General features: G+C 39.1%; 18 protein-coding genes and 1 long non-coding RNA gene across 44 annotated transcripts in view; 9 read left to right on the forward strand and 10 right to left on the reverse strand.

Moving 5' to 3' along the window:
• Window positions 1-689: 689 nt before the first annotated feature.
• LOC105691510 (rRNA-processing protein UTP23 homolog) lies at window positions 690-3,331 on the forward strand. The gene is made up of 3 exons (XM_012410037.4): window positions 690-1,841; window positions 1,923-2,146; window positions 2,269-3,331. The coding sequence occupies exons 1-3, from the start codon at window positions 1,722-1,724 to the stop codon at window positions 2,678-2,680; spliced, it is 756 nt and encodes a 251-aa protein (XP_012265460.2). The 5' UTR covers window positions 690-1,721; the 3' UTR covers window positions 2,681-3,331.
• Window positions 2,819-8,657, reverse strand: LOC105691486 (enhancer of mRNA-decapping protein 4). 8 transcript variants are annotated; one of them, XM_048652968.1, is made up of 10 exons: window positions 8,527-8,657; window positions 8,439-8,444; window positions 7,994-8,068; window positions 7,688-7,893; window positions 7,210-7,595; window positions 6,841-7,118; window positions 5,109-6,757; window positions 4,793-5,000; window positions 4,411-4,698; window positions 2,819-4,288 (listed from the first exon to the last, which is right to left on the reverse strand). In XM_048652968.1, the coding sequence occupies exons 1-10, from the start codon at window positions 8,640-8,642 to the stop codon at window positions 4,099-4,101; spliced, it is 3,402 nt and encodes a 1,133-aa protein (XP_048508925.1). In that variant the 5' UTR covers window positions 8,643-8,657; the 3' UTR covers window positions 2,819-4,098. The 8 variants fall into 8 exon arrangements, with proteins under 8 accessions (XP_048508925.1, XP_048508921.1, XP_048508924.1 ...); XM_048652964.1 differs by having other exon boundaries at window positions 4,411-4,734; XM_048652967.1 differs by having other exon boundaries at window positions 7,210-7,598.
• Window positions 8,658-8,943: 286 nt separating this feature from the next.
• Window positions 8,944-15,940, reverse strand: LOC105691135 (kinesin-like protein KIF20B). Of its 2 annotated transcripts, none has more exons than XM_012409432.3 (16): window positions 15,670-15,940; window positions 15,018-15,525; window positions 14,259-14,880; window positions 13,717-14,153; window positions 13,407-13,608; window positions 12,887-13,307; window positions 12,378-12,782; window positions 11,456-11,983; window positions 11,071-11,364; window positions 10,867-10,953; window positions 10,693-10,776; window positions 10,352-10,592; window positions 9,873-10,273; window positions 9,590-9,765; window positions 9,292-9,415; window positions 8,944-9,216 (listed from the first exon to the last, which is right to left on the reverse strand). In XM_012409432.3, exons 1-16 carry the CDS (start codon window positions 15,682-15,684, stop codon window positions 9,145-9,147), a joined length of 4,617 nt encoding a protein of 1,538 aa, XP_012264855.2. In that variant the 5' UTR covers window positions 15,685-15,940; the 3' UTR covers window positions 8,944-9,144. The 2 variants fall into 2 exon arrangements, with proteins under 2 accessions (XP_012264855.2, XP_048508920.1); XM_048652963.1 differs by having other exon boundaries at window positions 15,740-15,939.
• A 95-nt stretch (window positions 15,941-16,035) lies between these two features.
• LOC105691174 (translocon-associated protein subunit alpha) lies at window positions 16,036-18,934 on the forward strand. The gene is made up of 5 exons (XM_012409485.4): window positions 16,036-16,279; window positions 16,783-16,962; window positions 17,192-17,451; window positions 17,599-17,866; window positions 18,197-18,934. Exons 1-5 carry the CDS (start codon window positions 16,216-16,218, stop codon window positions 18,268-18,270), a joined length of 846 nt encoding a protein of 281 aa, XP_012264908.1. The 5' UTR covers window positions 16,036-16,215; the 3' UTR covers window positions 18,271-18,934.
• Window positions 18,935-19,551: 617 nt separating this feature from the next.
• Window positions 19,552-22,562, reverse strand: LOC105691179 (inactive peptidyl-prolyl cis-trans isomerase FKBP6). The gene is made up of 7 exons (XM_012409500.4): window positions 22,374-22,562; window positions 21,841-22,240; window positions 21,433-21,682; window positions 20,867-21,327; window positions 20,590-20,778; window positions 20,367-20,478; window positions 19,552-20,274 (listed from the first exon to the last, which is right to left on the reverse strand). The coding sequence occupies exons 2-7, from the start codon at window positions 21,873-21,875 to the stop codon at window positions 19,972-19,974; spliced, it is 1,350 nt and encodes a 449-aa protein (XP_012264923.2). The 5' UTR covers window positions 21,876-22,240; window positions 22,374-22,562; the 3' UTR covers window positions 19,552-19,971.
• On the forward strand, window positions 22,168-53,873 carry LOC105691363 (histone-lysine N-methyltransferase 2C-like). The gene is made up of 36 exons (XM_048652970.1): window positions 22,168-22,323; window positions 23,198-23,372; window positions 23,777-23,945; window positions 24,083-24,256; window positions 24,412-24,639; window positions 24,805-25,048; window positions 25,205-25,322; window positions 25,538-26,463; window positions 26,696-28,433; window positions 28,565-28,726; window positions 28,851-28,977; window positions 29,069-29,289; window positions 29,884-30,008; window positions 31,790-32,602; window positions 34,657-34,792; window positions 35,038-35,141; window positions 35,276-35,954; window positions 36,029-36,205; window positions 36,281-36,493; window positions 36,612-36,893; window positions 36,988-37,530; window positions 37,917-37,930; window positions 37,985-38,140; window positions 39,142-39,294; window positions 40,844-41,195; window positions 41,289-41,476; window positions 41,748-48,093; window positions 48,436-48,876; window positions 49,103-49,376; window positions 49,492-49,718; window positions 49,872-50,089; window positions 50,353-50,745; window positions 50,870-51,220; window positions 51,325-52,290; window positions 52,809-52,991; window positions 53,063-53,873. Exons 2-36 carry the CDS (start codon window positions 23,222-23,224, stop codon window positions 53,153-53,155), a joined length of 17,685 nt encoding a protein of 5,894 aa, XP_048508927.1. The 5' UTR covers window positions 22,168-22,323; window positions 23,198-23,221; the 3' UTR covers window positions 53,156-53,873.
• A 5,144-nt stretch (window positions 53,874-59,017) lies between these two features.
• Window positions 59,018-83,507, reverse strand: LOC105691139 (sodium channel protein Nach-like). 5 transcript variants are annotated; one of them, XR_007277392.1, is made up of 13 exons: window positions 83,385-83,502; window positions 81,950-82,128; window positions 65,235-65,487; window positions 64,634-64,840; window positions 64,398-64,566; window positions 64,120-64,313; window positions 63,797-63,908; window positions 63,376-63,694; window positions 63,060-63,128; window positions 62,787-62,970; window positions 62,572-62,678; window positions 62,308-62,496; window positions 59,018-59,401 (listed from the first exon to the last, which is right to left on the reverse strand). XR_007277392.1 is itself a non-coding variant. In XM_048651766.1 (12 exons), the coding sequence occupies exons 2-12, from the start codon at window positions 81,972-81,974 to the stop codon at window positions 62,369-62,371; spliced, it is 1,767 nt and encodes a 588-aa protein (XP_048507723.1). In that variant the 5' UTR covers window positions 81,975-82,128; window positions 83,385-83,507; the 3' UTR covers window positions 62,049-62,368. The 5 variants fall into 5 exon arrangements, 4 of the variants coding, with proteins under 4 accessions (XP_048507723.1, XP_048507724.1, XP_048507725.1 ...); XM_048651766.1 differs by lacking the exon at window positions 59,018-59,401 and having other exon boundaries at window positions 62,049-62,496; window positions 83,385-83,507; XM_048651767.1 differs by lacking the exon at window positions 59,018-59,401 and having other exon boundaries at window positions 62,049-62,496; window positions 63,060-63,122; window positions 83,385-83,499.
• Window positions 59,250-62,052, forward strand: LOC105691157 (caspase-8). Of its 6 annotated transcripts, none has more exons than XM_048651773.1 (6): window positions 59,250-59,361; window positions 59,933-60,572; window positions 60,660-60,925; window positions 61,118-61,310; window positions 61,378-61,506; window positions 61,599-62,052. In XM_048651773.1, the coding sequence occupies exons 2-6, from the start codon at window positions 60,020-60,022 to the stop codon at window positions 61,934-61,936; spliced, it is 1,479 nt and encodes a 492-aa protein (XP_048507730.1). In that variant the 5' UTR covers window positions 59,250-59,361; window positions 59,933-60,019; the 3' UTR covers window positions 61,937-62,052. The 6 variants fall into 6 exon arrangements, with proteins under 6 accessions (XP_048507730.1, XP_048507729.1, XP_012264887.2 ...); XM_048651772.1 differs by lacking the exon at window positions 59,250-59,361 and adding an exon at window positions 59,462-59,600; XM_012409464.4 differs by lacking the exon at window positions 59,250-59,361 and adding an exon at window positions 59,511-59,830.
• A 14,401-nt stretch (window positions 83,508-97,908) lies between the features above and the next one.
• LOC105691164 (polyhomeotic-like protein 1) lies at window positions 97,909-102,697 on the reverse strand. Of its 4 annotated transcripts, none has more exons than XM_025746404.2 (5): window positions 101,399-102,697; window positions 100,794-101,036; window positions 99,987-100,353; window positions 99,019-99,344; window positions 97,909-98,569 (listed from the first exon to the last, which is right to left on the reverse strand). In XM_025746404.2, exons 1-5 carry the CDS (start codon window positions 101,480-101,482, stop codon window positions 98,153-98,155), a joined length of 1,437 nt encoding a protein of 478 aa, XP_025602189.2. In that variant the 5' UTR covers window positions 101,483-102,697; the 3' UTR covers window positions 97,909-98,152. The 4 variants fall into 4 exon arrangements, with proteins under 4 accessions (XP_025602189.2, XP_020711033.2, XP_048508129.1 ...); XM_020855374.3 differs by having other exon boundaries at window positions 99,010-99,344; XM_048652172.1 differs by having other exon boundaries at window positions 99,019-99,380.
• Window positions 102,698-112,114: 9,417 nt separating this feature from the next.
• On the reverse strand, window positions 112,115-116,476 carry LOC105691405 (coiled-coil and C2 domain-containing protein 1-like). Of its 3 annotated transcripts, XM_012409862.4 has the most exons (11): window positions 116,242-116,475; window positions 115,991-116,135; window positions 115,714-115,826; window positions 115,302-115,623; window positions 114,435-115,229; window positions 114,008-114,369; window positions 113,731-113,906; window positions 113,372-113,638; window positions 113,040-113,078; window positions 112,727-112,817; window positions 112,115-112,617 (listed from the first exon to the last, which is right to left on the reverse strand). In XM_012409862.4, the coding sequence occupies exons 1-11, from the start codon at window positions 116,308-116,310 to the stop codon at window positions 112,498-112,500; spliced, it is 2,499 nt and encodes an 832-aa protein (XP_012265285.2). In that variant the 5' UTR covers window positions 116,311-116,475; the 3' UTR covers window positions 112,115-112,497. The 3 variants fall into 3 exon arrangements, with proteins under 3 accessions (XP_012265285.2, XP_012265294.2, XP_020711003.2); XM_012409871.4 differs by lacking the exon at window positions 113,040-113,078 and having other exon boundaries at window positions 116,242-116,472; XM_020855344.3 differs by lacking the exon at window positions 112,115-112,617 and having other exon boundaries at window positions 112,751-112,817; window positions 113,040-113,092; window positions 116,242-116,476.
• A 71-nt stretch (window positions 116,477-116,547) lies between these two features.
• LOC105691428 (V-type proton ATPase subunit d) lies at window positions 116,548-118,768 on the forward strand. Its single transcript, XM_012409893.4, has 6 exons — window positions 116,548-116,843; window positions 117,023-117,373; window positions 117,451-117,608; window positions 117,685-117,861; window positions 117,943-118,020; window positions 118,105-118,768. Exons 1-6 carry the CDS (start codon window positions 116,723-116,725, stop codon window positions 118,264-118,266), a joined length of 1,047 nt encoding a protein of 348 aa, XP_012265316.1. The 5' UTR covers window positions 116,548-116,722; the 3' UTR covers window positions 118,267-118,768.
• Window positions 118,769-118,779: 11 nt separating this feature from the next.
• Window positions 118,780-120,488, reverse strand: LOC105691417 (probable tRNA(His) guanylyltransferase). Its single transcript, XM_012409882.4, has 3 exons — window positions 119,988-120,488; window positions 119,652-119,896; window positions 118,780-119,567 (listed from the first exon to the last, which is right to left on the reverse strand). The coding sequence occupies exons 1-3, from the start codon at window positions 120,346-120,348 to the stop codon at window positions 119,073-119,075; spliced, it is 1,101 nt and encodes a 366-aa protein (XP_012265305.1). The 5' UTR covers window positions 120,349-120,488; the 3' UTR covers window positions 118,780-119,072.
• A 67-nt stretch (window positions 120,489-120,555) lies between these two features.
• Window positions 120,556-121,370, forward strand: LOC105691452 (actin-related protein 2/3 complex subunit 5). Its single transcript, XM_012409926.4, has 3 exons — window positions 120,556-120,836; window positions 120,917-120,989; window positions 121,065-121,370. Exons 1-3 carry the CDS (start codon window positions 120,700-120,702, stop codon window positions 121,302-121,304), a joined length of 450 nt encoding a protein of 149 aa, XP_012265349.1. The 5' UTR covers window positions 120,556-120,699; the 3' UTR covers window positions 121,305-121,370.
• Window positions 121,371-121,392: 22 nt separating this feature from the next.
• LOC105691436 (programmed cell death protein 10) lies at window positions 121,393-123,132 on the reverse strand. 2 transcript variants are annotated; one of them, XM_012409914.3, is made up of 6 exons: window positions 122,876-123,132; window positions 122,648-122,792; window positions 122,293-122,470; window positions 122,086-122,215; window positions 121,834-121,998; window positions 121,393-121,748 (listed from the first exon to the last, which is right to left on the reverse strand). In XM_012409914.3, the coding sequence occupies exons 2-6, from the start codon at window positions 122,717-122,719 to the stop codon at window positions 121,664-121,666; spliced, it is 630 nt and encodes a 209-aa protein (XP_012265337.1). In that variant the 5' UTR covers window positions 122,720-122,792; window positions 122,876-123,132; the 3' UTR covers window positions 121,393-121,663. The 2 variants fall into 2 exon arrangements, with proteins under 2 accessions (XP_012265337.1, XP_012265329.1); XM_012409906.3 differs by having other exon boundaries at window positions 122,086-122,218; window positions 122,876-123,130.
• An 84-nt stretch (window positions 123,133-123,216) lies between these two features.
• On the forward strand, window positions 123,217-130,189 carry LOC105691383. 2 transcript variants are annotated; one of them, XM_048653221.1, is made up of 8 exons: window positions 123,217-123,511; window positions 123,779-123,917; window positions 124,085-126,102; window positions 126,869-127,115; window positions 127,664-128,288; window positions 128,360-128,491; window positions 128,566-128,864; window positions 128,951-130,189. In XM_048653221.1, exons 1-8 carry the CDS (start codon window positions 123,402-123,404, stop codon window positions 129,056-129,058), a joined length of 3,678 nt encoding a protein of 1,225 aa, XP_048509178.1. In that variant the 5' UTR covers window positions 123,217-123,401; the 3' UTR covers window positions 129,059-130,189. The 2 variants fall into 2 exon arrangements, with proteins under 2 accessions (XP_048509178.1, XP_012265246.2); XM_012409823.3 differs by having other exon boundaries at window positions 123,218-123,511; window positions 123,782-123,917.
• Window positions 130,190-130,458: 269 nt separating this feature from the next.
• On the forward strand, window positions 130,459-132,309 carry LOC105691398 (luciferin sulfotransferase). The gene is made up of 5 exons (XM_012409850.4): window positions 130,459-130,932; window positions 131,021-131,117; window positions 131,269-131,570; window positions 131,668-131,762; window positions 131,834-132,309. Exons 1-5 carry the CDS (start codon window positions 130,737-130,739, stop codon window positions 132,125-132,127), a joined length of 984 nt encoding a protein of 327 aa, XP_012265273.2. The 5' UTR covers window positions 130,459-130,736; the 3' UTR covers window positions 132,128-132,309.
• Window positions 132,175-134,595, reverse strand: LOC105691143 (odorant receptor 13a-like). Its single transcript, XM_012409440.4, has 3 exons — window positions 134,413-134,595; window positions 133,604-134,339; window positions 132,175-133,529 (listed from the first exon to the last, which is right to left on the reverse strand). Exons 1-3 carry the CDS (start codon window positions 134,533-134,535, stop codon window positions 133,192-133,194), a joined length of 1,197 nt encoding a protein of 398 aa, XP_012264863.2. The 5' UTR covers window positions 134,536-134,595; the 3' UTR covers window positions 132,175-133,191.
• A 421-nt stretch (window positions 134,596-135,016) lies between these two features.
• Window positions 135,017-135,790, reverse strand: LOC125500414. Its single transcript, XR_007277793.1, has 2 exons — window positions 135,659-135,790; window positions 135,017-135,265 (listed from the first exon to the last, which is right to left on the reverse strand). It is a non-coding gene; the product is annotated as an uncharacterized LOC125500414 (long non-coding RNA).
• Window positions 135,791-135,843: 53 nt separating this feature from the next.
• Window positions 135,844-138,967, forward strand: part of LOC105691392 — a 5,093-nt gene continuing 1,969 nt past the window's right edge. The window contains exons 1-2 of one of the 2 annotated variants that reach the window (XM_048653426.1): window positions 135,844-135,891; window positions 138,852-138,967. The exon at window positions 138,852-138,967 is cut by the window's right edge and continues 82 nt beyond it. In XM_048653426.1, coding sequence (XP_048509383.1) covers window positions 135,859-135,891; window positions 138,852-138,967 — 149 coding nt within the window. In that variant the 5' untranslated portion in view covers window positions 135,844-135,858. Of the gene's footprint in view, window positions 135,892-135,919; window positions 136,182-138,851 lie in introns of those variants that run through there. The other variant, XM_012409836.3, reaches the window with a different exon arrangement.

The raw sequence follows: 138,967 nt of genomic DNA on the forward strand, positions 1-138,967 counted from the left end.
GTGAGGCGTAGTTTATATGGAATCTGATCCGCACTCTGAAGATTCAATATGTTCTTCACTTCCTCGATCCAGAATCATTCTATAGGGGATTCATACGACTATGATACCACGTACGCAGCAAAATAATTTCATCAACCAGTAACTAATAATTTCGTTTAATAATATTAAAGTTCTATTTTATTCTTCAAGTCAAATTTTTATTGGTTTTGCAAACTATCAATTGTGAAACGGTATTTTTCAATTTTTGGTCTTGTTTGTGGTTCATTGTTCTTTTAACTCTTCACTTCGATTTCACGAGTGAGTTATTTTATATCTGCAAAGCAATAAATAACACATGACAATTATTGAAATTCAAAACGATATTTGAAATCACTCCACGATAGAAACCACTTCAATTGTTGATAAGAAGAAAAAAAATGATTCTACCTAGATGTATATTAGTGTCTATTTTCAAAAAGGAAGTTGGCTTTCCTCGAGAAAAAAGTAGAGGAAGTGCGGTTTTAAAGTTTCCAAGAACCAATAAAGGATATCCTTATCGAAGGAAATATACTTTTTTTTTTGTTTGTGGTTGGGATTATACTCCGAGATTTCATATGTTGATCTATTTTTAAAAATTAAAATTAAAATTATGGTAAAATGAATAACAATTAAAGTAAGCCATAACATGAACGGTATCACCGAAGGAAAAGTTGAAAAATCAAAATGTTATTCGCAATATGTGCTCCACTAGAAAAATCACTAAATGCCAAATGATAGATGCATCGGTTATACGGTTGTGCGACAGAATGACGGATCAACCCTGTGCAAAATACATTTTCTGCAACTGACAATGAGCATTCGATATATCTATGTTCAATATATCCATGATACCATAGATATATTGAACTAGATCGGACAAGTTCCGAAAAGTCAGAGTCATAAGATAGTAAGTCGTAAAATAAGAGCGTTCAATATATCTATGATGATACCATAATAAAAAATGGGGATTCGTGGAATCAAGTTAGATGAAGATAACGAACGAGCGATTAAGAGTTAGGCTACGACCAAAACCAGTCGTGATGTCTCCATTTTTTTGTTCCAACAAACGAAAAATTAACGATAACCCGTTCATTTCGATAAATAGATCAATTTGGCTATCAGATTCAGATTTCTGAGATTGGGGTACCCCTTTGGATGTTGTCGATCTTTGGTCCCAAACTGAAGTATTTTTGAAATCGATTGTAAATGGAGCTTTGAATTTTTTTCACCGAGATATCTTAATTTTTTTGCACTGAAAAGCGAAAAATTGACGATAACTCGATCAATTTCATAGACAAATCAATTTGGCTTTAGATTCGGATTCCGGAGATCGAAATTCATCAGAATACCATAGAAATACTTTACTCCAAAGTCGAAAAAATCAAGGCATTTCCTTTTAAATTACGATATCAAAGTAAATGTTTTACTCCAATATCAAAAAAAAGTTCTTAGCCCCACCTAATTATAGGCAATTCAACATACGTTCTAGCGAATCAGTCAACGCTAGCGAAGAATGGAAGAATCAGAATCAGCGCTCTCACGGCGGAACCAACGAATTCACGTTGGGCGAAACAAGCGCCAGTCAACGCAAGCGCTTGTGATAACCACGTGTTATTCTGACAGATCAACGAACACACTGGGACACATTTACGTAAACATAGTTCGTTTCTCATGGTAATCATCGAAAGATTGTTAGAAGCAGAATGAAGATCTCACGACACAAAAAAGTGCAAAAGAACCTCAGCTTTTACGTAAATAATTTCGGATTCCGACAGCCATATCAAGTCCTTATAGATGGTACCTTTACATTCGCCGCTCTTCAGGTAAGCATAACCAATAAATATTTTAAACTCCCCACATATTTGAATATCTTAATTTTTTTGTGGTTCTTTCCCTTTCTATAGAACAAATTGAACATACAAGAACAACTGCCTAAATACTTTCAAGCTGGAACCAAACTTTTAACGACACAATGCGTTATTATAGAGACGGAAATTTTGGGCCCAAAAGTTTACGGAGCAATGCTCATAGTGAAACAATTTGCTGTTCACAAATGTGGCCACGAAAAAGAACCTCTGTCAGGTTCTAGATGCCTACGATCCATGATTGGTAAAAATAATCCGAGCAGGTAAAAATTATTTCATGCACTAAAGTTGAGCAAAAAACACTTGTAAATCATTCCTCTTTCCAGAGACAGAAATAGATGCAAAATTTATGGATGAGAAATTTAAATTTGTCTCCTTATTACAGATATATAATAGCCACACAAGATAGAGATCTCCAAGAAAGCATTAGGAAAGTTCCAGGAGTTCCTCTTATTTATCTACATCAAAAAGCTCCGACGCTCGAACAACCCTCTGCAGCAAGTCAGAAACAAGCATCAGATCATCGTAGCATTTCAGTAGGAATGAACGCACAGCAATCAGAGACAATAACACTATTGAAGAAACAATCAGGTTTGTCAGAAGAAAGCGAGAAACCACTGCCAAAAAAGAAACGGAAAAAAAGTGGACCAAATCCGCTAAGTTGTAAAAAAAAAAAAAGAAAATCGGTTACACCTGCTCAAATTGAAAAACAGAAAAACACAGGTAAAGTCAAGAAAAGAAAGAAGATCAAGATTCCACAACACGTTAAAGAAGTTTTGAAAAACCAATCTGTCTAGAAATTTCGTTATAAAGTTTTCAAATCTCTGCGTATACACAATTGAAACAGGTTGTTTGAAGATAGCTGTAATCATAGTTATATGGTTTTTATTTCATGATTCTTAATAATACTCGGCAAAATCAATCGTACGCGTCGGTATATGAAATCAAATTTATTATTCAATATTTGTGATAATAAAGTATTTGCTTATCTCCGGCCCCTCTGAATCGTGCATAATCTATACGTCTTTTACAATATGCAATCAATAGGGCAGTTCTCTTCTCAATAGTTAGGAATAGCGATTAAATTTAATTACATAATGAAATGATAAGATATTTAGTAACAAGATTAACGTATTAGGAAGGTACCGGACGCGTCGTCTTATTTTGCTTTCTCATCTTCAGTTTGTTTTGTGCTAAGAACGACACTCACTTTTCTAATTAACATTCTACTTGATATTGTACATATTTGTACATACCTAACGTTATTACACAGGAATATCTGCACCATAAATACCCGATAATGCAAGAAGGGCTTCAATTCTGATGATTAAATCTATGGAGATTAATAAAGTTTTATAGGAATTGTATTAAAATACAACTACATATATGTATAAGAAGACAATTGCAGAGATTAGAGTGAATAAAATTATTATCATAATGAAAAAGAATGAAATTTGTTTTGAATGCACAGAATAATAAACGCCCAATGCTATTATATTATGAGCATGCAAAATATGATATGATTATGAGCGTTATCCCGCAATTTGAATTCAAGTTTGCCAATTTGTTTAATTCGTTGAAATGCACGACGGTTGAAGGCCTAAGAAGGAATAGCACAGAACAAGTGAAGCCTCTTTTTCCAACAAACAATATCGTTCGACTCAAGAGTAGGTTGAGAATAATTATAAAAAAGGGAAACAAAATTTTAGATCTAAATTCTTCGAATGTTCCAATTGAATATCAATAAGTGATACTAATATTTCTCTCACTGACTTGTTCGAAGGATACCTATCTGGTTAATACACCGGTGTACAAAGATCTGCAATCGCCATATTCTATCAGTATTTTTTCACAAGAGGAAAAGTTCTGACACGTATTTAGCTGCGTGAGGCTGTTTAAGCTGAAAGAAATTTCAATATCTACTCGAGCTTCAGGGATGTCAGTCTGGAGAATTAATTGGAAGAAAACAGAAGGCAATAATGAAAGTTCGATTTGTCAAACGTGTTCAAGGTTATCATCAAAGTCAAGATTGTATCACCTAAATAATTTTCAGTACCTGTTTCATAACTCACAATGCAAATAATGATTAGAGATAATTACGCTTGCAGTCTTTGATGTGCCGTTTCTTTGTTATTTTGAAACATACACAAGGTCACCTCGGTCTTTTTTCTTAAAATATGAACTTAAACTACAACTGTATTTAACAAAATTTGAATCACAGACTTTGGGTTCGTAGGGCTTTGGCAGCCATAGCTAACATTTTCATCTGCCTAGCCGATCGATGAAGTGGATTGGCTGCCACAAATGCTGCCAATTGGTTCTGCAAAGTTAATAGGACGGTTCCCATGTGTCCATGAGTTACCGGGTCTTCCGGATTCAAATTCATCACAGCTTCTTCCAACCATCTGAAACAAATCATGAATCTATATATTCAGCGCTTACACATTGATGGTAGGTGAATAACTTTTTTTTTCATCTTCAAAAGAGAATGTATATCAAAAAATTCGAACGTGCAGGATGAGATTACCTGTATTTCAATTCAGTTCTATGTCCCAAGTCAGCAGATAGTTGTTGTATCAATGATAGAAGAACGGGTTGTTGAAGTAAGCAACGTGCACCACCTGGAGCAGGTGGTGTTGCAAATACTCGGCTTGGTTCTGTACGTTCGCAAACAAGAACAACAAGGTTCAAATCACTGGCACTCAATGCTTGCTGGAATGCTGCGTTCAGCTGACCTCTTTGCAAGAGATTTAGAACTCTTGCTTGAGCATCAGCCCCTACTGGAGTTGAAGGACCAGGAGTCGTTGCCCGTGATCTAGAGATAATTTCCAGTTTTCCAAACAGTCTTTCTCTTAAATGAATTTTATAATGAGATTTGAAAAGAGTTAAATTGCAAAATTTCAGCTCACCTTGCACCAGATATTTCTGTAAGATGCTGGCTAAAATTTTCTCTGATTGTATCGCGAACTACTCTAGTAGTTCCTTCCTGTATGACTCTGACTCCTTTAGTAAGTTCGTTTTGCAGTTCCTGACGAACCGTTGCTGCAAGGGCTTCGCTTTGCTGTTCGTTTCTTCGCTGTCTTTGCTTATCTGCTACTGCATCGACATTTTGAATGTCTGACAAAAAAAATGATAAGAAACTGATGTGCAAGAAGTGTAAAACCAGTTTTTCACTATAATTTACGATTACCAAACCTTCATTGAAATCAAATACTTGATACTTACATTCACGAGTTCCTCTAGAAAAGGCATCTTGAACTTGTCTAAACATAGTCTGGCATGCCCTCTCCATTCCCGGTAGGAGTACGTTTGTGAAAGCTTCTTTAAAAACGCTATCAAGTGCTGGTTTAGCAGCATTAGCAGCTGCCAGGGTGAGGGTATCGCGTATGTGAGCACCATTCACCAACTGGGTAAGATTTTCTTTCATGAGTTCATCCATGTGAGAAACATCAAGGCGCAGCTGATGCCTCAAAGGATCAAGTGCACCATCTACTATTTGTGGTAAATTTTTTTCTAATTTTCCCGTAATAGTGCTTTCGAGAGAATGGAGGACCTCCTGTTGGCGAGACAGCTGAACCAGTAATGTTTGTTCCATAGATGTGTTTTGCTGTTGAGTAGCCCTGGCTAATGCCGACTCAACCCGATTCGCCATGGGAGTATCTTGCCTCAATCTAGTAACTTCAGATCTTAATTCTCTCAGTTCCTGCTGCTGGTCTTGAACCATTTTCAAAATAGCATCAAGCTTTGTAGTGAGTGCAAGAATATGTCCATCATCCGTAACACGCCATTTGTTTTCTTCAGTTCGGGTGGTTTCTATTCGAGGTTCAGGTAAATCAATCTTTGGTATGTTATTTGCAATCTCTGTATCCTGGTCGCTGGCAGCAAACTTTTCAGGTTTTTCTATATCCGGAACATTAACTTCTTTTAATAACTCAATAGGAATACCAGGCCAAATCTCTGCAACAGCTGTTTCTGAATCTGGCTTAGTTTCCGCCTCAGCTTCTGGGACACCCAGAGAAAAGATCTCTCTAACTTCTCTTGAAGGACTGCTTCCTCCGCTGGCTGGGGCTTGCTCTCCTATTTCGCTTGTTGCTAAAGGAGGTTCAGATGAATTTAACGCTTGAACAACCTGCACAAGTGAGGGACTCGCTGACAAAACCGCTCCTAGATCAGGGCTTGCAGAATTAGAGTCTGAATTGTTTCCTTCTTTCTTAGCTGGTGAGCTGAATGCATCAGGTGTCATTAGGTTCAGACCTGTATTGTGGTTGGAAGATGCTGCCTCGATAGCTGCAACGACCGTCAATTCCTCATCTCCGTTCTCTTCCACTTCACCGTTCTGGTTAACAGCAGCTATACCTGGTAAATCTTCCATGTAATCTAGAGAGTCATGGGTTAAAGTGTCCATTAGACAATGACCGTCAACTTGCATCGCTGGTCTAAATGCAATGTGACACTCTTGCAGAGATTTTGGTTGAACTAAATACATCCTGACTACCAGCTGATCTTCTGATTCATCTTCTAATGGGCATAAATCTTCGAGAGATTCTCCTGTGGGTCTAACTCTTCGTTGTCCAGCATCTACTATGCCAAAACTCAGAATTGGATAAGGCAACAAGAATTCTGATATTGTATTCACACAAGCTAGGGCATCTGCGCTATCCTTAGCTAGACTGAGTATGTACAGAACTTTGTTGTATATATCAGAAAGTAGAAGATACCCGGCGCTCAAGTCAAGTCCCGCTTTCAAGACTGGTGTTTTCCCGTTCAAAGGAGCGAATTTAATCGTCTGTAAGCAGGTCCAAGACTCGCACGACCAGACTTTCAATTCAGAGTTATTATCACAGCCAGTTACTGCAAATCTCCAGAATTGTGCACTATACAAAACCAAATAACATAATGTGAATTCTATTTGCGTGAAACAAGATAAAATGTACATATACAATGACCAGAAACCTACTCAGGTTGATAATTTTTGTGGTCATCTAAAAAAAATAGAGATGAAATTGGACGACCAGCATGAGGTCTCCATTGATGCAGGCACCTCGGTTGTTGCTGATTGCCATGTTGAGTATTATTGCTTTGCATGTAAACTTGGAAGAATTTTATCTCGCCATCAAGACTTGCCGTAGCAAGAGCAGTACCATCTGGACTGAACGTCGCCTCAACTATCGTACCAGAGTGTTGATTGATCTCCATCATTCCCCCCCATTCTTCGTTTTGTGAAACGTCTGAGACCTGCTTCAGGCAACAATGATGAAAACAATCCGATATTTTTTGGAATAATAGATTAAAAAATTAAAACAAGTTTGCAAAGTTTCATAATGACCTTGATGGGTCCTGGTCCAAGTCTTGCAGCAACAGCTGCGACTGACCAAAGTTCTGCTTTAGACCCACGAGTCAGGACTAAAAGTTTGGAAACTTCATCACCTTCGGCAGGTTCATCCTCAGGGATATAGGGGCACCATATGACACGATGGCTAGTTGGGGATGTATCCTCTGCATCGACTTGTAATATCAAAGTACATACTAATTTCAGAGGCATAGATTCTATGGAATGCACAAACAAACTTCCCGAATGATCAATGCAAGCCAAGAGGGCACTATTAATGTGTGCAAAAGCCAAATCTTGTACAGCGCCTTTCATTCCCCTAAGCAATGCACGCTGTTCTCTGTCTTTGTACACAACCCGAACAACACCTCCTCCTGTACCTCCTGCTGCAAGAAGGTAATATGATAATGTAATACAATATCCTCAAGCTTCTCTTATCTCGAATAATGATCCTTGAGAAAGTTTTCAATGGCACCTTTAATGCCATAGGCAAGATATTTTCCAGACATATGAACAGCGAGTAATTGTCCTGTATAGAATCTAAGTTCCCATGTAAAATCGACAATGTTTTTAAGCTTGACTTTAGAACTTCCATGATCATGTCCACCAGGAGATGGAACAATGGTAACATCAGTGCTGAATAATTCAACAGAGTGTTGGTCTTCATGGCCATTGAATTCTCTATAAAAATTTAAATATGATTGATGCATCAGATTATTATCACCAAGAGTTTATCATGGCAATTAGCTATGTAAAAATAAATCTCGAATAATTTGCTTACACAGTTTGCGGATATTGGAAAGGCCTGAGATTTTCCTCGTTTGGTTTAATCATTGTAATAGTGTTTGATGGTTTTCTGAAACAAGTTAATTTTTTAGTAATAAGTAACAAGGATCATGGATTCATAACATTTTTTTTATCTCTTCAATAACGGGGAGGATTCTAACCCCTAACCGGTGACACGCTACCACGATAAAAGTTTGTTGTAAAATAAATTGTCTTACCCGTCATACAAGTACATACAAGAATATACATACATATACGTCTATATATTCATACGCTACACCGAAGTTTAGATTCTGATTCTGACTGGCCAATACTCAATTAACGAAACATCCCTCCACCGATCATCTATCACGTACAGATTAACTCTGTATCGGAACTTGGAATTTTGGCAAAGATTGAAGAACTCAACTTGAAATGTCAGGATTTCACCATAGACCTACCGTGTGCTAGAAAAACGTAACGCCGATGAAGAATAGAGTTATTATATACATGTATAGAGTTCAGTGGAAAGAACAGGCTGGTATTTACCTAGGTTTGCCAGCCAGATTTGGCCTCTGTCCGTTACCACTTCGGACTACTTCGAAAGCTTCGAACACTCTGCTTCGAACATGTCTATGCTTCGAACCGCTTCGAACGATCGCCATATTTTAGAAAAACTTCCGGTAGTATTTAAATTTCCACCGCCAAATATCAACTTCAGTTTGCAAAATCAATATCATCGTTGAGAACCCGCATCGGCATTATTATTCAATCTTCACGGTAATACAGTTGAAGAACCAGGGTATTATGAAGCATGGAAATATTGAACGTATTATACTTTGGGACCATCCAATGTTCTTTACTAGGAAACCCGAGAATTTCATCTCGAGAACAACGTGCAAACACCAGTAGACAAACGAATTTACACGGACAATAATAAAGTTCAGTCAACGGTTTTTTATTCAGAAAAAAGTAAATCAGGTCCTTCAAAAATTATGCTACATAAGGAATTATTGTATCACTTTTTTTCCTACATCCGTAAATCCGTACGGATTTTTGTATTCAATGAGAGAAGTTATACAATATAGCATAGCGGTATAATGGAATGGGTTATGGTTAAATATGTAATGCAAATATTTAGCTTACTAGGCTTACTAATGTAAAAAATTATTTTCTTCTGTTCCTTAAGATACGTGACGGCATTGGCGGAGAACTTGCTGGTTCTGGTTTGGGCACGCACTGAAATAAAAGTTATACACAGATAGTTAGGGAACACAGAAATCTTAGAAATATGGTTCACTGAATGCTGAGTACCTCAGATGCTTCGAGATCCAAGTAATTATCTTCTTGAAGTGCGAAGAGTTTTTTTTTTCTTGGTTTCCTTTTTTCTGAGGAAGGAATGGTTGGTAGTGCTAGAGCAGTTCGTCTCGTTACTCTCCTGAAAGAAATTCTCACTTATATAGGCGAAAACTCATACTACTGATAAATCAAACAAAATATAAGATCAACAAGTGCTATTGCATAGTACAATGATTCTAGATTCTTGATGTAGCAACTTATAGTTTCGCTGGATTATTCATTTCTTGAATAACCTGTGACGCTATTTACTCACTTTGACTCACTACGTTCAGAGCCAGACAATTCGATGTCTGCATTTGTTTGGGCAATTAGACCAGGTACGTTTTTTCTTCGTCTTTGTTTCGAGTGTACCTCATGTTTGGTACTTTCATCCTCCGAAGTATGAACCACGTTTTCTTTTTCTTCCTCCATGGATTGGGACTTCTTAAGCTACTCGAATTAATCAAAAATTTTTAATGATTGCTAAATATAGATTTCAACAAGTCATGAGATTTTAGGTCTCGTTATATTTTTTCTATTCACATCCCCGATATTACCTCCCCGGTATTTTTACTGATGTCCTCTCGGAGCTGTTCGACCAAAGCTTCATACCTCTGAATGGTCTCATCTCGGTTCTTACTGAACGATTCCATTTCACGTTCTTTGTCATCAAACTTTCGCCTTAAATCATCATATTTTATTCTCAATAGTTTGGTATCAGCTTCTTTATCATTTGCACTTTCATGCAGCAGAGCTACATGATCAGCATTTTGTTCCAGAGTCTGAATTTGCATTTCCAATTTCTCTATTTTCAATTGTGACGACTTATCAAGTCTTATCAAAGCTGCCTCAGTTTCAGCAAGAGATTTTTTAGCTCTTTCCAATTCCTGCAGCGTATCTTTCACCTCCTTTTCCATTACCGAGTCTCTTGAATTCAGTTGAATCAAAGTTTTCATCTCTGGAAATATCGTGTAAAAAATATAATAGCCGATAAACCTAACGAAACTTAAGCATTAAGCGTATTAAAAATCATTACCTCTTTGTAGAGATAGAGTTTCTGCTTCTTTTTCTTGTTCACGGCTCATTGATGCTTGTAATTCATTCTCCAATGATTTTAACTGTTCGTAGTCCTTATCTAGTTTTATTTGCAAATGAGCTTTTTCAGCTTCACATATTTTCAATTGATCATCTAACATTGCTATTTGTTTTTGCAAATCGCCTATTTCTTCAAGGTTCTCTTCAAGTTTTGTAATCTTGCCAACATGGCTCTTTAAAAGCTGAAAGAGTTTAGTTTGATATCACAATATCATAAAATTTCTGCAGTTGGACTTGATGGAACAACTGATGATATCATATCAATAATTCATGGAAATCTACCTGCTCTTTCTCCGCATCTCTCTGCTTGGCAGCAGAGATGTCATTTTCCAGATTGGTAATGTAATTTATATGTTCTAATATGCACTAAAATATAGACACAAGTAAATACAAATAGTCAAACAAATTATACGTCAGGTCCGGTGCTACTAGTAAGGGATGGTGTTTATACTTTACCTTGGTGGATACTTCTTGTAATTTTTCAAGTGTTTTCGATAATTCAATTTCCAAGGAGGCAACCTTTTTCAAAGTTATTTCCATCACCTAAGAATAACTTAATATTAGCAATATTAGCAATGTTTTAAATCATATTTCGCCTAGTTTTCATGATATACACGGTAGAATTGACTGTTTTTCTTATAATATCCTGACAGTTCGTACCTCTGATTTTTCCCTATCTTTATCTTCCCAATGTTTTTTATAGTTTTGCAATTCTAGGAGCTCAATCTCGTACTGCATTAATTTACTTGTTAGGTCTTCTTTTTCGCGTTCGGTTTCTTCCAACTTTTTAATAGTATTAATCAATTGGGTTCCCGAGTTATGCATTTCACTTTCAACCAATTGTAACGAGTTTTTGTATTCTGCGATCTCTCGTTGACAACTTTCAAATGAAGTTTGTAAGGAAACGTACCGCTGCTCAGCATCACTCAATTTTTGGCTCAATTCTTTCACAAGCTATTATCAAAAAATAAATCATTCCAAATTTCTATCATCACCTAAAATTTTTAAAATCACCACCTTCTTTAAATTGTGAAAATAAACTCACTACAGACTCAGACGGATTTTCTTCTTTCAGATCACCATGATCTCCTTCAAACTTCTTGACTTTTGGGCTCACTATTTTGTCGACCTTATTTTCAATCATTCTGCTCGAAATCACTTTGAGAAGTTTAGCACTTTCATCCTGAGGTTCATACTCATCATTAATCACTTCGATCTTGATGGTGTCCCAATTATCTTTTGCATTTGCATCATCACTAAACACGAAGCTAGTTTGGCAGTCTGCGTTTTTACTTGCAGTTTTTGCTGCTTCAACATCTTTCAAACTTTTTATTTGCTCTGTAATTTCACATAGAGTAGCTTTGGTCAAATTTAATTCTTCCCGGAGATCTTTCGTATGATTGCTGCTTTGAAGTAATCTCTGCTTCAGCAATGCGTTTTCGTTTTCTCCGTCGAGAACTTTGGATTTCAAGCCTTCCATCTTTTCATCTTTTATTGCAATTAACTCTTTCAAATCCTTCACTTCCAGAGTTATACCACCAAGCTCGTCTTTTAATTTTCCGAGTTCTAATAACTATAACATAATAAATATTTAATGCAGTGAGCTGCAAATCTAGCAAAGTTTGAAATTAAAAATAGAGAGAAATCAGAATTCAGAAATCATTCATTGACCATAAAACATGAGACTCCCTAAGAACTATAAATATCATTATGAAATGAAGCACAATAAACCGGAAAAATATGAAAGTTACACCAGAATAAAGCTGTGCATAAAAAACAAACCTTCGGACAAGCTATAAGAACAGGTAGAAATTAGAATCAGATTAAATAAAAATGAATATACCTAGGAAAAGTATAGGAATCAATCGTGAAACAGAATTAGAAAATAAATAAAGGCTGTGTGAAGAAGATAACATGCATTCTGAAAATAATACAAAATTGAAATTTATCATCGAAGCAAATTATACCTGTTCTTTCTTAATGGAATCGTCAGCAGCACTATTTACTTGGGTATCTTGAGCGCGTGCAATCTCTTCGTCCAAGCATTTCTGTAACTTCTCTTTCTCGTTATAAAGTACCAAACAATTAGCATCCGATTTATGCCATCTGTCCTCAGCATTATGCGATTTTTCCTCAGCATCGGCTAAGACCTTGGCATAAGCCTCTAGCTTTTCTTCAAGATCCTCAATATTCTTTGTACTACCTACTAAACAAATGTTAGCTTGCTCAATTTGTTCTGAAAGATCAGCTATCAATTCTGTTGCTTTCATTAGCTGTTCATCTCTCTTTTCGATGGTCTTTTCCAGTTCTGATTCAACCTCAGTGATTCGCAACCATTCTGCTTTTGCCTCATCTAAATACTCTTTCAGGGACTAGATAGAACGAATTATAATTTACAAGTTGTAATAGCCATTGTTTTGAAAACATTATTATGCTAATTTACGCGGTGTATCAAAGATAACTGAATCTACTCTACCTTGATTTGCTCCTCTCGAGCAGACAATTGTTTTTTAAGCTCTTCAATAATTCTGCTGGGTTCTTCGCTGCAGCTGATATCATTTTGGGCAGCGATCAAGAGAGTTCTACAATTCTGCAGATCTTTTTTCACCAGAGAAAGTTCGAGAACAATATGATTATTTTCTAGTTTCAATTTCTCTTCAGATTCACGTAGTTCCTTGACACTTTTTTTCAGAGTTTCAATTTTGGCTGTGAGCTGTGTATTCTCAGCCTCAAGTTCTTCGATACTGGCATTTTCCTCAGCATCAGTACTGAGACTGAGACTGCTTTGTTGTCTTTGCGATAATAGGTTTAATTTAGCCTCGTAATAATCTTTGAGTTGCTCTACCGACCATTCAAGCATTTCTTCTTGCTGTTCTTCCATATCTTGTAATCGATTTCTATAATTATTCAAAAAATTCACGTAAAAACTTTACCAACACATCCGGTAATTCTCACAAAAAAAAAATTCATATAATATATTATATATGTGTATATACTTGAAGTTCGTCTCGAGGTCTGAGATTATAACGGAGTACATTTTTGACATTTCGTCACGAATTTCAAAGTCTGTGTTCAGTAGAGATACTTTTAGCTTTGCTATTTCCTTTTTCAATTTCTTATTCTCCCTCACTACTTCATCATATTCTTCCAGATGAATATATTCTGCTCTTTCCGTGCTTGCACAAGATTCATCCCCTACTACAAAAAAAACAAAGATTGTATACAATTCCAATTACTCTTCATGAGCAATACAGTGGGACTGAAATCATCCTGAAGATTTATTGGTTTTTCATTTCCTTTACTCACTAACACTCTCAAATTTGGTCAAGTCCCAATCAGTAACAGTCTTGATACTCTGCGAGACAAGTTGCGAGAACCTTGTACTAGAAGTCCTTCTTTTGGCACGTGCAACAGGTTCGACGACTATTTGTTTAGCGATGGCAGAGAAATTCAGAACATTTTGAGTTTCGACATGCAAATCAGGAGAAGGATTGACATTTACAATAAGAGCAATATGTTCTTTTCCGGACAAAGCACTTTGGAATAATCGGGTTAGTTTGGACTCTCTAAATGGTCCTATTACTTCATACTTGGGCTTTGCTACTTGCCCTTCAAAAATGGATTTCAAACACCTCCCGAGAACTAGAAGACTCGTGTTTATATTTTGGGCCTCTTTTAAACGCTCGCCAGCGTTCAGCGTTTTTTTTAATCGTTCTGATCCAGCCAGATCGCAGAACGAAAATCTAAGAAAGAAAGTTATTCATCTATGATTAAGTATCATGGAGGTGGGAATATTCGATACCAGCTCCAATCCATAAATAAAATAGATGCAGAAATTCCAAACTCACGTGCTAACTTCTACATGTGCCGGTGAATTTTCCTTGTGATATTTCAACAGTTTGACAGTGAAAATAGAGTGAGAGCGAGAACTTCGTGCATTCAAAGTAGTAGATGCGACTTTCAAGTTATATTGACCCGCCATCAAAAGCTGATATGCCTCTGAGCCAGAATTTACGCATACCATTTTAAGGCCTTTAATGAATGCCTTTCCATTGCTATCGGTAGCCAATTTCAAAGGTACCCTCTTTTTGGGGCAATCATTCGACAGCAAATCATGAATAGTCTCGTTGTATATTTCAGCAAATGAGACCCAAATTGAATAATCACTGTCACTGATTTTGCAGGGCTTTTGTGGCGACTCATTCTGTAAAATTTGTTGCATAGCCATGTAAGCTTGAATGTATTGACTTTTATCTATCGGCCCAAACGAAAGCAGTTTCACTTTCAAGTCCAACTCATAGGCTTGATCACTTGCATCAAGACTAACAACTTCTGTGTTGTAGAGAGGCTTATAGCACGGAACAGGTCGCGGATTTAAATTGTTAAAAATGAATTCTAACGCTCGGGGTATTATACCCGGAGAGGACGTGGTTCCCTGAAGGGTATAAGATTTTCCTGCATTAGTTGTTCCTGAAATAAATATGTTATAATAAGATATCCAATGAATAGAAAATCAGTTCCATTTCAGATAATTTGATATTACGCCTGATGTTTTTGGTAAAATTAATCATTTTGAACAATTATCAGCTAATTGAATATCTACTTACCATAACTCATTACAGTTCCAGTTTGTCCGTTCAAAAGATTAATCATCTGTTGTTCAATTATTGTCTCAAAAAGTTGCCGTTGAGTTGTTTCTGGTCCAAATGTAGAAGTGAATGTAAACTTTCTAGACAACGTGTCATTTCCCTTGGGTCTCTTGAATGAACTACAATTAAAGTCTGGACTAGGAAGTCTGGTCAATAATGTATTCGAATCCAAAATCTCATAGGCCATTTCATGTTCTTTGGTCAACTCTGCTTTCTTTGTTAATGGCCTCATCCTAAGGTAGACCCTAATAGTACTGGATAAAGCTGATATTGATTGTAATGAGGAGTACGACCCTCTTGAGTCTGATTCCTCATCCTCAAAAAGAGATTGTAATTTTTTGTTACTCTGCTTCAAAGGAACATTCACCTGCCCACATGCTAGAATGCTGGGGTCTCTCTCATAGATGGTAGACTTTTGCATTGTTTCGTTACTTGAAGGTCTGATCGATGCTAGAGTGTCATCCATCTATAAAACCACAAAGATCCATTAAATTCACGAGGGTAATCAGAAGATTGAATCATTTAATAATAAATCAGCAGGGTCCTTGATAAGACTATCTGTATAAAAAGGTTGAAAGGTTTAAAACAAAGTGTCAAAAAAAACTTTTACTTGTGTGGATGGCATGATAAGAGAAATATCACAGCACTTTGCAATGTTATTCACAAATCACATATCTGACCTTCAGTGAATTTTCTGAAAAGATGTATAGTTCTATCAACGCGTACTGCAATACGCTGCAATTGTCAAAACGGTTCCACCATTGAAGTTCGAATTCAAAAACCGTTGGTTACAAACTGGTAATTGTTATATTTCATTTTCATTGGCTGCACTGTATACCTATCGTATTTACATTCACTTCAAGCAGCCAGCGCCCCCTCATGATGGTTCTCTCGATTTCATCTGACGATCAGAAACTACAATTTCAGTCGTAACGCCGCGTGACAGTTTCTGTTCCACGTTGTCAGGTACCCGAATGAAGTGTTGACCTTCCACGTAGCTGATTTCGGTGTGGGGACGCTCTACTCGGACGATTCGCATTGCTCGTTGGAACTCATGTGTAGTTACCATTTGTTCGCCGTGCGGGTTTTTGGCGTGATATTTGTATGTTAAAAGTAGATGATTGAGGTGTGAAATAGAACTAAAAGATATTAAAAAATGAAAAACTTTATCCTATTTATACTACTGGCCTTGCCAGCCACTCTTCTCACAGTTAATAACGGTAATATATTTCCCGGGTGTTCATTCCCATTTTTTCAATATGCCATATTTTGTTCCTCTTTTTCTACTTTTGTGTGTATGAATATGATTTTATGCTTGATTTGAATTCATACAACGTGAGTTGCCAGTATCATCATTTTTTAATCGCTACCAGGTGAATTTCAACTCTGACTATAACCAAGCATTCTTGTTTTTATACATATATAATTCCTTTACAATTCATGACATGACTTGTCTGTGATTTTAATATCCAAAGGGTGAAATAGATTATGTCATAATCTAGAGATTTGCATGAATGAAATACCGGTACTAACGAACGTATGACAGTATATATCAAGACGGCCTATTAAATACAGACTTAATTTTCCTATACCCATATGTCAGAAACACAACTTGTCGTTGAATGTTATGTTTCAATTGAAATCTGTTAAGTTTTCTCAACCACTTAGAACGACAGTGATTTGTCACAGTCAAGAACGAAATTTCATCACTTCAATCTTTCAGGACCTCTATTGGCTTATGGTCAAGAAGATGAGATCGTCGACGACACGGTTGAAATTGAAGGTGATGATGGCTCTGTGGTACCAGATGATGAGATAGAAGAGGATACTACAAAGGCATCAGCTGATGCTGAAACTGTAATACTCTTCACAAAGCCTGTCATCTCTTCTGCTGCAAATCTAGGTAAGTAGTTATAACACAAGCTGAGTTCAATTAATACATTTTCAAGCATAATGCGCTCTCTCTGTCTTTTCTACTGATAAATTTTAGAAGAGCGTTGAGTCTGAAATGCTGAAGATCATAATACTGAACATACTCTCAATGAGATTTTTACCATCAGTTTCACATTAATTTATACTATTTTGAAAAACAATTACTGAGCACTCATTTTTCATGATCTTTATTTCTGTAGAACTACCTGCTGGGGTATTAGTCGAGTTCTTAGTTGGTTTTACGAATAAGGGTGAAGTGGATTTCACTCTGGATACTGTCGATGCTTCCTTCCGTTATCCTATGGACTTTAACTTCCACATTCAAAATTTCTCAACTATTACGTACAACAAGGTCGTCAAGCCAAATCATGAAGCTACAGTTGCTTACTCTTTCATCCCATCAGAAGTGTTTGCTGGAAGACCTTTTGGGCTCAACATTAATCTTAATTACAGAGATGCTGTGAGTTTTTAAACCTCCTTAATATTCTTAAACTGTATTAAAACTACAATAGCAGGTAAAAATGAACGAAAAATGAGATACTCACAGCCCACCGTTGAGCAAAAAACATTTGTTCCTAACTCAATCATCAATTTTACTGCCTTTCAGAATGGCCTCTCTTTTACTGATGCAGTTTACAATGAAACTATACAAATAGTTGAATTGGACGAAGGTCTGGATGGTGAAACTGTGTTCCTGTACGTATTCCTAGCTGCGTGTGCTATCTTGACTCTAGTCGGTGGTCAGCAGTTGTTGTCTTCTTTTGGACGAAAATCCCGGTTCTCCTCATCTCGTAAGCCACCTGTAGAAATGGGGACATCCAATCCAAACAATGTTGATTACGACTGGCTACCCAAAGACACTCTTAATAGGCTAAGTATGTATTATATGAAAAAAATGCAGAATCAGTTGTGCTGGAATTTCGGAGAAGTTATTTCTCTCCACCGAGCGGAAAGTGGCAACCGTGGCGCTGTGCGAAACAAAGTTGCCGCTTTCCGCCTCTATCGAGGAGAAAAATAGTATACACACTATGGACAGTGAATAAGAAAGCCTCAGATCACATGTTTGTTAACCTCGACTTTGCCTCGGCCAACAATTACATGTCATCTGAAACATTTCTTACTCCACTGCTCTAGGTGTGTAATATGCTATTCTTCGGTATTGTTTTCACTGCTCAATCTTCTGACAGGGGTACTTTCTCTTGCAGGCAAATCTCCAAGAACTCCAAAGCAGAGTCCGAGACAGCGAAAAGCTAAGCGGGCGGCAGGGTCCGATGACTGAATTATGTTTATTTAATTTATACTAGCTATATTTTGAAATCGGTGAAGTTAAATTGAAAATTAATTGTGTAGATATGTCAAGATTCGAAACAACTTCTGTATCAACATTGTATCAAGTCTTAAGAAGAATCACTCATCTTTTTTTCTTTTTTTTTTCCTCTGCTATTTTTCTTTATTCTCCTCTTTTGGTGAAGTGATGTTTTACGCTTGTAGACATTGAGATTTGAAGTCTAGAGAAAAAACCAGTTTTAATACAACTTTTCCTTATAAAATTCAAACCTTTCTATTATTTATTTCACGTTAGTATACTCAGACAAATTAATAAACCAGCTATTGGTAAATGCCTAGATGTGGCAGCCGCAATCGCCAAGCATGGTTGGTCTTCATTCTCTCGTTGAAAACAAATAATGAGTTATATACGTATTCGAACAAAAAGATATAAAAACATGCGATATTACGTACAGATTATAACTGAAAAAGTAGTGTTTGTTTTATGAATAACGTGAGTTACCCCAAGTGTGGATGAAAGTGTTATTTACCTCGCCTTTCAATTATTGAACGAATAGATGGAACAAATGCAATTGCTATAACATTCTACATAATTTGAGAACGTTTAAGGGCGAAATAAACATTTGTAATGGGAAAATACACTTAATTTGGTGAGAGTCACATGGTTATTAGTTTCCTAGATACGTTCGTCTTCCTCAAAATCATTCTATGCAGCCGTTCAATAACATGGATGAATTTGGTTATGAGGTGGATGCAGCAGCATTAGCTCTGGATGAGTTACTTTGAGCAGAATGGAGTAATACATGAAAATTATTCAGTTTCATCCACTGAAGATATGATAATTTTAATATCACTTCAACTTTGAGTGGCTGATAGACAACAGCATTTCCGGCTCTCTCTTCCTATGATTTTAACTTTGATCATCCTAACAGTGTGTCTGCATGTAAGTATAACTGAATCTAATTCAAAGCAGGCACGGATATATGAGGAAAGACTTTTTACTGATGCATCTCTTGTTGATCCATGAGTCTAACAGTGTTTGTCAACTATTGCAGATGGAAAAACTTACAACTTTCAAATCAATGTCGAATATGAATATACATTATCTCGCTGAAAACTGGGAAGTATGAATAGTAGAGCGATTTGGTTGCCACCTGGTTATTGGGACTGTCAAAGGAAGAAGTCTCTGAATCTCATTATTAATCAGAGAAAGGAAGACTTGTCGACTAATTTTGACAATACAGGAATTGGTAAATAAATGTGAAAATCAATCTACTTTCGAAAAAGAGATCTAATTCAATCACAGATTATACAAAGTATTCATAATCACAACAACGTATAAAAATTTTATCAGTTCTTCAGATAGACATTTACGTTAACTAGAGAAAGTCATGTCAAGTTTGACGTTATCACTAATAGACTATATTTAAAAAATATAAATTTGGTGCGGAAAAAACTTATAGCTCTTATTTTTCATATAAAGTATTATAGTTAGGTAACTTTGTTCAACTACAGATTTAATCATATCACTGACTTCTGCAGCTTCTCATAATGACTTTTTCATGGGAATAAGAATGGTTATCACTAATAACTGAAATATTATAAAAAATATTAATGTTTCGCGTATAAAACTTGGTGTATGATCACACCACCAACGCGTCTTTGAACGATGCTTGTAGGTTTTTTGTTGTTTTTATGTAGACCGATGACTTTCATAGTCAGGCTTACTCATGTAGAAAACAACTTTGCCATATCTTTCGTGTTTTGTGAATGACAAGCCGAGAAGGGCTGCTTGCTGCTTGATACATTCTAATTCGCCTTCGTCGAGTCCAGCAGGCAAGGCTTGTCTCAACAAATCTGGATTATTTAGAAAATCTTCACATATGTTACGAACGCATGTCATATACTCGGTCATTTGAGTTTCTTTTTTGACGCCTAAACATCGAGACCAAAGATCTTTTTCGGTTGTTTTGTACTTTCTCATTTTTGAATTCAGCTGAAAGTTAATTGTAAAATTGTCAGCAATGGCTTTAACAGAAGGAATGATGTGAGCATGTACTGTCATGGTGAACGAAAACTTAAATTAACCTCCTTGATTTCATCAATGACTCTCCGATTTTGTGGCTCCATCATTCTGGCATGGTGCAATTCTTTCATTGCTTCGTCATATTCGCCCATAGTCATTAGTGCCTTACCATGACTGAAACAAAAATATTTATAAAACGTAAGTTTATAGGCTCTATTTAGTGGACTTAAAAGATTGTTTCTTGCATTATAAGGGAACGCTACCACTATCAAAGTAATCACGTACGTAAAATGTGCTTTAGCATTCGGTATTGGGGCATTCCTACATGCTAGGCAGGCTCTGCGTGGCTCGTTCAGCTTGTTATAACAGATACCCAAGTTCACATAAGCTTTGCTTAAAGCCTTCTGCTGCTTATCCTGCTCTTCCTGATTTTTCAAGTGAACGTTCTCCAAAATTTGTATCACTTTTTTATACCTGAGCATTCAGTTATTCAGAGCATAAGAGAATAAAAAGTAAATGTGCAAGTGATCGTTTATTATCAACCATCTCAGAATTTACGAACCCTCTGATGGCTTGTTTGATCCGTTTTCTATTAAAATCATCATTAGCAGTTATATGGAAGGCCATGGCCTTAGGGAAAGATATTGCCAGGGATCTTCTTTCTTCTTTGTCAAGGCTTTCGTACGTATCAGCAGCTGCATTGTCAATGAAACTCTCCAAAATAACAATGAACAATACGTCTTCATTTGGAGGGATTCTTGGTGGACAACCCATGGCTCCATAAGCATAATCAGAATTTATCACAAACACAGACTGCTCGTACTTTTTCATTGTCTGAATCCCAATGTCCAGCCCCGGAATCAACATTCCTTGGTTTAATCGGATTCTTTCAGATGATTGGCGAAAAACTGATGAATCAAATGGTTCATCTCTGTACTCAAAATACCCCCAGTAAGTTATCGTGACCATAGCATCCTTTGGGACTACATCACCGACACCCGGTTTTTTTACAGCTTTAAACACCTATGGAATAAGGCAGAAAAATTTTTGTAAAAGCACCAAAGAAATGCCATCCAACGAATTTGCTACAAAATTTGGTAAGAAATATAAGATACACATTAGAATTACTTTTTCATTGCCAGAGATATCAATCATGGTGGCTCTTAATGATTCGAAGCTAAGTCCTACAGGGACAATTGTCTCATCTGCCTGATCATTGTTGTCATCATCACTATTGTCATTAATATTCAAAAAACGCAGCATATCTGCTCCAGACATTTTAGAATTACCAGTAAAACCAAAAATTTCATCTTCTTCTTCATCGTTGTTCAAGTCACTCCCCACTTCCAAAATCATGTTCGGCTCTTTCAAAAGTTGACTAAAAAAATAATACAAATCAAACAATTGTATCTTGGATGTTTGGGAGCAAATAAATTATTTAGGAAAAACGAAATTCGAGTAGCCAGGTATGTCAGAACAGGTCTAGAAGATGAGTCGTATTACAAATGGAATTTTCAAACGTGAATATATATTTACGCAATCGTAAATCCTCGCTGGCATTGCGTGTTCATGTTAAAATTTAAAAATTTCTTGTTTCTTCCAAGCGAAATGATGAATTTCTTGATTCACCCAAGGAGGGATCTTCTTGGATTCGTAATAGTGTGGTACTTCTTCGGCTTATGCTTGGACAACGCTTGGACAACGAAATAGCTCTTGGACGTACGACGTACAGTGGCTCTACCGCCGTAGAGCCATGAATTTTGTGATCGAGGCCTGCCTCTCCCTCAAAGGTTCCTTTTCCGGCCGGTTTGTAGTTGTTGCTTCATCCGAGCAACTCCGGTGCTCCAGCAGTTCGGTAGTTCGTCTGTTGCGTACTCATTCGTCGAGTGGGTTGTGACATTTTTTTCTGTTGTTACAAGATGTTTACATGGTCGAACTGTGAAAAATTTGGCGAAATTTTAAAAAATTCAACTTATAAAACTGGGATGAAAGAATTACGGAAACTCGAGTAATAGAGAGGTACGTGTTTTGTGCTCGTTTGTGTTAGGGTGTGTTTATAGCCTACAAACCCTGACATAGCAATGGCGTTTTCTGTCTATCTAAATGCTGTTCCAACAGTTACCACCTCGTTATTTAAATTTTAATAATTCGTCCGAGATTCTTTTGCGCCGCAGGATATCCAACAGTTGTCTGAAATCGAATCAAGTGTCCGTAATGATTTCGTACGTGTTATTAGTGGATGGACATGATCGATGATTCTGTTGGATATTCTTGGTCGCTCAAGTTTTTGGATTCGTAGTGGGGTGAGCGCCGACAGCCGACTGGACGCGAACCAGATCGAAAATAGCCGAACTCGGAAATGCGACCGCCGAGTTGAGCGGTACCTGATGCCTGCGCGATGTCGCGAGCCCTCCGGTCTTGTTTGCTCCCGTTGCGGGCTTCCCAGTTCCCGCCCTGTGTCCCATCGCCGACCTTTGAACCTCGTCCTCGCCTCCATCCTCTCAAGCCACAGAGCGAAATCTGGGTATAATGATCGATGAGCATGTGCTGGACGACGCTGTTTGTTAACGTTAAAGGGGAAAACTGACAACGCCGACGTTGATGTCGATTAACAATCATATCCTTCATCTGCGTCCAAAATAATCAGTAAACACTATTTTCAAAATATCTATGATCACCCATCGGATTTTCCAACAATTACTTCATGCCTAGGTAGTAACTTACGCTTTTAGAAAATGCAATGGCTTGGGCTAAAGATTTACCATCTTCAAAATCGTGTCGAACGAGATTACTAAAGTTCTGAGAGATTATTCAAATGTGTTGAACAATGTGAGTCTTTATCATTTATATTGTATACTTTGAATTTAAACATTTCGTCTTGTCATTTGGATAGAGAGAGGTAAGTCCGGGCCAAGCCATGGAGGACGAAGAACGTTTGGAAGGAGAGGAAGAAATGGATCTTGATGAAGCAACCGATGGCGAAGATGACGATGAGGATGCCAGTGGAATCCCTATTTCACCAGCAAACTCTGATCAATTACTTGGTCCAGTTTCAACCCCTGGCAGCAGTTAGTATCTATATTGACATACATTACGTTTGTTATCTATTCATTATTTATGATAAGATCACACTTTATTTTAATTTTGAATATTGCTCTGCTGAATCGAGGTTGGAAAAGTCTTAAAAACAAAATGGCAGCCTGGCTGGTACAGTAATAAATTAACAATGTCATTAGAAATTTTACAAAGGCATCGAATTGCTAATGACAGAGGTCAAATGTAAATGATCAGAAGGCTTGGGAAATTCCATGTATTCTAAGTAGCGGTTGTGATGATTCAAATTTGGAAATTGTAGGGTTGTAAAAAACCTATAAGTAAGCTATTTAAATACGACATGTTGGCGTTAATTTGAATGTATGATTGTGTCGAAATAGTTTTTTTTATTACTAACAATTGTTTCAAAAATTTTCAGCTATCCAAGATGAGGTTTTCCATGATCCACTACGTTACCAAAAATTTCCATTTCCTGGAGGTAAACCACTGAACATCAGGCGCGGTCCTGGCAGGCCCAGAAAAGAGAGACCTCTTGTACGGGGAGTGAGAAGCCGACCATTTGGCAGGGGAATGACCAGGGGCAAGGGGTAAAACATTGCTTCTAGAAATTTTACATTACCACTCAAATCTCATTTTAAAATTGCAATGGCAAACTTGCAATGAGAAAGACCTAGTGTTAATAAATTTTGATAAGCTGCTAACAAACTACATAACTTCATTCTAGATTTGGATATATGCGAGGTATCCCACGCCGTACAAAGAGTAAAGATGATGACACGCATTCGGAATCCCCAAGCCCTCTGCGGGTCAGTGATGATCTCATGGGTGACGGAGAAGGATCTGGGATGGACCGGTCAATGCCAGCGCCGGAGGAACCGCCCTATTTTCCAGAACAATGGTATGCATCTGAGAATATTATGTAGTGGAATAAATGTGGTATGATGTCTTGAATATGAAAGATATCTGCAGTATAAACTAGTCTAGTCACCTAGATGAGCACTACCGCAACTTACCTTTGATTACAAAGGCTTCTTAGCTCAAAATTTTATTCAGGCCAGGAAAGGTGTGTTCGTTGTGCAATTTGGGGGAGCGAAGTCAACTGGGGCAGGGTGAGCTGCAGCGATTGTCCTGCCCCGAAGGTTTCACCCCAGAGAAGAACGTGGTTAAAGAAGAAATATCTGAAAGTCTGTTAGACATTTCTTCTGCTGGAGACAAAAGCCCTCGTGCCGGTGGTTCTGGAGCCGTTACCTGTCGTCGGCAAAAAAGTTTGGCCAAATGCAGGTAGCATACATTCCTCATGTGTTTCCAAAGTTGTTGAAATGTGTATTAATCTTGCTTTTTAGTTATTTGATTCCTCATCTACTTATTTTATTATGTCGAGAGCAAAAAGCAAGTTGTACTTTATGTTTTAGCTGATAACTAATAATTGTACTTTGTTGCACATAGAAACCCTAGTCTTACAAATTTTACGGAACCGGTGGAGGAATTGAGTATTGTCGGCTACTCAGATGAACCAGAGATAGGAACTCTATTTGAACCTACACGAAACTTTTACATCCATAATTCGTGCGCCGTTTGGTCAATCAGCAATCAGGAGTTAGTACCTGAAACTGTAAGCCGAGCAGTTGTGGTTGGTTCTTCACGCCGTTGTGCCTACTGTTCTCATTATGGGGCTAGCATCCCTTGTAAGGTTAGTACTTAATATGTTTTGTGCTAACCCAACGCCCTCATTTTAGATTACACTCTCCCATTTTAAGTCATTCAATTGACTCGAACAATAAAAGGAGTAAATAATTATTTTCTATCCATTCTATTTGGCTAATTTCACGTCTATTCTATCAAATAGGTGGGATCGTGCAATCGTTATTTTCATTTGCCATGTGCCGCAGCGTCTGGTTGTTTTCAAGATACCAAAACGTTAAACTTATTCTGCAGTCAACATCTGGGCCAAGTTCCGCTTTTGTGTGAGTATGACCTTGTTAATAGTATCAATCATTTACATAACAGTGATTGCCTAAATAGAATCACAATTCTCAGCTCGACATCCAATTGGGATGGTTATTGAGAATTCGCCACTTCTGAATCCTGCCAGTATTTTATTATCAAGTTCAAACATTAATTGTCAAGCTTAGGTCTTTCCATACCAATGGCAAACTAACACCTAGTGACATTTCCACAGTGAATGGCGATATAAGTTGCATGCAATGTTTCGGCATGGGTGACGTTTCCAACTTGGTGATGTGTTCAATTTGTGGACATCATTATCATGGCAGCTGCGTTGGCCTGGCCCTCTTACCAGGAGTCAGAGCAGGCTGGCAATGCGCGGCCTGCCGTGTTTGTCAAGTGTGCCGCCAGCCAGAGGAGGCTTCTAAAGTTATGCTGTGTGAACAGTGCGATAAGGCATATCATCCTGGCTGCCTGCGACCCATAGTCACTTCTATACCCAAATACGGTTGGAAATGCAAGTGCTGTCGAGTGTGCACTGACTGTGGATCGCGTACCCCAGGTGCAGGTCTTTCTTCTCGATGGCACGCTCACTATACAGTGTGTGATTCGTGCTATCAGCAGCGTAACAAAGGTTTTTCCTGTCCACTTTGCCGTAGAGCGTATCGTGCGGCAGCCTATAGAGAAATGGTTCAATGTAGTTCTTGTAAAAAGTTCGTCCATGGTACATGCGATCCTGATGCAGATCCGATAACTTATCAACACCGTAAAGAGGCAAAGCCAGAATATGAATACATTTGCCTACAGTGTAATCGAATGGCCCTTGTCAAACGTAAAGACAATACCGATGATTACGGAGGTGATTCGAGCCTCACGGCTTCTCAAGAGAGTTTATACGGTGACGGGGATTCTTCAGAGTTTGATTATCAGGGAGGAACAGAGGAAGCACTCTATTCCATTGGATTAGGAAAAGGAAAGCCATTCTGTGCATCTAAAATTGCAAAAAAGAAGCTCGGTCTTGGAGGGGGAGTTATAGGTCGACCGAAAGGAGTTGGCAAATTAGGTTATCAGAAGAGACAAAAAATGACCGAGTTTGGTCGAAAGAGGGGCCCTAAGGCTAAAATGCGGGGTATATTTGGTGTACCTGGATTGGGATTACAGGTGAGCTGTTTTGACAATATTATTAAGGAGTGTACCTGACCACCTTACATTTCCATTTACACGTCTAAATAAAGCAAATTCACATCAATAATGAAACCGAAGTTTAATACACGGTTTTTACATTTAAAATTTTAGAATTTCGAACCAGTATTCATTCTATGATTTTAATTAAGGCTATCATGCCGCTACCTGTTGATGGTGATTTTGTATGCATGTGAATTTCGGGTTGCAGAGGCCAATGTCGGATTCATTTTCAAAATCGGAGGAGGAGCCAGGTGTAGAAAACAGATTAGTCTTATGCTCAGCAAAAGATAAATTTGTTTTAACCCAGGATATCTGTGTGATGTGTGGGGCAATTGGGACAGATCAGGAGGGTTGCCTGATTGCCTGCGCGCAATGTGGCCAGTGTTATCATCCATATTGCGCCAACGTTAAAGTTACAAAAATCATATTGCAAAAAGGATGGAGGTGTCTTGACTGCACGGTATGCGAAGGCTGTGGAGAGAGGAATGACGAAGCACGGTTGATACTGTGTGACGACTGTGATATCAGCTATCACATTTATTGCATGGATCCGCCATTAGATTACGTTCCTCATGGCACTTGGAAATGTAAATGGTGTGCTCAATGCCAGACATGCGGTTCAAACGACCCTGGATTCAACAGTGATTGGCAAAAAAGTTACACTCAGTGTGGCCCTTGCGCCTCACATACCGCTTGCGCCTCCTGCCAGGTGGCATATAACGAAGGCGAGCTCATCATTCAATGCGTTCAATGTGAGAGATGGTTACACTGTGCTTGTGATTCTATTGAGACAGAGCTCGATGCTGAGAAGTGTGCAGAAGAAGGTTATAATTGTATACTTTGTCGTCCAAGAGATGTTCCACCACCTCACATTTTATGCAACTTACCAAAACCTTTACCTCATAAATATCCACGCTCACCACCACCGGTATCCCATAGTCCTGAACTGTACAAGCCATCTCCGCAACAGTATTTAGTAGATGGCGTTTATCTGTCAGAGGCTGGAATGCTCCACATCAAGTCATTGACTTTTGAACAACAGCAAACGCGTAAGAAGAGGAGAAAGATGTTGCCTTTGCTTGACAAAGAAGCAGGAATAATGGCCACGATCGAGTCCGTCGTTGCTGGTGGCAGTCTTGATAATTCTCTAGAGGATAACGGTAAATTGGATTTATTAGATGTCAAAGAAGAGCCAATTGAAGTTCTTAAAGAAGGAATGGTATGGACCGCACGTGGAGATCAACCACCACCTGAAGGATTTAGCATCTATACCACAGAGAACGGTGTGACTGTTCTGAGACGCAAACGACAAAGAAATTTACAAAAACTTGGCATTGGAGGATTTGTTGTCCGATTGAGAACTCGTAAGGAAAAGGAAGAAGATGGAGATGGCGACAAACCATCTGATGGATTGTTAGGGATCGGCGAAGACAAGCCTCGTCGTAAACCTCAGCGGAGGAAACCAAAGACAAAACTCTCCGAGTGTTTTCCACTTTATATGCAAGAAGCATTTTTTGGTAGGGATCTGATGGACACTACCAAGGATAAAGATATTGGTAGTAGCAGTGATTCTGATAGCGAGCGCAACGTTTCGAGTAATGCGGATACGATACAACTCTCGCAAGATGAACTCAAGGCGATTGAACAAGTCAAGGCTAAGCAAGAAAAAGAAGAAGAAAAGATACCTAGTGAGACATCAATTAAACGCGAAGAGATTATGGAAGATGAAGGCAGTGACACTGAAGCCCTTGGTGATATTCTACCAATTTCTGGTGATTTGTTGGACAGTGATCTGGTTAACACTATCATGAATGAGCCTGATGAAGATTTGGCAAAAGCTAGTGAAGCGCTAGAAGAACTGGAAGACACATCAGGTCCAAGCAAAGATGAACTCACTGACATACTAAGTCCACACTTCAACTTGGAATCAATGGTCAGAGATACCGGTAAGTTATCAACCATCTGTCATGTTTATCTCTTCTTATGCCATCAATTAGAGGCAGATTTCGTGGTTTTGCATGCATTAGTAATTTTAGATGCTTACCTGAAATTACTAATTGATATTTACAATTTTTAGGTTTGCCAAACATGGACAGTAAAGATGTTGAAGAAATATTTAAGGGAGTACTGACCGATGAATCACAGGAATCTCAAGAGTCATCTGTTTTCCCTGCACAATCTCAACCATCACATGTCCCATCTTCATCGACACCGCTGGTATCACCATCACCTCATCCAGGTATATGAATTTCGTTGCTAACTGTTGAAAAAAATTTTCACATATTGCACAGGTATTCTCTTCATTATTAATGCAAATCATAGAGCAAATTGGTATAAAAATTTTCATGAACTCATCATTGTAGGATTGCAATCTGGTCTAACTCTAAGTAGACCACAGGTTTCTGTTGCGCTGCCCCCGGTTGGACAGCCTAATCTAAATTCCCCGATGAGTTTCCCACCACCATCTCCGTATCATTCAGAATACAGCAAGTAAGAAATCACCATATCCTTACTCCAATATTTTATAATTCTTACAGGATTGAACTGCCTAAATAATTATAAATTTTGAACCATCCAACAGCAGTCCGCAATTCAGCCCTGCTTTTTCTGAACCACCCAGTCCTTGGTTGAATCCAGAAGAAGAAGTGGCAGTGCCTACTGCTGGTAGCGGTGCAGCCATCACTTATAATCAACGAAGCAACCTCAAAATGGAGGCTGATGAGGCTCTTGGAAGTGGGGCAACTATATCTGCAGTTTTGTATGCAAACCTTAACCATCCTGAATGGAAAGCAGAATATCCAGGTAAAACAAATCACAAATTCCGGATACCTTTTATCCCTAATTTTAAGCGAGCTAACTGAATTTGAGAATTCATATCTTGCAATGGCTCTTGTATTCAATTACAACAAGTTTCTCTGAATAATCATTTCTTGTCAATAGTACTTCTTGAAATGTCGCATTCTTTAGCAGGTTTTAACAAAAACGTCATCGCGATGTTAGTAATAGTTATAGTAGACTGACTTCATTGTTGGGAAGTTTATTGAAAGTTTTCATTCAAAGTACATACATCCACCGTTTCTACAAGTTTTTTACATCTACTTGAATCTGTAAGAATTCATGGATTATAGGCTTTTGATCATAGTGACAAAATACTACAAAGTACGAACACAACTCAATTCTTCTGCATGGTTTCATTTATTATTCATTCTCACTCTGCCATTCATTCATTGTCATTTTGTTGCCAAATTATATTTCGAATGTTGGAAACTAGGATTCATTTATGCTGGCAGATCTCATAAATTTACCAAAAATGAAATGAAATGTCTTAATAGAATAACGACTATACTAAACTTTCGTCAAACTATTCTAATTAAAAATAATTATGACACGTTTTAGCTTGGTCCGAGCGCTGTAAACAGATACTGAAGAGATGGCGTGCCTTACCTACTGAAAAGAAGGCCCCTTACCTGACTCAAGCCCGAGACAATCGAGCAGCGATTCGAATGAAGAAAACTCAGCAGGTATGGATATTATGTTTTGTGAGAATAGCCGCATTTAATCAAAAATAAACGGTAAAACGGATTCGCATTTTACTGTAATAAGTTGTGTCAATTTTCGAGGGTGTCTTTGTGCTAACATACAAGTCAGACTAACAGCTAGTCCTTTGTGTTACATTATGCTCCACTTAGTATTATTCGCTGTAATTAATATCTGATATTTTTCATAAGCTTACTTGCATACCGAAAGACTATGAAATATTCAGACAATACTGGCTTTATATTCGTTCAATTGATAAACTCGGCGTTATTAACACGTCGATGAATTTGCTTTACACAAAAAAAAGTGAATCAAGCCACAAACGTGAGTATCTCAGTCTTAGTGCAGTTTGTTCTTTTTTTTTCTCGATAACGAAGCATTAATCCAACTGGCACCCTAGACAGTTTTACGATCAATTAATCGGATTAATTTTTTTTTAATTGATATTTTGAAATGAAGGATACGTTACATAGAATTTTTAGATATCATTCTCAGAAGATTACTTTGATTTTATTCTCTATATTTTCATTGGGTTATGATATGTGCGGATGAAGTATATGTGCCACGGGAATTTTTCTATAAAGGGTTCCGATAAAAAGGAATCCTTGTAGGGCCAGTTTACTGACATTGATCGATACTCAATCTGTTCATTTTATATTCAGCAAATTTTGGTGTTATTTGTTATTTTCTTCACTCATATTATTTCACTCATTGACTAACTTAGTGATTGTAAAGATGGTTAGAAATCATATGACCCGAATTGTTCGATATCGCCTCTGTTTATTGACGTTTTGCTCAGCATACTCAGCTGTACCATTATTACTTACGTGTTAATCTAGCTGTCAACTTTGTTTTACATTTTTTCAATTCTTGCCGGATTTTTAAATTGCTGATTTAGTGTTCTGGAGCCATACAAAAACCACAGCCTAGTACATATTATTTTTCAGTAAAAAAAAGACTATCAGGTGCAATTTATTTTCCATTGTATATATTACTTCAATACATCAGCATGAAGTTACTTGCTTCGTTGTGCTCAAATATCGGTGCTCAAACATCGCAAATAAATTGTTTGTCGCGAATCATACAGACAGACGAATTCAAGTCACTTCCCAGCGCTTATCAATGGCATAAAAATCATGGTTTCAATGGATGATGACCGCGGTACAGATAGTCAAAGGTTCCTCATGAAAAATTTCGGATTCATCAGTACAGTTAAAAAAAGAATACAGAACGGTTTAGTTTCCGATCAAATATTCTCACTTGACCAAGTGACATACGAGCCTGGCAGGTAAGGCGAGGGGAGCGGAGAGGATTAATAAATTTGAATTAGAATTTCTCTTATTATTCGGATCAAATGTAATTTGACCATTATCACTATCACGATTATGATGATTATTTTAAATATCTACTATTGTTAGTATTATTATTATTCTTGTCAGTACTAAAACCACCACCATCTTCATCATTTTTATTGTCACTGTCAGGATTATTACACTATTGATGCCATTATGTAACATCGTAATACAAATCGGTTGTATTCATTTATATGATATCGCTTGTCATTACTAAAATGCGCCATGGCTCGTGGGATGACATTGAAACCAGCAGGCAGGCAGGTATTAGTTTTACCCTGATGACATGATTGTGTCATGAGTTGTAACACATGTCTTTGCCAATATGGGAGAATATTAGGTTTTAGGAAAAACAAACCCATGAAATTTTTAAATGTAAAAATGTGTGAATGAGGCACCCCTTGAACCGACAGATACCTAAGGATTTACCAAGCACGACCCCAGTCACTGCAACAAGCGCACCTACCATCACCACCAAACCTGTCACAACTATAACATCGGCTCAAGTATCTTCAGTAGTAACAATGGCCACTAGTCAAAAGCAAATTGGACTTTTGGCCTCTGTCATCGGCGATAAGTCACAGGAGAAGACTGGGGTAACTGGGTCTGCAACGGCAGTGTCAGGGGCGACACCGAGCAGTGTTCATCTAGCGGAGGTGTGTGCGGTGCAGGGACCGCCGAGGCAGCTAACATCTCTCTCCCCAAGCCCATCCCCTACACTTTCCATGCCACCTGTTGTGCCTAGACCTAACTCTATCAACTCTGTGAATTCCATTAACAGTCTGGTACACCAAGAGGTAGCCGGTGGCCAGGCTAAAATAGCACAGTTGCCAGCCACGCCTTGCACAACAGCTTCTTACTGCAACCCAGGGGGTGGTGAAGGGCAACACGATAAATCACCGTCTCCATCACCCTCGCCATCACCTTCACCTTCGCCATCCCACCAACGTTCCATACCTATTCATCCTAGTCACTCCATTAATGCTGTCCATTCAATTCACCCTGTGATGGGTACAAGCGGCGTAACTAACAATATCAACAGCATCCTTCAGGCATCCCCCCAGGTGGGGTCTAACTCTATTCGCCAATTATCCTCGATAGACCACCAGATTAGAGTACTCACCCCATCTGAAATCATGCGCACACTCCCATCCCTCAGCCAGGAGCACTACGATCCGCCACCCACTGCAATTATTCACACTGTACCTGTACAGGCCCCGCCTATGGTGAGCCACCCATACTGTGCCTACAGTGTCTTGCCTTGTCACGTATCTGATCGGAGTCTAGTATATCATTTTTATTTGTTATTATTCAGGCTATTAAGACTTCTCCTTTTCGACTCTTCAACTTTTCTTTATCAACATTCTTTTTATATTTTTTTTATAGAGCAATCGAGTTTGTATGAAATCTTTATATTGGAGTAAGAAGTCGCCTTATCATTATTTTTGTTGTACGCATACATACTTGTAATAGGTATGTATGCACTGATTTTATTCTCATCCCATTCACTGTTATACAATGATTTTTTGGAATGATCGGATTATTAGCAAGTCTTCTGTTATTCAAAGTACCATAAGTTTTGAGTGGCTGTTACAATATAGCTCGAGATATGGTTGTGCTTCAGAATCCGTTATCATCATTATGGTTGTCGCCGTGATTATAATTAATATTGTTATTCGTTTAGTAATATAAAATTTATTCTTCATTTCTCAAATCCTCCTTGATTCAATGAAAATCAGCTCAACCAAGCTCTTATCCAGTGGCATGCTCAAGACATCTGGTAGCGGACTTTTTACACAATGTAAAAGTCATGATTTTTTGCCCATTCATTTCAATCCTCACAGATCTACCAGAGTGAAGCAACCCCGTCTTTGATTCTACATCCTTTCCTCACATTCACTATCCTTCAACCTAACCATTCTGCTTTTTTTTCAATACTTTTGTGGGTGAATATAGCTTTGTATTGTATTGTTGTATCATTAATTTGTCGTTTATCCATTATTAGGTTGATTTCATCATAGCTTACACAGGCTACCGTTGTTTCATATTCTCTTTATCTTCACTTCTGTTGAATGAAAGTTTTACATCTAAACTTTTATTAATATTTATTTCAAAGCTCTCGTTTGCCTGGTAGGTGTATTCCTCAATTTTTGAGACTGTAGTGGCCAAATTTCGAGAACCTCATTGATAACAAATCTTATACCATAAAGTGTGGTGCAATTCACGTTCCACATTAGAACATTATCCCAAACTATTCATATATGCTGTATCAACCCAGCAATAGCTCAAATAAATGATTCTGTGTCTGCTTTGTTAGTTATCGGCAAAAACTGGAAAAGGGTTCTGAAACAGTATGCAAAAGGATGCTTTGTATTGAAAGATGCTGTTGTTGTGAGATTGGAAAAGTTTACAGGCTTTGTAAAAAAATCCTGTCTTTTCCTAGCCCAAGAACATACTGGCAAATTGTACGTAGCTCTGAATGCTTGCTGTGATATTGTCTTATTCCAGGCTTCAATTGGTTGGGCAGGGAAAGCTTAACAACAAACTTCAACCTTAACTTTTTATTCTTTTAAAATTCTGGCCAAATAAAAATTTCTGAATATAGCTGCAGATTTTGGTTACTCAATCGAATCTTCGTGAAATGAAATAGAGGACTTTCTTTCTATTCCCGATTCCTTGCATGTACTTTGTTTTGTATCATGGTATGATGAAAAATCAGGTTCGCTGATAATTTTTTCCTAGTGTAACAGGACTTGAGTGTAAATCATTTCTTGTTTGTAATTATTTTAGATGGTGGCTGGTTGTTGTCTCCGATATGTTGCTGAACATATTAATTTATTAACATATTTTCATTGTGTCGAATGTTGAGATTTTAAGTTTAATTTTGGCTGGTTGTCATTGAAGCTCGCATTCTTTCGCAATTTAAGTCGCTTAACTTTGTATCTAGCCATATGATCATTACTGCATTATCAGGAAGCCAACCAAAACTATCAAATTTATCAGAGTGTTTTATGAACCGTTATAGATTTTGCTAATGAATGAGAAGATGGAGTTCCAAGACATCTTTTCGCAATGTCACTGGTATCTTCAAGAACTAAATTAGTTCCATTTTTAAGAACTTCGAGCAGAATAAAAAATGATCTGTAGCATTTTGGGATTTCATCAGACTTGTGGGGAAATGAAGGGCAGGGGAATGAGTGATTAAGATTTTCAAATAGTTTCTGTTGTAATGATCATGTGGCATAGTTTGAGGCAAAGTGTAATGATTTTGTTTTAACAGGAGCAGGATAGGCTGTCAAACAGAGACCGATCGAGCCGAGAGGCAGAGCAGGAACGACAATGGAAACAACTCCAGGCACTTCGTCAGCAGCAAGCCCAAATGCAACAGCAAGTTATTCACGAACAACGTGTGCACGGTAATCATAATCCTTGACAGGCTATAAAAAAACTTTTCTTTCCAAGAGTTTCAACAATCAGAAATTTTTCCTCTAAAAATTTTACTGTTTTAATTTTTTTGTTCTTTACTTGGGTATCAAGTAATAAATGATATCTGAGGTGGTTGATAATGATTCCTTTTTTTAAATACTTTGTTTGTTTTCTTTCTCGACTTACATCTCACATTTTTAATATTCATCTCTAATGCTTTGTTCTAATTCAATAGCTATGGCTAGAGTACACAGGCAGATCAATGAAGATGGTACTACTCAAATGACGCCTGAAAATCCGCCTGGATTAACAACTCAATTACAAGTCTCTACAGCTCAGGTGAATATCCGAAATGAAATATAATCTTAAAGTAATACTCTTCAGTTTGACATCATTTTCTTCAACAATATATTTGATTTATTTCGTATTCTTTTTGCAAATGAAAACGAATCATATTAATTTTTTTCCATAAGGATGCTAATCACTTGGGTCCAATGGCATCGCCCTCTCCTGGATCCCGTGGAACGTTTGCAACCCCTCCAATCAAAGTTAACAGAAGCGTAGCTCCGCAAAGTCCGCTACAAGGTATAACTCGTCTGCCAAATCAACAATGCGCTACAGTTAATCGGCAGGTCGGTTCTGTTGTACGAGCTGGTATGCCCACTAGTTTTGCGCAACCTCCATCCCCCTTTTCACCACAAGCCCCCCAATCTCCTCATGATTTTCCGCAATCTCCGGCGGCCTCTCAATCGCAAGACCAATTTCAGCGCTTTGAAACTTCCGAACCATTTAATCAAACTTCTCAAACGTCAAGGCCGCCATTTGCGAGTACACCTTCTTATGTTACCTCACCTCGAAATGATCCTTTTCCTCAACCCCCCGGTACTCCTCGACCGCTGTTTAATGCCCCTACGCCTCGTTCTTCACCTCACGTTTACGCCCCATCTCGGACTCCTGATCCTTACAGCGCTCAACCGCCCACTCCGTCCTCGGCTCCCAGTTATACCTCACCTCGGCCAGATTCAAGACAAGAACCTCAACCTCCAGAGCTATTCAATCAACAACCGGAAGTTAATCGACAACTACGTGATCTACTTCAACGGCAACACTTCAACAAAAAATTGGAACCCCTTGGCACTTCGTGGAGTCAAGGTATCTCTGCAGATGTCACAATGGTCCTGTTTCATCAAACATTCGTTCTTCATCATTTGTTCATATTTACTTAGATGCTCATGGTGGGAACGAAAATCCCCAACAGCAATTTGATGGGAACCATACCCAGCTTCCTCAACATACACAACCACCGGGGAGCACTGGAGAAGGTACCTTCAGGCAACCGCTTCCGCCTGGAATCGTGAGGCCACGAATGCCAATTCAACCTAATGTTCTCATACGCAGTCCTGGTATAATCACCTTTGTTTAATAATTATATATTCCTAGATCTTGAACAAATTTATCATGAAACATGTCATCTGCAGGAATAAATGTGAGATTACCGGTTAGTGGGAATATGGATGCCAGGTTGCAAGGCATTGAATCTCGTAAGAGAATGCTCTTGCAACGACCACCGGTCTCTGCTGGAATGTCGCAGCAGCATTATCAAGGTGGCCAACTTTTGCAACAACGTATGCCTGGTCCGCGAAATCCACTAGCAGAACAGTTTGACATTTTACAGCAACAAAGGTTCCCAGGTATAAGATACTCAAGACATTGCATATTATGATTAACCCCTGTAACCTCCTGATGATGATGATGATGTAAGTCCCTGATGAGATGTATGATCAATTCAAATTATCGAATCCTGTGCAGAATCATCGCAAGTACAAGGGCTGGGCCAACGATTAGTGCGACCAGGACTTGATAATATGAGCCAAAATATTAGGATGATGGGAGTATCAGGGATAACCAGACCCCCTGTGATACCTTCCACTGTAACAGAAGCCAACGTGACCACTTCAGAAGCTTCTGAAATTCCAGACAATGTGACAGCAGAGCTTGAAAAACTTGAGCAAGAAGGTGCACCAATGGTAGAAGTGGAAGGTGTCAGTGCTATTCTAGGTGACTTGGCTGACGATGATGACGAGCTTTTAGGTAAAATGATGTGTTATGTAGACATTTGGATGATGAATGATAATTCACCTTAGTGAAATAACGTTTCTACTAATGAGCTCACTTTTCATTCTAGCCGAGATGGGCGCTGATTTCAACATATTGGAGTACGCAGATCCAGAATTGGATAACATGACTGGTGGTGAAAAGACTAATATATTCGATCTTGACTTAGAGCAAGTTGAAGTGGAAACTAAAGAAGATAAGCGAAAAAAAGGGGTTAAAGAAGAACCGAAATCTGAAGATTTGGGTGGTACAACGACTGCCCATGCAGAAATTAGAGAAACAACGGCTAGTAATGTAGCACTGTCTCCACAAGAAACAACACCAAACATACGATCACAAGTGCAAACGTTGTCTTCAACCCCTCAAACAACAATCCAACAACAACCAACAATTCTACCGCAAGCTGCTAATCCACAAGCTGCAGTGGTGCAGCAGCAGATGCATCAACAAGTTCAACAAGCAGCGGCTATTGGAAGACCAATGCCCGCTGGCACCAGACTCATTTCACCTGATGGAGCAGTTGGCGTTGTCACTTCCTCCAATACTGTAACAGTTAGCTATCCCTCAACATTTCCTCGTCATCAGCAACGAATACCTCAATCTCATGTACAGAGTAAGTATACTTTTACAGATTTTGTATGCTTTGTGAGGTTCATTCTGGATGTTTGCAGTTTTAATTTATATTGATTGATTTCCGTTTACAATCTTGGACTTTCTTGATAATCAACGTAATATATTTATAATTGTATTAATAAAACTGCTTTTTGTTAGCAATACAGCAGCAACAGCAGCAGCAGCAACAACAGCAACAGCAGCAGCAACAACAACAGCAACAACTACAATTACAACAGCAACAACAACAGCAACAACAACAACAACAGCAACAACAAATTCAACAACAACAGCAGGCACAAAAACAACAGCAACCACAGAAACAACAACAGCAGCACCATCATCAACAGCAACAACACCAACATCAGCAACAACAAAAACAACAAGAACAACAACAGCAGGTACAACAGCAACAGCAACAACACCAACAACAATTGCAACAACATCAGCAGCAGCAGCAGCAGAGACTGGGAATGCGAGTGGGTGCTGTTCCTGGTGTTCCGGGTCGCGTAGTATCCGTTGGACATATCGTTGGACCGCGCACACCGTTGGCACCTCCTCCACCACCGCCATATCCTGGACCTCCGCCACCATATCCAGGACCTATACCGGTGCGTAATTACTGATGTTCTTTACATTTCTTGACCCATATGCATCGCTTTCAGACTATCTGTTTACAATATATGTTAACACGTTTGACTCTAACTGCCAGTTATTCATTCCATGATTTAAATCAGATTAGCCAAAGATCGCTTTCGATATTTGGTGGAAGTAATTTTTGCTAGTCTGAACAAGTTCACTAACAGTGTTTATTGAAGTTTGGATAGTTTGGGCTTTTGGATTTGTGAAGTTCTTTTACCTTTTATCCAATTAGAATACCGAAAAAATTCGAAAACGAAGTCTATCAGATAGTATTGATATTCTAATGAGTTCAGTGATGAATATAAATGTACAGCAATTCATATTTAATCACACCACATGTATACATGCAGAGTCACCAGAGGTGTCCAAATAGGCAGAGACTAATTGCCGTCATGCCACGCTGCTATAGTCAATGAATAGCGAGAATAATCCCATAGGCAAAGGAACATTCGATAACATAATGTAGGAATAAAATATTAATACGATAGACCGGCTATCGTATTCATCGATACGTTCACAGAACCATTGAAATTGATGATCCTCTAGAACAATGATATCGACGTACTCATCTCTCTTGGAATTCATTGTACGATTGTATGGGATAAATCTCTGCAGAAGACCGGCGAATAGGATCACTTGTGAAACCAACACAATATAGTTCAACCTATCGTACGTAAGTGTTGATAATGGAGGATTATCAATTTCCATAATTCTGTGAGCACATCAATTAATATGTTAGCTGGTCTAGCATGTTCGTATTCACTTCATTCATTATGTTATCAGATGTTCCTTTGGCTCGCTTTTCATTGGTTATAGAGGTGTGGAATAACGTCGATTGGTCTCCTCTGATTCGGACACCTCTGGTGACTCTCCCTGTATAAATATAATATACGCGTAATATGGTTACTGGCTGGTAATATGGTGTTTTGGGCTGGGTGTTTGCAATGCATTGGTGTTGGTGCATGTCTAGATGGGGCTGTGCACCGGTGGGCGGGGCTTGGTGCGCCCCCCGGGTCATGTAGGGCACTCCGTGCCAGTGGTGGGCTCGCCGCTATCTCATGTGGTTCACGCTGGTGTACCTGGCATGCCACCGCATCCTCACCGAAGACCCTTGCTTCTGCAGGTGAGCAAGCCTTGAGACATTTTCTTTGCAATAGGGGAAATATCTCTGATGGAATACATATTCTTCTTTTCAATTACTAACATCATTACCCATATTATTGTCATTACACTTTATCAATAGTCAGAAATAGTATTTGCCAACTATGATTTGTTTGTTACCCAATATAAGCGTAGTTCAATGGTGTTGATCTGTAAACATAATAGAATTCGGGGCTGCGAATTTCATTTGTCATGTCTGTGAATTGAGACTAATGAAATGCATATAATGTGAGGAATTTAAAGACTGTCATATTACTCAATATTAATCTCTGTGCGGTACACGTAGATACAAGGAACATGGAATGAGTCAAGCTGCTCGAGTTTCGGTGCAATCAGTAAAACTTTCCTTCTGTATTTAGGGTACTATGATTTTTGATATATTATGTACTGGCGAGATAGTGCTTGATGAGTAACTGAACCAGTTTCAGAGGTCATAGAGACACTTTTTGAATACCTTAAGAACACTAGGATGATTAGACTTCTTAATTTGTGTTCTTGTTTTTTCGATCAAAAATTCAAAATGAACACTTATAAGATTGAAATATTTTGAATCATTAGAAAACCTGAACTGAAGAAACATATTGGTTGTAACAAAGTCACTAAACCTTCAAATTAAGGCTCTACTCTCGCTACTCGGAAATTCATCTTGGACTTGAGTCGTTCATTCATTATGTTTCTTCTATATGGAAAATAATGAACTCAAAGAGGTGGTGGTATTCCTATGGAAGTGAAAAATGTATTGTTTATTCTTTGATGTGCTAATAGCCAGCTGTTAAACAATCACATATTTCTTTTTAGCATCAATTAGTATTTGTTACTTCATGTTTGACTATTCACTTAATAATTGCCTCTTCTATCATTAGTTAATAATTCGTTGTCTTGGTGATACTTAATGCTTATCTTGACGAGTGTTACTGCCAATTTTAAGTTTGTTGGTAGTAAAGCCTTTTTTTCTTGGTGATTTTCGTTCATATCTAACTTATGACGACTGTAATGGTTGCAATATTGATATTTCTGCATGAGATTTGTCCTTTCAATTAAATCTTTCCAGTAATATATCCACTGACAATGAGTACCACTTTCATTATGTTCGGGTTTATAGTTAATTTTTACAATTACAGTTTTAGAAACATATTTATCAGTGAAATTATGTGACATAATTTCCGTTGTAGTTTCTGGATTTATCTTACATTTCTCATTGCAAATAGGTTTTTTAAATTTAATCTGATAGAAAAAAGTTATTAAATTTACATTGCCATATTCATTTTTAGAGCACGTACAATCTGTGAAATGTTCAATTCGAAGAACAATTTGACTTGATTATTGATTGATGACTTGATTTTGACTTGTAACTCATATATTCCAAATTATACCAATATAGCTACATTGACCATGTCTTGTTTGACATGATGTCTAGAGATAATTACGCTATACTTTATAGTCACTAAGTTTTTCTGCTTTACTCAAATGTTCCATCTACTAGATTTGGAAGCGACCTTAACTGTCAGTAGTCGTGTTCACAGGAGCAACCGTTGCTGCTGGAGGATTTATTAGAACAAGAAAAACGAGAACAAGAAAAACAACAACAGCAACAACAACAAACAGATATCTCAACGCCAAGTGGTGCTTTACTTAGTGACAGCGAATTTGAGCGACTCAGAGCTGATGTTCTTGGTTCTGCTCCTCTCTCATCTCCACCTCAGAGTCTTGTTCCAGGCGGAGGAGTGCCTGTGATAAGGCCACCTTGCCTAAACAGACCACCTTCAACTCCAGGATCACTTTGGCCACAAGGACTTCCTGATGCTGTTAAGCTGGGTGGACAGGTGCCCAGACAACCGATTGCCACACAGACCCCACCCGAACGTGAGTAACGCAAATAATAAAGGCAACAACAATTCAGTAAAATTATCACATTATGTCAATTTTTCATCTCATAATTCTATAAACAAATTACAGCAAGGGTGGCAAAGTTCAACATCCCTCAACTCCCAGCCCCGCCAGCACCTCCAGAGAACATTGCAACCGAACAAGATCGTCAAATTCAATTACAATATGAACAGTGGCTGAACCACCAACATCAAATTCTTTCGCAACAATTGAAGTATTATGAAACCGAAGTTCAAAAGTTGCGGAAGATGAGAAAAGTATGTAATTAATTTGTTCCATCCCATGTTTTACACATTTCAGCTCTCTTTAAGAGAGATTCGACGGCTTATCCATATTGAACTTCCATACTCTGATTGATCAACCCTCAAACCACTGGCAATTTAATCATTCTGAGTTCAAAAGTTACGAACAAATTTTTATGCATGATCCTTTCATTCATCCATACGTGTATAATGACCTGACAATATACCTTCTAATGGTAAGCTCAGGTAATCTGAATTAATGATTTTTCTAATTTTAATTTCATAGTCTCTGAACAGCAAGCAACGACAGTTGCGAAAATCAGGGAATGAATTGACCGAGAATGATGCCGCGGAGTTGCAACGAATCTCCAGTGAACAAGCAATATTACAAAAACATCTGGATGCGAGTCGAAAACAAACACGTCAACACGGTATGCTTATTCAAGAGTATCGCGGCAAGCAACAACAACGGCAGCCCCAAATGCAAACTTCAGAACCATGTTCTCCACTAATGTCTCCGTCCCAACATTCTTCGCCAATGCACAGCCCTGCACCTCTGGTTTCTCATAGTCCTGGACCCGGAAGTGTGACCTCCAATATAATTCAGCATTCTCCGGCTAACTCGATGATCCAGCATAGCCCTAACCCTCCGTTGCTGCAGCACAGTCCAGGTAATCCAGGGACAATGTCACCGCATAATATGCAATCTTCACCAAGGATCGGAACCCCGCACTCCCAGGGCGAAGAAAGCCCTTTCAGTCCTGGTGCCATGCCATCTCCAGGCATGTGTGCAACGACATCGACGAGAATGGCATCACCACAACATAGATCCGTTATTACGGGTAGAGTGGCTACGAGTCCTGGTGCTTTCTCAACAGATGGGCGAACCACCCAACAAATGATGGTAGAACAAGGGGTCAGATTACATACACTTCCCCAACGATTTGTGCGTCCTCCTCTTGGGGGGGATGCTGGTCAGCGACCCAGAATGCAGTTGCAAGGTAGCATAGTTTATGGACAACGATCTCCACTTGGGAGTCCTCAACCTTCTCAACAGCCCATGATGACACAACAGCAACACCAACAGATGCTTCAACGGCAACAGATGATCCAGCAGCAGCATGAAGTTGGTAATATCTCTCACCAGGAGACTCAAAATATCATAACTCAAAGAACATTGCAAATGGTACAGCAGCAACGGCAGCAACAAATACAGCAAAGGCAATTTATGCAGATGCAACAGCAACACATGATACAAAAACCACCGAGTTCACCAATGGTATCTCAACCTGCTAATTCCCCGAGTCCACAAATGCACCAACAGATGCAGCAAAATTACGGACAGCCACCCAGTTCTCCTATGCCTCGCAGTCCAATGGTCCAACAAACGGTTGGCTCTCCAATGCTTCAACAACAACTTAGCCAGAATTCACAACCACCTAGTCCAATGAACAGCAGAATGCATTCTCACCCGCCAAGCTCACCGATGATACCGCAGTATCAACCCCCCAGTCCAATGTCCAGAAATCATCCCCCAACATCACCTATGTTGCAGCATCAACTCAACAGCTCTCATCACCCTGTGCCACCTCAAACTCCAAACTCTCCAATGCCTCGTAGTCCAATGGTTGGAGGATCGCCAATGCAAATCCAAAGGAGACAATCAACTGGTAACAGCCCAGCAATAACCGACAGACCTCAGAGCGTCGAAAATCCGGGCACTCCACGAACACCACTTACACCTCACTCAGAATATAATTCGCAAGGTAACAATCACCAAGTAGGAAATGACCAACAGCAAAAACAACAGCAACAGCAGCAACAGCAACAGCAACAACAAGATCAGGTCATGTGTTCCGATCTTGTAAGCAGAGGGGGTGGAAATCCACATAATCCATTGAATCCTTTACCATTGCCCCCAAGTTTTGGTAGATATGGATATTTCAAATTGGGACTTAGAGGTGGATCGCCCATGTGGTCTATGAAACCTGAGTCAAGTAAAGGAAAAACTGCTGAGTCTCATCTCCCAGTTGTCGAAGATAAGCCGAATACGTCTGGAGGTGTACACAGAAAAACTGGCATTCCGCAGTCCAAAATAAATTCACTGGTCTGTGCTGATTACAACGACTTCGATGACGACTCTCATACACCTCCACAAACTCCGCCAACAGAAGTAGAACCAAAGGCAACATCATCCCTAGCCGATTCTACTCCCGTACCTCTTGGCAGTCCAAGTGACAAGCTTGAACCAATCCCGGATACAACTGATTATGATGATGACAAAACTATTGTGAATACGGAAGTTACGTTGAGCTCAACAGCTCAGAGAGACAGTGATGATATTACAGTTATCGAGCAGTTTGGAGATACCGAATTGGGAGATGTTATAACTGGCACACTGGAACCAGATATGCAGGAGGAATATGTTCTTTTTGAGTCAGATATGGTAGTGGACTTGTCAGTCGACAGTAATGACTCTCTCAGCCATGCACTGGTCAATGACGGTAGCCAAACTCATGATTTGGTCCAAATTCTAGAGATTGAGGATACCGAAACGCGAACAGATGAGGGCACTTTAAGCGATGAAGATTTGGTCCCAACGCAAAATCGAAATAAACAAGGTCTGCATCTCGATATAGTTAGAACCCTCCAACCTGGAAAGAAATTAGTAGCTGTAACCGACACGCCCGAATCTCCAGATCAAGAAGAACTTAATGTGGATCCATCTCCTGGTCCTTATATCGATCAGTCTCCGGATCAGCAAATCATGGTTTCTCTAGTTGACGAATCAGAAGTAGTAATCATTGACCCAAGTAGCAAATCACCAGAAGAACGAGTTACCAAGGTTTTTGTTTGTGATGATGTTACTAGTAAGACTGATGCAACAGAAATTACCTACACTGTTGAAGGACACGACACTTCGGAGTTACCAAAAAATATGGACACTTCTTTGGACGAGAATGATAAGCTCAATAGTACGTCGTTTAGATTTTCAGACAGAGTTGTGTCAAGCGAGATGCCAACGGTCAGTTTACACCAAACTAACATTGAGGTACTTGATGTAACTAAACCAGCTGTAGCATATCCCACTATTTTGACCAGCACGGCAGTTAGCGCAATGACAGCTGTTTCTACTACTGCACTTGACAATGTTCTGAGAAGTACTGCTGCACCAGCTCCTTGTTCTAGCATCACCGATCCTGATGAGAACATAGTTGTTACAGCAGCAACGTCACCTGTACCCACTACTCAGATTATGTCGCCTTCGACTATGGCAGGTATTGTGGCTGATGCTAAAATTGCTGCCAGATTATGTCAAGCAGCTGCAGAAGTGACTGTAAGTTCAGCAGTTGATACAGTTTCACTATCAGTATCAGATCAAGAAAACTCCAGAGAGTCTATTACTGCTACCACAACCAGCACAGCTGGCAATCATTATCTTAAAATCCTGCAGGATGTTAAAAGTACCGATCAAATATTCCCACCAAAATTAGCAGCAAACGTTGAGCTGACATCCGTGACTTTATCCACACCAAAAATGTCTGTATTGGATTTACCCTTTGAGGAAAATGTAAATAGTCCAACACTCAATGTTCAGGACAATTCATGCAGAGACTCTGAGTCTACTGAGGACAACTACCAAAATACTAATCATGTCAGCCATATAACAAACACAGAGAAGAATGATGCCTCGCCTAGCAGAATTAGTGATAATAATTCGACTGTGGAAGATATCAATCGAGTGGATGATAAAAAATCTGATACGCTAAATACCACAGATGAGTTAGAAAGCATGCTTGAGGCGATCCATAATCCTGAAGATATTGTTGATGGAGGTGTGAAAGCATTAAAGTCTGACATCAAAACCACAGAGTCTGGTAATTTGAAACGAATGTCGCCTGTGACTGATGATTTATCGCTTGTAAACATTTTAGAAAATGACGTTGAACCATCTGCGGCAACGAATAAAAACCGCATTTCATCGATTACCGGCCCAAAAGATGAACCTGTAGATAATTTTAGACCTGTGTCGTCTGTCGCAAGTACAATGGCTGGTTGCTTGCTCAAGAAAAGAGCAGAGAATGAGAACGAGATTGATTTAAACAAAGATTATTTACTAAATCCAAATGAGGAAAAAAATTTAATGGACGAATCATCTGATGAAATATTGGACATGCTACACAACATAATATCCTCAAAACCTGAAATGGCAGACACAAATATTCTGCGAGAAAATAGATCAAATAAACCAAGTCTAATTTATCCGCTACCAGCCACATTGGACACTTTACCATTAAATATTTTACAAGACTCTCTACTTGACTTGGAGCAAGGAACTGGAGATAATGAAAGCCCTTTACAAAAGGAAGGAGAGTTGTCAAAGTCAGAGAATTTAACCACTTCATCTGTGGATATACCATCAAAGAAAGTGCCCTCAACGCTGCCGCATGAATCGACGCCAATAGCTGCAAGTGCTGTAACCCAATTACAAAGAAGCACTATAGCCGTGCCACATCTCTCACCTCTGTCAAAACCAACCGAACTCTCTTCAAACGTGGCTACTGTTTCCCATCAATTACGAACATTGTTGTCTTCCCTTCAGTCTAATCACTCACAGGGGTACACAATTGCCGAACAAGCAAATGTACCAGCTGTAACTTCAATAACAGGAACTAGTAAAATCAGCACTGTGGTTATACCGACGAGTAGCACATCTACAAGCTCACCAGTGATTACTGCAACGGACAATAGTCATCGAATGCAAATATCCAATACAGTTGGGACAAGTCTTAATTCTAAAACAGATATAGAAATTAGCTGTACTTCTAATCAGATTATTCAACTAAAAGTAACACCAAGTTCTACTGTGAGTGTGATATCGACGATATGCAAACCCACTTCCAGTGATCAATATTTGCGAATCAATCCTAGTACATTGCAAGCACAAACAGTAAACAATTGTTTGTCGAATACATCCACTATTGTCTCTAGAGCCGGTACAAATTCAGGCATCTCTATAACATCTAATGCAATGTTGAATGCTATGCTTGCTGGGACGAATTCGGCCAAGCCAACCATTGCCGGGCACAGAGCTAGTACAGCTCTTACTCCTACGACAAATTTGCTCAATTCTGTCCCATCTTCTTGCGTACAACGGACAGGCCACAAAAATCTTCAGGCAATATTACAAGTAAGCACAAGTGCTTCCTCTAATCCATCAAGAGTGGCAGTTAGCTCTACGTCAATGCAATGTGTGAGAACCATAGTACCTCCAATAATCACAACAACTCCTATGACAATCAACGTTACAACAAGCATACTTCAGTCTACGTTGTCACAGGCCCCCACATTACTTCACACTCAATTAACCTCAGGCCAAACGCTCTACAATAAGCCAGTGGCACTTTCATCGATTGACAACAAGTCTAGTACATTAGAGGGTCTAATTCAAAGTGCAACTTTCAAAAAAGAATCAGATGATACATCAACAAAAAACCAATCCAATCCGGAGAAAAATCTTTCTATCTCTAGATCTGAAACAGAATCTACTAAAGTTGGTGTCAATTCATCAAGAATAGAGGAATCTCAGAATGTACTCTTGAAACAATTACTCCAAAACACAGCTTGTGCTACTACCATTTCAACTTCGGGAAATAGTCAAGGTCCCAGTTTACCTCTAGTACCATCACTCGAGGCACAGCTGGACCGTCCTGTGCCACCAACGCCATCATCTCTCATTCCTCCATTGCTCAATGAGGTGCCACTCAAAACTGGGCCCAAACAGGTCTTGAACAGGGAAACATCATTTCTATCGCATCCAAATGTACCGACAAAATCACCAAGCCCTGTAATAAAAGAAGAACAGCAACCTACACCGCGGCCATGTACACCTCCGTTATCCGCTTCTCTGACCCAACAATCAGCAACTCGAATCACCGATACACTTGCAAAACCACAGGTATTGGATCAGCAACCAAAGATCAACATTGCTTTAAACGCAACGGTTCAACAACCAACGTCCACGACAATGACTAAACAAACATCATCAACACAGCCAGCATTGACTGAGGCAACTGTTTCGCCGCCACAAAATGCTTTGACAACAAAAGCTAAATCACCTGTCAAACCTATCGTTGATTCAATGAATGCAAGTTCTATGCAATTACTACAGCAACCCTCTTCTACAACGTCACCCAGTTTGAAGGTAACCACACAATCAATGAAACCAACAACGGTCACTGCGCCCTCGAATCATGGGCAGGTTAAGCAACAGGTGGAAACTACCAACCAACCTGTTCCTACATCAAACACTATTCCGACATCAGAGTCACATGTATCTCAATCCCACAGCCAGGTGCTCCTACCACAGAGCGTTTCTCAGATACCTCAGAAATCTTCGCAGGTTAATGTAATTCAACCGTCAGTGCCTCTCCCGGTATCCCATCAAATGGGACGCCAAGCTCAGCAGTCACAGGGTGCTCTTACACAACACGCAGTGCCTTTAGTGGAAGTAAAAAAAGAAATATTAGACGAAGTTCTTTCGGGCAGCACTCCTACCCATGGCACTGAAAGCAAAGATTTTATCGTTGCCAGGGATGAGTTCGTTGAAGGATCCATGGATGATAAAATTGGTGAGTAACTCTTTCAAAAAACTGGCTTCTGTACATATATCAATATATAACTTTTTTCTCTTGATATAAAATTAGTTTATAGTCCATCAGACAATAAATTTACTTAGATGTTTAATAAATTTAGAGCCGCTATGTAATGCCCTGGTGAGACAAGCTCAAAGAATCTGTCTTGTGGCTTTTTATTCTGCCAATTGTCTAAATTTTCTGCTGCAGGAAACATTGTAGGATATTTGGAAATATTATATTCTGTTTCCATACTTTCGTTATTTTCCCCATTACATTGAAATTCTTTTTAACCAGGTACAGGATACATCTGAATATATATCCTTAAATTGCTTTCAGATCTGAAGAAATTGAAAAGACGTCAATATCAACAAAAGCGTCGGCAAAGTCAGGGAAAAGATGCTACAGCTGCTCCACAAAAAAAGCGTCCCAGAAAGGTGTCTCGCCTTGATGAGGATTATGACACTTTTGTGGACAATTTAATGTCTCAACTGCGTCAATTGCAACCTATGGCGGTGCTCGAGCCATTGCTTGGCAGAAATTATGGAGTCTGTTCTATATTTGGCTCTGGCGATTTATCCAAAATTGGCACACAGAGGGATTACAATACTCGCATGGGAGATCTAATTGGTACTTACGGCAATGCATCTTTACAAGGCACAGCTGACCATTACAATACCGAACCATTTGGCGAATTAGAACCACTTCCACCTCAGCAGCCCCCTTCCACTCAAAGAGGCTTTTACGATCAGGAATTCGCACCTTTAAAATTAGACGATTGTAAGTTCAACGTACTTCATTATTTCACTATCCAAGGTCATTTTGATCACTTTCTAAACGTTGTATAATGTTTTTCCCTTATTTCGTATTTCAGAATGATTTGAAATTGATTCCGTCAATTCTATTAGAATGAAAATTATTTTCCCCTTGAGCATCTGTGAAAATTTCACATTATTGCTAACTTAAGTGTTAAAAAAGTGATGCTTGAACAACTCCTATTTTTCAGCCGACGATAAGAAGGATAGCTCTTTAACTATGACTCGTGACGTTGATACACCTGATACAATTGTCAGCTCATCATCTCCTGAATGTGTAATACCTGAGTTTATACACCGATTTCCTGGATTAAAGTTAATAGAAGAGGAATCTGATGAGGAAGCGGATTGGCTGAAAAGGGTTTCTCCTGTTATACCACTTGTTTCTCCAATTCCAATTAGACTGAAACCAGGCCTTGCCAAGGATACGGCTAACATGGATAAAGAAAATTTTGGTGTATCAAGGTAATTCATTGATAGTTCATTGACAAATTCTATGTAAACAACTGCATTTTATCATTGTTGTATCATTATACTCAAGCATGCAGAACGTACTTGATGATGACTTTGTTGTTTCTAGAGTTGGGAAATCACCCCCCATGCCATTGCGGGACAATAGTAATGTCACAGTGACATTGACCCTGAACAGCCAAGCTGCTGATGATATCTTGGGGGTACTGAAAGATTTGGCAAATATCTTGAACATTGCTCCACCAACTGGTTATCAAGTGGTTGAGCGAACAACTACTCCACCGAGCCAGAAGTTAGGACTCTATCGGACAAAAGGAAAAGATGGCAAGGAAGGGGGTATGTTTTTTTTATTTCTCTATGTTCTGCTCAGTATCAGGATAAACATTCGCTGAAAATTACTTGATTCTATCCAATTATTGTAAGCTTGACCCATGAAAGTTAAATTGATTTTTAATAATTATAAGGTCGATATTTTTATTGCAATTACAGCTCCAATAGACATACAAAGTATTCTGAATGGGGCAGCAAAGTTCTGTCGTCACTGCGACGTCGTCATTCTCAACAGCTTGATACGGAAGAAGGTGTCAGATCTGCCGTTTTTGAGCAAGGAGGAATCAGAACCTGGTGAAGAATTGTGTTTCTGCTCAGCAGCTTGCTACATGCAGTTTGCTCTGATTCACAGGTCTCCAACAGTAACTCAAGAAAAGGTACGTCTGTCATGAAAATTTTGGTCAAAGTATGCCATGCCAGTAAATGATGAGGATAAGAATATTCGACACAATTATTGAAGTTTACAATCAATAAGAATAAGATATACCTAAATTTTCAATGGATTTTTTATTTATAATGCGCATAATTAGTAATAGCGTAAATGTAATAGAGCTTAAGAATGTTTGTCTCAGTATATTTCTTGAACATTCAAAAAATTTCGGTCACTATACTCATTGTAACAAACCATAATATGTCACAGGCAGCGGCAATTGTGGACCACTTGTGCCAAAATTCTACAGCTAGAAACACTGACTCCGAATTGAAGAAGGTTTCCCCAGAAAATCGGTGTGACGTCAAACAATCTGCAGAGCTTGTAAGATGTACAAAGATCGAGGCGATGGAAATTGACACTGAGATTAGAATAAAAACCGAAAGAGACACAGACTTGGATCTTTTTGACACTATCCGCCGAGAGGATTCACTAGATGAAAAACGACCAAAAAAACACGCTGCTACAGAAGAATCAGCAATGGAGGATTGCCTTGATCCCCCAGCTAAAGTTTGGCGGGGGCTTCGTTATAAATCATGGGCTCTTGGCGGTATACAACCAGCAACAAAATACAAAAAGCCTACCGACCGCGAGATCACAGAGGTTAATGATTGTTGTCATTTTGTTATTTGAAAAAATATTGCTTCATCACAAAATTTACTTAGCGACCAAATCACATATAAGATCTGAATATAACAATTCACACTGATTATTTATTTTCCTGTAGATGCTCTTCCGTTTGGGCGTAACTGTGATTCCTGCAAAGGCAGACGACAGTCGACGTTGTATGTTTTGCAATACTCAGGGTGACGGCGCTGCCGACGGACCGGCCAGGCTATTGAACTTCGACGTTGACAAATGGGTGCATCTCAACTGTGCCTTATGGTCGGAAGATGTATATGAAACTGTGAACGGAGCCCTCATGAATCTTGACACAGCATTGCAACATAGTCTAGTTCTCAACTGCATGGTTTGTGACAAACCTGGAGCGACTGTTAAGTGCTTCAAAATACGGTGCACTAATGTATATCATCTTGGCTGTGCAGTTAAGGACGGTTGTGTTTTCTATAAAAACAAGGTATTATGTGAAACAATTCAAGAATTTTGACCTGAAGTCGTTTCTGATAGTACATTACGAGTTTATTTGTCGAGAGCATCTACTACATGAATTAAATGTTACAGAGTACGTACTGCTCACATCATGTGCAAAAAAATGAAAAGGACAACGAGCTGACTACGCTATCGGTGTATCGGCGTGTGTATGTTAATAGGGACGAGAATAGACAAGTAGCAGCTGTGATGCATCATTCGGAGCATAACCATCTTCTACGTGTGGGAAGTCTGATATTCTTGAGCGTCGGCCAACTGCTACCCCACCAATTGACCAATTTTCATACTCCCAACTACATCTATCCAGTTGGTTATAAAATAGTCAGATTCTACTGGAGCATGAGAAGACCGAATAAACGATGCCGATACGTATGCTCTATTCATGATGTATCAGGGCGACCGGAGTTTCGAGTACTAGTACAAGAACCCTCTCAGGAGGATGTCGAACTCCGCGATGCAACACCACGTGCAGTTTGGAGTCGCATTCTAGAACCATTGGCAGAACTGCGTCGTACTACACACAGCGTTCAATTGTTCCCCCGCTACGTTTCAGGGGAGGACTTATTTGGCCTGACGGAGCCTGCGGTTGTCCGTGTACTTGAAAGCCTTCCAGGCATTGAAACGCTCACAGATTACCGATTCAAATACGGGAGAAATCCTCTGTTAGAACTGCCATTGGCCATCAACCCAACTGGTAGCGCCAGAACGGAAGCTCGTCTGCGGAATCAGTTACCCTGGAAAAGGCCGCACACACAACGTACAGGCTCTTCAGCACGAGCAGCTTTTGTTCCCACAGCAACTGTAGCCGGTGAAGTGGCATGCCCTTACTCAAAACAATTTGTTCACTCAAAAAGTTCCCAGTATAAAAAGATGAAACAAGAATGGCGAAATAACGTTTATTTAGCAAGATCGAAAATACAAGGACTAGGATTATATGCTGCACGAGACTTGGAAAAACATACGATGGTTATAGAATACATTGGGGAAATTATCAGGTCTGAACTAGCTGAAACCAGAGAAAAGCAGTATGAAGCTAGAGTGAGTATCTTGTTTAACCATGTTTGTGTTTTATCTTATTTTAGTAGTGTTTATGCTATGTCATTGTTTCCTTCTGAGTAAAGATTATGACATTTCATTGAGGAGCGTAGGACATTCTGTAGGAATCATAGTTCATTTAATTAAAAACTTATCAAGCCACAGTACAACCCATATCAGCACTTTCATGGGTATTAATAACATCAGATTGATTTTGAATTCGTTGCTATAGGTATATGCTAATTTGCAGGTTCATCAATAATAAAAATAGTATATATTTTTTGGAATCTTACATAATAAATTTGCAAGTGCGAGTAGTAGGCAAATCCTGATAAATTTCCGAATTATGATATTGGCATTGGCTACCCTATGATTGGCTATAGATATCTCGTCACCCGAATCAATGTCCATGTTGTTCCACAGAATGAGCTACTCTCTAGAAGTGTGTTTGCTGTGTTTCCGAGGGTAAAACCTTATTTGATGGAGTGCTCTGACCATGATCATATGTTTAACCGTTACAGAATCGTGGAATCTACATGTTTCGTCTTGACGAAGAACGAGTAGTTGATGCGACACTGTGTGGAGGATTAGCTCGTTACATCAACCACTCGTGTAACCCAAATTGCGTAGCGGAGATCGTCGAGGTCGAGCGTGACCTCCGAATCATCATCTTCGCAAAGCGACGTATCTCCCGCGGTGAAGAGGTAAGCTACTCCTAAACTACAACTTTATGAGTAATAACACAGCATTCTTGATTTCACTTTCTCTCTTTCAGCTGGCATATGATTACAAATTTGACATCGAAGACGACCAGCACAAAATAGCATGCGCATGTGGTGCGCCTAACTGCCGCAAGTGGATGAACTAAAAGTCCGTACACTGTTGTTATTGTTGCTATCTATTGAATAGGTTTTACATGGATCACTTGCGAGTGTATAAATACACGCATCGCGCACATACATATACGCATAGTACGTGCATCAATAGTGCGTGCAACTCCCCTGCTTTCCCGTTCTCTATGTGGACGTGTACGACTGCGTGTGAATATACACACGTATGAAATGTATATTGTAAACATTATTATATTTAAAATGTAAAGTGCCATTGTGGTTTTACTGAGTGATTCGTCGCAAAACTTGTGCCGAGCCATCACAACATTCCTCCAAAGTTGTACAATATTAGTTTTACTTTACCAACCGGGAGTCTTGATCCCTTGTACATTACCGTAAAACTGTTAAGAGGATGAAAAAAACTGATGAAATAATGAAGTTAACGGGTAGTTCTGTATGCAAGGGAAGTTTGTATCTTTGTATGTTGAATGTACTCGATGATTGTCGACCAGATTGTAATATAGGATATAATTTAGTTACTTTTATTATTACCATTATTATACAAATGATTATCATTACTTTTAATGCATATACGTTGCACTGTCTTTGTACATAGGTAGAAGACGATGTTATTTCAAACCACCAGAACATTATGTAAAAAAAAAACCGATACCTAATTTAGCGTTACATATTATTATAACTATTTGAATATACAATAACAAATGAATCAATATATCAATAAACTAATTAATGATACATGGGTACTTAGCTCTGTGAATTCGCAAAAAAGATATTTTACCCAAGTGAAATTTATACCTACATCTATTCTCAATGCTATACCGGCTATATTTGGATTATCAGTTTAGTGATATCAGAATATGCAACGATAATTTCATGGATGGAAAACCTTGAAGAGCCCTATGTAACAAATAGTTGATTTTCGGCTAACATTTAAAAAAAAATCAGACTACTATTTTTCCAGGGGCGAGAAGTGAAGTATTTTGAAAATTATTCGCAGTATGCTTCTTCAAGATACTTTCAAAACCTGAAGAGTACGAATCCGTGGTGAAAATTAGATTTAAACTAATACTCATAGAGATATTTTAGTTTTTTCAGTACTCTCAAGATATCCGACTTTCTACGCGGTCAGCAGTCACAGGGACTCGCTGAAAGGGCCAGTGCCTGAAGAATAATTTAGCACTCACTGAAGAGCATCGTCTTACATTCGGCATGGACCGCTTACGCTTCCGCTAGTTTTCAATTCAGTGGAGAATGAAAATAGTTGTACTTGCGAATAATCGATAACGTATGAACAAGTCACTATGTCTTCATGCCTTGTATTTATTACAATTAGTGAAGCCGTATTATAATAATGGAATATACATACATCTTGTAAATAATATTGAAAGGATGGTATTATTAGTGATGAATATTTTCATAAAGCAATTGTTGAATGTATTCTATCTTCACAACTGATTAATAAACAAACAGCTGTTTTTGAATTGTCACCTGGTTCTTATTGGTTACACCCCGGCATCTATCATCGCAACATATGTCTCTCACTCAGGTTACCCCGTCGCATGCAAGTGATGGTGCATGCATGCATACACATGATCAGTCATGACGTCTCAGAGAACCTTCTCGCCTATTCTGTTCTCCTGATACAAATCTCCACTTTTGGAGAAACTTTGCATTCTCAGGGCCGGTATTCTAGAGCTCTACCTTATCACTTCCGGCTTGTGCAAGAGCGTGATTGAACGATTGCATGCACAGGCAGTTAGTCCTGCGAAGCATCAGTTGCTCTCTTCATAATACTAGGAAGAAATATACAGGATGGAACGCATGCACCTGATGAGGCACCAGGTTTCGGAATACCTCCTCGGGTTTCCTGTTCTCCTGATACCTAGAAAAATTTTGGGCTAAATTCGAGACTAGAGGACTGCCGTTAAGGGCTAAAAATTATTCTTTTCGTTTTGTATCGACGATTTATTGAATCAATGAATACACGGTCAAGCATATAGTTAGTCCTGGATAGAATCAGTCGTTCTCTCTATCATATTAGGAATGAATACAAATGATTCAATGCATGCACATGATGAGGCACATGGGGTCTCGGAACACCTCCTCGGGTTTCCTGTTCTCCTGATACAAATCTCCACTTTTGGAGAAACTTTGCATTTCCAGGGCCGGTATTCTAGAGCTCTACCTTATCACTTCCGGCTTGTGCGAGAGCGTGATTGAACGATTGCATGCACAGGCAGTTAGTCCTGCGAAGCATCAGTTGCTCTCTTCATAATACTAGGAAGAAATATACAGGATGGAACGCATGCACCTGATGAGGCACCAGGTTTCGGAATACCTCCTCGGGTTTCCTGTTCTCCTGATACCTAGAAAAATTTTGGGCTAAATTCGAGACTAGAGGACTGCCGTTAAGGGCTAAAAATTATTCTTTTCCTTTTGTATCGACGATTTATTGAATCAATGAATACACGGTCAAGCATATAGTTAGTCCTGGATAGAATCAGTCGTTCTCTCTATCATATTAGGAATGAATACAAATGATTCAATGCATGCACATGATGAGGCACATGGGGTCTCGGAACACCTCCTCGGGTTTCCTGTTCTCCTGATACAAATCTCCACTTTTGGAGAAACTTTGCATTTCCAGGGCCGGTATTCTAGAGCTCTACCTTATCACTTCCGGCTTGTGCGAGAGCGTGATTGAACGATTGCATGCACAGGCAGTTAGTCCTGCGAAGCATCAGTTGCTCTCTTCATAATACTAGGAAGAAATATACAGGATGGAACGCATGCACCTGATGAGGCACCAGGTTTCGGAATACCTCCTCGGGTTTCCTGTTCTCCTGATACCTAGAAAAATTTTGGGCTAAATTCGAGACTAGAGGACTGCCGTTAAGGGCTAAAAATTATTCTTTTCGTTTTGTATCGACGATTTATTGAATCAATGAATACACGGTCAAGCATATAGTTAGTCCTGGATAGAATCAGTCGTTCTCTCTATCATATTAGGAATGAATACAAATGATTCAATGCATGCACATGATGAGGCACATGGGGTCTCGGAACACCTCCTCGGGTTTCCTGTTCTCCTGATACAAATCTCCACTTTTGGAGAAACTTTGCATTTCCAGGGCCGGTATTCTAGAGCTCTACCTTATCACTTCCGGCTTGTGCGAGAGCGTGATTGAACGATTGCATGCACAGGCAGTTAGTCCTGCGAAGCATCAGTTGCTCTCTTCATAATACTAGGAAGAAATATACAGGATGGAACGCATGCACCTGATGAGGCACCAGGTTTCGGAATACCTCCTCGGGTTTCCTGTTCTCCTGATACCTAGAAAAATTTTGGGCTAAATTCGAGACTAGAGGACTGCCGTTAAGGGCTAAAAATTATTCTTTTCGTTTTGTATCGACGATTTATTGAATCAATGAATACACGGTCAAGCATATAGTTAGTCCTGGATAGAATCAGTCGTTCTCTCTATCATATTAGGAATGAATACAAATGATTCAATGCATGCACATGATGAGGCACATGGGGTCTCGGAACACCTCCTCGGGTTTCCTGTTCTCCTGATACAAATCTCCACTTTTGGAGAAACTTTGCATTTCCAGGGCCGGTATTCTAGAGCTCTACCTTATCACTTCCGGCTTGTGCGAGAGCGTGATTGAACGATTGCATGCACAGGCAGTTAGTCCTGCGAAGCATCAGTTGCTCTCTTCATAATACTAGGAAGAAATATACAGGATGGAACGCATGCACCTGATGAGGCACCAGGTTTCGGAATACCTCCTCGGGTTTCCTGTTCTCCTGATACCTAGAAAAATTTTGGGCTAAATTCGAGACTAGAGGACTGCCGTTAAGGGCTAAAAATTATTCTTTTCCTTTTGTATCGACGATTTATTGAATCAATGAATACACGGTCAAGCATATAGTTAGTCCTGGATAGAATCAGTCGTTCTCTCTATCATATTAGGAATGAATACAAATGATTCAATGCATGCACATGATGAGGCACATGGGGTCTCGGAACACCTCCTCGGGTTTCCTGTTCTCCTGATACAAATCTCCACTTTTGGAGAAACTTTGCATTTCCAGGGCCGGTATTCTAGAGCTCTACCTTATCACTTCCGGCTTGTGCGAGAGCGTGATTGAACGATTGCATGCACAGGCAGTTAGTCCTGCGAAGCATCAGTTGCTCTCTTCATAATACTAGGAAGAAATATACAGGATGGAACGCATGCACCTGATGAGGCACCAGGTTTCGGAATACCTCCTCGGGTTTCCTGTTCTCCTGATACCTAGAAAAATTTTGGGCTAAATTCGAGACTAGAGGACTGCCGTTAAGGGCTAAAAATTATTCTTTTCGTTTTGTATCGACGATTTATTGAATCAATGAATACACGGTCAAGCATATAGTTAGTCCTGGATAGAATCAGTCGTTCTCTCTATCATATTAGGAATGAATACAAATGATTCAATGCATGCACATGATGAGGCACATGGGGTCTCGGAACACCTCCTCGGGTTTCCTGTTCTCCTGATACAAATCTCCACTTTTGGAGAAACTTTGCATTTCCAGGGCCGGTATTCTAGAGCTCTACCTTATCACTTCCGGCTTGTGCGAGAGCGTGATTGAACGATTGCATGCACAGGCAGTTAGTCCTGCGAAGCATCAGTTGCTCTCTTCATAATACTAGGAAGAAATATACAGGATGGAACGCATGCACCTGATGAGGCACCAGGTTTCGGAATACCTCCTCGGGTTTCCTGTTCTCCTGATACCTAGAAAAATTTTGGGCTAAATTCGAGACTAGAGGACTGCCGTTAAGGGCTAAAAATTATTCTTTTCCTTTTGTATCGACGATTTATTGAATCAATGAATACACGGTCAAGCATATAGTTAGTCCTGCATAGAATCAGTCGTTCTCTCTATCATATTAGGAATGAATACAAATGATTCAATGCATGCACATGATGAGGCACATGGGGTCTCGGAACACCTCCTCGGGTTTCCTGTTCTCCTGATACAAATCTCCACTTTTGGAGAAACTTTGCATTCTCAGGGCCGGTATTCTAGAGCTCTACCTTATCACTTCCGGCTTGTGCGAGAGCGTGATTGAACGATTGCATGCACAGGCAGTTAGTCCTGCGAAGCATCAGTTGCTCTCTTCATAATACTAGGAAGAAATATACAGGATGGAACGCATGCACCTGATGAGGCACCAGGTTTCGGAATACCTCCTCGGGTTTCCTGTTCTCCTGATACTTAGAAAAATTTTGGGCTAAATTCGAGACTAGAGGACTGCTGTTTAAGGGCTAAAAATTATTCTTTTCCTTTTGTATCGACGATTGATTGAATCAATGAATACACGGTCAAGCATATAGTTAGTCCTGCATAGAATCAGTCGTTCTCTCTATCATATTAGGAATGAATACAAATGATTCAATGCATGCACATGATGAGGCACATGGGGTCTCGGAACACCTCCTCGGGTTTCCTGTTCTCCTGATACAAATCTCCACTTTTGGAGAAACTTTGCATTCTCAGGGCCGGTATTCTAGAGCTCTACCTTATCACTTCCGGCTTGTACGAAAGCATGATTGATCTATTGCATACAAGCATGCATATACTCAGTCCTGCAAGCAACTAGGTAATGTCTTGATCTTATAGCAAAGGAGTAGGATCGAACTCATAGGATAAAATGCATGCTGGGACATGATTTCTCAAAACACTGCCTCGCCTATCTGGTCCGTCTTATATAAAAATATATTAAGATAGGAAACACTTGCACCATTCTTCGTAACGAATATCAGTGAATTCAGAATAAGTGGATCAGGAGTGTGAATCATCAATTTCAATTAACAATCGATGTACTGATAACAAGTGATGTTTATTGATACAATAATAGCCAAGTTTACATTTTAGGACACTGTCATGAGGATCATAGATTCATTTTCACAATACATTCATTCTAATGAATAAGGAGTTACAATAGTATAGATGTGTACTTCATTACAATGAATATTCCAATGCAGATTCGATCGTTTTCCGAAAATCAATACAGTACGTTCATGTGTACTGTGTCTCAGCGTTTACATTGCAGTATGTCTGGCTGCTTGACGTCAATTACAGGCTTATGACATAGATATGTATTATCCAGTCCGAGCGTATGATGATTGTCTTCGTAGCGATGTGATGAGGATATTCTTGTATTTCAGGTGAGTGGCCAAACTGCTTCGTGGGCTGCTTGTTCGCCTCCTGAAAAACGAAAGTAGATTAGAAGTGATAATCGCAATCTACGCCTTCGGTTTGATATCCCAGCATACATCTCCTTCGACTATGTGATCCTGTAGGGACAGTTCCTCTCGTGGGGTAGCGCTACTGCCTTTTCCACGATAACCTCACCTACCATTGTCCTAACATTCGTCAGTTGGGTATAAAGTCTGAATTCGTTGGTGTAAGTGCGAGTTGTGGAGTTAGTGTCCAGGTTCCAGGAATGGAAAGATATCACGTAGCATTGCCGTGCAGGTTTAGCCAATTGTCGCTGCTGACTTGGTAGTAGGAGTTCAATTTTTAGAGCAGTGTACTACTAACATAGGCTACTGGGTGTGATCTTCAATTGTTGTCATTCTGATACTGTGACTGTTTCCTCGTAACTTGCCCATAAGAAAAAGCTACGGTGAAATTATAAGTTCATAGCCATATCTACACTTCAGTCATTGTTTTGACTTCATACCCTTGATTATCTTATTTTTATTCAACTAACTGTTTACCTCATCGTACTTCCAGATTGTTTGGCTAAATAAGTGTGATTCCGTTGTATTTGGCAAGTTCTACCAGCTATCCACTCTGGAGAATTCTTATCTCCAAATCGATATGCAGGCATTCGATTCAAGCCGTGTACCGTTCAGATTGATAATACCAGCGGAGCTGATCGATGCTGACGTTTTAAAGGGGATTGAGGCAGACTTGGAACTTTTTGAAAAAATCTCATGTCTATTCTTTTTGATTGACGACTATCGTCTTGGGTATAGTTTGCTGAAAGAAGTGGAAATATATGCTGAGACGGCTGAAAAACAGTTTTTAACAAAGTTTGTTAGTGTTCCCAATTGGCAGGATAAATTATTAGAAGCTGTGTGCCTTCTAAGAAATGAAGAAATTCTTATTAAGCTTGGGGTTGATCCTCAACAGGCACGAACAATGTTTTTAACCAAAGTGCCAGAATTAAAATACAAAGTTAATAAGTATGCAAAAGCATTTTACCACCTGTTTGAAAACTTATCAAAAGATAAACAGGAAAAGATTTTGACAAGGGTATATCGTGAGATACCTAAGCCCAATTGGAAGATATCAGTCTGGGACAATTTCTTAGAGCTTCACCTGTTATGGTGGATCGAGAATAAATTCATCCAGATCTCCCCAGATCAACGTTAGTAAGCAAAAATGTTTTTGAAAGTTTATCACCTGAAAGTTTAATGGCCTTTGTTGCATTCGATCTAATCTATCGATTTTACAGAAACTTGGGAATACAAAAAGCTATTGAATATTCTGAAGGCAATGAAACTTTCGAACATGACAGCGTATGAAACCCTTGAAGATTTGCAAAATATTAATAATGGCCCATGTCATTACGATGATAATTCAAATTACTGTGATATGCTCACTAATCATACAGTGGAGCCTACTGGTAATGCAGAGAAGGTTGCACCCGCTGAACGTTATGAAATCACCAATGGCTTGGTTATTATATTTAATCAAATGAAATTCATCGGCCCTATCGAGGTAATTTTTTTTACTGAATTCTTTCTTTCATGTATGGCTATACACCCTGAGTAGTTTTATGAACATGGGCAATGTGTAAATTTCTCTAGAAAAAAAGGTACCTACAAAAAAAGGTTAATTACATTGCTTTTTTAATAAAAAATAATTGTAATTAGTAGAGTTAAATTAACTTAGCCTCTCTATTTTTCAAAGTATGATTACAGGGATGGATCACAAGTAGATTGCGATCGCATAGTCAGTACTTTCAAAAATAATTTCGGTTTTGATACAATAGTGCACACTGACTTGAAACAAGCTGGGATATATCATACGCTTGACCATCTTCCTGATTCTGCTCAGCAATATGACTGTATCGCCGTATTCATTCTCTCACATGGGACATTAGGTAAGGCGGATTTCGGACTTGAAAATCTCAAACGATATTTATGATTAATTATGCCAATTTTCAACAGGTAATGTGATCGCAGCAGACTGCAAGGAATGTCCGATAGCAACCATACGGAAAAAAATCTGCTGTAAGGCTTTCCGAGGTAAACCCAAACTGCTTGTTATTCAAGCATGCCAAGGAGAAGAAGATAAAGGTATAATTGGTTTATCAAATGACTGACTGCATAGTGGGTTGTGTTAAACAGGACCAAATGCCTGTAAATATGAAGAAATTATTTTTAATCAGGTACTCGTCTGACAACTGACGGACCAGGATTAACGCATAATGGTGCAGATGAATTCAGAGACTTCATGATGTTTAACTCTACGATACCAGGCGATCTCTCGGTTCGAGACGCGATATTAGGGACATGGTTTATACAAATTCTATGCGAAGTATTGGAACAGCTGGGAGCGAAGGATGGGTCTGTTGAAGATTGCATACGAGAGGTGATCAACCGATTTTCCAAAAAACGGGACGTTATTGGTGGAAAATCGGTCGGGCAGATCCCGGAAATCCGACATACGATGGGAAAGAAATTATTCTTACCCCGGAAACAAAAAGCAATCAATGGAAAAATCTGATCTGTCAAATCTTCATGAAGATTTGCTTTTCCGTTCTATAACATACCTATATATATATATATATATATTTTCTATATGTTCTCATGTTCGTAATAATATTTATCATAAAAAGTTAACCACAAGAGTGTTTATTGCAACTCCCAATCCTCATCTATCATCGTTATCTCTACGAACAAATCCGCACTTTCGTACGAGGCTTTGAAAATTTCAATGTCACCAGGAAACAATCATTATAAAAGCGAAAGTCTATAGTAACGATCGATTGATAATTGTAATAACCGTACACTTCGCCGGGGCTATATCTATAATGCAGGAATGGCTGCTTCGTAGTCCAGCAATAATAATAATAAAATGACTGAATAATCACGTACATATGAAACAATTCTACGAAAAATCCGTCCATCGTTATCCATAGTTTATCACGAATCGTGCTCACATCCGTCTTTTCTTTCTGTCACTAAATATATCCGCTATCAATCGGATGGAGAAGAAATATATCAACTCGAATCCCGACATTAAACTGAAGCCTGCGAAGAGACCGAGTAGCCCACCGAACGATGCTAAAGAAAGTAATATTCATTTATCACGATATACTAATATACGGAGACATATAAATGGTCAATAATTGCTCTCACCGAATAAATTGTGCCAATTGTAGTAAATGTCACGACGGTATTGCGTTGACACAAGGTCAGTAAAGAATACGTGTAAGACGCTAAGATTTTTCAGCTGAACTCCTTCACTGTAAAAAAAAGATAATAATTAAGAAGGAAATAATACGTTAAAAAAAAATTTGTGTGTTTGAAAAAAAAAAAATCGAAACTATATCGATATTTTGTTCCTGAATTACTAGAATGCAAGATCGTGGTATGAATTATTGCGGTCGAAAATTCCTGCCGAACTTTCCAGAGGGTATCGAAGGAGGTCACAATCTGGTATACATTTACAAGGTCGCCCTGCAGATTCGCTGGTTATTCTAGGTGGCAAATGTTCGCTAGTAACATTAATACCGGGCCATGACGTCTCGAACCAGTCTGTCATGAGGGAACAAAAAATAAAATAAATAAAAGGCGCGGCAAATTTTAATTAATGATCAATTCGAATATACGATAAATTGACTCACGACGATAACGATAGGCGCAGTCGACGTCTCTGAGATTGCAGATTCTCTTTACACGACGATTATCTGAAACTTCATGAAATTGTAGACATAATAACGTACATCGAATTTGCTGTCTATAATCTCAACATTTTGAGAAGATCAGAATCTCAACTTTTTGCAAAACATTACTCCACTCGTTATTGAAGAATATGATATTGTTGCATAATTGACTCTTCTCACAATCAGATCGTTGGTATATTAAGCCTTTGAAGAAAATTCTCATCTCTTGAAATGTTGGGTAATAATTAGTACAATTTAAAGTTTTAACATAAGCTACCATTCTTCGAATCGTTCTGTATATTATTGAGTGTGCGTAGATTCTGATGATAATATGGTACGCATCCACATTTTTCGAAAATAGTACTTGATCGACAAACAGCGAGGCAATTGTGATAAGAATATCGTCTGATAGATCCTCCAAAATTTGGTCTTTCGTCAAAAAATATGCAGTTTCTCTTCGATACTGGAAGGCTACGGACGTCATCTGTTGAATAAGTTACTTCGGGATTAACGCTATAGAAAACTTCTGTCCCAACTCCCATCAATTTATTTTCAACGTTGCGGTCCGGGTAGTCGTAAGGATCGTGAAGCATCACCTTTTTTTTATAACAGTATGCGATTATCGGAATGAAAAACAAAACGCATCAGAGAACTTGATTTACTCTAAAAGAAAAGAACAGATTCGGGTGTTCATTCACCTTTACTCCAAAGCCTCCTAAAATCGCAGCGTGATAATCCTCAGGGGCATTTTTTATCAAAACCGTTAAACCCGTCTGATATCCGCAGGCCGTAACTCTTCGCGGTTCGTGGCTATAAAATTGAGGAAAAAAATTTAAAAGGAATAATTGAAAAACTTTATAACATGGATTCTGAGATGAAGAATTTTTCGAAATCGAATATTGACAGCGAAAATTGAATACCTTCATGTTGAGAATACTTTCAAATTATAGAAAACTAAAAATTTCAAATATACATACGTACACGGTATATGAGTTTGAATAATTGATTTTTTTTTACTCGCCTGATTTTTGAGTGCGATTTGGAGGCAGACTTGACTTCAGGCGCGCCTGTGACCTCGGAATCTACTATTCCAAAGTAATTGAAACTGCAACATAGACCGTCACGGCTCAGAGATGTTTCAAACATAGAAGCGCAGGGTTTTATATAACCCTTCCATTTACATCTGGCTATAATCTCAGAACAGTTTCTCGTAACCTGCGATAGAATAATCATCCACTATGCATTACATACCTATATGTATGTTTTTTCTACCATAATCTATTTCCGTAAAAATATTACCAATCGCATAACGTTGGGTATAGAAAGTTGATTAAAATCGAATATATCTTGAAGGTTTGTCAGATTAATCGTAACATTGCGTCCAAAAACTCCTGGATCGAGCATTTCATTCAACAGCCGCATTTCCATCACAAGATCCTCCCGAGAAACATTATTGTTTGGTAATTTTCTGTTAACAGGAACGTAAAAATAAATTAAAATAAAACGAAGTAAAATAAGGTAAGGAAAATACCGACAAGCTGCGGACGAGATCGCGGGTACGGTTGAGCGATACTCTGTTTATATCACAAATGGTGACTGCTGGAAATCTGTAATTCCATATTCCATGATGTGTTGATTCGATAACCGTAATTGTTGGATGTGATGTGTTATATTCCCAGGCAATTTGCATCAAAGCTACAGCGCAACAAAGCGAAACGATAACCCCAACTGCCCACGTTATTCTGCGGGATATAAATCATCAATGTTAAATCAATTTATGATTTTATTTGTGGATAAAAAATAAGAAAACGTACACAGCCTTATATGTGAAGATAAAAATCTGACCGAACCACCCCAAAGAATTTTCTTTAAATAAAAATGGAAGAAAATTCATATTTCTTTTTTGAACAATAAAATTTCGAAATACAGTTCTCATCCAGTTCGCATGAACGGGAATGACACATGTTATTATTTTGAGAATGATTTGAAGATTGATTTGCAAAAAAAAGTCGGCAAGATTTTATAATAATCTAGCTACCATAAATAGTATGGGTGGCCTAATTAGGTAACATCATCAGCAATAATAATAATTATTATCACAATTACAACGAATTAGGGATGAAATTTTCTATACACCTTTCAGGAACGGAGCGATGAGCCTGAGCAATATATTTGTAACCGTGTAGTCCCGTCGAAAGACAGAATTCCTTGGCTTGATTAACAATGATTTTTTTCCATCCGATAGTTTTTTTAGAATTGCTTATTTTTCCCCCCTGTAATTCGACCATCGTCGTGTCCCGGCCACGGAGTAACTGTTCGAGTAGTGCAGGGTAAAGACAGAAAAGTATACCGCAGGTGTCCGTTATAGAGTGTCTCCGGTAAACTCCCCCTGGAAACTGATGTATGGTAGATTACCCTCTTTTATATTGAATATTTAAACGCGACCTTCCGGCATAAGCTATATGAATAAAATTATAGAGCTTGCAGTTCGAATGATCGAAATCACGATAATAACTGTAAATGTATTTGTTTATTGTGTATACATACATAATACACGCAAAGGGTATGTGAGGAAGTTTGAGTGAGATTTAAATTTTTTATGGACCTCACCGCACGTACTTCTAAATCCGCCTAACCGTGATTTTATCCAGCTCTTTATTGAAAATTAGTCGACAGGTATCCCTGTCTTTTGCAATTTCATTTCAATTCTTTCTTTTTATCTGTCTTGTTTGGACACGAATTTCTTTCGATATAGTGGTAACCATCGACTTTAGCACTTGTTTTATAATTGAAATCGCGAAATGATTACAGTCTTCATACACTCCGTTTTATTTCACCCTTCACGCGACCTCCTTGCAAGCTCAGAATGTACGATTCTGAGAACCTTTTCCACATTATTAGGTCTCGCGCGCGGATATTAAACTTTCGAGATCCCGTATACTAACTATATATCATGTAACCGAAATATCTATATGTGTACTTGATGTAGTACATAGTAGTCGACTGACTCAGCAAACGCCTGTCATTAATAACCGCTCTACAAGTACATAACTTGTATGCCATGAAGATAGCTATACAAGTATATTAAGGGCAAAGTCTCTCTTTAGGGCTCTCAAAGTCCGGCGACCTTCGCCTTCAAGTTCTTCGCCTCCTCTCTCGCCCTCTCTTTCTCTCTCGAGGGTTTATAATACGCTAAAGGATCAACGCGCAGGGTTGAAGGTGCCACGCGGGGAACCTAAAAAAAAAAAAATAAAAGAGAAAAGAAAAAACAACCCCCTAGCAGTGGCCATACGAAGATCGACGAGTCGTGGTACAATGGTCGAGGTTCGCACTTTAAACGGCGTGAAATTATGACTTTTATATAATATTAGGGGGGAGATTCCCTACGCCTTCATTTAGTTCCGGGTTATTTCTCCTCTTCGAAGAAATTCGTTATTTCTATAAATAAACTGATACAAAATCAATATTCTCTACTCGCATGCATCGTTTGAAAAAATCGTTGCTGCAGGTACATGTGTATGTATATTCAAACGTAATGATTATGTTACTTATGTGAACGAATTATGATTGTTGCGAATTTCACTTGTCTGATAAATTTATTTAGGACAAACTTTAATTATAAGAGAAAAATTTTCTACGTTTATTATCTGGTGTACGCCCATTCGTTGATCGATTCCAAATATTTTAGATTTTTGGACGGACAATTAGTCGTTATTTCATTATACTATTTTCTTCGAATTATGGCCGATGAAAGAGTAATTTTATATACGTGAATCTTCTACCCTATATTTATCTGACATAGATGATCGTGTATTCGTTTAGTGTGCCTGACAATGGGACGATTTTAATTACAGAGCTTTAGGGGTCTCCCCGACGCGTCGCGTCGCGACGACCGAGATTCTCTACCCCCTGTAGACGCGTGCGGGTTAACTCGGGGGTTGGGTAACGACGTATTATGCTCCTAACCGCAAAATCCCCCTTCTTCACCCTTCGCGTAACCCCCGCGACCGGCAACAATTTGTTAACTGCCGGAGAATTGACTCTCCGTTATATTATACATATACCGTACCTACATACGTACACAATCCACACATACCAAGATGGCTCTGTGTGTCTTTGCTCCTGAAATCCGACAGATTTCACGGGGCAGCCAGCGGATTATTATAACAAACAGGTTACACAGAATTAATGAATCACCCTATACGTGTCCCATTTTCTTTCGCTTTATTTTTATTTTTTTTATGTTCGATTTTATTTTTTTCACGCACGGTGCCGAGCACATCGAAAGATATAATCTCAGGTGCATGAATTGTCACGAAAAGGCAATTTTTAAATAAAAAGAAAAAAAAAACAAAAAGAAAAAGAAAGAGAGAGAGACTGGGCCGATAGACTGAAGATTTTTTGGAAATGGAAAGGGGGTGGGAATCCAAGGGGAAGTAAATAGACATATATATATATATACACATGTGTGCGTTCACGTACGTGTATCAGAGGAAGAAACTATACCGCTCGACGAAGACTCCGCAAGAATATATATATATATATATATATATAGTATAGGGATGTATATATACATGTATAGTATTATAGGGGCGCGCTGCGAAGAAGAGGCGGAAGAGATTTTATGGGGGCCTGCGAGTATATTTCCTGATTGAGCGAACTAATCCACGCAAAGGAGTTTTATCGACGAGGTTGAATCGCTTCAGGGAGCTAGGGCGGAATACTCCCTTCGCATACCGTCCCGAATCGCTACACGTATATTACGTAGGTGTGTGTAAAGAAAAAAATAAAAAAATAAAAAAATCTACGTACGTATACGTACGTATCTGTATCCGTGTACGTGCATCGTGCTATACGTCAGAATTTTCTATACACTCGACGAAGATTATATCCGGGTCACGGATAGATGCAGAGGACGCGTTCATTTTTCGTAAAAACAAGAAAGCCGTGCGTGTATAACACAATGAGTCAAATCGTTCCCCTATGATCAGAAAGTTATTCTATGGAAAATCTGCTGCAAAGATTGATCGCGATATTGCGCTGCTCAGTTGTATTTTTCATAATGAGAATATATGTATGTACGTACGAGGTATTACTTATAATATACGCCCTGCGCATCATCTCGCGAAGGTACGTACGTATAAACGTTCCCGACCGCAGAGATATAAAGAGCGACGATACGGACTAAATACGAAAAACTTTGAAAAGTTACGATTCCCGAAAGGATCTAAAAGAGGAAGCACGCCCCCGCCCAGGACGTGTCGCGCCTCGGACTAGTATGTCCCTATAACCCCGAAAAACTCCCGTCTTAATACTATACCGCGTATACTACGTATTGCAAATTTACATATTCCACGGTTTCGCTCGGCGGGATGCAGGAGGGGTGATGAAATTTCTCTATGTATACGGGGAATTCGTCGATTCCCATTCCTCGTATACATATACGAGGCTATCCAAATACTGATGTCGAATTTTTTCGCAGCAATAAAACAGCAGCGGTGCGGTCATCGTTGCCCGATGTAAATCGGTATACGGTGACCCGTCTGCGAATAGTAAAATGGACAAAAAAAAAAAATTAATAGAATAATCACTTCGATAAATTGGATGAAAAATGACAACGTTATCCTAGGGTATCGACCAGCAACGTCGTTCAACTACCAGTTGATTTCGGTCGGATTACCACGTGCGCTGTAAAATTATGCACAAAAATTTCTCAACATTTATTTCCAATGAATTCCAGAGAAACTAATGCTCAGTTTCTTTTTCATCGATCGTCACATCGCGATAATTTGACATTTGACATGTATACATATACATGCGTATGGAAAAACAGGTTGCAAAAATCCGTACAGATTCAGTTCCTGCGGATGCTTGGAACCTCCGTTCGGAATTTGCAACTCAATTTTTTAATATCTCCCAACGTCCAATACATGGCCTACATACCTATACTCGCACATATCGATATATTTGACCGTCCAATAAATCGTGAGTGTCCACCGTTTCCACCCTCGTGCACGCGTTCTCGGAGGCGACGTCGACGTCGCCGTCGCCCTAACTGCTGCCGTCTCTATGCGTCGTGTATAGCCCCAGTCAGAGGTGGTGGAAAGTTGGTGGATAGGACAGGAAGGGGGTGGAAGGTGCAGCTGGGAAGGGAAACGAGTGATCTATGCGTTCCCTATAACAACCAGAATCAAAACATCGGAGTCCAGTAGAAATGGGTAGCGACGGGAAAATCGAGCCTCGAAAATCTTTCCCCCCCCCCCCCCCCCCCCCTACTGCTCGCTTCTTCTTTCCTACTCTCATTCTCCACCATCGTCACCGCCACCCCCGACCTCGACGTTATAGAGTCTTGCCCGGAAAACGTACTCGCCCAAGATTTGTGGACCGGGACACTATTCCCGATCCTCTGCTGCAGGACAAAAATAGTATATATACATATATATATATTACTCGTATAGATTATAATCCTGCAGATCGTATATGTATAATACAGCGTTGAGTGCATATACGTGTATTACAGTTTAACGTTATAATAATTTTACGTTAATTCGCGACAGTCGAACGAAGAATTGAAGACTGCTTAGAATCACAATTTGGATATGAACATAGATATATTGAACTAAAAAAAATGTATGTATAAAAAAAAAGAAAAAAAGAAGAGAAAATAAAAGAAAGTTTCACGGGATATTTTCAAAATCCTAAATTTTACATGTACGCATTGTGAAAAACATGTAGGCCCGGGGGTCCCTAGCTTATAAAATTCATTCGGGTGTAGGTTATAAGCTCACGATTCTCGACGAAGCTAAATGAATATTCAAGAGCAAATATATACGCGGTATCATACTTATCTACAATATCTATATGTACGTGCATATATTTATACACTATACGGTTTGCACGTCCGCGGGGATGGTGTTGCAGGGTTGTTGTCACTTGTGCGGATTCCAGATAGCAGCTGGGGATTATATAACCCGTTCCTCCTATGGTCACCTCAGAGGGTCCTTGTTTATGATATCTATAATACTGGTCAAGCACCCTGCGACCGCTTATACTCGTACCTTTACATTTTGCGGTATAGCTTGTAATCTCCAGGGTCAAAAGCTGCGAGCGAACGTTGTACAGATACAGCACGTCGCTCGCTTTGCCTGCGAATTATAATAATATGCTTATGAATATCGCGCCTAAATATGTATAAATATTGTATAAAAAATATATTGCACATATCTTCAAATTATACAATATATATATATATATATATATATATATATATATATATATATATATATATATATATATATATATATATATATATATATATATATATATATATATATACCATTACCGGCTGGGTGTGAGAATTTTTTGATTTCTCAAAATTCAACGATTTCTCTTCTTCATGTTTATACATATATGGTATAAAAACCGCATGTTGAATATTTCGGACGTCCGTTACAATTTTGCAGAGGTGATGTGGTTTTTTTTTTTTTTCGTTTTTACATTTTTCGGAACAAATTTTCCGAATCTGTTCGTCTCTTCTAGTCGCTCGTCTCGGAATATCAGAGATGGAAAATTGTGTAAGCTGATAAATTGCAGTTATAACAGGAAGTGTATAGTATAAGACGAGGAGGAACGCGTACCGAATACGAGGAGGATAATAAAATACGATAAGATGATATTTTATTGATATTGACGGACAAAGTGCCTTTTGTGGAGAAGAATGAAAGGAATGGTCAGTTCTAGTTACCGTTTACATGAATATCTCTACGTGTATATATATGTACGCGGTATATACTTGACCCACGCGTACGTGTATGTGGTGAAAATTTTCACATGATTTTTTCCGCTAAAAATATATATATTCAAAAATAGGATCAGATCCGAGATCGGGTATTGACGCGTTGCTGACTGTATATCGTTGATAAAAAAAATTTCCCCATGAAAAACGCAGCGTTTTCCACCGTTATACGAAATATATATTTTTTTTTTCATCTATATAAAACGTACGTTCATAGAATACGTAATACGGGCAACATTTGAAATATACATATTCACATGATATATATTCGAATCGACGCGGGCTGATAAAAAATACACGATTTCCAATTCATGTATTTCACGCCTAATTTCCCTCAAATTCTTACGTTATACACGCGCGTATATAGGTATACCCTACTCCCGCAAGGAATGGAATTCCGCATCTCGCGCTGCACGATGCGGGCGAAAAAATCGTCCCTATATATTTTCGCGAATGAACATCGTGTCAAAATTTCAAAAAGATAAAACGAATAATCCCTTCACTCTCCTATATGTATAAAATACCGATCTGTTCCCCAGCCTTCCCTCCCTCGTCGTTCGGATATAGGTATTAAAAAATAAAAATCGAAGCGAAAATAATAATAATGATAATAATAATAACGCAATAAGTATTATAAGAATTAAAACTAGGGTCGAGTGCAAAGTTCGGCGTGGTTTGAATAAGATAATATAAAATTTTCTCCCGCTTTTCCCTCTACCCTCGTAGCGGGGGGGGGGGGGGGGGGAGCGCGATGGTAGTTACAGTATATAAGGGCGGATGGCAGGTAACTCTGGCGATGTAAGATAAAGACGTTTTTCGGCGATACACCGGGAGAGTAGAAACGAAAACCTAGCGGGGGGGAGGGGTAGAATTCCATCCCTCGTACAGCTTAGGATTGTAGGAGCTGCTGGAAAGCCGAGGAGAGACACGACCGCCGCGAGGCTCTTAACTTTGGCTCAACTTAAGAGCTACATAAACGTAACAATAAAGGTTTTAAAATAATCCCATCTAACGTTCGGTCAATTAAGAATATATGCATACCTATATCTATGTATATACAAGCGCCTATTTACTCCACGCTTCGGGCACGACAGTAACGATATAATGATAATGATTCTCCGCATAATTCTTCATAAACAGTTCAACTATGTAAATACGTATACATTTTTTATTCAATTATGTTATACGTACAAACGTATACCGCATCTAATCCGGAGGATTCTCGTCTTCGGGTCAATCTTGTTCGCGATGGATATATAATTCCATTCGAAAGCGGCGAAGCTTACTAACAGGTCGTCTTATGGCATATATATATATATATATATATGCGTAGGCGAAGCACCCTTTGAAATTGAAATTAATTTCCTTGAGCAATAATATTCTCAGCGTTTGATGATGACCACCGTCGTTTCCTTCCTACGCCGAATTCGAGTGGGATTAAGGAACGTGTGTGTGAGTAATACGCTCCGAAATTTCCGTTCGATGTTTATTATATTGTATATCGATAAAAACGTACGACGGAAGCGGAGCAAATTTAAAATACTTATTATACGTGTGTACGCAAAATTATTACACAATAAGTGACGACGATATATCGAGAAGATTGAGGAGAAGATGACTTTTTCAAAATTGTATAATTTCTTGAAAAATAAAAAAACTATTTTCAACGCGCCGATGGGAAAAATAAAATAATCAGCTTTGTACGTAGATAGTCGTGATTGCGAATATATATATGTATTCCCTATTTAATAAGCGCGTTGAATTTCTCCCTGTAGTTACTAATAACCCCTAGAGATCGTATATACGTCGCATTTGAATTAATTTCGCGGTTGGTGCTGTAAATCAAGAGACTCCGACTCCGACTCGCCACGCGGTTCGGTTCCCTACCCTACCACCTCCCTTTTCGTCCTGCAGGAGTCGGTAGCAGGATACGTAGACTATATACGTATATATATAGATATAGAGGGAGAGAGAGAGAGAGAGAGACAGAGACAGAGAGAAAACCGAACCAACACCGAAACCCAACGTGGTATAAACGTCTGTATATATATGTGCGCCCTAAATCACAGCATGTAATTGCATCGGGAGCGCTACCGTTCCCGTTTAGTTCCCGTTTCGGTGCGATGGCGAGAATTGGAAAGCGTTACTCACATAGCTGTAGAACATAGTTGTACGTATAGTACATATATTCGGTACACGCCGTATCCCGGTCGTCGTTTATATGAATTTACATGCGCGTACCGCAACGCGTGAAACAATCGTACCGGAAACTTTCCATTTTTCCCTTCCGTCCCCTAATTATCATCCCGTATGGGGTTTTTTTTTTTGTTTTTTTGTTTTTTTTTTCGTGTGCCTATATAACAATGCGAGGGACGGGACGAGGTGCGACATGCGGTAGGTACGTACGTGTTCCAAAAATTTCATAGTACGTTCCGGGAGACCCTTATACTCGCATATATACACGTCTTGCAGCGATTTTCGTTCAAAAATCACGTAAGCCCTTCCGCCCGAGGGCACAATTTTCAACCCTATAATACTGCACGCCTTTTTTATTTTGTCAAAAATCAAATAAAACAAAATAAAAAAAGAGGGCATTTCTCACGTTCCCTACGTAACCGCGTACATTTCTTGTACATAATTTCGAATCCGCACGTATGTTACACTTATTAATTGTAAACGTTGGTTTTTATTTTTTTTCCTTAATTTTTTCCAATGAATTCGCAACGCGAAAATTGATCCTTGATACTTTTCGGATAAATTAGATCACGGTACGGGATATAAAGCAGAATCGTAAAAAAAAAAAAAAAAAATTTTATCGGGACATAATTTTAGTTTCGCCGGTGCTCGGACCTCTGTCATACACCTATATGTACGTAAGGTTAGCATTCGTTTTTTTTCTCCCGTAGTTTCCGCACGGTATATACGGCGTTCCTGTAGGATTCTTATATGCGGTGTGTGCGAGTATACGTATGTATAGATACATTATACGGGGGTGGGTTATAAGGGGAGGTGCAGGAGTGTGGCTAGTGATTGGATTACAGTCGGGCAGTCCCCGCGGACTCGCCAAATGACCGGGACAAATTGCCCCTTGCCTTCGGGAATACTTATACTCGTATATATACTCGTATATATATATATATATATATATATAGATGTATATATACGAATATATACCGCGCGCCTTCGAGATTCGAAGAAGCGGAACTCTACTCTTTTCCTACCGGTACTGCAGCACGTTTCGTTTTTCGTCTCGCCTCTTCTCCGTCGACACGGAGACAACCAAACGTTGGACCAAAAAGGATCACCTTATTCTTGATCGTTCTCCTTTGTTTATGGCTACCATATACGTATGTACGTACAAGGTATACGTACATAGTGCGCATACATACGTTCACCGACTGTACGTATATACTTTTGGTACGTACATACTCGACCTGAAGATTGAGACGTACATTTCGTGTACATACATATGGCAGGGCAGGCCTGTACAAATTTTTTTTTCAACTGATTTTTCCAATTTCTGCCAAAAAATTTTACTATTCTTTATTGGCTAGATATTTAGAAGAAGAAAAATATATTCACGGAAGACGGCGAAAATGTGTTGAAATTTTCCACGGTCAACCGGTCATAATTATCTTTCAGAATCTATATGAGTACATCGGGACTTTCTGCAGATTCGATACATCGACTATCTTCGGTCGTGGAGCGTGCACCATAAGGGACTCCAGCTTTCCTTGATTTCCCTTTTTTTCATTCCTTTTTTTTGATTCTCTGGTGGTTTTTTTTTTTTTTTCTTCTTTATTTTCGGTTTTTATGTCCCACAAGTGCTCTGTGCGCCGCCCCCTATAGATATATATACGTGGAAATCCTTACATACTCCGATACACATATATACTCGCATCTGTCGCTATCCCGTAGCGCCTTTGTTTTTTTCCCTCATATGAGTAGAAACGATATCCAGATCCCGCGGCAGCAAACATTTCGTCATCCCAGATAGCGCAGTTACCGAATAAAAGGAGAGTAGGAGAAAAAGAGAAGAAAAATTTTGTATGTACTAGCTAGTATATGTAGAAAACTATATCCATACGTCTGTATACTGTACAATTAAATATACGGTACAGAGCTACACTTATGTACCAAAAAACCATGTATATGTATACCCCGTGGAAGAGATTGATCATGTAAATCATGGATGATGGGTCGCAGTGCAAATATGACGAATGACAGGGGGATGACGCGACGTGGAAATAATCCTATAAAACTATAGGTATAATAAACGCCCGAAATCGTTAGGGGTGTTTAACGCGCCCCTTGACTATAATATTCCATTCGAATAGATATAGGTGGTTCCGGTTGCGGAATAGCGGTATATACATACATAGTAGATATAGGTATGTACGTAAGGTTGATCGGCGATTAGTGGGGTCATTAGCGGTGAGATCGAGACGATGATGTGCGAAGGGTGGTAAAATAGTGGAATGCGAGAAAACGATAGAAACGAGAGAAAATAAAGAGGGGGAGAAATAGGAGGTAGAAAAATAGTAAAGAAAGAATAAAAGAAGGAAAAAGTATTATTATACCTGCGCACGGGGCGCCCGTTATCTCCGCGGTCAATTAGACGCGTAAAGAATCGTCCCAGTTCCGATTCCCCCCTCCCGTAACCAATCCCTTCACACGGACACCCACCCACCCACCCGGGATTGAGATCCTGCGGGAATGTGAAGGAAAACCCTGTCTTTGTCCAGCCGAATGGCGAACACGCCGTGTACCCGTAGAAAATCATCCCGCTGCACCGACTGCCAACCTCCATCCCACGCCGAACTTATCGGTTACTCTCTCATACTTAAATTACCGATATACACGACCTACCTGCGAAATGAAGAAGGGAAATGCAATTTGACTTTCATTGTGTACGAGAAATCGTGGGAGGGATAAAAAGAAATAGAGAAGTCGAAATTTTCCGTGATTCGGTTCATCGATACCATCGGCTGAAGATATAGACGCGGATACACAGAGCCTGGTTTTCGGTTGTCCATTCTTCTAAGATTCTTCGATTCCTTTGGTTCTTTTTTTTTTTCACCCCATCCCTACTGTACTATACGTCCAGTTCAGAACGTTTCCGGAATAGCGATATCCCCCGTCCACCACTTCTCCCTTATACTCCTCAATTGCTTCGGAGTCAATCTCCACGGTATCCCTTCTCCCGATTCCTCTCTCTCTCTCTCTCTCTCTCTCTCTCTATATATATATATATATATATCGACTTGGATTTTTATGTAGGTGTTCCACGGAACCCGATCGCGGTTACAGATATGTATACCTAAAATGAGTGTTTGGTTTGTCGCATAAAATAATCTACACGCCAATCAATCGTATTGTAGAACGCGGTAAAAACAGATACGATGGTGGTCAAATGAAAGATATAAAATTTCGATTCCATCCTCGCACATACAAATGGACGCAATTAACAACGAGCAATAAAGCTTATGTTCCTTTTTTTCTTTTTTTTTTCTTCTTTCTCTCATCTCATCAAAGTTTTACTCTGAATAAGACGTCGATGTATTTAGTTTGGGGAAAAGCTGTAGAATTTAGTGCTGTTTAACCCCCGGAAAGTTCTTCGATAAATAAAGACGTCGATGGGGCGGCAGAAAACAGGAGGCAGGGGGGGAGGGGGGTTCGGGGGTTCGGGGGTTTTGTTGTCCCAACCGAGGCGATCTGATTGCCAGTTAGCGGAGTCAAGTTAGCGCCACCGTATCCAAGCTCAACGTTTCATCCCCGTATACACACTCTTCTTATTCTACTTATTTTTCTTCGACTCGTGGCGATGGGAGGAGTTTCTCCTGAGAAACGCGAGGGGGGGGGGGGGGGGGAGGGGGTTGCGAAAAGAGTCAGGCTGATTAGTACCAGTGGACAATCACCCGCTGATTTCAACCGGGATGCGTGTGTATGGCGGTGAAATTCGTCGTTTACTACGTAAGGGTATATTCAATATCAATTTATCGCGAAGTTTGTCCCGTCTGTAACAGTTCGGCGAGTGAGTTACGAAGAACTTACTCCGCTACGGTTTGTTTTTTTTTTCTTTTTTTTTTTTCCAGAAAAAAGTCCACCCACCGGAAGTCATCGAGGAGAGGACGAGAGGACGATCGGTGCGAAACAATCGGCGGATCGATCGAGGGTTAAAACAGTCGACGTATATATAGTGTATATAGTGTATACATTCGTCGTTAGTTACTTACTTAGGTTGACAGTTGTATTGCCATGCGAGAGTCAACGGTCGTTTGTCTTTTATGGTGAATAATGTTGCCGAGTATCTTTCTTAGTTCCCTGAGGTACATCAGCTAACGATCCCGAATGATCCAGAAAACGTATATTCGCTGTGCGGCACACACGTTGGGGAGCGCAGAGGGAGGGGAGGGAGGGGAGGGAGGGGAGGGAGGGGAGGCTGGATCAGAAACCGTTGACTGGATAACCAATCCATCAGTTTATGAAATATTGGAATTGCCATGGATCTGTAAGGGTGGTAAATCCCGTATCAGAAATAATCGTATATGGTTCGAAAGCTTCCGGGGATTTGCTGCAGGATCGGAGAGTCCAAAGATGTATATGTATGCATGTTTCAGTAACGCTGCACTCGCATACATACATATACACACGTAGCTCGTGCGAAGTTAGGTCAGAGAATATATAGTTTCGGACGGGTTTAATACGGCGGGAGTCAATTTCGATAGGATCTACTAGTAAGTCATAACCACGCCAACCCCTTGTACCAGTTAGGCGAAAAAAAAAAAAACTATAAACTCTATAAAAGAACGAAGAGGGCCGTCGATTACTTCAAGCGACAGTTTTGAAAATAGAAAAAAGACGATAAAAAATATCAAAGGTCGTTTTTCCGCACCCCCCCATGCGTTTCGCCATAGAAGTGAAGAATTCCCATGGCGTTTAACGTGCGCAGGATAACGGTTCGAAGAGAAATTGACTAGGGAAGAAAATTACAAACAGATTTAAACGTGGTGAGACATTTTCCGAATCAAATAAATCACTCGAACGGGTGGAAATAAAATTTCCCTCTCGTCGTTCGAAAGTTTTGAAAATTGTTTTTTTTTTTTTTGCACCTAACCATCCAACGTCGTACTCGCCTACTGTATCGCTCGTTCGCGATTCGGAGGGATATCATCGCGTCGTTGCATATTCATATACATGCCACGTATATATACACGATAAAAAGTATATAGTATAATTCGTGTATATATATAGGTAAGAATTTTTGGCGCAGTAAAGCTCTAGGCGTAATTCCTCGGACAAAAGCGCAGCCCTTCTTCAACCGGGTTGGATGTATTGTCGCTCGTCAGGCGCGGGTTTATTGTCGTCGGCCATGACGGTCCACTTGATCACGATCTGCCACCGTCCTCTTCAAGATCACCGTGGATAACCGCGCAACGACGATAAAAAGACTTAAAAATAGTACAGGCTTCGGATGTGTCCGACACACACGCGGCCCGGCTCACACTTCGTTCGTCGAATGGAAAAAAAAAACAAAAAAAAACAGAAAAAACAGAAAAAAAAACTGCGTCGACCGCGAAGTGTGAGAAAAAGAAGATAAAAAACGAGAAAAAAAAAAAAAAGAAAAAAAAAATATGTACAGAGTGTCCGTGCAACGGCAGGAATATAAAGAGATCCTACGACGCGTCCGATAGCCGTCGCGCGTTAACAAGCCCTCTATTGACAGGTCGTCTTATGAGCGCAGGTTCTCGTGTAGAAAAAATACACGTGTATTATATACGTGTACGTATACGACCGGTACACGCGTACGGGTGTACACACACGTGGGTTATGGGCGTCTCGCGACGTAGTCCACATACTAATGGGACATTACCTTAACGTGGTCCGGCCGGTCCCGACTCTCATTCGGTTAGTTACTCCTCGGGGATGAAGTCGCCCTGCGGACTACCCCATTCCGTTATACGCTGTATATACCACCGTCCGACCACCTATACCATCCCCATGATTCAGTAACGAAAACGAACACCCCGCCACCGCCTACGTTCCCGGTCAGTGCGGGCGCGGGACACCGCTTTCGTTCACCGTTTTCACCCTTGGAGATTTCTACAGCAGTTCCCGTTCGCGCTCCCATAGCCGCCGCTGCCGCCGCCGCCGCCGCCGCACGGCGACCCCCCCGGGAGAGAGGCGATGAATCGGAATCCGATGCCCCCAGACGACCGGACATTATCGCGCTGTATTTTTAACCTCGAGAAACGATCCCTCGGGAGTATAATACCGGGAGCTGGTGAAATTCCGGCTCTCTGCAGCTACGTACCCTTCTCGCCTTTGTTTTTTTTTTTTTTTACCCAACTGTAGCTGTATACGTATATGTCTGTATGCAGGGCTGTTGTAATTGCCCGGAATAGCGCAAAAAAAACGGAAGTGGAGAAATCGATCGATCGGCGCATCGCGAGAATATCGCGAAATAATTCGGTAAATTATTTTTGGAAATATGTAGTTCGTAACGTGGGTATATACGTATATATACATGTATATATCTATATCGTCGCGGGTTAGGAAGATACTCCTCGAGGCTCCCGAGGCCGGGGTGTCGCGGGACTTAATTAATATTTAAGACGACCGGGGACTTTATAAGCTGCCATTAATTCACGTCAACGTCTTCCTATCGCATTTTAACGGTGACTTGCGTCCTTGTTGCCAAACTGAGATAAGTGGTTACCCACCTATACACCGGAGGAAAATCAAGGGCCTTTCGCAGTTTCGATTCACCTCGAAATTTTCCCACTCCAATTTCCCTTATCTACGAACAAGCAACACGTCGCACACCTACACGTGTATATTTTCACCCCGTTAGAGCTTCGTTACAGATTTTCCTAACGTATATACATACAACAACGACACGCGGGGCAAAATGAATCGGAATCGCGCGTCTTCCAAAAAATGATTCATCTCAAAGAGAAGGTAAAAGTTCGGTAAAAACAAAAAAAGAAAACAAAAAAGGAGCGAACAAAACTTTCTACGCGATTGTATTATAGATCATATTATGTATCTACGCGCGTTTACATATGTATAGCTATATGTACGGCTTGAGCCAGCAAGAAATGCTCGCGGGTTTGTGAAAATTGAAATTTATAATCCGTAAAAACAATTACTGGATCCCCAACGGGCGCACGGCGTATCCTCTCACCAGACTCCCGGGGTTTTCTACAAAAACTGGCTAATATCACCCGGTTTGATTTACACACCGAGGTGCCGGACCGCGTCGAGTCGACGCGACGAGGCGCGTCCAACGATACCGGAATCCACCGTATAATGTAACGTGCCCCACCGTATACGCGTGGGTATATTCGGGGGAGAATTTTTCGAAAAAGTCGAACGAACCAAGTTTCATTTTTCCAATTCGAATATCATCGGGTTTTATCAAATTTCGATATACTCGCGATGAGGATATAAAAGATCAAACGCGTACGCGCGAGACAAGAGTTTAGGTATATATATACATCATGTGTTATACGTATATACATATATGTAGATATTTTTGGTATATTATACGAGAAACGGACCCCATGTATCATCTGCCCAATTCAATAACTCGACCGCCATAAATATCCCACAGGATATGTCATCGACGAATTCGACTTCTGGAAAATAATATTATGTACATATATATATATATATATATATATATATATATATATATATATATATATATATACGTACATATCGTCTTGTGAGAGCTGTGACGACTGTAAAGACGTAACCCACGAAACGCACGAGAGGCTCTGTTGTCACGTCGACTAAAAAATTCAAAAAATGCGAGTGAAAAATTGGAGATAAATTCTAGATAAAATAAAAAAGGGGGGCTCCGATGTAACGCATTCGAGACTACCTGATCCGATAGTATCTTCGAGCGCGAATAAATTTATTATAAAACGAACGCGACCGCGTATCGAATAAATTTTTATCTACATAAGTTCGTGAAACGTACGTACGATAAGAAAAAAAGAAGGAAATCTGTTCCCGAGGCGCGGAAACGCGTGCGGGATAATATTTTTCCGCATCGGCTTCTAAGAGCCACGCAGCAGAAATATCTGTGGGGCAATAAAAATGGGCTGTGGGCAGTTCTGTCCACCGGTGGCTATCGTCTTATTGCATGTAAAACATTTATGCCTTTTGTGGTATATATCGAACGTATTATACGTATCCCAACGATTTGCATATATGTATACATATATCTATAACTTCCCTTTTCCGCGCGAGCACCTGCAACTTCGGATTTTCTTATCGCCTGCAGTAGGGTGTCGGCGTGTCGCACCCCGTAAAAATGCATCACCCCGTCATCGCAGTAGCGTTGTTAGATAGCGAAATTCGCATTTCCAAATCTGCTGTCCAGCTGATCATTTTTTCATCCTCTTCGAGTTCGTTTGTTCGGTCGTCCGAACTCGGTCGTCGTTCCGCGCCCTTCACCGACGCCATGTCTCCCTCCGGCTAACGAAGGGCGCGCTTCGAAACTTCGTAATCTGGTCTAGTTATAGATTAATTAGACGACTGCAAAATCGCTATCGCGTGCATGTGCGGCTGCGTGACATTCAACAGTTGCTATCTAAAGGTACAAACGTGTTATATACATACATGTATGTATGTGTAAAGTCTGCAAAAAATTTCACCGCGAATTCACTTCATACCGTATGTATCGGCTGAGTGAGCCATGTACGTAACCTATGTACAGAGTAAATAACGTGTCGCACATAGGTGGATGTACAATGTGTATATCTATATTTCCAATTGCTGACGTTTTCACGGGCGTGAGCCCGCTATGTTGACGGGTGACGACCAGATTAGCGTCGTTACGATATACTTCGATTTCTAACATCATATCGTGTGCGAGGAACGCCCTTTATATATAACCATTCCCCTCGTTATATCCGGTACATAATGTACACAACGGTGTACGCAAGGGATACGACGTGTAACGATATATATATATATACTTCGTACATAGACGGATCAAAAACTATATACATATACAAGCCCTATAGAAATTCGATTCACTTACCTATATTTTTTATTCGACCTTGCATCGGAGCTGCAGTAGCCAGGCTGTACACGCGGCACAGTATAGCAATATCATTTGTCGCGTCGCGCGCGACTCGCCCTTTGGGACCGTTTAAATGCCCTTTACTGCCTATTTTAAACAATTTTTTTAAACCACCCTCCGTAAAACGCGCCCCTTTCCTGAAAAGAAAAAAAAGTAAAAATAAAATAAAAGAGAGGAGAAGAAAATAGAAAAAAAAAAAAAAAAAAAAAAGAGGGAAAAAATCTCTCGTGATAAGGCAGGCGCACTGCGTGCTGATGCAGTGTGCGGAGGGAGGCAAATAGAGAGAGAATTTATTGAGGCGACGGAACTTTTGACCCATGACCCTTACATACAGTCGTATTACACGTATCGTGTATACATACATATATATATATGCGTACGAGTCTCGTAAGTATACGTACATCGCATTTTAATATAAATTGTTTGAATTTTATTCAGATAATTTCAAGAGTTTTTTCCATGCAGATTAAGTACATCGAAATGCGAATTAGTAGGAAAATATCGATACATCCGAAGTGCATATACGTAAATGTATTGTATGTATACATATATGTATATACCTGTCTATGGGGCTTCGTAAACTATATGTAGGTAGATCGTGCAGCTCGGTTTGCGACGATTTTTTTTTTCCTATTTGTTTTTTTTTTTCTTTTTTCTACTTCCATCTTTTTTTCCTCCAACAATCCCCTGTGCCGTGCTGCACCTACGTGGCTTCGTTATATACTTGATATATATACGGGGTGAAAAGGTATGTTATAAATAACAAAAAGAATAAATAAAGAGAGAGAGAGACGAAAAAATAAAAATACTACAAATGTACGTGCACTCCGCTGTGAACGTTTCACACGTTTGACCTTACTATCATACGGAGCTGAAAAAGAAATTAGAAAAAAAAACAAAAAGAATTCGATTGAAACGGATAAAAAAGAAAAAAGTCGAAAAAAGTAGCGAAAAAAATGAAAAAGAAAGAACGAAATCTCGAATGAGGGAACGCAAGGGGATGATCGGGAGCTTGTTATGTCCCTGCACCGGATGGGTCACAGTAAATTTTCTTTTACGGCTTTAGTCTGTAACATCATCGTCACCCATAAAAAAAAAATCCGCGGGCGGACCATCTTTTCACGCAGGAAATCTCGCCCGCGATGCCCGCAACATATGCTGCATAGGTATACCGACGATGTAGGTACGTTAAAGTTCAAGTTATGTGAAAATATTCTTCTCGATAATTAATTTCTATCAGTTAATCGAGTTCGTCGTTGCGTAATATGTGCGGAGAAAATTGTAAAAAAAATTATTTTTTTTCAAATTTCGTTCTTCGGATGGAAAGAAGTTTTGAGTATTGGGTAAATATTTTTATCCCTTCGTCGTACGTGTTAGCTCCTTTAATCGTTACCTCGTTAAATTAACCAATTACATGGGACACATCGAATAAGGTATACACTTGAATTAGTCGATTTTTGTTTTCTCTCCTCCTCTCCCCTCTACGAATACATATAGGATGATATATATCCGAAAATCCTGAAGTCCCGAAATTTCACGATTCTTTCTATACTATAAGTAAGGAGGATACCGTTCGACTACTGCTAGGTATACATCAGCCGCATGGTCTTCTGACTTATCTGATCGCTTCGGTGCTATCTTTATGGAGGAGCCATGAACGCAAGCCATATATGTAGTATACATACATACGTACGTTTATACACACACCCATACACCACATACGCGCGTATATCGTTAAACGGTCGTATGTGTACGCATACGGATATATACGTGAATCACGTTGTACATTGCGATATACCGGACGACATACGAGAGAAAAAAAAAAAAAACGAAACCTAAGGTTCGCGCGCCTCAATTCCGAACTCACATGCCTCGATACAGTATACGTTATACCCGCGCATACACCCCTACGCTGTATATATATATATATATACACGTATATATACTATGTACACACACACACACACACACACACACGAGATACAAGTAAAAATATCGAGGGCTATTGATATCCGCGGTGATATCTATAAGAGGCGCGCGTGTCTCTAGCATCTATACGTGTTATTGTTTCCGATATGTCCGCGATATATTTCCGATATCCCGTTCATCCCCCTCCTCACTGACATTTTTATCCCACGTGATGTGTGCATAATTTATACTCTCACAATCAGTCAGAGAATTTATTATTAGGAAGGAAAAAAATTAACAAATACACCGTGTATTGTATATGTATAGGGTGGAGTCTCGACGTATCGGTTGCCATATACATATAATCTGTATACCGTTCATAAAGTGGCGAGGAATTAATTCGTGTATATATATATGTATAGGTAAGTATGGATAAATTATACAACGCGAAGCGCGAAGCGGGCGATGGTGGTGGCGGTAATTATATCGTCGTGTCGCGGGATAATCCCAATTACAAGTTTGGGGAGGGTGCGAGAACTGAAGAGGATCAGAGAGAATGTGTGCGCACGGCGCATACTCTAGCGGATATACATATATATATATGTATATATGTATATGTATCTTATTACTAGCGGGATAACAACAAAACACCCACGTTTTAGGTCAACCTATCACAATTCACAAAAATTATCCTTATAATATCATCGCGGGCGCGATTATACCTTGATCCCGTACGTACATATATAAGATATATTGTATCGTTGAAAAAAGAATGAATAAAAATTACTGCGACTATGACAAATAACCGGACACCCGGATCAATTATAAAGGTAGCTCAAATGTACGTGAAAATTACCGCAATCCAAACGTTGCATGGCGATAAAAAATTCGCGTAACGACGTCTGTCGTTTTACATCTATATAGAGACGAATAGTTATACAATATGTAATACCGTATGGTATAGACATTACAGTTCGAAATCAAGGGAAGAAAGCCTACGTTATTAGAGACAGATCGGTGTTCGGTTTTTCCGTATTCTCTGCGGAGGCTACTGGCGTAGAGAATTTTCGGGGGGGAGGGGGGTGGGATGCCGCCAACGGAGGGAAAAAAGAAAGAAAAGATCCTCCGGGGTCGCGTCTAGCGATGCCCATAACTACAGCAGCCCGCAGCGTCCAGCAGCACGCAATAATACTAAAAAGATAAAACCACCCGATTCGACTGGCCCCCGTGCGTCGCGGAAACCGCCCCCACAAACGAGCGTGCATATACACGTAGACGTACCACGCCCGCGCACACAGAGACTCTTACGGTGTACGTGTGTAAATCCCGTTTCCCTAGCCGGTCAGCGGCAACTGCCTGCGCTAATAACGGAGCTTGGGTAGTGGTGGTGGTAGTGGTATCGATGTATACGTATACGTAGACAGTGAGATGGAAAAGAAGGAATATATCTACACGTATCCGTGTACACGGGGAGTTCTGGGATGCTCGTAAGCCAGTTGACCGTGACTAGATAAAAAAATACCGCCCCACCTACCCCTGCCACGATCATCTGATCCACCCCGTCGTGTACGCCGTCTACTGTACGTATTACACTGCACTGCAGCAGCTTTCGTCTCTGTTTTTTTTTTTTTTTTTTTTTTACGTGGGATACGGAATTTAAGTTTTTTTCATTGTTGAAATTGCAGAAGACTTTATTGAAGAAAAAGAAAGTGATTCATTCGACCGGCTTACTATAAATACAAATTCATCTCCTGTATATATATGTATATAGAATATGATATGCACGTATACGTATAGTTTGCGGATAAAAGATCGGGCGATAAATTAATGCATGTCCTGCAGCGCATAATAATATGTAATAGATAGCGCGCAGCGGGCATTGGTCAGTATAAACCAACGCCAGTTTTGATTTTTCTCTCGTACATGCGTACATATGTACGCGGATATATACCTATATAATAAAATAAACTGTCAGCGACACACTCGCATAAAAATGCTAAGAAGGAACGGACCGCGGTGTTGGACGTCTGCACCTACGCGGACGTTCATCTGTATAGCTATATATATATATATTGAATCTATGGGGTCACTCCGCGATTACGACCGGGATGACCGTATCCCGGGACCCCAAGAATACGCGCATATCATATTGATATAGGTAAATATACGCCGGTGCGCTATATTTATGTACAATATAGGTATAACATCGCGCTGCAACGGATAGGCGTAGGTATACGTACACGTTAATCGTTGAATGTATCAGTTATACGTATATACGTGCAATGTATGTAATGTGGAAACTTGCACGTAATTGGGGCTTCGTTGTGTAGCTATAGCGCACCTTATTCGTATATATACACGTACAGTTCTGCCGCATGCGAGCTTCGATGCGGTTCGGCTGATTAATTGAATTAAAAGCGATCACAAGGTGTATATACATATATATATGTATGTATTATACTTGTGGCGAGTGAGTGTACAGGTATCTACTCTAATGTAATATATGAGCTTCGCGATATACGTACGTATACACACACGTATACAAATACATGCGGACGAATATATCGGGATCAAATCCGCGTCGATCTATCGCTATATATGTAGAGATATATAGATAGATATACACATATATGCGATCGTATCTCATCGTCGTCGATGCAGAGCGCGCGCGGGGCTTCGTAAATCATTGCCGATACATTAAACCGTTATATACCTTACACATTATGCACTGTATAGTATATCCTCGTATATACCCGCGCACATGTATACCATACGTACAAAGTAATGCCTCTAAACTGTGTGCACACGGAAAAGGAAAACTCGCACGAGCTTTGATTGGAACTTACGTATATATATACTTATAGATACCGAAATATAAAGAGAAAACACCCCTGTAAAAGGATCGAAGGAAAATTTAGCCAATTTTCAAAAACCTGTGATCCAGATCTATAAGAGCTCTATAAGGTTAACCATACGTATTTACAGAGAACTGCAATTTTTTTCTCGAAGACCAAACGAAAGAATAAGAGAGAAAAAAAAACAACAGGAAGTTTCATCGATATCTTAAAGATGACGTCGACTCTCATTTTCACCGTTATACATTTCGCGTGATTGAAATATTTTTGTTTTCGCACAGAATTCGCCTCGACGGATGCTACAAGTGCAGCCTCTCGATACGTGCGTTACAAGACCGTATAAAACTGAGCGGATATACGTATACACACCGGTGTATATACGTCCGGTGAAATGCTCTATCATATAACACAATATCCACCGCGTCGCGTTATCCGCGCGAGAGGAGGAACACGGGGTGTTTTCAGCCGGTATATATATATATCAACGAATCCAGAATCCTCGCGATACAGGGTTAATAACAGTCCACCACTGGTGGGGAATTGTATCGTTGGAGGCGGTGCCTGCCCTCCCGTAGGGCCGAGTTTCAAGAGGACCGCGACGGCGCAACAGAAAACGGGCACTCCTCCCGTTTATATGTACATAAAATATCTATATGTATATCTGTATATATATACACGTTATACCACACGCAAACGGTATAGCACATATCATCCCTCCGGTTATATCTCTCCCTCCCTCGCTTTTTTCCTCTTTCGTTCAGTGCCCCGACCGAGAGGACCCCCTGCAGAGATGTATCTATACGTTCACACGTACGAGCTGCTAGGTGTATGTAAAATCTCACCCTCATTAATATTCCTATCGTTCGGCGACCTCGTTGCGCTAGGTTCGCGATCCTTATATACGTAGGTATACGTATATTACATATGTATATATGTATATATATATATATATATACTCGGAAAATATTCCCTCCCGCGATGCTGCAGCAGTTATGCCGCATGAACTCTGCCGTTATATAAGGTGCAAATACACTCTGCATGTGGATATATATATAATATATATCTGTATATAACATGAGTACATATGAATGAATATATATATATCTATACGTGCCGTATATATATACACAGAGTTTACCTCGCAGTGCAACTTCTGAGGGAAGTGAGAGTATAATCGGAGGGGTTAGACGAGACAAAAATCGTGACACTCAAAACTTCAAGGACGTTCTTTAACATTCACCCCCTTTTCGGCTACAGAGCACGCGTCGCATATGGGCTGCGGTCTTATACGTGTCTAATATCAATATCTATGATAATCTGTATAGGAAATTTCATGGAAAAGAGCACGTTTTTTTCATTGGTATATTAATCGAACAGATTGACCGAGTCGAGAGTTGAGAATCAAAATCTGTGATCTGTTTTGCGTTAAAATTTTCAATTTCAATTGAACGCCTAATTTCCTAGACATGCGTGTACACTCACGTGATATATATATATACTATATACATGCACGAATGTAAAAAAATGACGCAAGTCGACTCACCCCTTCGCCGCAGTTGAAAATCTACGACAATCCGTGATCGTGGTACGTACAGAGCGAGCGACGAGTGAATTTGGTTGTGAAGTATTGATCGAGAAAATTTTATACAAAGAAGAATTGTGTATCTGTCCATCCGTCAATTGATGCTCTTCGATCGCTCGCATCTATATATGTATATAGTCTCCATGCTTCCCCCCCCCGGACGGTGGTAATCAGATCATCATTGTCGACCGCGCGCGGCCGATATCAAATGCTGCAGTCGCTGTGTGCAGGGGAAAAAAACAAAGAATCGAAACAACGTTAACGTGAAATCGGAGAAAAAAGAATGTACGGGAAGAATAGACAAAAAAAAAAAAAAAAAACAAGGAGAGGCTAACCGCTCCGGTAGCTCAGATCTAGCCCTCTAATAACGAAATCGGTTATAGGCACGTCTCGTTGCCCATAACTCACAGCTGCAACTCGCGCGAAGCTGTATGTAGATACGTACGTCCGTACATACATCATGCAGCCGAATGGATTTGTCGTCTCCAAATTACATCGCCGCGAATCGTCCGCTATCCGTACATATATGTATAACATCTCGATCTCAACGCGGACATCACCTGCATGAGAAAAAAATGGCCGTGTATAGCAGAATAATTATACGAATGAAACGATCTTCGGCTCCGCAACGTGATTTATTATGTATTATATGTATAGTGCATGTATGTGGATTACAGGTATACACATATATATATACGCAGTTCTGATCGATCATCGCGTTGATCGCGTTCAGCGGATTAGCGACGTCTCGTTGCCTCGTCCTGTAACGTATACCGTGTCGAGTCAAACTTGCGTTGAAAAGTAAAAGTAGTAATCGCACCGCGAGCGGTGGTGGCGGTGGTGGTGGTGGTGGTGGCAAAAAATGAGAAAAGTGAATTAATTTATTCCCTTTTTTTTTTGTCGGGCCCGGCGCAGACGAACGGTGTACGAGGTGAATCGCGAGGGAGGCGAAGCAGCCGCTGGTTCCTTGATCCTCGCCGCGATCGCGACACGCGCTATATTCAACATCATCGCCATACAGATGAGGTGTATACGCGTACACCGCACAAATATCCAATGGTTCGAAGGTGTAGGATGTAAATATACGTGTACGGTGAAAGAGGAGTTTCGATGTATACCTATATATATACATATATAGGTTCGAGGATGAGACAAAATCGTCGTCAACGTCACCCCGCGGGAGTTCCAGAGAGAGAGCCAACCCCTCCGGATCACTCGGAATATCCGCACCCCGTACTACACGTCCCGCACCCCCACCCCCTCTACGTCCCCCTTCTACTCTTCTCTACTCTCTTTCTCCTCACCCGCGAGACTCGAGAAACTGTTTGACTTAATTTTACGAGAATGGGCTGGTGGCTACCGCGGTGCGCGCGATTTTAACGGGGAAAGGGAAATAAAGTTCTATATATATATATATATATATACGTGTGATATATATATACCGAACTCCGTCCCGCAGAATCTATATAGTATACGCCGATGCTCCGCGCTTCTGCTTTTGAAAAGGTCTTAAAACGGATAAAAATCATCCCTTTATAAAGTCCTCCGAAAGCTATATACGGATATAATACGTGTATGTATGTACTCGCCATATGGGATGTATATGCGCCATTCTATTTAGAAAAAAGCTAACCACAATATATACAAATAACAGAACAGATTGTACAAATCTATGTAAAGTTTATGTGTATACCTATTTAAAATATAGATAGCAATGCACGTGCATATTATTATATGCATAACTTACGATCCGTGGAACTGATCATCGGCATATGATATATTGTATAATAATCCAAACTATACACGTGCATTCCTTTACGATTTTCTTCACCTTGTACAACGAGGCATATTATTTGATATATAGTATATGTATATATAATATATAAAGCGCTTCCATACATATATCCGCGGCGGTAAGGGATTGAATTACGTTCGGATGACAAATCCCTCAAATTCTCAATTCGGCAAAATAAGAACGTTAAATCCAACCGACCTTATATAATTCCGAATTTCTGTGTGTCATCTATAGTACACGTGTACACGTATTTATATACCTATATACCATACATCACGTAAGGTACGTATATAGATATAATAACTCTCGGCCAAAGCACAAATCGAATGCATCTGACTGAAGGTGTATCCATGATATATATAATTATACATAGATTATGTAGAAAAAATGAATTATCGATATACCTCATACATACGAAAAGCAGAAGAACCATGTATTGAATTTTTTATGAAAAATTGGTTAAAAAATTATACGGACACGACGTACAATACTTTTTATGTATGTGTACGCATGGTACATATCCTCACATGTGCGTAAGGGTATTCACGATACACTGCGAACGGTACATCAGCTGATTTTCGAAAATCGATTTGATCCCCTTCCCCCGTTCGTTTCGACCCCCCACAGTCTTGCCCCATGATGCGCTATGTGTTCGGTACATTCGCGTATAGTTCGGTTCGTCGACTTTTTTATATACGCGATCAATTATGTACATACAACACGAATTGCACGGATTTTTATCGATGTAGGTACCAAAAGATATTTTCACGAGTCGTCCGTTTGTAACGATCCATAATCCTTGACAATTATAATCCTGGTAATCTTTTATCACCTTATACATACGCACGATGCAAGTACATTATAATTACATGAACTTCGGTGGGCATCGAGAAGCGATGTATTATACATACGCAAGTATACAGACGATTTGATCCTACAAGGCGTGTATATGTATAATGTTACAACGAGCGACTAGTCTACACGTACCCCGATAAGGACCGTCATACGTACATACGTACATATACATAACTGTACATAGATGTATGTATATATATACATATGAATACATATATATATATATATTTCCGACGTGACGCGCGCGGGGTTCCGGGTATATATAACAACTGTTGATCTGATTAGCGAGCATCGATCCCGCCTGGACACGACAATAATGTACACACATGTAGGTGTATAACAAGTATAGGTATACGTCTAGTTATCCCCAACTTGCAACTATAGAAGAACGTAGCGCAATAATTTTTTATCGTACAAATTGTACGACGATCGAACGACGCGTACGACGAATCGTCCGTCACTCGAAAATTTTTTCAAAGTCCCCGCACATATCTCAGATAAAAATTTTTCAAAAATGCTAATCGCTGAAATTAGATACGAAATTGCAACTTTGAGCCGGGCTGCACATACATATACCGCGGTCAAACTTGGTGCGTAAAATCAGCAACGGTACACGTGAACTTTACATGTGCGATGTAACGCGATTAGATTGTAACAATAAGTTGCTTTGGCTAACGTCAATTTACATTCTGCACGTCTAAACCCACCTCCGAACGATAGTGGAGCTCATTCGTTATAAGCAACGCGATATTTTGTATGTATAATATTTACACCGTGTGTATATATAATATATTTTTTTATGCATAAAATATATATATATACATGTATATGCAGGTGTCGAGTAACGCGCGCGATATATATATAACGATACAATATACAAAGTAAAGATAGTGCAGTTGGTAAAAGTACCAAGAATTGTAACGTTGGCCGAAACCGATCGGCAGCAAGGTTCGAATTATCATCGCCGTACAGTCATATCAACACCGTTACAAAATATGAAAAAAAAATAAATACAAACAACATCAATACGCGCGCATACGTATCCACGTGCACACGAAGCGCCCTGGAATGTCGTGGGAAGAAAAAAACAAAAAAAAACAACAACGAACAAAATCATATTAGAATACACAAACACACGATAAAAAAAATACTCACCGCTAAGAAGCTGCAGGACGCTGTGTCGTACCTCCGGGTGTTGTTATCCCGCTTCAATTCCAACGTAGGTATACGAACGACACTTGTTAAATATGTGTATGTATATACGTTCGAAGCATCTCACATGTTGCATAAACGGATGTTACGGTCGTACGAAGTTTATAGAACGTTGAGTACGTCGCGAAATAATTTCGTTTCCGATAATATGTGTATATATATATATATACCGATATACATGGGCGTGTATATACGTATACTTATATAGGTGGTTATTACGACCCTATGGTACAGGTACAGTTTGAGTGGATATTCTCTGCCGAGACCGGTCGCGTACTCTTGAATAAACGTTTGGAAGAGTACGAGTCGTTCGTAGGTATACGTGGAGCCGTGTACCGTGTGCGTGTACACGGTGGTAACACGTACACACGTGTATAGGTATAGGTAGGGGTATGTACAAGCGTGACACGGGGTTCGGTCGACTCTCGAGGTGGTAGTTTTCCGACGAGGGTGATGAGTAGAGATAGTACACGGTTGCACCGTGACTCGACAATACGGCTCGAAACTAGACCCAGAAAAAGTGCCAAGAGAGGAAGGAGAGCCGAGTTAGTAACTGAGAGAGGAGAACCGATCCCTTCGGCAGCGATCATCCCTCCCGTCCTTCCGTCCTCGCGCGGGATATCGATCGAAAGAATCGATACCCTCGCACCACCGACTGTGCCGGGTGTCGTTGCGCACGTGTGCGGCAAAACTCGAAACACTGAAAAATGAAAACAAAAAAAAAAACATACGACGTATGTTAAAACAATTTTTTAGCTACGATTTACAGAATCGTTGTGTGATATAATTTGAATTATATACAAGTGGAAAATTTCACGTTGTATGTGCAGAGTAATTATGGCGATTTTCGATTGTATAATCGTAACGATGATTGAAAATTTTTTGACAATAATTTCCAGAAGTTCAGAATACTCGTAAAAAGAAACCCGATCGAAGTACGATGCATATTGTACACCTCTGGAAATGACGATGGCAATAATAAGAATAATGATAACAATGTTAATAATGACCTGTTGAAGCCGTCCCCAAGGTTGGTGGTGGGCTTTTTAGCCCGAGGGAGACATCAGTCAAGCTGTCTAGAAGTCGAGACTGGACAGAGCTAGCGTTCGCCGTTTACCAGGCAGAGGGCGAAGGGCAGAAGTCGAAGGGCGAAGGGTGTTGATACTCTCTAGCCCTCCCTCACTCTCTCTCTCTCTCTCTCTCGCTCTGTCACTCTTTGTCCTGCTCTCTCGTTGTCAGTTTAAATTCTCATTAGTAGCGCGCGCGGGAGTCTCCATCCTGTCTACGAATCCTCCTCCGCAGCGTACAGCTCGTTCGTGGGATGGTTTCAAGACCGTTGTATATACATAGTCCCATGGGAGGGAGAAAGCATTTTAATTGACACACCGTCGTCGTCGTCGTGAACAGTACATATACATATATGTACGAACTATCGCGCCCCCCGCCCCGAAACGATTTATCGTTATGTATTTGATGTGTAAACCTATATATCCGGATGTTGTGTGATTTAATAGGATGCGGGAAATGAAATGGGGATTGAGATTTCAGATTTGTAAAATCGTGCTTTCACGGTGAAACGGGTGGCTCGTCATCAACCCAATGACGACCCCCTAGTTTCAACATGCAGGACAATTGCACTCATATTTTTTTGTTATTTATATACCAATCGCTCGTGTGTAATACAAATGTATGCATAGAAATATAATCCCGATAAACTTCGAATTATTGTGACATCTGATGACTTTTTCCGGCGTTATAATATATATCTACACACAATCATACAACACGTAAAGCGACTACTTATATAATAACGTATATGAGTGGGTGATTCTGGATTCTATTTATCTAATGGAAAAACGAAACAATTCAGAGAAATGTTGAACATTCGTTTTTATGCGAAAGTGTCGGTTGCCGACGTTTATTTTCCGTACTCATATTATGTATATATATATATTCATATATATGTATGTATGTATATATCACACCAAAAGTGTGATATATAACCTAATATATACATACGCACATTCACATACTTATTATGTACATATAATACATATGTGTATGTATATACCTACATATATATATATCTATAAATTATACATCGCATGTGTGTATAATATTATATACATGTATAATATGTATAATATGTATATAATTTTCTTTTATTTACAATTATAGTATATTATGTATAGTCGCACCGCCAGCGGCACTGCAGCATAAATAAAACACATACATTATTCAAAATGTATACGTGCATTCGTATATAACTGCAGCGCATTTTTTATATAATACATATATAAATTAATATACGCCTGCACATCTGAAATGCAAATTTGTTCATCTAATTATGATAATAATAATAATAGTAATAATGACAATAATAACAACAATAATAATAATAATAATAACGATAATAATGATAATGATAATGATAATGATAGTAATAAGAAAAGATATATTAAAAATCAAGATCGCATCGCTGTAATAACGGAATAATTATTTCGTTATTATCTACTCATTCTATGTTCATACCTATTATATATAACAGGAGATAATAATTGCACCCGCGAGTTTCACTCAATATAAAATACCTACTTTCACATGTATGTTACATAAATTCAAATTTTTACTAATGTTGAAAAATCTAGGAATCGCAGCGAATAATTTATATGAATGTGGAGACCAAACGCGTATATGTACGTTTAAATTGGAAAAAATAAAAAAAAGATTTCCGGAGAAATTAAAACACCATACATACATCTATATACAAGCTATATACGTTATGTACTACGCCAGTAGGAAGCCTTATATACATATATAATACACTAGACTGTGCGCCTGCGTTGATCTATTTGGAAAAAAAATAATGTTATTATGCGATATACATAAATTCAAAAGAATAATAATAATTATTGTATGATATAAATTCAGTTAAAATCTCTGATTTAAAATTAAATAACAGACGCGAGATAAATAATGATGACATCAACGACAACAATAATAATAATAATGATCGATAAAAATTGATTATTGTGTTCTTAGTTTTTCGTTTTCTTTCTTTCTTTCTCTTCAACGTGTATAATATTTTGAGTGGCAGGTGTTGTATTATTACTTGCGATAAAAATTGCACGTATATAGTGTGTATATTATGTTCAACGTATATATCATATACGATGTATTTTTGCATGGCGTTTAGGAATAACTTGTGTGTCTATAGTCCTTGATATTTCTATAAATATAATTATTCCCGCGCGATTATACCTAAATAAGTATAATGCAATACATATCTACATAATATAATTATACGTATAGGTATATATATCATAAAATTATTTGTGCTATAGTGCGCATCATATCATAATGCCATTCCGATTCCTCACAATTTCCTATTATTCTTAGATCAATTTTTCATTTTTATTCTCTTACTTTTATCCCCCATACACACACGTATATTATACCATTACTACGTTCATTCCGATAAATCACGATCGATCCCTCATGTTCATGTTATAGCCTCCTTCGTGCACCTTATATCTCCGTTAATCACCTACATAGTGATACCATAGAGGAGTCAGGATAAATTCTACAACCCCCAGCCCTCCGCCCCAATGTATACCGACGCACACCTACTTACGTTCATCATCAGAAATATTCCCACCTTACACAGCTCTACAATGTGCGCTTATTCTATATATATACAAAAAATTTAGTTATCAATTTTCGAATAAATTTTTCATATGTATATAATACAATATACCTGTATAACGTATATGTCCGATTCAATTTTGATATATAATTTACCATTTTTCATGACGTCTCCTCTGTATACGTAGCTCAATCTTTCTCTTCTTCAATCTTACTCGTGTGCAATATCGTTCGATTTTTCGCGCGAAGTTCACGATTATTTCACCTATCATTATTTTCACTACAATATTTATGAAAAATTATACCGTATATTTTTTAGATCGATGAATTTTTCTTACATACTTGCCCTATACGCAATTAATACTCCCGAATTAGAATTCCTATGTATATACCTATAATCATCATTGTCAGACCTTATACACCGACCAACTAACAAACTATTTAACGAACCAACTAACGAACCAAACGCGCCTAATTACTGACCTGATGCATTTCTACCCGATAAACCGAATATCATTATTTTACATTTCGTTTCCTTTTTTCAATTTTTGGATGTTAGTTTAATATCTAACTAATCGATATAGTATTTATAGAAAAATTTTATAAAATTGAGGACGACCGTAATTGTTTTTTTTTTTTTTTTTTGGTTTTTCTTTTTCGTTTTTTTTTTTTTTTTTCATTACACGTACGAATAACAAGACGATATACGTATAGTATAGGTAATGTAGTATAGTAATATAGTTACACGATATATATATTACATACAACATATATACGATGTAAAATAATACTATATATAACCTATAAGTATTTGTATATATATACATGATAACTAATAGGTGTGTATAACATAGTTTTTGTTTCTTTGAATTTTTTCTTATTGTTTCTTTTCGTTTGTACAATTATCTATATATATATATATATCTATGTGAAACAAGAATTATCATCTCCCAAATATTGTAGTATATAAAAGAATTCTTTGTAATCTTTTTGTTTATGCGAAATATTCGTACATACGTATATAATTCACGTATGCAACAACATAGGAATTTTATCTTCGTACCTGATGCAGGATCACACTTCCGCGATGGCGGCGGTCCAATAGGTGCAGGTATATGTAGTATACCTGTATACAGTGCGATTCTGTCGAAAGTGGTTGCGATCAACGCGTGCGTCAAAATATTCGAATTTCTCGTTGCCTACGAGCGAACCCGAGCCGGGCTGGAGTCAGCGTAGCCACAGGCGTAGACGTCTTGTTGTGTTCCACAGCCGTCAAGGTGACACCTCGCAACAAAGCGCCTACGCCTGTGGCTACGCTGATTCCAGCGCGGCTCGGGTTCGCTCGTAGAGAACGAGAAATTCGAATATTTGGACGCACGCGTTGATCGCAACCACTTTCAACGAAATCGCACGGTATAACAGATGGTACAAGATGTCCAGCTATTGCCCACCTTTATTATAGAGATACATGATACATACGTATTTACATACCCATCACTCGTACATGCGTGCATCGAATGTACATGTATATATAATCAAATGATGCTCTATAATCTATCCAGCTGCAATCGGCACACTCATTGTTAGTATATTCAATTAGCTCGATCGTCGATCTACGACGACCTTTCCAAGTAATTATATAATGTACCTATAAATTTACCTTAATTGGATTAGGAGGCACATTTAAATCCGAGAGAAATTATTCACGAACAATCATAATTCAAACGGCCATTTATCATTCAAACACATTTGATGGTGGTGAGTTCCGACGGACTGTTATTATTGTTTTGGGTAAAGGTTTTATTATCGAGACTCATTCGCTTTAATTTACATTCGTCGGATTGAGATAAAAATTGAACCACGATTAAATAGAATATTGGTAAACAAATTTACGAACCAGGTATGTACGTACCTCTCGCGCATAATATCGGGTAATATGTGTAGTATTTGAATATTTTCTACCGCGAGATTCCAATCATTTTTCCTCGCGAGTTCTACAAGACTCTGATTGAGATGTTCTGAAAAATTCATCCATGTCGAACTTATTCCATCTGAACAATACTACAAGATTTTATATGTGCCCCCGTGCATAAGGTGTCATAGAATACAGTGCAATTATCGCACATTCCTACCCTCAACAAGGTTAGACATGAGATATAAAAAAAAACAAAAAAAATCCCATTCGGGCGGAGCAAAATACCATAGCAAAAGGATAGAAAACATACCTGAACAAAAGAAAAAAAATAAAATAAAATAAAATGATATTTTTGTTTTTAAGTCCAGCAGGTCCCGCCGCGTCTTTGTCTATGTCACAGATAAACTTCCGTAGGACTCGTGGGTGCCGGTTGATGAGGTGGTGGTTGTTGTGGTTGTGGATTTTGTTGTGTAGTTTGTTGTTGCTGTTGTTGTTGTTGTGGTTGTTGGGATGGAGGTTGTGTAGTTTGTTGCTGCTGTTGTTGTTGTTGTTGTTGCTGTTGTTGTTGTTGTTGATGATGATGATGGTGGTGGTGGTGCGGTGGTCGGGTCCTGAGCAGCTCGCATCTATGTTTGTAAACATCTCTCTCCTGCTGCACGCGAGCCAATTCAATTTTTAACCGTTGCATTTCATTTTGTAGATTACGATTCGTCGTCTCCAAATCGTGTCTCTGTTGAAGTCGCTTGCTACGACAGTTCTGTGCGTAACCGCGATTCTTCAACGTTCTACGCTTCTGCTTCAATCGAACCACCTTCGTTGATGTAGAAAAAAAAAATAGAAAAAAAAAAAGGAAAAAAAAACACCCGTCCGAACCGTAAGTCAATTATGCACTTCATCTGAATACAGGCAGAACTGGGGGGCGAATCTTGAACGCACCCGAGGCGACGCATATGTATGTATAGCTGCACTTTCTTCGTCTTCGTAAATCTTTTTGTATTAATTAATATGTACGTACGCACCATCGAATCGAATCGAATGTGATGTGTACGGATACCTCTGCGACAATACCGAACCGTGGGCCTATGATCTATGATACTTATTGTATATCGTAGTTCATGCAAGCATCTAGATAATCTACCGGGGTGTGATGCCCGTTAATTGATAACAGTAGCGATTTTCTTCATTTATTTAAATTGTTTGTCGCCCCGGGCGAGCGCGTGCGCCGCACCAATACGTGTAGCAAGAAGAGACCTGACTCACCTCCTCCCTGGGGCAGCCGTGGAGGCGCTTGTTCAGTTCCCGGACGGACAGGGACATCAGAAGTTCGTCGTTCATCAATTCGTCGGGAGTTCCACTTCCGCAAGTGGAATAGATCCCTCCGGGACCACGATGGGGACTCGGACCGCCGCACGAACTGACGGAGCATACGCTCATCGGACGACCGGGTTGCATCGGCATTCCTTGCATGCTGTCGTCCATCCCTTGCATAACACCACCTCCGTTCACGATCCCCATGCCACCGGGACCTCCTCCGCCTCCACCACCGTAACTGTATTCGATGTGACTTGCCACAGCGATGTAGCCGCCTGCAACCAGACAACCATCTGCACACTCCTCGTCTTCTGGAAATAATAAAAACAATTTCCCTGATCTTCGTAACGTGGACAACTAAATGCTTCGTCTGTTTAAACGATTTTCAGAGTCTCGCTTCGAACAATGTCTACCTGGGTACGAGAAAGGAAGTAATAAATGAATATCACCGCGGAATGTTCTTACTGGACAAACAAACGAAGCGGAAAAATTTCAAATTTCGCTGTCAAGCAGTTCGAAAATTCATACACTCGTTGTCAGATAAATCCGCAAAGTTTAGCTTGCGTGAAAAATTGTGGAATTCCGATAGCGCTTCATTTTTTCTTTTTTATGTACTTTTTACAGTGACATGAAACTTTGAGATTCTCATAGCATAGTTTTCTGAATTTTTTTTCCTCTTTCTCGTAACCAAGGAATGCTTTTCGGAGTAAGACTCAAAATCAGAAAATAGATCTATACATATGAAACCCTATTTACAATTTTTAGAATCTTGTTCATCGACTGATGACGATGCCTGTACAATAATATACAATAATTGAAAACAAATGATCACAAGCCCAATTACTTTTACAAATAATTACTATACTGCACGCATATACACAGAAACTCATATTTCATAAACTACTCATATAACTCACCTGGGTGTCTGGCGTGTCTCGGGACGTGTTGAAGGTCCTGAAAGTGGTGGTGAGACGGCCAAGAATCAGGAGGTGGTTCAGGAGTTTGATCCTGAGGGCAGTGAGGCCTAAGATCTAGCGGTTCCTGCCTGAGTGACTGCGCAAGCCACCCCATCCCCCCTCCACTGACAACCTGCATATCATCTTGAGCTAAAGGACCTCCCCCCGGTCCTTGTTGAAGGTGGAGACCGAGCCCTATCCCTAAGGACGAAGCGCGATCCCTATGATCCCGGGAATCTCTAGCGTCGCGGGGGTCACGTTGTATGTCCCGAATATCTCGGATATCCCGTTCTCCACGGTGAAGATGAATCGGAGGGGGCGACGCGCACTAACAGAATTTTTTCTCATTTTATACTGCACGGTAAATAACTTGATACCGTATATTTTTCTATTATGCGTGTGATTGCCCGTTAAATTCTGGTCGCAAATTCGAGATAAGTCTAGACTTTTGAGCTTTCAAATAAAAAGTGATGCGAACGAATTCGAAAGTCGATTTATACACACAACACTGACTTCGACTAACATGAAAGTCTAGTTTTTTTTTCTTCGAACGCTACCGCCCAATTACTTTTTCTTCATCAATGACAAATAGATTGATATTCCAGGATTCAGCGGGCAATCTGTACGACGCTATTGTAATTTTTTCCGTGTCATTTTCAATTCTCTTTTTCATCACACCGCAGCCATTCAGATGTGCAGCGAATGACAATTACATCATCGTACGTATGCATTGTTATTATTTGTTTTTTTTTTTATGTTTTTCTTTACCGGCGGTGTGTCCGGCGGTGTTCCGGGATGGGATAGGGTTGTCAACTGGGGTGCGACTCCCGGGGGTGCTTTTACCAGGACACCGTGCTGCACCTGGATATGGGGTTGTCCGTAAAGAGGATGAGGCTGCTCGAGTTCGTGGGCTGGGGGGGTGAGCGGGGCGAGTGCGATACCCTGACCGACTTGACCCTGGAGCTGCAGGACACTCCCGCTCACCGTAACCGACGGTGAACTTAACCGGACCTGCAACATCCGTGGGAGTTGCACAGGGCGCGTTGTAGAAAATTAGAAAAATTTTTTTAATTAAATACGTATATGTTCACCAATATATAAGTATATCCGCGCCCCTATAATATGATATTCATATAGACGGCTTAATTTGCGACGCACCCGATGATTCTTCTCATCAATTATTACGCACATATCTGCAAATCCTACAGTTTTTCAAATAAAACTTTGCCGAGCTTTCGGAAAAGTGGGATTATCAAATCCCTCCAAAAACGTCGACGTTATATCATACGGATTACCCTGAATTGATACTGCAGCTATAATATTACGTTTGATGACAATTTTATGTGGATAGGGTTGCAAAAAATTCGACTCACCTCTCGTTTAACGTCGGCGGGATCCAGGTGATCCAGAACAAATTCTTGAACGTATTCCCTAGCGAGATGATCTTCCGCTTCCATTTTAACGCCGTCCGCCTCCGGCTCCACCGTGGCTTGGGTGTGGGCCTCCTGGTCCGGCTCCACCTTCGTAGATTTCACCGTGAGTGTTCGCCTTTCTTATTTTTGTGTGTGTGTGTGTTTTTTTTTTTATTTTGTTCTTTTTTTTCGCGCGCAATATATCCCTACAATATGGATATTTCTGCGACGCCCCCGATCATGTGTATAATCGGCGACGCTGCCGCATGCGGAATCTTTCGATCTTACTCTCCCTTATCCTCAACGGTTTATTCGATACTTTTAATTCAAACTACCGATGAATTTAATCGTGTCATAAATGATCGTCTATAAATATTAATTTCATGTAGAAAAGTGTCTATAAAGTGTAATTTTATAATTTTACACCCTGCACAGCTATATATATATATATATATGTTTATTGCACACTTTTGAATGTATGAAATAAGAAAAAAATTCTGTCAATAAGTGGAACGAAAAATTGTTTTTTCAATTTACCTGGTATCTATGAAAACTTTTACGAGTAATCACTGCACAAATAATATTTTTTAATATTATATTCGTGAACCATATGTATTATATTATACATATATATGAAATACTTGAATATTATTTACACAATTATTTTTGCACGTGATATTATATTCAAACGAAAAGAAAAAGAGAAAAACCACTAGATCCAGGTAAAAGTAATAGGGAACCAAAAAAAAAGAATAAAACATAAAACGAAAAAAAACCAACTCACACAATATTTTTTGCACTTCGATGATTTGCACCAGACTTTGAAATCGCACAATGTATATATATATGCGGTATTATATGTATATAATTGTATTGTATTAATTATTTTCCCTCCTGTGTATAGCGTCACGCACACCGCAATTTATCGAATAATCAGCAACACAGTAATAGTGATTAACATGCAATTTTCGCCATCGGGTCCGGACATGGATACGAGATAGCCGGTGGAAAGAGAGTCTCGGGGTCGCGGAGAAGGTCGTCGTCACAGGAGATACGGAGCTTTACAATTTGTATATAATACGTGTATCATAACATACATATAAAACTATAGGATGTAGTTATGAGCGAATGGTCCGGTATCCGTGTCTCTCCGCAGCTAGGGTATAAGAAATCGCGATTCGTGGGGAGCTCAGGGCGTCCCGCGGTATTATCACCGACTGAGAATGAAAATCGGTTTCCGTCGTGTGTGCGGGGGATAGACGTTACGTCGCGACGCGACTCCGTACGAGTTTTAGCTTACACACGGTTGGGGGATGCGCAGGTTCGGCTCGTTGTTGACGTCATGCGGGGGCGTCGACTTCACGAGCCAATCCTTCGTCTGGCTCTTTTCCCATTGGTCAAGAGACACCTGGGCCGCCATTGGTTCCTACACATACGTACCATGAGATCGCGAGTCAAGAACACATTAATATTTAAAGTCGTTATTATAATTTTTCAACCCGTCGCGCCCTCTCAACCATATACAGGTATATTATACACGTATATAATATTCCACATATACACGAAATTCTGCACCCCGAATCTCTGCGACCTCCCACGGAACCCTACCCCCCTTCCCTGCCCCTTTCTCTTATCCCTCAACGCCCACTGCGAATTCTTCTTCTCTTTTTTTCTCATTTTTTCATCTCCTTTTCTTTTTATTTTGCGCCTTTTTCTTCTGCTTTTTTTTTTTTTGTTTTTTTTTGTTTTTTTTCTCTCTCTATTCTTTACGGATTTAAATTTCACCGAGGGAAAAATCACCCTCCAACCCCCGACCGAAGCAGTTAAAACGCGCGCGCGACCGCGAAAACTCATTCTACTGTATATTTCGCGCGCGCTAATGCTGCAGACACTGCGGTAATTATATTATATCTAATATAGGTAGGTATATATATATATTCATATATTCAATTCTGTACATAAAATCTAACGCTAAATTTACCAGCTTGAATTATGATAAATATATATATATATATACCGGAGGAAAATTACACGTCGAAGTATTTGTATGTACCTATTTGTTTTTTTACCGTCCATGTAATATCTGGGTGTGCCGTTTCCTGTTTGCTGCATAATTTTTTCACTCACATCGTGCCTATGTAATATAATGTGATGGGAAAAGTAATACGCTTGTATAATAAAAAATTTGTGCGATTTTCATCCCCAAGAAGTATCAGGAAAAGAATCTGATATACCCTATACTATATGCGACATGCACGGATGTACCCACATACAAATGTAGCACACATATGTATAATATAATTTAAAATTTGGTTCGGCGTGTGAAATCTCGCGCATACGTATGTATAGGAATGTATAATATCATGCGAACGTATACGTTGTACGTGTATATAATATGCTGCGGGAGAAAATAGAGAGATAAATCTAGAGGCTGTGTAGATCTCAATTCTAGATATGATGAAAAGTTCTCCATGTACCGATGGCGGTAGTTTCGACGTTTTCCAACTGTCTCATATATTGCCACCTTATTTTTGCGGAAAATCCCCGACGTCTTTTTTATTGTCCACGAATGTTAATATCTATGCGTGTGTATCATATATCACGTTCGCGAATCATTATTTCGATTGAAAAGAAACAATATGGAAAATAACATTGCGGTCAACACACTTTTCGTTTTTCACTTGAATCATATAATTATAGATATCTGTACCTATATATATATATATTTGCAATTGCATGATAATTTATAATCGTCTATAGTTATCGAAAACGAAGCCGATTCTTACATCAGATTTTAAACGTGACTGCAGCGATGAGTCGAAGGCGACCGATCCCCATCAAAATGGCGACTGCAGGTTGAGCGCGCAAAAATCGTACGCGTAATCGGTCGGAAGGTAAAAAAATTCTGCAGTGTACAAATATTGCGTTTACCCAGCATTATAGCTAGGCGGTATATGTATATATACGTCCTGACCGACATCGACGTCGCGCGGTTTGCTTTAAGGTCTATCCTTCCGGACGTGGAAAACGACGACTCGTCGTCGTCGTCGTCGTCGACGTCGGCGGCGGTGGATATCGTGTCTCGAGGTCGAGAGTCTCGTCGTCGTACTTTCGGAAAGGCTCGGGGAAAGCGCAGCTGCTGAGTTCGCCACCACAGCCGACGATCGAGGAATTCGCCGACGTTGCGTCCGTCGCCACCGACGCGATCTCGTGCTTTATATTTCAACCACCTATACTACGTAATACGTATATCAAATGCAATATACGAATACTCCAGCTATATGATTTGTATATAAACGTTCATTTGTATAATACATATGTTGATATTGTACTGTATATGTTACAACTATATGTGGAAACAAAAATCGTCGCATTAATATACGTTATACCTATATTAGAACAGGGTGGAATGGGGGGCAGGTTTTGCGACATTAATTTCATACTTTATTACATGCACTTCGATTTTTTCCCGATTCCTATGTGCATAATCTCCTGACCTGCAGACCTCCGCTATATAGCGCAAGGGTAAAGAGTTTAAGTTTTTCGAACAAGCTACAGTCTCAAGAAAACAATTCGAGAAAAATGCCTCATTAGACGCTCGTCTCCTTTGGTTGGATGAATGGTATACACACGGGGCACCGCTCTGAAGAAAAAAAAACCGAAAATTATCAGTGTCAAAAAAAAAAAAAAAGGAAATAAAAATGCGTCGTCATAAAAATAAAACGCATGGCGGTGCAGGGACCTTATTGTGCGATGACTGTATCCTGGAACACGCGGTGTGTATACAGGATATATGTATATATATCTGTATACGTACGACCTGTAATGGGTGCCAAGGTCGTCGGTTTACGATCCGCACGCCATCAAATGCGCCCTGCAGAAATAGGTAGGTATAGAATATATAAGGACGCGCGTCGTGCATATGGGCTTGCGGGAGGACCTGCATGCGACGAACTCTGAGAAAGTAGAAACGCGGGTATATAGGATAGAATATGCTGAGCCAGCAAACGTCTGCCAGCCGCGCATCGATATAGGTATTCAGTACGCCAACCAACCTCAGCTATATTCAGTCAGTCTAATTCTATCCCGGAATCGAATCGGGATATATATTTAGCTATAGGTATATACACGCATGTATACGCAAAGAAATGAAAAAAAAAAGATATTTTTCTCTGTACATGCATGCGAAACCTGTGGCTGTTGCAGCCGCATTACGTGCGAGGATTCTGCCGCGAAACGCACAAAGAATTATGGATAATTGTTATTTATTTTTAAGGGATGTCTGCAGTTCTACGGCAGATATTACAATGCGTCGCTGGCAGAGAATCTGAAAATCGCGTGGGTTACATCTCTTTGGTACGTATATAATTCTTACCTTTCGATATTAATTTACATATGATATACGAATGTATGTACCATAGAATTTTTACCCATATGTACAATTCTCCGTCAATTGCAAAAAGTACAATGTATACAAATAATTGTATACATATGTATACATACCCGTGTATATACCCATTGCAACGGAGAGAAGGATTCTGGAGCATCATCGTTGCAGGATAATCCGCGAATTATTTGCGCGAGCTACTCAGACGTTCATTATTGTTCGCACACAGGGTAGTCGATCCCACGCTGCATATTCCATCGACGTCGACGACGACGACGACTACGACGACTACGACTACGACGACGACGAGGACGACGAGGACAATTTGATAGAATATGGTTCGGTTGGAATATATATGGACTCGTGATGCAGAAGTACATTGGAGACTGATCTGTTTGCGGATCCGAACCTCCCTTCCATTTGCAGAACTTCCGAGCAACGTTTATATCTCTATGTATATGTATAGCTATAATATCGGCTCCTGCATACGCGGGATGATCTCTGTATCACGATTCGTGATCGTGTATATATAGGTGTATACCTGATACGTATATGGTTGAAATACAAATGGATGATTATTATCAAACTGACAGTAAAAACTCATCCCTGGTTCACCTGCGAAAAGAATTATATAAAGTACCCACACGATATACATATATGTATATGGATATTGCGATCTACCGTATCTATATCGGTATACATATAAATGTATATGATGTGACAAAGACCGTGATATTTAGATCTTTCGTATATAGGTATTTGCCTCGGGAATTACGTGTTTTAGCTTCCGAGCAAATGACAATCGTGGGAGTCGATATCATATAGTCCTACCCTTACAGGTCCTGCAGTCCTTGTGTGCCTTCGGGATTTTTTATACTATAGGTTCTTTGTTTGTACACTTTTCCCATGAATTTTGATACCACTGAAAAAAAATAAAAATAAAAATAAAAATAAAAGAACAAAATAATAAGCAAGTAATTAAATACGTGAGTATATAGGTATTGAAATTAATGACTGATATATAGAAATAAAATATGCGACTTTCAAAGGTATAGGTTATAAGAATATGTATATTGAGAAACATATTTATCGCGGACAATAACCCGGCGTGTAACTTTATTACTAAAATCAAGTTACCATGTACTAAATAACTTTCGAAACATATATATATATATATATATATATATATATATGCCCACGTATATAATATACCTAACATTCTTTCTACGTTATTGTAAATAAATGAACGGAAATATTATATATATTAAAAAATATTAAATTTACATATTAATTTTTTTATATTAGATTTATTGCATATTTGATTTATTTATATCGAACCGTATGAGAAATATTTTTTCCGAACGAAGAAAATACGATAATCCAAATGTTTTTCGGACCTAAACTTCCAATGTAAGAAGGAATCATATAGAACTGTGTCGATTGTGTACAAAATAAAAAAGGGAGAGCGTAATTAAAGGAAGAGAGGAATTAATATTTTCTTCGGGGTTCCGTACGTACACCCGTACCGTTTGCGGGGCGTAGAAATACGTATACGTTTACTTAAAATAAATCGTTCGTCCGAGTGAAAGAATATACCTATATACACATAGCTTATAGATCAGGCAAGAAATCATATCTACCATAAATGGAGGGGTCGCAGCGAGTATAATGGCGTTGCTGCAGCAGGAGTCGGGCGAATGCAGAACCGGATCCTGGTCATTTTGCGGTTTCCGGCCAATGACGGAAGTCCCGCCATATTTGTCACCGAGATTTGAGATATTACCTACATATACAGACCAAATATATATACTGGTGCATTATTATTAACGACCCTCAATTTTTCACCCCATTGTTTCAGAGGAAATTGATTGTATATCATCTCGTTGCAGGCGCAATATTTGTTACTTTCTATTTTTTTCATTTCCTTTTATTCTGAATCGATGTAAGATGAAAAACATTTCACCTATACCTGATGTGCAATAAATTCAGATCATTCGTAAGTGGGCTGGATCAAATTAATGTATATAGACTGAGCTTAGAATAGTATTATTACACAGAGTCTAGTCTGCAATGCAAATTCATGCTACCTACGGTTTGCATTTCTTATCGGATCCGATGTTTTCTGGACTTTCCGAAACTTTAATCTACATATGTATAGTATATAACCCGCTGCTGCATCCTTTCAAATATTTATTTTCTCATTAATTTACAATACAATTATATATTTGATCATTTCCAAAATTTTCTTTCATTGTTGTCAATCTCTAACAATTCCTGTATATTATACGAGAAATGTATAATTTTCAAACTATGTCGATGAATTTAATTGAATTTTTCATTCTGCAGCAATATAGGTGTAAACATCCTACACGTATACATGTAGTAATAAAAAAAATATTTTCGTCGCATCGAGTGAGAAAAAAAGATAAGAAGTGTTCACGATGATGTTGAACACAGTGCAGAGCTGATCTCCGTAGCATACAAAAGAGCGAACAATAAGAGAAATAACGAGAGAGAGAGAGAGAGAGGGATCAAAGTCAGGGTAAAGCGAGATCCAACGGGGGCACGGTACGGTGTCAAGTCACATCTAATATACCCTACCATCTGCAGCCGTTTACACGCGCGGCTTTGCAACCACTGACGTCACATCCGGTCGAGAAGGCGCGTCGTAAGCAAAAACTATCCGAGTTACCGAAGTCACCTCGTGTATATGTTGTTTTTTTTTTTTGTTTTTTATAGACGAAATGCATGCACACGTGCACGATTGTATACATATATGTGTATGCAGCTGATAATATCGTCGATAATACGAATAAATTGCACAAATATATATATATTCATATACATAAATATACGAGGGCGGTTTATTTCCAAAAAAGATATTCATCTATGTGCGACAGTATGCCTATTTGAGATGTGCAAAAACCGAGGCGAAAAGTCACGGCGATGCAAAGGCACCTGCAGCGGAAATTGAACGTTTTTATTGACACGTTAAGTTGTAATTTTTAGGAGACAATTTTCTTTCTGTAATGTGTGTACGTTATAAAATAGAGAATAGCGATCGACGCTGGTCGATATTATTGCAACAAATCTTGTAATATACGGTTGCTATGCGAACTTGGTACATTAATAAATCGAAAAATTGTGAAAAGAATTGGATGTATGAAATGTAAATTAAAATATTCCCCGCGTGTGTTATCGTAATTATTATTCCACGATTAGGACAAAAAGTGTGTTATCATTGACAGTTTAGCATACGAGCATATAGCACGGTATGTGCAGAGAGTTGCATGCGTGCAGCGGTATAATTATGAATGTGCGTGTGTAACACAGACACATGCATGTAATATAATTAAGATTAGCGGTAATCGCGAAAAGTATATAGTATAATAAAATGTATCTAATCTTTACGATTTAATTATAACATAGATATAGCACCATCGTTTGACGACAATGTTGCAGTTTGTATCGCGCGTAATGAGATGCAGATATAACATACCATACATACACACATACGTGTACCTGTGTACATACACTGTACATACATAACAATATTGTAACGTGGTATAGCGAGCGGGGAACTTGAGATTAAAATGTCTCAAATCGCTCGGGACTACGTCCGAGCTGAGGTTATCGGATATCTCAGACCTGCTAACCCCTTCGACCGTATTTCCCCCGTCCGATTTTCTTCTCGTCATGTACCTCAGTTTCCCACTTCATCCCCCATATTCTCCCATCCCTTCTGTAAAACGGCTCTGGGTGAACTTTACCGCTGCAGTTTAACAGAGAGAAACTATACATACATGTATAAATGTGTATGTATATATTTTATCCAAGAACCCCCAACGAGAGGATGCGCTCTTCGATGCCGAACGTATAATTATTGATGTATGCCCAACGAGGAAACCGTCCTACCTATATATAGCTACTACAAGTATAGCTATACCTTTATATAACTAACTTGTACATTTACTTACTCTCTAATTGTCTGCGCCCACTTTATGGCTGCCCGGTTAGACAATATTTGCCGCGATTTACATCCAACTAAACTGTACGCGCAAATGGATATGATAATGAATGCAAAAAAAGGGAAAAATTAAAACAGAATTAAAAATGAAAAAAAAAAAACAACAAAACCGTTGGAGTAAGAGTTCGGACCTATTGGAAATACATCTACATATACCATACACGTGTAATGTGGAATTATACCGAGAAACTTCGCTTTCGTTATCGTACAAGATAAATTTTTTTTTTCACAAGGTAGATTTACACCCCTTATATATTTACAGTTGTATATCGAATGTGTTTATATACGTATATGAGTAGCACATCGTATTAAATGCACTCATCGCAAAGGTATAAAAATGTTTTTTGCAGTACTCGCGAAATTAGATCCTAGTAGCTTCTCCACTTTCCACTTTCCTCTTTATTCTTTTTTATTTTTTTACACTTATACTCCTCTCTTTATCTCACGCTCCTGCATCTATATATCTACCTATACATACATACATACATACATATGCATATAGGTAGATATATTATAGTTTCCGTCCGTCCCTCATCTATGATGTTATTACTTTTGTTACGAAAAATTATAATATAATATTCAGCGAAAAACGAATTTGAACGCTTTATTCTTTATGTTACTTTTATTTCCTTCATATCTCGTAATCAAATACGCGCCTCGACGTTATGTAATGAAAAAAAAATCTTCATACTTCACTTATCGGAATTCGTCTGTGGCAATGATGATAAAATAAGAATCAATAAACAACTAAAAGTTTCACGTGATTTGTCCGTACTGAAAAAAAATAATCTGTTATCTTGCGGGAAAAAGTTTAAACTATTTTCAAGGAAAACTAGTCTTTTGCACCGTGTTCGATGCATGAAAACGATGAAGAGAAACCTTCGGATGTATGCTTTTTTTTAACTGCCGCGCCTGACTATAATGGAAAAGCAAAAGTTTCAATGGCAAAATGTAAAAATGGGACTAATGTACATCACGTGAAATGTAGTATTTTTTTCATACCCATAGAATCAGGAGCGGTTGCGAAAAGGGTTGAAGAGGGCAAGGGTGTTTTGGGGGCACGGGTTTCGGGCGCAAACATCGTTAATTTGCACGCGGCTTTCCGTGGACCAAAAGGTCAACACGAGGTCGGACCGGGTGGTACACACAGAAGAGGTGGTTTGCTGTTCGATGCCTTCGCAAATATTCCCCCTCGACGAACCGTGTAATTCTGGTTCTTGAACGCCAGCCAATGTGTGACGGGCTACGGCACATAGCGTGGGTGGTACGTTTCCGGCAACCCTTCCTTCCTCCCTTCCTTCCTTCCTTCCTTCCCTCCTTCTCTTCAGTTTCCTTTTCTCCCTTAGGGATACGATGCGCTCGCGCTATAGCCAAATCCATGGTGAGGGAGTCTCGTGCGAAAGCTGATCCTGCGCCAATTCTCTAATTGGCAAATAAATCGTTTTGTTTCCCAATCGTTCAGGCATCTAGATGCGAGTTGCCTCCTGCTTTTGATGCTGCATCCTCCCAGCTACTCGGCTGAGTGGCTCATCGATCCACGTTTCCGACGATGTTTAGTTCCCGTTATTTCCCGTTCGAGTGAAGCACGAGATATTTATGTGATAATATTCTGAGATTTGGAAAAATTAAAATAAAGGATGATAATTGAATTTTTGAAATTATTTCTAAGTCTAGGATTCACTTTGATCATAATGCCGTAGAATGAGCATAATCAGAACATACGAGTCCCTCAGAATTTCAGCCTGCCGTTCAGCCAGGAATAGGAGATGGGTGAGCTATTACAGCGAACAATGCATTGTTAGCCAAATTTACTCCGTCTATTGTTCTTCAACGTACACGCGCACGTAGCTAGATTTCCCGGTTGAAAATACCAAGTGAAAATAAGAGATGAAAAGGTTCTCATAATTCCTAATTTCGTTGACCAACATATATTTTTGTACGAAACAGCTACATAGATCGAGAGAATTATACGTTCTCATATTCATATACAATTTCACATGCAAATGAAACCGACAAAAAAATTGTCGTTCTAATATCCAAGTGGTCACATGGAAAGTAATAAAAGAAGTCATTATTACATACATGAGTCGAATATTCGATGATTTGAGATAAACAATTTGAAAAGTACGCAATATTTAAAATACATAGCTACCATCTGTGGCGAAACAACGAACTAGTTTAGCCGCAAATCGCGCGTAGATTCGTTATTTCAAATTTCAATGACTGCACGTAACAATCAAGGATCGAATAATTCACCTCAGAATTCCGATTTCTTCGATTGTTTTTATTGAAGCCCTTGCATGTAGGTAATTGTATATGATTTTTCACGTTTTTATAGGTAAATAAAAATCTTTCGATTGCGCTACATAAACTGTGCCTTCACTACGTGTCTCATATACATAAATACACCTATCTGTACATAAAATATACATATCATATTATGACAATGTGAAAATATTATTCTTTATTAAAAGCTAAAAGAGACGGGATACGGGCAGATGGATATATTAGTCGTTGGCGGGGTATCATTGGTAGCAATACCGCTCGCTAAATTTATAACGTTGCCAGAAACTAGGCGAATAACTATAATAATAATTGAATCTGTCTCCAAGGCGTGGTGCGTTACCATAAAGCTTATCGATTTCACTAACGATCGATGACTAACCACTTGTCTGTAACTTGTTCGATTTGTTTCGTAAGAATTGGATTCCTCAACCTTATCTTTACTTCTAGTTTTCCTCCCGTCGCTTTCCTTCCGTCCATCAACTGAAATTAATTGAAAAATATGATTTACTAATCCCTCGACAATGTCTTCGCTCACAATCAGGCAAAGTTCACAGATTGATTAAAAAAATCCCATAGAATTATTGCTTACCGGAAACGAATCGTGGAGGATACATTGCGTTTCCAAAGGCTGCAGTTTAACTGTAACAGTACCGAGAAGGCTGTCGCTGCGGAAAAACCCTCTAAAATCAAATGTAAAGATGTAAAGAAATAAGATTAGTTCGATTATTATTTTCTGACATTTGATGACTTCTAGCAAACTAAGCAGCTGTTTTAATGAACTTTCAGGCCAAGGAGAAAGAAGCTTGGAGTTTGGGACATGGATATTCCATACCGCATGCCGACACACATCGAATGTGCCCACGATTAAATTTGATTATACGTTACACAGGACAATTTCCTACCTTGGGTGAGTGCAACACAGGATGAGGTTCATCGAGCATCTGCAAGCAACGTCCTATTCTATTTACTGAGATAATCTGTACGGGCGTATCATTCAAAGTAAAATTTAAGTGACCTGCTACTAAATTTCCAACTTTTGCACTAAACCGATCAAACAATGTACAACTAGAGATTCCGGTTCAAGATTGTCTGAATTAAACTATGTACGAATGTGATTTTTAACAAGGCGGAGTCAAGGATCTGATAAAATGACGAATTACAAGTTTTGTTCATAAATGATAGGTAAAGGGAAGGAAGAATCTGTGAAGTAACCGCGACAATGAAAGTAAGTTACCCTTTTGACCAGACTTGGCACTTGAGTCCATGTCTTTTAAAGACCCGCTGGCACTGCCTGGAACTGCGATCGATCGCCCCGGTCAGAGGAAACACCGCTTCATACTCTGGATTGTTACTTTCCCTAATTGTAGATGTTCTATTTGACAGTGGACTATCAGTCGGCCATGGGAATTCGAACATTACGTAGGTGTCTGCTTCTCGAGGATAATTAACTCCTCTCACTATACTGATCTCTAGGTCGGCATCTCCTAGATCTGTACAACTTCTACAAGGCAAAAGAAGAAAAATTTAACAAGATCAAGTAAGGTTATTTTATCATTACTTGGGATTCTGAATTATAACAAATAAATTCCTCACTGGACAATAGCATAGGTCTTGGTTTCGTAATGATGCACAGGTGGAGGTAGAGCGTCTCTCCGCTTAACTCTAAGCATATCCAAATCGCGAGTATATCCCAACGCTAGTCGTTCCCAACGATTATATCCTGGAACATCGCCAAGAGCCTTGGAATGATCGCGTGTCGATAAACAAGTCTGCGAGAAAGATTTTTGAAATAAAGAAAAAATATTCAATTATTTCTTTTTTCACTAAACTGTTTATTATCGGTAGAGTCAAAATTTCTTGGTCCCTTCACCTTTATTTGTTTGACTAGTTGATTCTCCATATTTTCATATATCTGCTGATCGTCGCCACCACCTTCCACGGATGCGGGATCCTGACTGACGACGACAAAAGTGTCGGAATCGCTCAGTTCATCCAAACGCAATTTAGCAAGCGGTGAAAGTGGCACCGAGTTCATATCTACTGGTAACCCACCCACACTAGCTTGTATCAGAGGATCCATGCCTTTGGCCTGCCTCAAATAAGTCCTGGCCAATTCCAGATCACCATCCTGTTTTGCCGCTAACGCAGCTTGTTTCAGTTCATGTTGACGCTGTTGCAATTCCGCCAACTGTTTGTCGGCCCGTGTTCGTCCTTGTCTCTGCGGTTTGATGCCTAAAGATAATAATGTGAAATTACATTTATCTTATACTCATGAGTCACCAATTAAACTTTTTTACCTTGCTTTGATCTTGGGGGTGGCTCAGGAGCTTTTCTATTTGGTGAAGCTGCCGGTTCCGACTGTTCGGAGGGGTCTGCTGATGGAATCGGTTCTGATACAGGATCTGTTTTGGCTTCAGATTCATCTATTAAGGGTTCCGCAGGAGGCTTAGGCACAGAAGCAACAGCAGGTGGAGGTCCCAAAAGAGTGGCGAGAGGCGGAAATCCAGGTGGAGTGGGTAAATCCTCCAGGTCGATTGGCTTACCACGCTCGTGCTTTTTTATAGCCTCTTCAAATTGCTTACAAAGGCGGCCATACATTCTTACTTTGGCGCCTTTGCCATCAGCTTCTGCAGTTACTTTTGAACGCTTGTACACTTCCAGGCGTTCTTTTAGGGCTGAACCTAGAACGTCACCATCTGCGTCACCAACGGCTGCTTGCGATGGTGGCGGTGGAGTTTCGTGCTGCGTTTCGGAGTCCTCTTTTACAGACGCAACCGGTGGTGCATCATTTGCCGAGGGTATCGTTGTAGGGAGAGACGGTGAGGGCGGCATATCCGATAAATCTACCGGCTTTCCCGCACTAAGTGCCTCAAAAACGGCATCGAACTGTTTGGAAATTCGAACTAAAAGTATGGCTTCGTCATTATTCCCTGCCTTCTTCCAAGCAAGTGCAGCTAGCTTATATTCACGCTGTCTTTCTTTGAGCATTCTTAGATTTTCTTCCATAGCCTCACTAGAAACAGGGGCACTCTCCGGCGTTTTTAACTCCGACGGACCTTCAGATGTAGGTACTGGAACATTTGGCTTATCATCTGCATAATACGGAATGAAAAAATAAATGCAATATACCAATTTTCATGAACGTTGTTTGCTAGATTATTCACCTGGACTAGTAACACCAGTGGCAGAAGGTGGCAGTAGGGGTGGGACATCAGCAGTATTTATAGGACGCCCATGTTTAGCATCAGCCAGCATCTCTTCCAGAGTTTTCAAGCCCCGAGCATACCTACGGGCCCGACCCCCCTCATTTTCAGCATTTGCCTTTTTTACAGCTAGGGTGTAAGTGGCAATTCTTTCCTCCAGAAGTTTTATTGTAGCCCCAGATTCTTCAGCAGATCCATCATCTGGGACAGCTGCAGCAGTTTCATCTTCGTCAGGAACCGCAGCTGTCTCGGAATCTCCTCCTGTTAATTCATTCAGCTCCTCCTATAACGCATTCATAACAATTCGTAAAATTAAAACAAACAAAATTATAAGAATCAGAATTCCAATAAATGCAGTAGAACGTGATTCTACCAATAGGTCTGGATCATCTTCATCTCCTGAGAGTTCCTCATCATCTCCTATATCCCTCATACTTTCAGCAACCATGGCATCCAGTCGTGCGCTTGGAAGTACTTTAGGAGGTGCTAAGGGACATCAGTAAAATAATATCACTAATATTATGTGCAATGGTCAAGTACATTTGACGAACAATAGTGAAGAACATTGACAGGGTTGACAATCTATAGATAATTCAACTGGGACAATGAAACATCAGAAAAAATTAAAGATGAATCATTGTCATAAGTACCTTTACGTTTTTTAGGCTCTGCCCCAGTGCCAGAAGTTAAGGCGGCCAGCTCTGCCTCAAAATCTTCATCGTTATCGTCGTTGTCGTCAAAGCCTTCCATTCCACCAACATTACCCAAATCATTCGGCATGTCGAATAAACCATACTGAGAAATAATCGTACCGTGATACGGATTGTTTGAAGAATTTCGCGGTCAGGATTAGTAGTCAGAATCAAATTTTCTGTTAAATATATTGACAATAATTAATTACCTGAGCCAGGCTTCCGCCACGGCCCGCAGGTCTCGCCTTACGTTTCACTTCCTTCTTTCCACCGAACATATTTGTTTTTTCGGATCGGTGTTATTGATTAGCAAAAAGTCAAAAATACAAACGGGTACAACGAAAGCGCAATTATCATCTCGCCTGGAACTGAACCACTACTGAATCAACTGTCCTCTGTTAATACACAGGCAGATTTTAGGTGGAGGCACTATAGAAAGATTTCTGACGATTTCTAAAGGCCACGAAAGTAGCCGCGAATTGTAATCGGCGCACTCGACAAAACTCGACAACGTCACGTTGTCAGCTGGTCATATGATCGACAAGCTAAAAAGTGGGCGAGTCTAGGCAGATCGCCCGAGTGTCTTTTACGTCAAGTCCCGTATTCCCCTGAATTTTTTCTTACCGCGCGTAACAGTACCACGATTTGTTGATTCAATTTCGATAGTGAGTCAAAAAACTAATAACCAAGATGAACGGGTGTATGTTCAACATCGATGGGGGATACCTGGAGGGACTTTGCCGTGGGTTTAAATGCGGAATCCTCCAACAGAGCGACTATCTAAATCTGATTCAATGTGAAACCCTGGAGGGTACGTACTTCGCTCAGATCTAATTCGGTTGATCAACTATCTCCGGATTTACCATCCCCTTGCTAATGTTATCCATGAACCCCTCTGTACAAGGTTACTCATCCTCTCCTTCATTCCTTTCTCTTGTTAATGCTTAGCAATTTTAGCAAGCCAATGATTTACAAATTTGAAATGTTTAGATTTGAAGCTGCATTTAGCTGGCACCGACTACGGTAGCTTCCTTGCAAATGAGCCGTCACCGCTCTCGGTCAGCGTTATTGATGACAAGTTACGTGAAAAGTTGGTCGTCGAGTTCCAACATCTGAGAAATCACTCCTGCCAGCCTCTTTCAACCTTTTTGGATTTCATTACCTATAGTTACATGATTGACAATATCATTCTGTTAATTACTGGGACACTTCATCAGAGACCAATATCAGAGTTGATTCCTAAATGTCATCCATTGGGAAGTTTCGAGCAAATGGAAGCTATACATGTAGCAGCAACTCCAGCTGAACTATACAATGCTGTTCTTGTTGACACGCCACTCGGTAAGTATTCGATGTCAAGTATTTTGCTGTTCCATGTGAGTATACATACTTACTTCATGATCTCTCATTATCCTCAGCCCCATTCTTTGTTGACTGCATCTCAGAGCAGGATCTTGATGAGATGAATATTGAAATCATCAGGAATACCTTGTACAAAGCTTATCTTGAGGCATTTTACAAGTTCTGCCTTGCCATTGGTGGCACTACTGCCGATACCATGTGCGAAATCTTGGCGGTAAGCTTCAGGAATTCAACTCCAGAGTTTTCATCAGACCTCTCAAGAGCACTGACATTTCACATATTAATTATAGTTCGAAGCCGATCGCCGAGCCATCATCATAACGATCAACTCGTTTGGCACTGAATTGGGAAAAGACGATCGTGCGAAGTTGTATCCCCGTTGTGGCCGTTTGAATCCAGATGGCTTGGCTGCATTGGCTCGAGCCGACGACTATGAACAGGTCAAGGCTGTAGCAGAATACTATGCGGTGAGAATCTCTCATTCACGTGCAATTCTTTAATTAGTAATTGATTGACGTTTTCTAATTGAAACTATTCAATACTCACAGGAGTATAGTGCTCTTTTCGAGGGCGCTGGAAACAACCCAGGAGACAAGACTCTGGAAGATAAGTTCTTTGAGCACGAGGTGAAAGAAATTTAAAAGAATTTCATACCAGTTTTATTGGTTTTCCACATTATTATCACCTTGATTTGTTCCTTTTTGTTCCAGGTTCGATTGAACATGCATGCGTTCCTACAGCAATTCCACTTCGGGGTATTCTACAGCTACTTGAAACTAAAGGAGCAAGAGTGCCGTAACATCGTATGGATATCGGAGTGTGTTGCGCAAAAACATCGTGCCAAGATCGACAACTACATCCCGATTTTTTAATCAATCTCTCATCGCTCCGGGTCAATGCTCTATTATATCCCATGTATCGGTATCACTGCGTAATATTATTCATCCGATCGATGGAATTGCGGCAGATTGACCAATGTTTCACTCCAGTATCAACTTTCGAGTTAGCTTAGAATCCGTCAACCCAGCTTGCAGCACCGTGTTCCGATCCCGGGGCGACTCAAGGAGCCGCGAGCCCGTTGTACGAATCAACTGTCATTTCATCCCCAACAAAATTATTTTGGAATTATTTACGGGCGCCCCGGTTCACATCAACAAATGTTTACTCCAGCATAGAATTATTTCATGTATATAGTGTATTTTATGGTAGCCTTCAGCATAAACCAATTTACTTACCGTTGTTTGTACATCCATGCATACATACAGGTATAGATTACGTACCCACGGTATTATTTCGCGGTGTGATTGTTAATTTAATGACTACATATTGTATAAAAAATCGTAAGTAATAAAGTTATAACGCATTCCACGTCAATATGCCTCTAATTATTTTCAAGTTCACTTTATTTCTATCTTTCGCATTCATAATCAAGGCTGCTGGAAAATATCTCATATAATCTCTCGCATAATCATCGTTCTTTACATAATACCCCGCGTAGGAACGCGTTTCCGATTTGGCATTTTTTGTCACCATGCGTCTCCAGCCAATTGTTATCGTATAAATTCTGTCTCACCGAAAATTACTCTGATGCTGCCGTGCGAAAAAAAACCCGCGAAAAATAACGGCAAACGGAAATGGACGGGAAATCCGTCTTCGCTGGGGCGAATTAAATAAGTTATTACTTAGAACGACTCCTGTCACTCTCGGGTTGGTCGCACTGCATTTTATGTTTATCCATATCCTGAATTCTCTCTACATTACCGTCCTCAGCAGTTGCGTTCAACGCATTGAGGGCATTTAGAGCATTCGGACGTCCGGTTACAGCTGGCGACTTGTTATTCATTTGACGGTGCGCAACGTGGCCTGGATGCACTACAAGCCCCACTGGAGAAGGAAGAGGGGCGCTGCTTGGAACGCTGGATGGCTGGAAAGTTGCCAAGCTCTTGAGTCCTATCACCTCGGGATTCTCTTTCCAGAATCTATCACCTATTATATCGTCCACCAAAGCCACAACTAGAGGTTTCAGTCTACCGTTTCCATCAGGCACAAGTTTACGCACTAGAGTCGTTCCCTTTCTGAATGTGGGTGGCTCGTTGTTGTAATTTATCCCAAATTCTTGAAATAATAATTCATTCTTGTGCGCAGCAAGTGTTCCTCTCAACTTCTCCTCTGCCTAGAAATAGATAGAAATGATGAGATCTTAGACAGTCAATTTTCTAAAACTACACGCAACTAGATCATTGCAAGTAATACTCACTTGGGTAGGAGTCATTTTCTTCTTGAGCACGAGATTCCAAAAACATGTGTTGTACAAATTGTTCACATGCACATCGGCTTGGCGCCAGGCGAGATAGTCTCTCAGATTCTTATCGGTCGGGTAAAGCACGACTCGGGCATCGAAAGAAGGTGGGTAGTGAAGTTCTCTGCCACGAAAGAACCTTGGCCAATGATAGACATAAGCAGAGGTGAATAGAGAATTGACGTTGGACATCAGCTTTGAACCTGGAAATGAAACAAGTGGTTGATAACATGATCAACAAAGAATTCAAAGGTGTTGAGGAAATGAAGGGTAAAAACAATAAAAACATGTTACCTCGACGCTTGAAGAGCTGCGTGTCTTTCCTGAATACAAATGAGTATTCATCACTTTGACCATAGGAAAGGACGATTTCTCTAAAATCCTCCATCACGGCAACAGCAGCCCGGTTCATTAACTCCAAGGCAGCTATGTCGTTTGGTTTGACGAATTGATGGGCATCAGCAAACTTTGAGAAACCTCTACCATCGATACGGACGACGATCCAACAGTTCGGCAGGCACTTATCTTCGACCTCAAAATCCTTGACGTACTCGTACTTACTTTTTGCCATGGTTAATGCAGTCAGACTCAGGGGTTTGTTTATAACCATTTGCGTACTGGGACGAATAACGCTGGTGAAGAGTGTCGGTTTCATCCGTGACTTTTATTGTTTACCTTCGTATTATTGTCAGTTGTCATTGTTTGGAACGGTTATGTCGCCGCGGCGCATCTTCGATTCCTCCCGGAATTCTAGGTTATGCGAAGCCGCGAAACGCGCGATTTCAGGTGCCTAACCGTTGGCGCTCGGGTACTGGGATTCAAATTATTCAGTTGGCAATCCTCCAGAACCTCAACGCCGCCTCCTGTGCAAATCACGAATATGATCCGGATGCCGATGACAGGTACGGAGGTGTGACCACAAGTGCGTCCGTTAAATAACTGATTCGTTGAAATCGCGCCTGTCAAATTATAGAAAAAAAATTAAGTGCCAGTGCGACTAGTCATAATGTCGAAAAGTACTTTAAGCTCTGCTTTCCGCAAAATCGATGTAGACCAATACAACGAGGACAATTTTAAGGAAGAAGAAGCTGATGGAGGAACCGCTGGTCCAGATGAGAATGAAATCATTACATTGCTTGGACAATATCCTTTACATTCGTCTTACTTATAGTTACTTACTCATTCATTGTCACAAATAAATATTTTCCTTATCACAATGTTAAGGGAAGGAATGTAGATGCTTTGACTGCGGTGCTCAGATCTGCGCCGTTGGGATGTAAAAATCAGCAAGTCAAGGTAACTGGCATAAAACTTTGTTGCCTTACCATCAACAAAGATTTGTATTCCACAATAAAACTATTACTGTTATAGGACAATGCGTTGAACCTGACACTGAGGGTATTGCTGAGTATAAAATCAAACCAAATTGAGGATGCAGTGGCAAAATTAGACAGGGAACTTGTAGATGTATTGATGAAATACATATACAGAGGTTTTGAAATACCTTCCGAAGGGAGCAGTGGACATTTGTTGTTGTGGCACGAGAAAGCTTACAATGTGGGAGGAGTTGGAAGTATAGTCAGGGTACTCTCTGACAGTAAGCGAGCTTAAATTGACCATCAATCACAGAAATGTTGGAAATTCATGCCTAGAGCAATAAAATATTCTATGAATTCATTAGTGCATAAGAATTAAATAATTTTACCTTGTCAAATAGTTTTATTTTATTTAAACCTAGGATATATATGGGGACATGGGACAGTAGGTGACACAGGTAACATATGTGGATCTATATAATATTTGATTAGTCAACAACAATGCCATACATCAGAGCTACTCCACTACATAAATTCGTAGCTTTCTGCCAAATACTTTGCTCAGATTGAGCCTCATCCAATATCTGCGTCTCTGCACGTTATATTAGTAATTTTATTCCTCCCAGAACAGTTGCCATTCTTACCAATACTTGTTTATTCGCACTTATTCTTCACAGTAACCATGATCATATTTGTCTGATGAATCAAATAGAGTGCACTAACAAACACCGCGTTTGCTCTGAAAGAAATATTAATAATATAGGGTGAAAATGCTTGGTGTGACAATGTAACTGAAGCTATGTGTATGGTGGAAAAATACTCACTGCCCCTCCTTAAAATATTCCTTCAACGTATTGCTGAATCTTTTACTATACTTAACAAACTCTCGCTTGCGTTGTTCTAAGGCCTGCTTTCCAGCAGATCCTGGTATAAACCCAGCAACTTCATTGACTGCATCCAACAACTTTTTGATCGCGCTTGCGATTTCTCTGCAGACATAGTAGTAAAAGTAGAATGAATGAAGGAATTTTGTCATGTCTGTCTACCAATGTGGCAGGAGCAGATAGTTTACTCACTTGATTGTTTCCAAAAATGTTTTTCTATCAGCAATTTCGTCGGGGATCCTGCTCAATATTTTTTTCAATGAAGCAGACTTTCTATTCAACTCCTGAAATGCATCCTCTGATCGGGCCAAGCGATACTCGACTACTGAACCATTGTTGACAAATATTAGTATGGATATGATAGCATGTATAGAAATGAAAAACATTTTGCCTTCTTACCGTCAACATCTGAGGCAATGCCCTGAAGTCGCAGGATGCTCTCATTCATATTTAGATTTAGGTCTGCTCGGCGAACAATTCCTAATACTAGATCATGTGTGACTCCAGGGTGGGAGCTCTCTGCCTTGGAGAAAGCAGAGCGTAGTGTTTGGGCAGCGCTCACATTTTGTCGTTCCAACTAAAGAAAGATGTTTTAGAAGATTCTGTTTGATTATTTTTTCTACTCATCAGAAGATGACTAGGAGATAACGTGATGCACAGTGGTTTACAATTTTAGCTAGTTAGGTGAAGGTGGGAGAGAATCATGATCAGGTGTCAAATTTCAGAGGAATAGTGTAATCTGGCGATGAAATACCTTTGATAATATTGGGCGTAATATTACTGGAAGTACGAGTGATGTAACTGGGGTCTCATCGCCCATTGTCATCCTTCACGAATTTTTAGTTCTTCAGGAATATCCGTAATAAACATACACAACGACTCGAACCTCCACCCACTTACTAGCAAAGATAAACGTCAACGAGAGATTAGAAATATATTTTTTTTGGACCTTCAGATATCTATCGAACTGTCAATTACGTACAGGTGTATACATGCGACGTATAATGTAATATGAGTTCTTCGACAGATTCTGACAGCTGTCAACAAAACTGGTCATTAAAATGAAACACGGTTAAATTGGGGATTTAGATGGATTTTATTGCAAAACTGACGGAACGCGTTTGGCTATCAGGCGAGGACAAAGAAGTTGTCGATAGATAAGTCTGTGTTTTTGAACAAGTTTTAAAAAACCCGAAGAAACCTGTACAATCAGCGGAGAACGGCTGCCCCACAAACGTCGACTAGTTTATACCTCGCGACGTTGACTGAAGATTTTCAAAGGATCTTTAGTCAATGCTCGCTATGTGAAACATGACTGGATACCTCATAGTATATGGCCGAATTGTGTGATGTCGGTGATGTCGAATCTTGTTGAATGCTGGGATGAGGGATGTGTGATTGAATCGTAATTACTCTTTACAGAAGTAACGAAAGATATTACTTCCAAAAATGCGTGTTTTGTGACGGTTGGACGATTACTGAAAAACTAATAGCAAAGTCTTATCATAATGTGCGATCAGTTTTGGGAACCTCTAGCAGAGGTTTATATCGCCGAGCAGAGCGAGTTCTCTGATCCTGATGCCTTCATCTACTGTTTGTGCAGCAGAGTCTTTATAAAGTAAGTAGTAAAATATTATTCATTGATAATATGACAACTGCAAACTACAGTATCTTCCATACTTGGCCGTGTCTTTTTTCTCATCCAAAAATACCGGGTGTCTACAAAGAAAAAATTGTTTGTCATTATTGATTCGTAACTTTGTGACAGTCTGAATTCGTTGTTTGAGACCTCTGTTTAAAGTTAACCTATCGTGATTTAACTGAATGTATGTCGTCATTAAATTGAGCGTGATAACCAAGGTGTTAACCATGTCAATTTTTTGAGAAGAAGTCCGGAGAACTTTGCTGTAGTTAACACGGAGGATGCCAGCGAAGATGAAGATCTCGAAAGAGATCAAGTCGGTGAAATGTTGGAGCACCAAAGACGAATTTTGGTTGAAACACAACTTCCAGGGAAACATGACGTAAGTAGCAATGGTTTTTTTTTTTATAACGCTCCACTATCTGTTTGTTTGATGATCATTCCTTCATTACTTATATTATTCTCATTGTTTCCTCACTTAAAAATGATGGTTACGGACTCAAAATAATCTTCATATGATTATATGAAAATAATTTGTTGATCGAATAGGAGGAGCCAGTGAGTTGTTACTGCAGTGCTTCACACACGGACAACAACTATTCTACCGATGAACATGATTCGATTCGCGATTCATCACACCGTCCACCAGCAGCACCTCTAACTCAAAAGCTTGGTTTGCATCAGTCGGATTCTGGTGCAGATTTATCGGAGTACCATGACTATCACGAGGCAAAGAGCATCCAAAACCTCTTTGCAGCTTATGGCAAGACTTTTAGCACTGGGGATGTGGATGACATAAGAGAAAGTCCTCATATTTTCGAAAAAATGGGTCAACAAAGTAAAAAGATGTTCCAAAAGTATAGAGAAAATGATATCGAAGATGTGAGCTTAGAAGCATTACAAGCTGAAGTGCACCGCAAATGCCAAACTAAAGATTTGGTGGGCAATGCATATTATAGACTAGATGCTAAGTCGAAGGAACAAAAAGATGAGTGCCAACTATTGGTCTCTGATGAACCTGGAGCTATGGATAGCGAACCATCTCCACTCGAAAATAATTCTGAATTCAACGACTGTTGTACCAAGCTGATGAGTAACTGTTTCGAATGGCAAAATAATTTTAGCACCCAACTACAACGCACGTGTTCCAAAAATTTTAGTGTAAATAGTCAAGGTACTGATTCAACTGTGATAAAAAATGATAGCCCATATAGTAAAGATAAAATAGAGAAGCTTTGGGGACAATTTTGGTCTGAAAATGGGGAACAGCTGATATGGGCATCTTGGATTGAAAAATATGCTGACTATATTAACCCAGATTACATGCAGCAGTATCAATTTCCAAGTGGGGAAAAACGGGTGGATGTACAAAAACAAAAGACTGCCGCCGAAACTTTCCCAGAACAAAATACATGCTTTCCAAATCGGGCCCACAAAAACTGTAAACTAAGCCGATCCAATTTCGAAGGAATATTCAGTAAAACTATGAAAGAGCCAAGCATAGTAAACCATACCTGTCAAACGGAGGATACTAATTTTTCATTTCAAGACACAAACCAAATAGTTGTTAATGACAATGATGCAGATGAAAACAGAAAGAAATTAATTAATCATGAAATATCCCCTGAATTGGGTGAGGGTTGGAATCCACTGAGTCCGTTCAGCTTAGAAGAGAGTTATAATCAACTATCAAACATGGAAGACGAACGACTTCTCACCACATCTAGGTGTAGTTCCATCAGTGAGTCTATTGCTAACACTAATGCAACAACGGATTCAATGACCGATGTCACCAAAATGACCATAAACAGCTCTAGTTTTGATTCGAATTCTATTCAATCTTCAAGCTTGTTCAGTTCTACCACTAGCTCAATAGAAAGTAACATTACAAGCAGTAGCTCTGAATTGGAGAGTGAACCAGGAATGGAAGATGCTGATAAGTACTGGCAGCAGTTGTGGAAGGAACACTTTGAAGAACAGTACTGGTTGCAATGTAAACTTTTTGTTGAAAGATATGATCAGGAGCTAGAATTACATTTGGATAGCGCCACTCATCAGAAGATAAATGATCATATTCACGATATTGCAAATAGTTGTGAGTATTATTCAAATGCTGACGATGTTAAAGACTCACATAGTGACGATGTTGAATCTCGTAAGAATTGCCAGGATTACACAGATCTAGAACACGTGAATGCATCCATGAACGAATCTAGCACCACAAACGATACTGCTGAAATTCAGAAGGGTTCCACGGTCTTGCCGATAACTAGAAAATTGAATTCACGAATGAAGATGATGGTTATGGAATCCGTCGGGACACTTATGCAAAATCTTACCATGCATTCTGACGAAGCGCAACTTGTAGATGGTGAGACACAGCCAAATAGAGAGGATAATCATCATCCGGGTAATACGGAGAATAGCCAAGGCCCTGGCACTCCAGTTGATAGCAGTGATCTAAGTAGACATCAATGCAATCTGAGCTTGAATTCTTCGCAAAATTCATCTGGTGCTGGGGATGGCGACAGACGTAACGATCAAAAGCCAATAACATTGAAAAGATGGTATTAATATAAATATATCGCGTTACTAATGCCGAAATGGCGTATAAAGCAAAAATTTCTCTAATAAACTTCAATATGAGTGAAATATATAAATCTGTGGGAAAAATGAAAATTATTATTTTTTTTTTTGATATACGTCCTTGTGGCTTTAAGAAAAAAATCTTCAAGTCAAAATGGCGTATCATTTTTTGTCAAATTTCTATTAATGATTAGGCCAAAACAAGAAAAAAAGCTGCAAAAGCAGTAATAATAATGACTCCTCCACTCAATTTTTTTCTTCATTCTTTCCACAGATTTTTATATTCTACTCATATTCAAATAGATTAGAGTAAGTATTATATTAATTTTAGAGACTTTTATGATTTCACATACTTATGTAAATCAAAGATTTTTTTGGCAAGGTGATATGATAATCTTAAAATATTTCAAACTTGACATCAATAATTATATCAGTTTTACATTATTGAGAATAATTTGTAACGAGATTATTGATTGTACAGTTCACAAATTTGGCAACAGGGCAATTTATTGAATTTAAAGCATCCAACTCGAATTTTCATTGGTATAATATAAGGATCAGCAAACATTACATTTATTAGAATTACAAAATATTGCACTAATCTCCAAAATCAATATATCTATAGTATTAAATAATTACAATAATCATAATTTTTTCTAAAAAATTTTCTCCAATGTTTAGCAATGTGGTTCCAGATTTAATGTCTATAATTTAGAAAGTGTGAACAAAGCCGAAAATTTTTTTTAGCCATGAAGCGGACTGTGATGAGAGCAGCGAGGGATTGGAGACTGTGAAAAAAGCGTTCTCTCTGATGGGATATACCTTCACCAATGATCAGCAGCAAACCAAACTACAAGGAGAAGTGGTGTATAGAAAACGTAACATTCGATTGCAAAATAGACAACTTAAAATGAAGTTCAACAGACCTCGGCCCAGTAACAAACATATATATTTTGATGACAACGGAGATGAAATTACAGATACTTTGGATAAGGTAAGTTGCTGCTCATCAATTTTCAAAGTATATGCATAGGTTGAATTGATTGTATACTTTGTCTATTGAGAGGGTGGACTCACGTACTTTACCATTGACAAGCAGAGTGGAAAGAGTGTAGAAAGCCCGTAGTGAGCTATCCCGGATTGTGCATGTAAAAATTGAATGCCCAGGCTGAAATAAATTCAGGATTGTGATGTAATATGAAATCTAAATTTACGTACAACATTCATTGAAATGGATTACTTATCAAATTGCTAGAGATTATATCAATTAGAAAAATAGAAAAATATTCATCACTATAAATTATTTCATCAGAAATGAAAATTATTGCAATGAAATCATATGTGTAGTGCGTAATGTAATCACTGCTTGTATTAAACTGACGAGTGTCTGTTCCAAATCAAGTCCATTCTGTTGTTGGATAGAGTATACTATATCCTATCCGAAATAAAACAAATTAATGATACTTTGCTATTACTGGTGAATATTTAATATGATCTGACAGGAAATAAATAAAATCATATTTGGCATGTTTTCCAATAAAGGTTGCCGATGAACCAGTCCCTAAACCGAATGATAGGGGATCTTATACAACACTTTTTACCTCAAGCTCTGATGAAGAATGTAATCCTACGTTTGCCGGAAAGATCCCGGTAAAACGTCTTCTATTCAATAAATTGAGCACAAGTTCAATGGACCCAAAACCAGAACCAAATAAACAAATTTCGCCCAGAAACAACCAGGTGAAGAGTGAACAGGAACACTTGCCAGCTAAAGACATGATGAAGGCTGTTGATTTTATTGAAGAACCGGATTTCACAGACTTGAGAAATGTGAAAGATCCCAAGGAGTCGAATTGTGAGGACAGTTTGATTAGTTGTGGGGACAAAGTTCACACTACTCCAGGACTTAAAATCCGGAACACGGAGGCGAATCTGATAGATGATGTTTTTATGGATGTCGATTCAAAGTCTCCAGACGATGTATTTGAAGTCAAGGTCTATGACGATGATCTCACAAAAAGAATATCTAAAAAAAAGAAGAGGAAACAGAACAAACGAAACATTAGTCTTCCTCCAGAAGTGGCTGGTGACAGAACTCTCATAAAGTATTGGCTCAAAAGATATCGTTTATTCAGCAAATTTGATCAGGGAACTAAATTAGATCGGGGTGAGTTTTCACTATCATTTCAGTTACTCTATCAATAAGGTCTCAGATTTATGATTTGTGATCTATTACAGAGAGTTGGTTTTCCATAACGCCAGAAAAAGTTGCAAAGCACATCGCCAATCGGTGTAAGTGCGATACCATAATTGATGCTTTTTGCGGAGCAGGAGGAAATACAATACAATTTGCTTTCACTTGTGAAAGAGGTACAGTATCCATTTAATAGAATCACAATAAACTGAAGATAGAGACAATAAATGAAATCTTATTCCATTTTCAGTCATTGCCATAGATATTGATCCAGAGAAGATACAGCTGGCTCGGCACAATGCGAAAGTTTATGGTGTCGAAGATAGAATAGAGTTTATCGTTGGTGATTTCTTTAAATTATCATCAAAGTTGATCGCAGACGTTGTTTTTCTCAGCCCTCCATGGGGTGGCCCACAGTACTCAAAAGACGAAACCTTCAGTATGGAAAAAATTTTGCCTCCAATGGGTGGAGCAGCATTGTACAATGTATCAAAAACTATTACCGAGCACATTGCCTACTTTTTGCCACGTAATGTTGACACAATGCAGGTGAGAATGCTCAACTAATCAGTTATTATTTCAAGTAAGATCAATTTTTATGAACATGAATAATGAATTTAATTTTATTTTTACAGCTCGCGATGCTGGCTGGCCCAGGTGGTGCTGTAGAAGTGGAACAAAATTTCCTTGACAAACATTTGATAGCATTGACTGCTTACTACGGTGAATTACTCAATGAGTGAAGCTTGATGCACAATAGAAGACATCTGTTACCCTATAGTAAGAAAAAAAAAAATCTGTGGTGTGTAAAAAGTATAGTATGGTAAGAAATGATTCATATCGACTGATAATGACTGACACAGTCAGAAGTACAGAGATTGAACCGGACGCGAATATGAAGTGATGCTTTTACAACTTTAGCGATCATTGACCAATATTCTGACTTTCGTATTCGATGGCATTCGGTAATTCACGAATGCGGTTTCTCCATTTATTGCTATATAGTTGTATATTATATATTTCTCGGGGTTGTCTGTATAATTATATTACTCCAGGTGGCCTAATGTTAGTCAGGAAAGAATTTCATTCAACATGATAAGCAATTTTGAATGTAGAATTCGATCCAAGAATGTCGGTTGAATCTAGCCGTGTGATCGTTCATTACATCTTCCGATATTTTAAAATTGCATCATCTTTACTCATATGTATATGTGTTATGAAAATAATACAACGATACAGGGCGCTGAGCTAAGCATTGAGACCAATCACTTCAAACTACTTGCTTTCTATGGTCTTACATCTGCAGGTGAGAATAGTAAACAGCTGGCTGTAACAGAGGAGATAAAGAACCAAACATTCTGAATGTGATCCAATAAGCTTGAAATCAGGGGATACGATAAATTGTTCTCTTCATATTTTATGTGATTTTTCTTTTTTCTACCTTGTTTTTTGTACAACAAGGCGATCAAGAAACCCAGATCACTGAGTTTTACTGTAATCATATGTTTGATAATTGCAATCTTGCGTCACATTTTTTATACAAAATACAAGTATTACAGCTTTCTATCTATACGTCTGTACTCAAATATTTAGTAGTTACAGTTAATTTGCATAATAAGTGAATATTAGCCATAATTTTTAATCGGCCGTTCGCTTTCATTTGATAGACAAACTGTACAAGGTGAATGTGAGGTTGAGACAAACCCGAACATTCACCCTTCAAGCATTCATAATTACATGATTGGCATAAGTGAGTCTGTAATTTATCAGAAATTATTTGCACATCATCAAAAGTAAAGATACTTTTTTTTAATGTTGATTGATATTTACCCTTTATACTGTTCCACTTAATAAAGCCGAATTTTAATTTTAAACATCTATTGTGTTGTCTATATAAACTCCTAAACCATTTATTTTAGAAAAAAAAAGTCAACCCTGTTTTCAGCAGCATGAAGAGATAATAAGCATGAAAAGAAAAAAAAGATAGGGATATCATTGTCAGAAAAAATCAATTCTGAAGTCGTCGTTCTTTACTATGAAAAAAGAAGTAATGAGAACAAAATTACTTTAATTTCAACTGTAGGTGGCCGTTATATCAGATAAGCTTATCGTTCAGGCGGACATCATGGACATAAAATGTTTGCTCATCTGCAGTCAACATATCGTTTTCACCGGAGAAACAACCACAGCTTAAATAGGAGAAAAAGTCGGAATCGCAAAAAAAAAAAAAAGGAAAAACTCACACAGTTGTTTAAATTCATAAGTACATTTTTTGAAAAATTGTAGGTAGAGGTAATCAAGTAAACATTTTGATCTCAATTCGATATAGCAAATATTTTTTTCACAAGTATCATAGTTATCAATATATCTATGCAAGTATCAAGCCCGTGCATAAATACCAAATTCAACGATTCATAAAGAATGGCTCACCAAATTTGTCCAGCCGATCAAGATACCGTTGATCTTATAAAGAAGCATTACCCTTCCGATGTTGAATTTAAATACGTGAGAATAAATGGAGTGTTGCTATCGGAGTATTACCTAAAATCTATCGATCTCGTTGAAAATTTTCGAATCCGCGACGACGATGTTTGGGTTTGCAGCTTTCCAAAGACTGGTATGAAATTAATAAATAAATCCCATCCTCCTTGTATATAAGGCATTATATTTTTTTCTCGTTTATTTGGGGGGAAAAAATGTTTAAGGAACAACATGGAGTCAGGAAATGGTGTGGTGTGTTAATAATGACTTGGATTTTGAAAGGGCTAAGGTACCGCTAACGGAAAGGTTTCCATTTTTTGAGTAAGTTGAAGTGTAGTCGAAGTCAGAACAATAGTACAGTTTTGAGAATTGCCACGCCTCACAGACCTATGATATAACAGGATCATCGTGCGAGTTATACCTATAGGGGATAAAAGATTAGATTACATTACTCCTCTCAGATATTTTTCAGATGCTCTGCCGTATTTGGAGGACTGTTATATCCAGATGGAAAACCTGATAGCGATATACCGGAATATTTTGCAGACTGCATTAGTTTTGTTGAAAAATTACCATCGCCCCGTTTCATCAAAACTCATCTTCCGTTTCATCTTCTACCGCGGCAGCTTCGAAGTGGAGAAACGAAAGCAAAGATCGTGTACGTCTTCCGTAATGTAAAAGATACTTGCATCTCTTACTACCATCACACACGATTATTCGACGGTTATGAAAAAAACTTTGATAGTTTTGCCGAGCTCTTTCTCCAAAATGCATGTACGTACAGTATGAAACATTAGGATCATTCGTGAAATCAATGACTGCGTCCCTTTTTGAACCGGAGATTTTTTTCTTCTGTCTTCATATTTTCCAGTGCATTATGCACCATTTTGGGATCACGTGTTGAGTTATTGGAATTTGAGAAAACGAGACAATATGCTCATTTTGAAATACGAGGACATGAAAAGGGTGAGTTCTTATAGTGTTTACCATACATTTCTAATTATTTGTTGTCTAATGAAATTTTGTTACCACCAAAGGACTTACCTTCAATAATAAAAAATACCGCGACCTTCTTTGGCAAAAATTTAACCAGTGATCAACTGACGACACTCACACAACATCTGAGTTTCTCTAGTATGAGGGAAAATCCGGCAGTTAACAACGACCAGCTTTCAGCTCATGTTCAAAAAATTCTACAGACCAAACGCGAGGGTAAATTTATGAGATCCGGAGCTATGGATCAATGGAAAACTGTCATGACGTCAGAGCTTACAAAAAAATTTGACGATATGACCGCGCGGAAATTAGAGGGTACCGGATTATCATATTAAGATATAATACGGAGGCTTCAAGAATTTTATTACGATAAGTTACGATAGTTGAAAACATGGTGTTACTGTGTACAAAAGAGCAAATATCGAAACGCCAGCAAATTAAAAAATTGAAGTATTGTATTATTTAAATTTCTTTGGTTGTATAATTTCAAAATAAATCGAGTTTCTGGTGGCGCATAGTCTTAGAAAAGACATTTCGTAGAAAACCCCAGGGATAAACATCAGTGCAAGCTACTTTTCTTTTCTTTCTATTTTTATAATAATCAATTGGTTGACATCTACTCCAACACGTTAATTAACGCCGATGAGCGTATAAAAATCGGACTGTATAAGAGTGTGCTGTTCCGAATATAAAAGTAACTTGACGATTGAGTTATACACAGGAAATTTGAATCCTCAATAGAAGTAATTGGAATCACTATCGCAGTAGTAGATTGCATTACGATATTTTTGATTTCCAACTGGAAGTGAAAAATCGCAGATTCGCAGATTTGCAATGATTGCAATACCCGAAGATTCAATATACCAACCAATTAGGAATGCTTATATAATCTAGCTCTTTGGTTCAATGCCCTGAAATGTAAAAACTCAAAAAAATGTCCAAGACTGTAATGCACATAATACATCATCTTCGCGGTAATTATGCCCCGACCGTAATTACATTAGATAAAAAAAAAAAATGATTTTAATCAATGGCAATTAGGGCAGAGATCCAATTCCCGTGATTGTATAGTGTGTGTAGTGTGGATTCTACATTCTGCGCTACGCAGGTCATGAGCTCGCATCATTTAAATTGCGTCTTGGCATTCTCATCACGCAGATGTTACCATCATCCGTCATTCAACGGTTTCTATCCGTTATGTGTAATGTACACCACACACATGTTAAACCTGTAATGACTTAATGACGAACAGAGAGAAATCTAACTTTGTCGGACAAATCGATTAATCAATGCACACATTTAACTAAGATAAAACGATCATTTCTTATCTGATTTTTGAAAATAAGGCGATATGTCTCGACAGCTATTGGTCAAATGTGCAGTGCCATGCATGTACCAATTAGTCGACCATGACGCGTAGTACCGACAAATATGAGCCTGACGTTTTAACGATGACCTTGAAGCTCTCGAGTGTCATGATGAAGAATTTCCCCGCTGAGATACGTAACGGGTTTCCAGCACGGACCATGACGAATAGAAGGTCGCGGGCAATCGCTGGCGGTAATTTGTACCATTGACTTTCGTACGCTGCGTAAGCTAGACCAAAACTTTGATTCTTAAGATGGTCACCGGCGAATGAATAAAGCAACAGTTGCATCATAACAGCCCACATGTAAAGCACGTATTTGCTACCTCCAAGTAGATCTCCGTTTTCTAGGCACAATATGAACTGAAAACCTGTTGGAAGATGGATTAGAAAACTTCCGAACACGATATTCAATCCAGTACAAAAATCGGATGAAATTGCTTACCGATTATGCAAATCATGACCGAACTAACGAGCAGCTGTCCGAGTATCATGATGTTGAATGTGTCTTCCAAATGTTCCGAAAATCGGATCAATTCATAATGTCGTTTGGTTAGTGCGACTATTTTCTTTCGCAAAACGATCACGGCATTCGGTTTGTGCTCTATAGTTTCAGGAATAGAATCGAGAAGCGTTCGAAAGTCTATTTTGAGTAGTTCCAGTTGTCCGCAAACATGCATCGTGAGAAAAAATATGAGAGCATCGATACCGTAGTTTCCGGTACATGTTATCATGCCTTGAACAGTTTGTAGAATGAATACGATTTCATAAATTGGCGAAGAGTTCGTATCGATAAGGTAATTCGCACGTATCGGAAGCAATTTGCATGACGATCCTGTAGAGTTTTGCGCTGTACAGTCAGTTGATATCGTTTTAACGATTGCTAATACCAGGTACATGATGTAGCTGATGTAAAGTAACGACATAAGGCCGAAAAAAACGATTTTTCCCAGGCCACGGTGATTTTCCATTATCTGACGAGCTTCGATATTTCGAATATTGTTCCAATCTTTCGCCACAAAATTTATGCAATCGGCCATACTCTCCCTATGTAGTACCAGGGTAATGAGTTTTATTACAACCATGTTCACTACCACGTTGCAGGTGAGATTTTCTATGGTGTTGTCCAAGTTTCTCAAATTCGATACCAAGTCGATGTATTGCGGAATGGCGATAGTGATCTGGATTAGAAAAATTTACTTAACGAGACCGGAGACCGTGGGAATTCGTTATTGCAAATGTTAAAAATATTACCTGAGATATGATGATTACTCCAAGTCTAAATCTTTGATATTGAAATGGCCATACACCGAGAAATGTCAAATTCAATTTGTACATGTTCAGCGTTGATTTGGCATCGGAATTCCAGATAATCATTTTGATATTCTATGAATACGGACAGTTCAAACACTTGACATACTCTGACCGCCTGTTAAATTTCGCTGGATTCAGAGGTAGCTAATAAAAATGACCGTACATCCAATTCCGTTTGATAACACATAGTTATTTCTTTTCCTTTTTTTTTATATTTGTTTATTGAACAACACTTTGTCAAGCGTGTGCGGTATAACTTGGCTTTGATGTTGTCCAGTTCGGAAGAGCGATCGGCTTCATAAATAGCTTCATTCAAATGCATGTCGAACGTCCGTTCGCACAGGGGTAGTTCAGACGAAATTACTGCTTTATATTTTATACGTGTGTAACATACATATATATATCAACGTTGAAATATGGCATGAAAAATTAATGCTAACATTCATCCACTTTTCAATTATACCACAGTGTCCCAGACCGTGTTTCTTTCAGCTTTTTGAAACTAGTGCGAGTTTATATAGGGGGATAAAGAAAGAAAAAACGGTTCAAACAAAGAATTTTTCGCCTATATTCACCGTAAAAATCTACAAAGCTGTTAAAATTAACCGACGAGTAACCACGTGAGTTGTGTAGCAACCGATGTTGGCAAAGGTGAGGACTCGATGCTCACGAATAAATATACTAACGTTCAATATATTTATGTTTGTACCGAACGTCTGTGGACTTCTGATCATTCTTCATAGACCCATGCGGCACATATCGTTCGACGGCGGTCATGTTTCTTTTTTTACGCCTGCAATTTACGATGAAAGATAATCGGAAGGCGACGAAGAATAAAATTTTATACATACAAACGGAGAAGATCGACTTTGCAGACGGGAGCGTAAAATTCCTGCACGATCGATCATAGCGGTTACGAATTATTCATTTGATATTTTATTTAGATCTTTTGTTTTTCTACTCTTTGAATTCGGTAGAAACGATCATCTTGGTCAAGTGCAGTATGTTGTCCAGGTGATATGATGTTGAAAAACGGTAATGGGCAGATGAGTATACGGAACAATTTACCCTGGAATTTCTTCAACGAGAATTACCTCTACGATCATTCAAAAAGCAGCTATTTTTCGGTCAAGTTATTTACCACAAGGGTCGAATTAGTTGCGTGAGCGTCAAGAACGTTTTATACCTGAAGATGTGTAGGTATACGGAGGACATCGCAGGTAGGCCTCCTGACCGTTCCCTAATTTTCATCGGGTCAGTGACTCGCCTACGTAGCGAGTCCGAAAGTCGTGGTAGACGACGTCGGGATAGAAGGAGGTGGCAGCTGAGTAAGCAGAGAGTTCGTGTCGGAGGCTTAAGAATCGGCGGCTCGTATAAGCACCAGGTATGAACACCGAGAATCAGGCAGTTCAGAGCCAGGTAAGTACCGTTGCTCAGGCCACCTTCAATGTCAGTATCACCCCGGCGCTCGCCTCGAGTGCATCGGCGTTTATAATATTGCTCAAGACGTCATCCGCCTTGACGATAGATCGCCAGAAAACCAAAAATTTTGAACTACAATAAGAGAAAAAAAAAAAAAAAAAATAGAGTAAACAAGTAATACGATCAGTGAATACTCTGGCTTTTACAAATCGTTATTCATAGAGTTTATCGAACCAACCGTTCCTTTATACTTTTGGAAAACGAGACGGAGACGACTTTCAAAAGAGGTATGTTCATCGGATTGAAAGGTGGAGAAAAATAACTAATCCCAACGAAATACACCCAGCTTCACCCCATTGACAAAAAGCTTGTTTTTCATCGTAAGATTTTCAGGTTTAGCATAAATGGTATCTGAAACACAATCTGTAAAGGAAAATCAATTTTTTTTGCATCGATTAAATCTGAAACTTGAAGGGTTTTTTATGATTGGAATCAAATCCCACCTTATTTGATGATGTTGATTCATAAGTTGAAATTCTAAAAATAATAATATTGATAATACACGAGGTCAACCGAAGTAATGCAAGTATAAAAAACTGCATAAAATAAGACGATCAGAAAAATATTTGTATACAGTCCAGATGATCCAATATTGTCAGTGTCTATACATCCGAGAGATTAGAATACCGATGCACTTTCGTTTGAACAGTTTTCTTTACTCTTTATTTCATTTTTGAATATTTGTGCACCAAATATTCTCGATTTTTGCATAACATTTTTTCATTTGTCCCAACGCATCTAGTACACGGCCAATATCGGTACATATATAGTCATGAAATAACATCGTGCGATAAGAATAATTTCAACTGCAAGTCGTTATGATTAAAATTCAATGCGCACCATTAAAAATAAAAAGGAAAAAAAAAAACCGGTTCCACTACCCTATACATCGGTAACTTACAGCTATCGGTCACTGTGAAAATAGTATTGATGAATCATAATTATGATGGACAAATAATTTTTGGAAATTTTATGTACATTTATGATATAGCAACGGACTGGGTACATTGCATATGTATGTATACCCTGTTGCTATTGCGATGAATACTTCATTCCTTTTTTGGCGACATTATTATTTTCATTTTGACTCGAACAGTTATTTTTACAGGTATCATGTATCTTTTCTAACTGTTGTACGCTAATCGTATACAATATATGTATGTAATGTTCAATGTATTTGACTGAAATACACTACACCTACTCAGACGGTGTAAAATGGTCTGAGAATTGACGAACGATTTGAAATTAGATTTCGGAAATGTTCTCATCTAAATCTAATGAACGTCTCGAATTTGCATTTTTATATCACAATTATCGTTATCCATTACCACGACAATTTTTTTGTCTAAACGCGGTACTATTTGGCAGAATTAAAACCTCAAGTAGATGCTGGATCGAACGTCATTTTGAAGTTTGGGAAAAGTATCATTTGTTTGACTGGAAAGTTTGATTAAATATGTCCTGGTATTCAGTAGCGCTATGTACGGCCATAGCTTATGCATAGCCTTCGATTCTTTATCGGAATGTTTGAATATAATCGTACAGGTATATCACGTGAGCTGGCGCACTAAATTCACCATCGCTAGAAAAACCGTTACATATAGCGGGCTCAAAACTATGGTTACTATACGATAGTAAGACACCGCTGTTTACTTGATGTAAACGTATCTAACGAAGTTCAGGCAATAACTTTTTTTTTCACTAGGACATAAAACTGACCACACCATAAAACACTCTATACCGCAATTATTATAACTCGTGTCACGCGATTGTTCAATATCTCACCCGATTGTGAGACTAATTCGTGAAAACTATTTTAAATAAGTTCGATACTATGACGCGACTCTCCAATTATTTATAAATCGTTCATCCATACTCCTGAGGTTGAAAACTCGATTTCGTTGGTGAAGTAATATTAAAAAGTCGACCCAGCAATGTACAAATTGCGAAACACATGCGATTGTACATTTTTCAAAACTATCATCTCAGTGAATTTGAAATTTCACGATGATATTATACTATAACGGGATATTGAATTCGATTTCTAAATCGAATCACTCACATGTGTAATATGCATAACTATGAGCCAATTACCTCGTATCCGTACATAATGACTGATATTTCTCTTCGCCGTATTCAATTTCTGAGATTTTAATGCAGGTGCAAAAGATGAAATAAGATCATCACGTTCAGTGCGGCAAAGAGATAATCCTCGTCGGATGCAGTTCATCCGGGTCTTGAATGGGAATGGTTTTATTCCTAGTTTTTTTTTTTTTTGTTTGCAACAAAGCTAACTTCCAGATAAAACTGAATACGAATCAGCTATATCATAACACATTGACATTATTACAGTCAGTATTTGTGATGACTAAGAGGGTACCGTTGTTCCGGACACCTATATGTATACGCATGGACATTCGGAGAAAAAAAAAAAACAGAAAAGCAAAAAATATGACTTTCCAAACCTACGAGCAGTTATTTTAACATCCGCGAATTTGATATCGGTACGAAATGACGTCATTGCAGCGAGTATAGCAGTTACTTTATTGCCAAGCGACATGAGAATCCCGTACAGAGATCAACGGTCGTAATAAAAAACAATTATCCGTGGTAAATAATACATTAGACAGAAGCATCGATTGTTTATAGGACATCGGAAAATGGATCAGTTGTTGCATATCGTGCAATTTATAATAATTAGGATGCTCGTTAGTCTTGGTTCGTAAACGTTTCGTGTGCAGGTCACTCCAAGTCCCGCTATCATAGGAGAACGGTAAAAAAATTTAATCGGTAAACCACTTCCTGAATTGTGGACAGTGAGAATGACGTTATTTCAGCAGTTTACGAAACATAGTTTTCGGCTGGTGTAATTTTGTTCATTCTTGAATATTTTTCAGAATTTCAAAATGCGACTCTCGAGGATAGCGATTTTTCTACTATGCGTTGGTCTCGCCTCCTGCACGGCAGAAAGTGCCGAAAGCGATGCGGCGACAGCGTTCGTCGAAGCGGCCCG

Source organism: Athalia rosae, chromosome 3 (genome assembly GCF_917208135.1).
Source record: "Athalia rosae chromosome 3, iyAthRosa1.1, whole genome shotgun sequence".
Classification (NCBI taxonomy): domain Eukaryota; kingdom Metazoa; phylum Arthropoda; class Insecta; order Hymenoptera; family Athaliidae; genus Athalia; species Athalia rosae.

Coding starts and splice junctions, on each gene's coding strand:
- LOC105691510 (XM_012410037.4), top strand. CDS start 1,722: ATGAAGATCTCACGACACAAAAAAGTGCAAAAGAACCTCAGCTTTTAC. Junction 1,842..1,922: donor TTACATTCGCCGCTCTTCAG/GTAAGCATAACC, acceptor CCCTTTCTATAG/AACAAATTGAACATACAAGA. Junction 2,147..2,268: donor GGTAAAAATAATCCGAGCAG/GTAAAAATTATT, acceptor TCCTTATTACAG/ATATATAATAGCCACACAAG.
- LOC105691486 (XM_020855422.3), bottom strand. CDS start 8,642: ATGGCGATCGTTCGAAGCGGTTCGAAGCATAGACATGTTCGAAGCAGA. Junction 7,599..7,687: donor TCTTGCCTATGGCATTAAAG/GTGCCATTGAAA, acceptor ACCTTCTTGCAG/CAGGAGGTACAGGAGGAGGT. Junction 5,001..5,108: donor TTCTAGAGGAACTCGTGAAT/GTAAGTATCAAG, acceptor TTTTTTTGTCAG/ACATTCAAAATGTCGATGCA.
- LOC105691135 (XM_012409432.3), bottom strand. Junction 13,609..13,716: donor GACCAAATTTGAGAGTGTTA/GTGAGTAAAGGA, acceptor TTTTTTTTGTAG/TAGGGGATGAATCTTGTGCA. Junction 10,954..11,070: donor AAGATAGGGAAAAATCAGAG/GTACGAACTGTC, acceptor AGTTATTCTTAG/GTGATGGAAATAACTTTGAA.
- LOC105691174 (XM_012409485.4), top strand. CDS start 16,216: ATGAAAAACTTTATCCTATTTATACTACTGGCCTTGCCAGCCACTCTT. Junction 17,452..17,598: donor ATCTTAATTACAGAGATGCT/GTGAGTTTTTAA, acceptor ACTGCCTTTCAG/AATGGCCTCTCTTTTACTGA. Junction 17,867..18,196: donor AGACACTCTTAATAGGCTAA/GTATGTATTATA, acceptor TTTCTCTTGCAG/GCAAATCTCCAAGAACTCCA.
- LOC105691179 (XM_012409500.4), bottom strand. CDS start 21,875: ATGAACACGCAATGCCAGCGAGGATTTACGATTGC. Junction 20,779..20,866: donor ATCAAACAAGCCATCAGAGG/GTTCGTAAATTC, acceptor CTGAATGCTCAG/GTATAAAAAAGTGATACAAA. Junction 20,275..20,366: donor TCATTGATGAAATCAAGGAG/GTTAATTTAAGT, acceptor ATTAACTTTCAG/CTGAATTCAAAAATGAGAAA.
- LOC105691363 (XM_048652970.1), top strand. CDS start 23,222: ATGGAGGACGAAGAACGTTTGGAAGGAGAGGAAGAAATGGATCTTGAT. Junction 24,640..24,804: donor AAAAGTTTGGCCAAATGCAG/GTAGCATACATT, acceptor TGTTGCACATAG/AAACCCTAGTCTTACAAATT. Junction 28,434..28,564: donor ATCAATGGTCAGAGATACCG/GTAAGTTATCAA, acceptor TACAATTTTTAG/GTTTGCCAAACATGGACAGT.
- LOC105691157 (XM_048651773.1), top strand. CDS start 60,020: ATGCAGGCATTCGATTCAAGCCGTGTACCGTTCAGATTGATAATACCA. Junction 60,926..61,117: donor AATTCATCGGCCCTATCGAG/GTAATTTTTTTT, acceptor TATTTTTCAAAG/TATGATTACAGGGATGGATC. Junction 61,507..61,598: donor CCAAGGAGAAGAAGATAAAG/GTATAATTGGTT, acceptor ATTTTTAATCAG/GTACTCGTCTGACAACTGAC.
- LOC105691139 (XM_048651766.1), bottom strand. CDS start 81,974: ATGCAAGGTCGAATAAAAAATATAG. Junction 63,909..64,119: donor AAATCGCACTCAAAAATCAG/GCGAGTAAAAAA, acceptor TCAATTTTATAG/CCACGAACCGCGAAGAGTTA. Junction 62,971..63,059: donor CTGCGCCTATCGTTATCGTC/GTGAGTCAATTT, acceptor CCCTCATGACAG/ACTGGTTCGAGACGTCATGG.
- LOC105691164 (XM_048652171.1), bottom strand. CDS start 101,482: ATGGAAGCGGAAGATCATCTCGCTAGGGAATACGTTCAAGAATTTGTT. Junction 100,354..100,793: donor CACCGCCGGACACACCGCCG/GTAAAGAAAAAC, acceptor AAATTCTGTTAG/TGCGCGTCGCCCCCTCCGAT. Junction 98,570..99,009: donor CCAGGGAGGAGGTGAGTCAG/GTCTCTTCTTGC, acceptor ACATCAACGAAG/GTGGTTCGATTGAAGCAGAA.
- LOC105691405 (XM_012409862.4), bottom strand. CDS start 116,310: ATGTTCGGTGGAAAGAAGGAAGTGAAACGTAAGGCGAGACCTGCGGGC. Junction 116,136..116,241: donor GTGGCGGAAGCCTGGCTCAG/GTAATTAATTAT, acceptor ATTATTTCTCAG/TATGGTTTATTCGACATGCC. Junction 112,618..112,726: donor TCCTCCACGATTCGTTTCCG/GTAAGCAATAAT, acceptor AATTAATTTCAG/TTGATGGACGGAAGGAAAGC.
- LOC105691428 (XM_012409893.4), top strand. CDS start 116,723: ATGAACGGGTGTATGTTCAACATCGATGGGGGATACCTGGAGGGACTT. Junction 117,374..117,450: donor TCTTGTTGACACGCCACTCG/GTAAGTATTCGA, acceptor CATTATCCTCAG/CCCCATTCTTTGTTGACTGC. Junction 117,609..117,684: donor CCATGTGCGAAATCTTGGCG/GTAAGCTTCAGG, acceptor TATTAATTATAG/TTCGAAGCCGATCGCCGAGC.
- LOC105691417 (XM_012409882.4), bottom strand. CDS start 120,348: ATGAAACCGACACTCTTCACCAGCGTTATTCGTCCCAGTACGCAAATG. Junction 119,897..119,987: donor GCAGCTCTTCAAGCGTCGAG/GTAACATGTTTT, acceptor TTTCATTTCCAG/GTTCAAAGCTGATGTCCAAC. Junction 119,568..119,651: donor AGAAAATGACTCCTACCCAA/GTGAGTATTACT, acceptor ATCTATTTCTAG/GCAGAGGAGAAGTTGAGAGG.
- LOC105691452 (XM_012409926.4), top strand. CDS start 120,700: ATGTCGAAAAGTACTTTAAGCTCTGCTTTCCGCAAAATCGATGTAGAC. Junction 120,837..120,916: donor ATCATTACATTGCTTGGACA/ATATCCTTTACA, acceptor TCACAATGTTAA/GGGAAGGAATGTAGATGCTT. Junction 120,990..121,064: donor GTAAAAATCAGCAAGTCAAG/GTAACTGGCATA, acceptor TTACTGTTATAG/GACAATGCGTTGAACCTGAC.
- LOC105691436 (XM_012409906.3), bottom strand. CDS start 122,719: ATGACAATGGGCGATGAGACCCCAGTTACATCACTCGTACTTCCAGTA. Junction 122,471..122,647: donor TACGCCCAATATTATCAAAG/GTATTTCATCGC, acceptor ATCTTTCTTTAG/TTGGAACGACAAAATGTGAG. Junction 121,999..122,085: donor ACATTTTTGGAAACAATCAA/GTGAGTAAACTA, acceptor CTATGTCTGCAG/AGAAATCGCAAGCGCGATCA.
- LOC105691383 (XM_048653221.1), top strand. CDS start 123,402: ATGTGCGATCAGTTTTGGGAACCTCTAGCAGAGGTTTATATCGCCGAG. Junction 126,103..126,868: donor CCAATAACATTGAAAAGATG/GTATTAATATAA, acceptor AATTTTTTTTAG/CCATGAAGCGGACTGTGATG. Junction 127,116..127,663: donor TTACAGATACTTTGGATAAG/GTAAGTTGCTGC, acceptor TTTCCAATAAAG/GTTGCCGATGAACCAGTCCC.
- LOC105691398 (XM_012409850.4), top strand. CDS start 130,737: ATGGCTCACCAAATTTGTCCAGCCGATCAAGATACCGTTGATCTTATA. Junction 130,933..131,020: donor TTGCAGCTTTCCAAAGACTG/GTATGAAATTAA, acceptor AAAATGTTTAAG/GAACAACATGGAGTCAGGAA. Junction 131,763..131,833: donor AATACGAGGACATGAAAAGG/GTGAGTTCTTAT, acceptor TTACCACCAAAG/GACTTACCTTCAATAATAAA.
- LOC105691143 (XM_012409440.4), bottom strand. CDS start 134,535: ATGATTATCTGGAATTCCGATGCCAAATCAACGCTGAACATGTACAAA. Junction 134,340..134,412: donor GAGTAATCATCATATCTCAG/GTAATATTTTTA, acceptor TTTCTAATCCAG/ATCACTATCGCCATTCCGCA. Junction 133,530..133,603: donor GGTCATGATTTGCATAATCG/GTAAGCAATTTC, acceptor ATCTTCCAACAG/GTTTTCAGTTCATATTGTGC.